The sequence below is a fragment of the Nipponia nippon genome, unplaced genomic scaffold, assembly GCF_047370975.1.
Source record: "Nipponia nippon isolate SJK-2023a ecotype South Korea unplaced genomic scaffold, ASM4737097v1 scaffold_27, whole genome shotgun sequence".
In the NCBI taxonomy this organism is placed as follows: Eukaryota; Metazoa; Chordata; class Aves; order Pelecaniformes; family Threskiornithidae; genus Nipponia; species Nipponia nippon.
Genome location: NW_028262344.1, coordinates 1897465 through 2041643, shown reverse-complemented (window position 1 = coordinate 2041643; position 144179 = coordinate 1897465). Strand labels below are relative to the sequence as shown.

The 144179-nt window shown below is 41.4% G+C and overlaps 1 long non-coding RNA gene across 1 annotated transcript; it reads right to left on the bottom strand.

The window, feature by feature from the left end:
- Positions 1-36827: 36827 nt before the first annotated feature.
- Positions 36828-84833, bottom strand: LOC148055026 (uncharacterized). The gene is made up of 4 exons (XR_015705960.1): positions 84770-84833; positions 84561-84642; positions 39828-39976; positions 36828-39423 (listed from the first exon to the last, which is right to left on the bottom strand). It is a non-coding gene; the product is annotated as an uncharacterized LOC148055026 (long non-coding RNA).
- Between the last annotated feature and the right edge of the window lie 59346 nt (positions 84834-144179).

Sequence of the window (144179 nt, the reverse complement as noted above, 5' to 3'; positions counted from 1 at the left end):
ATTTGAGTTAAAATGAAACACAACTACCCCACAAGCAAAATTAAGGGCATTTAAGGCTGAGGATCTGATGATCTGCTAAGGTAATAAACCCTGAGACATTTCTTTGTCTTATTTACTTTCTTCTTCTAACTATCCAGAATTAACTACCCAGGACAGAACTGGATGGAAAACAGATGAAATGCTGCTAGTAGCTCTCTTTGTAGGAAACACAGAACACATTTGGGTTAGAAGAAATGCTAGATAGGATAAGATCATAAAGCAACCCATGTCCAGCCGTAGCCAGAAGACAACGCAGAGAAGAGGACATGAAATAGAACTAGGACTGAACAAAGCTTTTAAAGAGGATCAGGGCAGAGAAAAAGCTTGTGCTGCCTAAGGACAGTGAAGCTTGGCAATGGCCTAATAGATCTTCTTCAGCTAATATTTATGGGCTGTCGCTCCCAAGGGGGAGATCCGTGGCACAGTGTGGGCTTATGATTCTGAGCAGTAGTTCTGGGCCATCATATACATAAAGCTGAAGTGCAGGTTAAGATGATGGATGGCAGAATATGATGGCCACATGGAGACACAAAGAATGTAAAAAGGATCCAAAATACAAGTTGGCAGGTGGCTTGATAGCAAAGGAACGTGTAGTCTGAGTAATAGTTACCTACAGAACAATTTCTTACAACGAAGGCAACCATAAGCTCATGATGCTCATGCAGCTAGAATAGGAAGGAACACAATTTAAGCGATGAGCTCAGCCCTTTTGGGCCATTTCTGTTTCGGCCTGGAGTCATGTGGCCAGCCCAGGCACGCCAAACCTTTACAGACTGCTGAGCCCTCCGCCCTGTCACCACGACTGCTTTGGCTGCTTCTTTTTCCAGCATATTACCCGAAGGCTACTATGGCCAGCCAAGAGATGCTCACCCGTATTCCTGTAAGTTCAGGCTGTTACTTTGAAATCGGCCTACAGGTCAGAGGAAAATGCGCTGATAGCAAAGAAGAGGTTAACAAGAAAGGAGAAGCACATCTCCATGTGGTGCCATTTCTTATGTTCTCTATTTAATGATTCCGATGCTGTGGCATGATTTAGTATGAGTTGTGACTTCTCACATTTAATGAAGTGAAACCCTCTTGGCCCACTGTGAGATGTATGCAAGGATGAAACCCAGTAATTTACAGCATTTGTGACCTTATTACAATGTACTTTCTGCTTGACTGGTCTTCTGGCCTAACAGAAGCTGTTATCAAGGGCTCCATAGAATATTCGTTATTATTTATAATTGGATGTAAAAGAGCTTTATCTGTAAAAAAATGTATCTTAAAAATGTAATTTTCAATAATTTTATGCTAACTTAAAAAAGTAAAGAAAAACAAGATACTCTCTAAGACTAATATTAATTTCAACGATGCTGATGAATGCTGCTCTTCATAGTGATAAACAAATAGTACAAGCTTTGGTAGACTGCCTTCTAAAGGGAAGCTAATTGTTCAGCCAGCATAACAATAAATACCTTCCAGGGGACCGTTGACTTGTTCCTCACTTGGAATTTGTAACCTGAAATGCTGCTTCCACATTACTAGTATTGCAATCCATACCTTGGTACCAATCGGGTGGATGGGTGCCACAGTAATTATAACCTTCTGAAACCTCATTAGAGAATATGTTCCTTCTGCCAATTCACTTATGGTCTAAGCTTATAGACATACTATCAGGCATTACGCTTTCTACCTGCATTTGTTTTTCCCTAGGGTCTACTTCAGACTATTTAGTCCTTTGAAACATGGACTATCCCTCAGTTGCATGTACGTACAGATCCCGACGCTGGGGGGCTCTAAGCCCTACAGTTCTGGGAGCCCTAAATGTTCTGGAAACCAAGACGTTTTCAGTGAAATAAATTTCTTCAAACCTGAAACATTTCACAAGCTTGACTGGCTCAGCTAAAATTTTCCTGGAAGTTTTTTAGCTTTATGGTCACCTTAAGAGGCAGACAGTCAAAAGGAAAAAAAGGACAGATGCTTTTGTTATAGGCCAGGTGGCATGCGAACAAGTGTTAGTGCTTTGAGTTCTTCCTCTCAGCACCACTTGGGATGACACTTATCTGAATCGACTCTGAATAGGCTCTGAATCAGTCAGAACATGAAATTCAGCACAGAGTCACTAATTTCCATCAGGATAGAGACCCTGACAGGGTACGTAGACCTTCATGAATTTCTAAACCCAATGATGGGATTTATTTTGAAGTCAATTAGAAACCTAACAACACTAAACAATACTAGCCAGCCATAACTGAGGATTTCTTAAAAAATCCAGCTTTATACAGGAACTACTGCTTGCCTACAAAATGGCAGAGAATCAGATAGTGCTCATGTGGCCCAGGACAGAGTTTTACTTCTAAATTCTTATTACCTGGATCACAGCTTTGCATTTACGATGAAAAAAAATTACATCAAATTTAACTTAAAACAGTTTAAGTAAACTCAGATAGAATGTCGTCTCTCTTAAAAGAAAATCTACCTCAGTAATGAATCAGATGATACAGAAAAAAATCTTCACTAAGCTTTATAATGCTTAAACAGAATCAGTTTAGGGCACTCCTTAACTGGGTTTATCCTCTTTGTGGATTGAAGAAAGAAATAAGTACAGAAGTCAGGAAAGAATAACAACTGGGATCACAATGAAATACTGAGAGTCCTGTACTGATTAGCAGGGAGAACTGACCAAGGTTTTTATCTGATTCTTCCCCAGTTTATCATGGAGGTTGGCATCTTTGGACCAGTCTAATGCCATTTCAGAAGCGAGAGATACTAACAGCTGCACTTGCTCTTAACAGGTGAAAAAGATGGTATCAGGCAGTTTCAGAATCCGTTTCTGAGCTTCCCCATCATCATTACACAGATAATAATGCTTCTCCTACACTGTAAAACGCTTTAAAAGTTTCATAGGAGTGTATGAAATATTGTTACACATGGTATTATTTTTTGAGAATATACTGCAGCGAAGCAGCAAAGGGCTCTTTTAACAAGTGCTGTTTATTCATATTTAGTCCTGGATTACACCATCTGCATCACAAAAGGGTCTGCATCTGCTATTTCATTTTATTCTTCATAGCTTATCATGACAAAACAACAAAAAGACTGCAATTTAAAAAACTTATTCTTTGAACTTTTCTAATCTTTGCAACAACAATTTAACAAACGTTTTCATGTTTGCATCTATTGGGGTTTTTTATACCAGGTCATTCAGAGCTTTCATTTGATTGCTCTAGGAGACCAAACTGTTGCTACTCAATCTCTTTGCAATGTTCCCTATAGTGCAGCCACTCAGAGAGCTATCAAAGCTCCAGTGGAGGGCTGATAAAATCAATCTGTTAAAATCACCTATACAATTTATTCTTCCTCTTTTCTCTCTCTTTTTTTTTTTTTAAATAAAAATGCCTGTTTATTATCCAGCAGCCTAAACAAAAGAAAAGAAATCCCCACCTGTACTGTATTACCACTTTGATAATGCAAGCCATATTGCTGTATAGAATGTTTGCTTTTAAAGATTGAAAATTCATCTGTTATACTTGAGGTGTTCAAGCTGTGGAGTGTATTGCAAAGGCAGCTCACAAATAGCTGCAACTTTTTTTTTTTATTTTTTTCCCCCCTTTTCTTCTTTGCAAAGCTTTCTCAGAGAAAGACTACTCGGGGATCATGTAAATCCAGCTCCTGGTTATGGCAGCAGCTCGTGGCAGCTGACTGGAACAGGAGAAGACAGAGGAATACGAAAAAAGAGAAATAAAGAAAGGTCTTCTAGTAACACATTGGCCAGCCCTGCTCTAATAATTGCAACACCAGACTCTAGAGAGACCTACAGCCCTTCTCCCCATACGCTCTAGCTCCATTGCCAGAGTTTGGCAAAACAGAAGAGACTCTACCAGCCCACTCTTTGCTAGCCTCCCCAGCATTTTACAGCCTCTGCTTCAGGCTCTCATCTACATGACTTCAAGCACCTGCTGGTCAATAGCCAGACCATTAGCTTTCAATTATTCACCCTGTTCTACAAGCAGATCCCTTCTAGCTGATCAATTAACCATGCCTTTTGTCTCAAATAGAGCTGACAGGCAAGAAGCCTCTGCAGTAACAACTTTAACACTTTGCTTGCCAACCTTTCAAACCAATAGCCAATACAAGAATAGTTTCTGCACAAGACGTGGGGCGTACTAGACATTTTCCTTTGTTAAATGTGCGAGATGATTGCTGCTGTTTCACTCACATACATCCATAAAGTGATACCAATCTAGAAAGAACTGTGCTGTCCCAGTTGCTTTCAGCTTGTGGTCTGTGGACTGTCTATAAGAAGCCTGGGAAAGCCGGCTCAGGAACACGAGCCTATTGGTGATCGGCTTATATTCACTATACGCTGCAGGATGTTTTAATAGTCTGCCAATCAACGCAACTTGCTAAAGACCTTCACAGCTGACAAAGGTATGCAAAAACACCCCCAAACTGAAGTCATTGCAATTAAAATAAAAATCAAATTCAACTTTTTAACACTGAGGATAAGTAATCAATGGCACAGATTACAGGAAAAAGTGGTAAATTGTTTGATTTAGAGATTTTTAGATCACGATCGTGTATCTTTCTAACACACCCACTCAGATCCCACCAGAAGCTGCTGAATAAGAGACAGGGATCTGAAGTGATACTCTCTGGTTTGCATTTCACACAAAATCAGAATAAATGATGATAACATAACCTTTTGGGTTTATGGTCTTCGAATTTATTCAGAACAAGAAACCTACAGGGCTGTCTAGACAAAAGATGACCAGTGTGTGTTTTATTTCTAGTACCCGTGATTTCACGGCTCCCTCATATATAAAAGAATATTTACTGGGGGGGAGGAGGGAAGTCAAAAGTTATCTTCTATTCTAAAATGAAAACAAGAATTTTTTTCATAAGAGATTTAAAATATATCAAACTGAGGAGTCCTTCAAAATGCCAAAGAGCAGAGAACTAGACATCATTCCAGTTCAAAAGTGATAATGTTCTAGCACATGCCCCAGTATCCGATACCACTGAATTTCAGCCTGAAATCCAGAGTCAAAGTGTAACATGCCAACCTTCTGGAACTGCCCTAGGACCAGCCAGTGAGCAGAAGATTTAACCTTTAATTTTTCATGAAGAAAGGGAAATAAGTCAGACGATATATTGGAAAACATGCTTCTGTACCTGGCCCGTGAGGTGCTTTACCTCATTTTTGCATCCCAGAAATGTATTCTTTCTAGGTGGTATTAAAAGAGGGATGAACTCTAATAGCTCAGCTCCTGATATTACATGAGGCAGGTTGGTTCTGTATGAATGCTGGAGCAAAATATCCCTTGTGTAAAGTAAGCATTGAACTACCATGGAACCACGGGTGCTTCCAGCAGCCCTGGATACGAGATTATTGAAAGACAGTCCTCTGAAGACTGAACTTGTATGCGTGAATCCAACACTGTTACAAAACTCCATGCTGAAATGCCACAGTTTATGAGTAATCTTTTTCCCCTAATAGTCAGGCTTAAATTGGCTTAATTGTATGAGATATAGCCTTAGCAATTTCCTTTTGTGATTTATAGGATTAAAACCTGTTTTCCTGCTGGCAGGCAACACTGTTTACCAGCGCCTCATCTCCTGTTCCCATTTCATTTAGGCAGAGCGATCTGGCATTATCAAAATTGGATTGTTTCCTTATGCCCATTAAACAAAAGGTGATTTGATACCAAGTGTTAAAATATTATCGCTTTTTGTTTCTCTCTGTCCATCAAAACTCCAGCCTGCACTCTGTGGCACAGCAGGAGGTAATCATATGTTAAGATTCGCTGGTAGCGTAAACAAAAAAGACACCCAGCCTTACACTCGTTTGTCTTTAAATGTTAAGACTTTTCTTTCCAGTATCTGCTACTCTTTCTTAACAATACAGGACAGCAGAGAGGTAGACTGAACATCCTGTCCTGAGCCTCCTACCTGCCAGGAAAGTGTGATAACTGAACAACCGTCTATCCTTTCCATCACAGAACGAATAGGTCAGACAGCACTTGGGACATGACAGAGCCTTGTTTGTGTGATATTAAAAGGCGACAAGTCATAATCAAAAGACATACATGCAAGGCATGGTGAGACACAAGGAAGTGAACTCTGCAACAGCCTTGCGGCCAGCCCAGAGAGAAGGGCCATGGCAGTCCGCGAGGAAAGGAAAAATCAATCTTCTGGTGTGACATGATATTCCTTTGATCAAACTAATCTTTTCATACTTCTCTTCCCTTTTGTTGTTGTTGTGAACATCTCTTGCCTTTGGGGGAAAAAATGAAGAGACACAGATAAATATACTGGCATTTGAAATCAACCAACAAAGCACGAACTTGCTTAGGTGGAAATGGAAATAAGTAAGCATGAGTTTAACGCCGCATTGATTTGCCACTCAGTTCTGAATCCTGTCCTCGTGAAGCCATTTTGCAGAGACACCGGAAGAGGACTAAAAACCTATTTTAGGAGGGATGAAGGAAGCGGTGCATAGTAGACACTGTGGACTGATTTGCATTTCTTCCCTCTCACCATGTGAATAATTTCCAAGGAGGCTAATTCAGAGTCAGAATCTACTGGTGAACACTGGCAATTGCTTCACTTTTTCCCAGAAAGATCTATAGGTCAGATTTAGTTGAAGCAAATTACATTTCTAAGGTCCTGAAAAGATATATCAACATGCTTACCTGTTTGAGGAACTGCCACCTGATTTAGCCAAGCCCTTAGAAGACATGCAATACAACTTCCAAAACTCCTAAATTCCATCTTCAGAGAAAATTTAAGTGATTAGAAGCCTAAATCTAACTGTACCCATACTTCGTTTATATTGTACGCTTAAATCTTACCAAATACATTCGTAAATAAGGAACAATTAGTACGATTTGTCTGAATGTAACATACAAGTTGCAACAGAGGGAAAGCTTCGTACTAAACATTAGGGATGGGAAGATCTCTAGAAGACGAGTTCATTAAGTTCATGGAATGCTCTCCCATGGGAAGTTGCTCAGGTTCTTTCACTAGATGCACTCAAGAGAAAATTCAATTTAAAGGTGAACTGCAAAGGTTTGCTGAAAATTAAAAAGTCCCTCATAAGATTCATAAGATAAGGGGAAAACAGCCTACAGTTGCTCTTTAAATATGTCACTAGGGCTGGATTTTATTGTCTATAAGACAGCTATCCATTTACGCCTCTGAAGAATACAGTCCAGTTCTTGTTTCCACCGCTGAAGTGACATTGGACGTGAACATGAGAGATCTTACTAGTTTTTAGCCTCTCGGAAGCTTCAGACCCCAAATAAAACATATTAAGAACGTTTTTACCATTTCTCATCCTTGACTTGTTGTTTAGCTAAACCGTAACACACATCAATACAGGTGCTATTTCTTCCTTTTTGTCAAAGTGCCTTATCACACAAAAAAGATGCACTATCGAATACTTCAGGTGTTGTATACTCCACGAGCTACAACACGGCAGATGGGGCCACACTGACCTTTTCAGTATTCTATATTGTGACTTGTTATAATCATTTTACTCATTTCACTGTTTTACAGCTCCAGTGAGAGACAGAACGGGGTGGAACGGCCATCCCAATCAAAATATGAAATGATGAAAGGTCAGAATAGTAAAGCACCCTAGAATATTTCAGGGAATACATTTGGGCATTAAAATTTAGATGCATTCTCTGTGCCAAAGCCTGTAATGAGAAAAGAAAATGGTAGCCTATGGAGTCATCTCTTGTAGGAGCCACAAATTATTTTTTATGCAGACAGACGTGCACATACTTCTAAGGCAAATGCACAGATATGACACAAACATGAATACAAAAAAAACACGCAAGCATGTCTACTCATGCAAATTGCAGAACAACAGAGTTTATGAAGCAAACTACAAAATAACTAAATGCAATAAGTGGGCTGGTTTAGGGTTTTTTAATGTTCTGCCAGCTGCAATGGAGACAATAGTCCTTGTCCCCCAGCTGGTCACTATCAGCACAAACAGCCCAAACTCAGTGAAGATACACTGATTTGTGCTGACTGAGGATTTGGCTTCCACTAACTACAGAAATTTACTTCAGCCTTTTTTGATATAAGCCTCAAAGTTGTCCTAAACCCTTGAAATTCCTGCAGACCTCTTTGGCTAACCACAGCAGAGCACTTTGTCTGCATAGGAATCAGCAAAGAAAATCACACCAGTACAATGCCATTGACTTAAACACCAATACTCCTGATTTACATCAATGTAATTGAGAATAAAGTTCACAGGCTCTGGATTTAGCTCCATTTGGATTTGTGTAGCTTATGCAAAAAAACACTCAGCCATTAGCAGTGCAATGAAGAAAAACAACATGAAAAACTTTGAAAACAAGAAATGAGCGGCAATGGAGACTGAACCTCATGTTTAAGGCATGGTGCTCATCAGATCAAGTTTTAATTCTGCCATAGATTTTTCATTCCCCACATAAACTGGGAATAACAGTAACTATGTTTTTATTCCTGCCACCTTTTGTCATTGCTGTTTCTCTTCAGTCTGGAAGAGCTGCATATCACCTCTATGTACAGTGCCATGACTCCATTTGGGCTTCCAGGTACTGTTGCTTTGCAAATTAATAACAAGAGAACTAATATTTATTTACCAAAAACGTTCTTCAATAATTTAAGCAAGCTATTACCAGAGCTCAAGATGAGCTTGTGAACTGATGCATAAAAAATAATCTAATCTTGGCAAATTAGATAATAAAGAGCAATATTAACTACGTTTTAGATATCCTGTTTGATAATCTGCATTAAGAATAACTTTTTTAGCCTGATACATCTGCAGCAAGTTCGCCTTCCTACAATTTCCCTTTTGAAACAATCGCAAGTGAGAGTAAATAAATAGTAAGGTAACTCTGATAAGAATTTTATTGATTTACTTTTCACTTCTCCAAAGTTGGTGTTGATTCAAGTATTTGTATATAAGGCTAATTTTTAAAGCCTTTTTGCCAAGCAGTTTCAAGTTTCTTATAATTCCTGCAAATTTAATTTCAGAATCGGGGATGTTGTTGATACCAGAATATCTTATTAGCAATAAAAGTATATTACCTATAATTGAATAGCTTCTCAATTAACAAGTTGGAGAGCCAGCAAAAACAACCAATTCCCTCTGATGCGTTCACAGCAGGAGGCATTTGAATTCACCAGTGAGTCAATTAGCGTACTTCTACCCAAATGATAAATAAGTACATAAAATGCACAAGACTGAAATAAGCAAATATCAGCTCCATGTAAAATGAATAGGGGAAAAGTTGAACAATACGGGAAAAAAAAAGTACTGTTCAATATACAATTTCTATTTGAAATCCAGCCAAAGTAGATTGTAGATGCAAATCGAGAAGAGACGGGCATTACTCTGCAGTACTCGGAAGCCTAATTGTGTTAGGCCCATACAAAGGATGCAGCATGCAGCAGTGAGAGAGGAGCTGATCCTCCCCAGCTCAGTAGCAAGGGATCAGATCTTCTCAATCCTTGTGAGTTAACCAACCACCTTGCCTTTATTTTTTTTTTTTTATTCTTTTATTTTTTTCAGACCTTTACCAGCTGAAATTCTGCCCTAGGGAATTTGCACCGAAATTAATAACATTACAGAGCTGTTTAAGCACAGGGAGTGAGAACTAATCCCGAGATACTTGTGTTTTGTTTGTACAGACTCCTTTCGTGATATTAACTCCTAAGTGTTTATTATCTGAAGAAATGTATCTCTGGCATTTAAAAAGTCAGCTTTCGTCTGTTGGAGCTAAACATGCATGGTGTTTTCATGAGTGGTGTGTAATTGGGTAATTTTAATTGTAAATAAGAATCTTTTCCTTCTTGGAAAACAGGTTTAAGTTTGTATAAGGTAATGAAGCAGGGGTCTGAAGATCAGGCATGGAACAAATTGCATTAAGCAAAATCAGGCAGTTGTCTGTTCTAATTTCTTTCCTTGAGAAAGCTTTATGCCACCCAGTACCCCATTGCTGATGGACTGTTATTATCTTTCTTGTTCTATGAAGAGACAAAAATTAAGCGATTAAGGAAAAATATTACAATCAACTTCCATTCATTCATCTCTCAAAAACCGATGGTACTTCATCCCATTTTTTAAGTCCCTTTCGATAAATAACATGGAAACAGAAATGGGAAGGTTGTTGCTATGTAACTTACAGTATTGAAATGTATGAGGCACGGTGACCTTAGCCTCTGGAGATGATGTGCAAACTATTTATATGCACAGCTGTACAAATTGCCAGAGTTTAATGTTAAATTCCATGGAAAATCATCTCTGCTGTTCTGCTTTTGAGGAAAGGACAGGGTTTAAATATTTAATAGGCTTTCTTACTGTGCAAGCATATTTGGTATTACAGAAGCGAGCAACAGATCTCGTTCAAGGCTCTGGCTTCAAGCCTTTGACAAGCTCTCCTATAATGAGACTGACAATGATAAAGGTTCACCAAATCGTAAGCAGCAAAAGGTAACAAAACACATTTGGGAGGTGCAGCAAAATCCCCTTCTGTCACGTGCTTTTTATAGGACAACTTTCAGCAGCATGCCCTACTTCTGCTACCGGCTCCAAATGGCTGCTGAATCCCTGGTGGAGTTTACCTTCCTCCCTATAACATGCAGTTAAGTGATAATTATATTTTTTAGTTTTACAGAAAAGCCTTCAGAACTCCCATGTAATGCTCCCAGTATGCTAATAAACTGGAAATCTCTTCTCACTGTAGTTTGACAAACATCAGTGCAGGCCTGCTCAGAGCCTGGTAGTGCAAACACACACCTAAGCCAGTGCTCACAACCGCATCTAAAAATGACAGGAGATATTGACTTTGTCCTGTAACTGGGAGTTAAAATCTTTCCAAATAAGGGCAACATAAGTGAAATAAGAATTCATAGCCCAATAGAGCTCAAAGTGATTTGCAGCTAAGTTAAACACTTCCTTTTTTTTTTAACCTATTTTATAGACAGAACAGCGGAGGCACGGAGAGGCAAAGCAAGCTGTACGACAGACCGTGGCAGAGTTCAGAATTAGACCCAGGATGCAGAGGCATTTGTTTCATTACTTTCCCATTGCAAAACTCCCCCCTAGGAAGCAGAACGCAGAAACGGAATCCAGCAATAGTCAAAGTCTTTACTCCTAGCAAAGCCATTCTGACTGAAAGACCAACGATGTACAAGAATATTCTCTCCGGCCCAGCGGTCCAGTCCTGTGTGTTCCAACAAAATTAAAAGCCCTGACGCTTTGACTTTTGGTTTCTCAGCTCTGGCAGGAACCTCATCAACCACCCTTGAAGGACTATCAGGGCCTATAAGCCTTCCGTGCAGCAAGTATGCTGCAGTTATGCATAAACACACATTTCTTTCCTTTGGGGCCTTCTGATGTATATCACAAATATTAATATGTTGAACACTACTTCATTATTGTCCACAAAGTCAACAGAACACAAGCTGAGGCAACATTCAGTAAACAAAGCTAATGTATTTTTGCTTGAGACTTACGACAAGAACATGGAAAAAAAATGAGAAAACTAGTTACGGGGTTAACGCGCACGCTTCCCGCAGGCTGTGCGGCTCTGGCATTTCTGCAGTAAGCAGGTAATAAGATGTATGTCTTCCTTTTGTTGTTTTGTCTTCACTGAGACAGTGTTGTGGAGGCTGGAAGATGTGAAAATTACCTATGCATTGCGCGTGGAAATATGCATTGCATCTCAGTCCCTAAGCCAAAGTTACATACTAAGTTTGGAAAGGTGTTTTTTGTTTTGGGTTTTGTTTTTTTAAAGTTTAGAAGGATTTCTGGCTTTTTCAAAACAAAAGAATATTTAAATCTGATTTTAAAGTGCTACCAGTTTTTATGTATTGAAAATTCTATTTCCCGTTGTTTCAGGGTGAAGGCAATCGCTTATTGAGATACTGCAGGTAAGCAGTGGTCAGACTGAATTATTGCGATTTGGTTACTGATTCGGAGTCCCCAGGAGCACCGACAGAGGCTGACAGTCTTGGAGGTGCAGCTTTTCCTTTCCCTGTGAAGCAAAACAGTTGACTCTTTGGGGTACCTTCTGGAATAGAGACAGAAAATCAAATTTGCCTTTTTTTTGCCCTCACATCTTACAAATCCAAGAGAAATTGTATTAGATCAGCACTACTCCCAAGAAAGCCTGAGGCTGTAGGAAGCAGTATGGGTGAACCTGTCAGTGGCAATTCTACTTTTGAGTCAGCACTGTATCAATTATCAAGCATGATTTTATGCTTTGATGGACCATAAAGCTTCAGGCAACAAATCTGGGGTACGATCTTGATCATATGAGGTCATTAAAGATCCCATAGCACTACTTGTTTGCATCAGGCTATTCATCTTGTTGTCTTGGATCAATTTTATTTCAGCTCTTTCAGGCTGAAATCCCCCCCTATGCAATTTCTGACATTGTATTCTTCACCTCCTGTATTCAGCTGTTGTGTGAGAACAGTACGCTGTTAAAACACCACAATGTCACCCCAAAGGTACCTTTCCTCCAGTGGCTTGCAAAATACTGTAAAGTTCTTATTTAATCTCCATAATAAAGCGATATTTATCTAGAAAACTGGTTATTTGGATTTCACAATATTAGATAGAAATGAACATGAATGTTTATTTCCACAAAAAGTTCTTCTGGGGAACTGTAATGGAAAAAAATGAATTTAATTTTTAAAAGGCCCTTTCCTGCATGAGTTTCCATGTCAATGAAAAAGCCACTTCCTGCTGACAAAGTTTTCAATAAAAATTTCAGGCAGCTAGAATTAAAAATACAGAGCCCTCAGCATATTATGGATCTTCACGTGCTATTGAAGCCTTCTATAAGATTTAAAAATAGGCCGTAAGTTATACATAATTCTTTGTGTAGGTCCTTGGAATTGGACTTTGCTTTATACCAGCTGAAAATTTCACCTGTGTGCTGGTTTTGGCTGGGGTAGAGTTAATTTCCTTCAGAGTAGCTGGTACAGGGCTATGTTTTGGATTTGTGCTGGAAACAGTGTTGATAACACAGGGATGTTTTGGTTGTTGCTGAGCAGTGCTTACACAGAGTCAAGGCCTTTTCTGCTTCTCCCACCACCCCACCAGCGAGGAGGCTGGGGGGGCACAAGCAGCTGGGAGGGGGCACAGCCAGGACAGCTGACCCAGACTGGCCAAAGGGATATCCCAGACTGTATGACGTCATGTTCGGCATATAAAGCTTGGGGAACAAGAAGGAAGGGGGGATGTTCGGAGTGATGGCGTTTGTCTTCCCAAGTCACCGTTACGCACTATGGAGCCCTGCTTTCCTGGGGATGGCTGAACACCTGCCTGCCGATGGGAAGTACGAATTCCTTGTTTTGCTTTGCTCACGTGCATGGCTTTTGCTTTACCTATTAAACTGTCTTTATGTCAACCCACAAGTTTTTTCACTTTTACCCTTCTGATTCTTTCGCCCATCCCACGGCAGGGGGGGGACACGACAAGCGAGCAGCTGGGTGGGGCTTAGTTGCCAGCTGGGGTTAAACCACAACAACCTGAGACAATATTCTTGAATAAGAGTGGGGAGGCTTAATGCTTGAATCAAAAAGAATACCACAAAAACTACAATACTTCATTATTGTAAGGCTGGTCTAAATAAAAAGCATTTAGACAACCAAACATCCCAGAAAGACAGAAAGAGAGAAAGACAACACTTAAACTTGCTTTTAATTTGCATATCCAGAGATACTCCGTATAGGAGAGAAATAATTCAGGGCTGCAGGCACTGAACAGAGTACTTCATAGAAAAAGGAGGATATTTATTACCAGTGCTGAAGGATATCAAGTTATTTGAAAGGTATAGACTTCTTCTTTTTTCAGACAGTAGGGATTTGTATTGCTTATTTATTCTCATAGTCTGGACAGATGAATCATTCTTGGGGAAAAAAAATTTAAATGATTCAGCATTACTGGTTCTAGTGGTACAGCAAAAAGGAGTTGGGGGATTTCACCCAACACTGTTAGAAACATATGGGAATATAATGAGTAGCAAAGTGTTTCAGATGTTTTTTGTAATCACATACCCTTGCTGGCTGTTATACCACAGGACTGGGTAAACAAATTTTTTGAAGAGTAGTGGTTGCATTATAAGCAATAAGTTCAATTTTCAAAAGCCGATGGGCATTTAAGAATATACGTCCTGCTCATTTTTAGCAGGGTTTAAACCATCAAATCACATAAGCACTTTTGAAATTCCCCTGCTTAAGCTCTTGAGTGCCTATCTTATAACTTAGGCTTTCATGAGCCAGATTTTTTTTTTTTTACTGTGTTTAGACAATTAGAGACACAGGCAGACACTAATGGAATTTTCAAAAGTTTTTAAGTACATTAATTTGTCTTGAATCAATGACCATTAAATCCTAGAACATATTGAAAACCCTGTAGATGCCCAAACACTATTTTTGCTTTTGTTGGGGTGGGGTTTTTTGTTGTTTTTTTTTGGGGGGGGAGGTTGGGTTGTTTTTTTTTTTTCCTTTTTTTTTTTTTAGAGGTGGCTTTTCTCTTACCTCATTTTAGCAAACTGTGGCTACCTCAAATTTAGGCATGTACCCTCACTTCTGCATCTCCAGAGAGCAAGTCATTAATCTTCAGAAATCAGTACAAGACACCCATACCTTACACATGTCTCGGGGATGCCAATTTCTGTCCATTGTCCGTAGAGGGAACCTGCTAACTTGCTTATCTAGAATAATCTAACTTTCCTATGGCTGACATGAGCTGTGAAGAATCCCACTTTAGATAGAGATACTTTTGCAACTAATTCTACCAATCCTAGAAATAATTCTACACATCAAGCTCCTTGGTGCTTCTGAAAAAATGACTCAAAAGCTTAATGTTGTTGTTTCTCCTGCTGTTGAACTGTGGTAGCAGAGAAGGGATGCTGATCAAGGAGTCCCCCATTGAACAAGGAATTGCTCATACAGAAAAACACAGTCCATCCTCCAAAGAATGTATTATCTAATAGTGCGATAAGAGAAAAAAATCAAAGCCTAGTTCTCTCAAAGGCAAAAACCAGCTGGGCAGAGATCACTTCTGTGTCAAAACAAAAAAAGACTTTTTACATGTTAGATCTCTGCAAATAGTGTTTTCAGTCTTCTGTGGAAGTCGCTTATGTGCCAGAACACTCCAGGATGAACGCAGAGGCCCAGGAGGTGGACTGCTGCTAACAGAGAGACAACGCTACTCCTGCACTTGTGCCCAGCGTTCCCCTGCTTTAAGCACTTCACTGCTGATGTGAGTTGGGGGATTGGAGTGGAAAACATAGATACCAGTGAAGAGCTCACTGTTATTCTTTTAATTTTTCAATATTTCTTTCAATTTACCAAGGGCCCTTATTTCCCCGTCAGTGACAGGGCTTTAAGCACATTGAGACTCCTCACTTACACCTGCCATAGATCAGCATTAAACAGCTCAAGAAAAACACTAGCGTGATTCCCAAAAGCCAAGTAAACAAAAAAAAAATCATGGGAAATGAGAAACAACATGAAAACAAGAGCTAGAGAGATGGAAGCAAATGACCAGGAGCAATAAGACCAAAATCCAGGAAACGTGTGATTTCCATCCACTTTCTAACCACGCTACATGCGTGTCTGTCCTTCCTGCTTCTTTGTCTATAATTTCAGCACAAACCAAATACCTTCACAAAACAAGCAAAAATCAGTGAAACTCCGATTTGTTACAGCAAATAAATGCTAAGTGGCTGCAGAAGGGGAATACAAGTTCTGTGCATCTCAACCCCACTTTGAAATACACCAAGTCAAAACAAGAGTTAGTTTAACAAATACACAGTTTCAACTTTCAGATATATTTTATCCTGTAGGGGAAAAATAGTTTTGTCAAAATTGATCCCCTTTCTGGGGGGGGGGGGGGGGGAAATGACACCAAAAGCAAAAGAAAATGAAGTAAAATGGATTTAATGGAATCAACAGCTTCCTGACCCCTTTCAACAAAAAAAATTCCGACTGACTCCACTTACGGCAGCTCATCTCTTTTTCCACAAATAGTTCCATTTATTTCAATGGAACCACTTTTGTGGAAAAGTGCTACTGATTCTGACTGCAGCCACCACTGCTATTGCCCTCAAATCAATAAGATTCCTCCTACAGCAAAGCAGCACAGCAGAATTTGGCCAGTGGAACTCTTTCCAAGGATTTGAGTGATTTACTATCACTGACGCACATCATTCGAGACACCCATAATCAGCATTCCTGATCATATGGATTTTCAGGACCATTACACCCAATCTGATCAAGTAGTTATGATTTTACTCCATTGTTATCATTCTGGATCTGAAGGCTGATACTAGAACTACATCCTTAGCTATAAATAAAATCAGAAAGGCATATTTAACTGCAGGGTAGACACCTCAGGTGACAGGACATTTGTGGAATTTTTTCAAAGTAGTATCTCCATTTGAGAAAGCTATGCGCTTTGTGCATCCGATAGCTTGCAAAAACGGGCCAAGTTTAGTCCAATAGTTGCCGTTATGCCTTAGATGAAACATTTGGTCTCAGGCGAGATCAGTGGACTTCAGTCGGATGAACCAACAGGTGGTGGTGTGGGGAAGCAAAAGTATTACTAAATTAATACAACATATAGCCCATTATGGGTGCACTTTTGTCCTAGACGTTCTGAACCAAATGAAGTTTCCAGTGCAGAGAATTTGATACTGAGCTCTCCACCATTTAATCACATTTCTTTTCACAACCCACTTACAATGACGACTCACCTTATATTGAACATAACTTAACGCTGTTATATTCTGAGGACCAAGCGCAGCTGAAACACAAACTTCATTAGTCCTGCGACACTACCTGTCGGGTGTACTGGCTGCAGCCCGACATAGGGTAGCCATGTGTGAAGAAACAAGGTTAAAAACAAACCACAGCATGGAGGGAAGTTGCAGAAGCCAGAAGTGATTCTGTATATACAAGATAAAAGCAGGTATTGCTAGTTTGCGTGTGTCAGGGTTTATATGAGCATTTCCACTCCAGACAAACAGATATAAAAACATAGAAAAAAAGCGTACCTTGCGAGCGCTGAGTGGAAACTGCATTCCTAGCACAAAAGCAAGGCAGAAGGGAACAGACCTTCCTGACCCTGACAACAAAGATCCAGAGCTAATAACATTTTTGCAACACTTTCACAAGTTGATCAGAAACATTGTGTTTGTGAAAAGGTTATAAAGAGGCCTGCTGGGCCCAAAGCAATCACACAATGCCAAGGCCTAATCAGATTAATTTTCCTGCTATAAGGCATCAACCCTGTGGGTCCGATTCCTCTCGTATCTGTTTTGCACTGATGACTCACAGTGCAGTTATTCCTGGTTTTATGGAATAGTAGACTCAAACATGACCTATTCAGAGAACTCTATCCAGACAAAATCTCTTCGTAACTGCTAGATCCTTCGCTGACCGCAGCCCCGCATTAGAATGCTGAATACAGCAGAACTGTTTTCATGCAAGTTGAAAGAGAGGAATAGGTGTGAGATTGCAAAGTGGTTCTGTCCAAATTACTGAAGACACTGCCCAGCTGCAATTCCTGCATGCCATAAGGAAGGTGGTTGGTTTTTTTTTCCTTGGACAATTTCAAGAGCAGTCATGGCTGGAGGGTTGAATGAAGGTAGTACATCTTCTGAGGAAGTACTGTATCTAATAACATCTAACCAGAGAAAGGAATTAAATGGAAATATCCTGATAATCAGTTAAGTAAATACATACTTTTCTTGGCATGTCTTCAGAACAAAGTGTTTTTCACCAGTCTGTAACAATTTAAAGAACTAAAGAACATCATTGCTTAGGAAAAGTCAGATGAGAGCTACCAACCGACTTGCCCACTTGATACTGAGATGTTCCATTTTCAATCCCTCTCCCTTTTGCTCCCCATTAGTCACTAGTCCTTAGTCCACATTGAATATGACTAGCCTTACTGAAAAAAAGCAGCAAAGAATCAATCTAATTCTAGAATCAATTCACGGTCATATTTTATCTCAGCAACATTCCTGGAACATAACAGCCCCATCTGTGAGAAATACAGGCAGTGCAAATAAACGCAAGCTGCGATCCTATAGCACTTTGGGTCCTGTCTCTACAAAGCTATTGCAGCACAGGGAAAGAGATCTACAATAAATCTGTATATGCAAATGAGAATTTAAAAATGGACATCAAGGCCCTAGTTCAGAAAAATTTCCTTATTCAAGAAAGTACATGAGTGTTCTTAATTTAAGTTACATGTGTATATTACATAAGCAAACCACAAGATTACAGTCTTTTTTAAAGACAGCATCTTTTATGGTTTGTTTTTCTTTGTAGCTTCCAAGTATTGGGCAAAGTTAGCCTCATTATACAAATGCTCTTACTTTTTCCATCAGAACTTCTTGTTTGATCCTTTTTGGCTCCTATTCAGCAAACATGCCAGATGTTGTAATTTGCACCTGTTTGGTTACTGTTTGAAAAGCCTAGTTATTTTTAGGTTAACAGAAAGAAACATGTCTTCAGTGCCTTTGATGAATTTCATGAACTTTTCCCACCTATTAGCTCTTCCAGCTGGTTGTTACCAAGAAGCAGAAATCCATCAATGACTTGCCATGGTCAAAGCAAAAGCAGTAAATGTTGTAGCAAAATGGTGTTTAGCCAGTTTATACCAGCTGAGTATTTGGTACAGTCTGAATTCACCATCTTAATGTTCATAAGATCCTTAGACATGCTGTCACCTCACAGACCAGGACTAGAAAATAGACAATGACATATGGATTTCATTAAACATTTTCACTTTCTCTCAATGCACAAATGAAGTTCCCTCCTCAAGCAACAGCCATAGGTGAGAAACCGGGTGTTTTTCTTTCGCCTGCAGCAGCAGACTAAAATAAAATTTTTCCTGAGGGAGGAGCTCCTTACAATTGCTTCACTGTTTTGGAAGGTGGAATGGTACAGATGAACTACTATAATTACTCCCCTTCCACAAAGCAGAGAAGATGCTCTGAGCAGGTGATTTAGAAGATTTCTCACACCTCTGCCCAGCTTAGCAGCTCACAATCTAACCTCCTTTGCTCTGTTGAGCTAATGAAAACAAACTCCTTTGAGATATTGCTAAAAGTCACAAAGTGGAAACAGAAGACATACATAAGGGGCTGCATTATTTATTGGAAACAAATAGCTAAATGACCTTGGGCTGGAACCCTCATAGGCATAACAGCCCATGGCATTACTACTTTCCTCCCTGGGCATTTAAACTCTGCCACACACTCTCATCTGTTTTCAAGTTGTCTTTTCCTCTTTTTGTACCAGCAAGAATGAACTGGAACAAGTTATCACCTGGCTACGGTGAAACCAATCAAAAGCCACTGTATTACTTACACAGAAGATGAGAATTCAGAAGCTATCTCACAAGGAGAAAGCAAAGTAAGAGGCTGTCTTAGGCTTACAGAAATGCTCACCAGCAACGCTTTTTCTTCAAATCTGCCCAGTTTCCTAATGATCTTTAACGCTGATTCATCCTAGAGGGCTCACATTCATATTTGGCTGGCTTCATGCAGTTGGATGTTCTCAGGGATGTGACCTTGCCCTTTCTAGAATTCAGAACTGTTTGGGTTTGGTTTTGGGGTTTTTTTTTTTGTTTTTTTTAAATGTGCAAAGATGGTGGCTTTTCAGGAGGTAGGAGTGTTGCTCCTATGGCATTTGCCCAGATAGTAAAGAGACTAACAGGAGGGATAGAGAGGGAGAAAGAGAGAGAGAAAAAATGAATCTGCTGCTGGGCTCTGAATAGGAAATGATCTGTGAGTAAATTGAACAAGCTGGGATGCAGTAAATAGGCGATTAACATTCCTCTTGGCAAATCTGCACCTGTCAGAGCTGAAATGCTAAAAAAGGAAACATCTCTTAAATGAGGTCAGAGACAAAGAGGACCCATTGTATGCCTCTCTCACTGACTTCATCAGCCTTCTGGCTGCGTATCAGCAGCAAGAATTGTTATTATTTACGGAGGCCTGCAAATGTACCTGTTATGCAAAGTCTGTGGAAGGTATTAAAATAGAAAACAAACCTGATCTCCATACACTGCAACTTCACTCTGGTGAGTTTTCCCCAAGATTGCACTGGTGACACCTGACCAAAGCAGCACCAAATTCAGAATCTGGCAGTCCTGCTTTTGTGAGTTATTTCAAGGGCTGATTGACAGAACATCTGAACTTCTGCAAATTCTGCTGACCTCTCTCACAGCGTAGAGGAACATGAAAGCTCTCCTCACAGCCTGTACGCATTGGAAATGCAAAACCTAATTATGACTGAAAGACTGCTGCCATCAGTTCCTATACACTTTGCGTCAGGTCTGTAACTGTAAACAAGGAAACTATTAACATAAATGCCTTGTAGGGAGAGCTACTCTCAAACAGAAATGCTAAGCTCTTCATCAGCAAAAGATCTTTTTTCCTAATTTCCTTACTAATAAATATATCTCAAAATAAAGCTGGCCAGGGAGGGGCAAGAGTAGAAGAACCATGAATGGTTTTCAAGTTAATTTTCAGGGTTTTCCTTCCACATGCCAAAGGAGAACCTACTCTATTCCAAGTTCTTGCATTCACATAAGTAGCATACAAGTTTAATGACATACAGAAAGCCTGGCCGAGTTGGGCTTTTACCTTTCTTCCGCAGAATTTGAGCGGAAGAAAACACATTTGAAATCACATGAAATGCATGGCTTCTTGGATCCAAACAATGGCATTAGTTTGATCTTGTGTCTGTATGGCAAAAAATTGTAAGTTAGGAAGGAAAATGGATTTGATTTGTCTTGAAATTTCTGGAAAAGCACATAATGATTATTTCCTTGTTTGTTTTGTTTGGCCTGGTTCTTTTGAAGCATAGAACTGCCAATATAGCATGGGGATATAATCAGAGCCTTCATCGCTTACCAGTCTGTCTCATTTCTAAGCAGCTCTGTCAGAGACAAGCATGTTCTGTTTACCTCCTGGACTGGGGTGAGAGAGAAGTTGAGCTATGAGAAATTTTAGCAAGTGGAACAGGAAAGTGCAAAAGAGTCAGGGCATGGGGAGGGGAAGGGGGAGCAAAACACAAGAATGCAGTGATCACGACCTGTTTTCACTCAGTGTTTTCCAATTAAAGTGATTTTTCTTAGAAGGAAACCTTCTTTGTCGAACACATTCATTTCTTAGTATTCTGTGAAGGAAAATCGAAAACCTGAATAGTAAAATTTTACTCCATGGTAAAATTACAACCAATTTTCCCCACACAAAAACAACAACACAGTCACTCACCGGTTTTCAAATCAATTTTCCTTTCAATTTTACCGATATAAGTAGCAAAGTTTTCATTATTTGAGATGTGGGTTTTCCCCCCCCCAAAGATTTCTACTTAACACTGACCAGCCCCTCTCTGAATAATCATATAATTTCTATTTCTCAGTAGCAGGAGTAAAATCCTTTATGAGAGTATCCACTAATTGTCAGATCCAACAGGTGAACCCAATGTTTCCTAAAAGCTCATTTAGAACAAAACCCCACTTTAAGACCATGCATTTCACACAGGTTCCCCCGCAGGAAGGTGAATTTTCTCCTCATCGTGTATCTATCCAGTCTCATGGTCATCCATTTCATAAGCACAAAGAAATGAGTTAAAGCGGAGAGAAAACTGGTGCATTTAGAGGACTGCCTCTTGCCTTTTTACAGGTAGTTACCTCCTCTTCCTCTGTGCTTGGGCATTAAGTCTGTTAACAGTGAAAGGAAGTTTTTTCCTGAATTAGTGTGAATCATTCTGTCAGAGAATAGCATAACTACCAGTAATTTTCAGATCAATTTACATGACATTCCACTTATTTTGTGCAGTGCCATGTTGCTGTTCCACTTGACTGCATTCATTACATATATCCTTAAAATTAAAAGTTTTCATCTCTATGAAGCTCATATTTCCTGTGGTTATGTACTGCAATATCTCCTTCTCATCAGCTGCTTTAACTGTTCATTTGCATCAGATTCTTAGCTACCACAAAGACTTTTCCAAAATAAAAGACCTGATGGATCCTGGGAGCCAGTCTCCTTTGGCAGTAGTAGCTTATAGAAGTCATTCCAGGTGTTATCAGGACTTTTAAAACCTTAACATCTGTATATTTCCTAGTCACAATTGTCAGGATTTCAGCCACACAGAAAAGAGAAGCTAGAAAAATTAAATCCAGGTTTCTTGCTTTCTGGCCCATTTTCTTAGCCTTGAGCCCACCTTTTCCATCCCTTCCACTGTGCCATCCTCCCACTCCCCACAGATGAATTAATGTTTCCAAGGCTACGGAGCAAATCAAAGACTGAAATGGAATTAGAGCATGTGATTACTAGTTTGTACTTGAAAGTCTTAGTTTCTAGACCATGCAAATGGCTTGCGAATGGAAGCTTGACTAATATAATGTAGAAGCTTAATTAACTGACAGGATCCATCTATTGGCCAGACAGCCAAGTGGCAGCATTTCTACTGGTAAATCACTGAGGGTGTAAAATTCCAGCTGGTAGACTTTAAGAGGAGAGTAAAGCCGCAAAAAGCCTTTGCCATGAAAACGTTTCTCAACTTACATTTCACTGACTGAATTCAGGGATGTGTCAATCTAGTCTATTTACATGCTCAAATAGCCTTTTCACTGCAGAATCCGAGAACTTTCTACCTACCACAATTCACGGGTGCCAGCAAACGTAGCTGCCTTGGGAACTCCAGTTTAGCATAATAGCATCTTGCTTCTTTTCCTAATGTGTTTTTAGCACTGGCACATAGGACCGCTCACCAGCTACACTATTCTCTCCAAAAGACAGCTGCACTTAAAAGGTGCACAGTTGAATACTACACAGTTTAAGCCTATGTTTACTTGTAACTCTCATTAGTATTAGTCAGAAACTAGCAGGAAAAACTCTTTTCAGGGCCACGCCTGAGGTTCACTCTTGCATTGTACGTTGAAAATGGAGGCACAGTAGCTGCCAGCTTGAGTGTGCCCAGCCTACCCTAACTGTGAAGTACACTTGCTTGAAACCACTCTCAATTTCAAACTGAATTTCATTATCTTATGACAGAGGAAGGCTCAGAGCATGGCTGTGGACCAGCTAGTCCATAAACCAGGGTGGTATAAGTTTGACCATGCCAGACAGTATTTGAACTGGCTACAGCAGACTCAAGAGGAAGCATGTAGCTGTTCGGGCAGCAATCTGCGTGAGCATATGCCTCCTTTCTCCTTCAAGGAAAGAGTGGGAGACCAGATGCATATACGCAGTGAGCCATGCTGTCTTGAGCCAACTGGATACGTGAGCTTTTTCTAATGACTTTTGCATTTGGAATGCATTTCTGCATTTCTACAGACCCCTATAGCCAGAAGGCATCCACTTTATCTGTCTTAACTGAAAAAAAAATCTCCCAACTCTAGCAAAAGCCCACATAAATAAGTTCAAACACACACACTTATTACAGTGAGATTTTAATCTAGCCTAGAGAGCTTTACATAGATTGCGTTTCATAGCAGGCTACAGGGCAGGTCAGCATTATAATTCAGATACAGATGTGAAGAAGCTAATGGACTTGCTTGCCTTTACAAACTCTTACAAGACAGTATCAGTGGCAGTTCTGAGAATATCAACTAAGGCTCCACCACCACAAGGTATAGACAAGAGCACAAGAAGAACATTTGCTCTTTTCCATGCACACTTTACAGCAGTATAAACTTCACTGAGCGCAATGGAGTTACTCTCAATTTCAGATGCTATAAGTGGGAAGAGATTAAAGCTTGATTTATACACATTGAAGCAAAAGTAAATTAGTTTTCCAATGTCAGGCGCTATTAAAAATTGAAATAAGCTACTAAAGCCACTGGGGAATTCGCCATCTCTTCATGCTTTTAGTCTAGATCAGATACCTTCCCTGGGAGACATTAAGTCAAACACAAGCTATTGGGACTTAGTAGCAGCATTAAGTACATGAAAAATACTGGCTATGTTACACTAGAGAAAGATGATACAAACACCACCTACGCTTCCCAGATCCATAAAGGTAAAAAAAAATCACGAAAACGACCTCAAGAACAATGACTGTATATACGCTCCTCCCATAGCGGTATTAAGAAGGAGCAGTAGGAAGAGATTTTCCTCACTCGTTGTTTCCAAGTGAATTGCTCATCCAGAAAATCAAAACGCTTTTTGCCAAATCTGAATGCTCTTCCTGGTAGAAAGCACCATGCACAACAGTCACCTGGCATCACGCACTCGCCAAGTCTGCAGACAGGGGACAAGGCACACTGAGGATGTCAGGACGAGAGAACAAAATTAGCACGCAAGAAAAACAAACAGGAGCTACTCGTTATGAATTGTTAATAGCCTGTTTACTGCTGAACCTGTCACAGAAAACAGAAGTGAGTCTGCTAAGTCAATAATTTATATCAAGCCACAGAATTAATTTGAAAGATAGTTAAATAGTGGGAGAATGAAAATACAGTTGAATGTGCGATGCTGGTGGCAGTTTATATGGGGGGCTCTGCAATAAAGAACAAGAAAAACCCTGCACAATCCCAGAACAGCAAGCAGGCAAAGACTATTGGCAAATTGTCCTTTAATAAGGGGTGAGAGAATTCAGCGTAATCTGAATGTGCTGCCAAAAAAGTCCTGGCTAGAGCTATGTCATCAAGTCAATTCAAATAAATAATCTTCTAAGTATCACTTCGGTCCCAAGTTACAGACTTCATAACTCAAGTTTATTTTTAGTAACTTATTTGCAGAGGTACAAATAAACCCCTAGTGTTTGGATAGCTGAAGAGGGAATTTATACTGTCAGAATCTCTCTCTTCACCTCTACCTCAACTTAGAGAGCAAATATTTACTTGGAAGCAATCGGCTTCAGGAGAGACAGGAGTTGCTTTCTGTCACTGAATTTTGAAGGAGGAAGGTAAAGGGACAAATATTTACACAAAGCCAGCGAAGTAAGTGGCAGGATGAGAGGGGGGACCCTGCAAAAGGGCCTGCAGACTCCAGCAGGTGTCAGAAAACTCAGTTTTGCCTGTATTTGCATCCCCAACTGTCAAACTTAAAAAGCTTTATATTGATATTAGTAAGTGTGAAATATGCACCTGGGGTTCATTCTCCATACGAAGCCTGAACCATCTGCGCCTTCTACTTTTGAAAGTTCAGCAAGGGCAGGACTGTGTTCTCCACGGGGAGTCAGGTCTCAGCTGGACTGCACTTCTGGTCAGCACAGCATCACAGAGAAAGCAGATGATTCAGGTTTCTGAAGGCAAATCTCAGCAGAGTGAGTGGTTTGAGCTTGGATCCTGGATATAAAACTAACTTCACATCACCCCTTCAGCATACACTTCCAAGTGATGTCAGAAAATATTTATTGCGTGATCTCACATTGTAATTGCTTTAGTGACATCATACACAAAACCATAAATCAACCAAGAGTGGGATTTACACACAGGTTGTTAAAATATTGCATTCACTCAAAAAAGTGAAAACATCTAGGAAGTGCTACTTCCCTTTAACCTTTATCAATTATTTAAGCATTGCAAGTGTGGGTATTCATGCAAAGCATTCAGTATATTACTGTTTATCTACACATCACTTGTGTGCATACATTTATATTATCTACTTTGAGCAATCTGTATGTATAAAGTGTGCATATTATAGACTCGATCTACTGATTAACCTGTATGTATACTTAGTGTATGGCGGTTTTATGTCAGATACATCTCCCCCTTTTACATGAAGCTTTCAGCTGTCTGCAACATGTGGCATTCAAAACTTCAGCAATATTATGAGTGTCAGAACTGTCAGGATGATTAACAATAGGTATTTGAAAAGAAAACAGTAGGTAGTTAAGACCTGTTCTTGGAATATGATTTATGGAGGTTTTTTATGACAGAACCACAACTTTGAGACAAAAACAGCATGCATTCAGAAATCTGAAACAAGTGAGTGTTTGGCCAAGCAGATTGATTTTTTTTTTTTTACTACAAGATTCTATCCTTTTTATTTCACAAAGTTAAAGTCAATAAGGAACAATAAAGAATACTGTCCTCTTAAACACAAGGAACATTATGGGAGACCCCACCCCCCAGATATTACACATCAGCCTATTTCTACTGAAGTACAATAAATGATTTACAGCATCGAGTGATGATCTGTATTCAGGTATATTAATATGTTCCTACTGAAAAGGAATTAGGGAATCTATTCTGGATAGGACATGCAAAATCTACCTCCCTTATCCCATTTCTGGGCTGCTACGAGTCATACAAGACAACAGACATCTGCTAGCTTGGAGTCTTCCAGATTTCATGTCTCCTACAGTTTCCTGTACAATTGGCATACAGGTCAAAAATATTTATAAACATCTTTGACATGCTTATTAGTGAGAGAAGCTAATCGAGATACGGTTGATGTATTTGTCAAGAGAGTTATTTACTTTTCAGAAAGCGGGGAATACAGTTTGGAGGAAGAGTCCTAGTGATGAGTCAGATGCTGCCAGGAACGTAACATAAATACATCCCTGCACATGCTCTATTTAAAAGAAGTTTGAAAGACAGAAGCGGGTATACCTTTACACATCAGTTCTGTGATGTTTTTCTTTTTTGCTACTTTAAGAGCAGCAAACCTTTGGCTCTTACTCTTAGCCAAACAAAGACTGGTTCATGTTAACAGCTTGACTGTTTGTTTATTCTGCTGAAATTAAACAGATAGCAGAGTCTCTGACAAAGAATCTTTTCATTTCATCCCTTCTGGCAATGGACTCTTAACATAATTGTAACTACAGGTACCAAACCAAGTAATTGTTATAATAATTTGATTGGGAAGATTATACATCAATAATTTTTCCCCCCCTCTTTTGTCACAGAAACAGCAGGTAGATTACACCAGTCATTCTAAAGAAAAACTCAAGCAAAAAATACATATAGAAGTGTCTTCACAGGACATTTCTACAGATTACCAAAATTAACATTACTTTCTCAGAGTCAACAGAATTTCATGCCCCACAAGATCCCTGGAAATGCCTAGGTTTTACCAGTGTGGTTGAAAAATGCATAAACACAACAAGCAAGTACCAGGGATCAAACAAGTGAATTCAGAACAGCGATACCCTGCGGTGCCTTTTTTGGCTATTTGGCAGTTGCATCATAGTTTTGGAATAGAGGAGGAAGGCTGTACATCTAAAAGGAAATTAAGATCTTTTACTTTGGGCATTGCTCACACTCTTTAAAACTTCCCTGCCATCCATTATTTGTCACACACAAACAGCTATAGAACAACAATATTTGATAATAGTGATAACCAAGAGATCAGCAACTCAATGACTTGCCAAAGTTCCGCAACAAATCCATAGCCCAGGTAAGGCATACCTATGGGAATAATTTCCTTCTCCATTACCCAGTTGCAAACAAGTTGATCCCCCCCCCCCGCCCCCAAAAAAATCAATAAAGCTATTTAGGTGTAAAAGTGAAATTAGTGAGATCAGAATCAGCTCCTAACATCTGTTCTATTGATGTAAACCATGACCAACACTTCCTTCTCTGCACAACCATAACCACAATTTTCCTTTTTAGAAACGTCACTTCAGGTCACAGCCAAACTAAGCGCGTTGCTTCATCTGCATCCGTTCAGGCCATCTCGGCAATCTCTCAAACCAAAGAGTTTTGCAATACCAGAGATTGAAGAGAAGCTGGTTCTGACTCCATTGCTAAGGCTACACGCTTCCACAGTACAGACTTTTACATGTCTGTGTGCTGCCTTCCTGGACATAACTCCTTAACTGAAGAAACATCGTTGATTCACAGTGACTTTGTTTCCTTTATGCAACACCGAGAGACTCCAGCAGAACAGGCCGCTGTGCCTGCCTCCCCCCTTTCTATGGGCAGCCAAAGAATGGCTAAGACATCCCATTGAACAAGTAAACACTGCAAGATGTTTCTGGATCTAGCTTTAATTCTTAACCATTATCTCTTTATTATACACTTCTGCCTTTGCTTCTACTTGCCAAAAGCACTGGGATATCTGGTATGCCATTTACACCCTAATGTGAGGTGCAAGACAAAGGAAAGCAATAATAAAGAGATTGTGTTGCTTGCAAATGCTGTTCCCCAACTGAGACATAACTGCTCCACGGCAGTCAAAGGGCCACATATGTTGAACAGAACAAGACAAGAGTTGTTTGGGAAATTTTCCTAGTTTTTATTTTGTTAAACATTAAAGAAGGATGAATGAAAGGAAGAAACCTCTGTGCTTAAAACCCCAGGGGATTTAAGGAAATGGCCTGATGCAATTGTCTAAAACAGCTGTGAAAACATTTACCCTTATTCACATTTGTGTTCTCTTATTCCTTGTTCTTTGTAGCTTTTGCCCCAAAGCATTATTTTGCAGGTTTTTTGTGGTTATTTGTGTTCTAGCAAGTGAGCCCAATTTACTGATCTTAAATTGCTCTTAAATGCAACATTTGAGAGTAGGATTCTAAACAATTCAAGTATCTGTTCATTCTAAAAAAGACATCCGTTACATTTGGTAAGCAAATATTACCATTGCAGACCCACAGGTGGCAAATTACTATATCTGGGTGTGAAGCAACTTGCTCAAGTCACAAAGAGGCTGAAGGGGGAACAGCAACTACCCTTCCTATTGCCTCAGCATTAGCGTGTTGACAAGAAGTAAAAAACCTCTTCGGTGCATCTACATTGGGTAAAGCGAGGCAGAGGGACTTAGAACAGCATTTCAACAAGCAGCATTCTAGAGACACCAGCACAGCACTGTTGTGCTGTTCCCTAATTGTTCCTCTTTACAGCACCCTAGCAGTATTTCTGCACAACACCCTCACCAAGAGCAAGGGTCCTTTGCAACGCGCTTGGTTCAATTGCATAGATGTTACTTTGGCCTCACTTGAAAGATGTTCAGTTTGCCAGAGATTTTTGCTTTTGTTGACAGAGACCGCAAGCACCTCATGTTTCAGTGATTTCCCCAGTTCACAGAGGGAGTCACTCAAGCTTCCTTCCTCATGCCATTCTCCTCCATATTTTTCTTCATGTGCTAGCTGCCGTTGCCAGCTTTTAGCTCCAGATGTATTGACCCAAGTTTTCTGCTCTTCTCTCTTTCCTATGTCTCTCCATCCTTTATCGCTTAATGCTGAAACATAATGCACATTGCGTGGTCTGCCTTTCTCCGTTTCCCTCTCCTGCCCCCTCCCCACCATCCTTCTCTTCTGCCTGAACCTGTCACGTCTGCATCAGGAGTGCAATTGGAAAGGGGATCTCGGAGGAGCTACCTGTCAGATATGTCTACTTGGAGATCAGCTCTGCTGCTTAAACATGGAAAGGAATGATTCCTGGGAGGAAATATTTCTATATTGCTGTTAAGCATAGTAACTTTATCCAGCTGGTGAATATGACTATCTATCTATGAATATGAATATCTATCAAAATAAATAAGAAATAAATATTAAGCCATCAAACCTTGCTAGACCACTTGGGTAGCAAGGGAGAATAAGGCTCAGGATATAAAGGAGATTTATTTTTTAAGATAGAGAGCATCTATGTGCAAAAAAGCTCAGAGAAATTTTCACAGATTGGTCCTGAAATACCAACGTGTTCTTAAGGCACTTCATGTAAGAGGCATGTAGAATTTAATATGCATTTTAACTACAACCCAAATATAATTACAGTTTTAGGTCATGAAGTGATGGAGATGGATATCACAATATTACACCCTGGAGCATCCAGAAAAAAAATATCATCTGCACTTGTTGTCATTTAAACGTACGATCTTGATGAACTACGGTTTACTGCCTTGTTTATATATGGCAGCCTAGCCAGATCTCCGCAATTACTATACATTTTGACTCCCATTAGAGAGATTATCTTTCCTGTGGGCTCGCTTTAATCTACACTCTTTGGACAAATACCTAACAGTAGCTCCAGAGAACCAGAAAATCCATTTCCTAGTACAGCATTTTACAAAGGAAACTTAAAGGTGAACTTACAAGTGAACACCAGCAATTTTTCAAAAAGTTTCCTATAGTGTAGTAGTATTTTAAAAGTAATTGCCGATATCTTCACTTTCCTTCTATACTACAAAACATGGTCTAGCCCACATGCCCTTGTCTTTTGGAGCTCTGTACAAGAGATTTCTGCAGAGAGGTACAGAGATGCTGTGGATGTTCATCTGCAGCATATCTGACTTTACAGGCTAGCCAACCATCCAGCCAGATGCCCATAAGAAAAACATGAAAAACAAACAAGTGTTTGATCCTTCAAAGTGGATAAAATGTCACTTCCTGCACCAAGAACATAAGAAAAAAAAGCAACAACCCATAAGACAAAAGCATGCTGAAGTATAGGGAGAACAAAAAAAAAAAAAATCTTTCTTTGGTCAGTAAACAAACCTAGAGAGAATAGGTTTTCAGCATGTTGACAATGTTCTGGCAGTTCATTAATCCCAGCAAAATCTCTCCAAAGTTACTGATGCATGGATTCCATTTTCAAATTTCTCATTAGTTCCTCTTTATGGATTAAATGCTGATGTTCACGAATGAATGCACACAGCTTCAGCTGATGGATGTAATTGGGTTGTAATGGATTTTAGCTGCTGTTCCTTCTGATCTAGCCAATTTGAAATGCAGTATCAATGTATTCTCCCCATCTCTCTGTAGGGAATGAGAAATTGAAACCTACAAGATGAAATTTATCAACTTCCATAAAGTCCGCTCCAACCATCATAAAACTGTTAAACTTCTCATTATCATTCTACCACAGTTATTTCCCAAACTCTGGTCAGGCAGTCAAAATATTAAAGTGCATTTGAAATAAGTAGAGTTGATCCTTCAATATTCTGTATGTCCTCAACATTGATTTAGGTGCTGTAAATATTACTAACCCAGGATGACATTAACATAGCAAAAGCTTAACAGCAGGAACATAAAGTGATATGAAAGAATTTAAAGGTTGCAGAACCTCCTTCCAATTTTTAACATATCTGTATCTCAATAGATAAATAGATAGATGATTTGCTATCACTATGGGGCCAGTGTGCAAAACAGCTTTACACTTCCTTCCCCCTCCATAAACAACATCTGCCTTGCTCTCAACTTTCATTGATTTAACGCAGCCTCGGCTAACCAGAAGAGTATGGAATGGTAGAGTACGGCTGGATCCCATAAGGGAACGTGGAACACCAAGGGCATAGAAAGGTTCACATAAGGCTCTGTGAAAATGTAAGGATTTTTACAAAAACAAGGAAACTGGCATCTTAAGGTGGGGGGAGAAACTGCTTTCAGGTGTTTTTTTAGACTTAACCTAAAACAATTGGCTAGAGCGATGCTTTGAGAAGTCTGTCCAACTGGTATGGATCAAACATAAAACTTGAGTCAGATTCCTACAGTCATGTAGTAGCTATAGGCCAGTAAACTGCCAATAGACTTTGTTCCTGGAAGACAGTAATTCAGATTCTTCTACTGCTTTTTAACCATCAACAGTTTAACAAAAGGCTGAAAAGAAAACATGCCACAGGGAAAAAAGTTCTTTCCAACCAGGCAAAGGTGGTCTCTGCAGCACCCGATATGAAGAATATTGACAGACTGGAAGGAAATGCACTCTGACATTCTGAGGATTTTAAAAGATACTGAACTCACTGGCATGAATTTTCAGGAATGTGAAAGCCACAGTAACCCTAGGCATGCAGGGGCTCTGAACAGTTGGAAACTGGGATGTCAATCCTCATCAGTGCAACAAATCATTTAGTGAAATGCATAACAACATAATTATGTTCTTGGGAGAAAGAAGAATTTAAGTTGGTTCAGCACTAGTCAATGAAAACAAATGTCAGTCATCTAACGCAAGGCTTTCTGAAATCTCACTTCTCAACGTGTTTTTATTTACTAGTTCTCTTGCATCTTCATCTACCCAGAGAGACCCATCTTCGGTAGTGTCAGCCCCCGCCTCTTACCCCATCTATCCCGAGATAGTCAACTGCAAGGAAACCAAAGGCCAAGGCCAACCAAATGTTTCATCTAATAAGCCCCACACGTAACTGAAGAACATCTAATTGTAATATAATTTCTATAATATAATTAACAATGTTTCTTAAAAACAGATTCAGATTTTAGCTTCCAGAAACCCTACAGCTATAGGCATCCGGTTTTGAAAACACCGCACTATTTGCACATAGAACTACATAGTTCCACTCTGTATGGGAGCACTTTTGCAGAATAGCTTAGGAATGGTTTTTCAAAGTTTGGCCAGCAGCATGATCCGAGCTGCCCTGAAAATCTCATTACTGTACAAAATCGTAAGCCATCGCATATACAACCAGGTCCACGCAATGCTTGCATGCTCCTTAAATTTGACATTAGTAACAAAACCTGGGAGCAAAATCAAGCATGACAATAGACTCCCCAGCCCCTGAACCAAAGCTGTTTCATTTTTATTGACTTCAGTTGCCTTTGCATCAGGCCCCATCAGCTGAACTCATTACAGCTTTCCAACTTGCCAACTACCTTCCCTATCAGCTGCTGCTATGACTGAATCCATCCTGTCTGCATTATTCTCTTTCCCTTTCGGATTCCAGGCCAAATTCAATAATGGTTGTAAGTGAAAACTTAATTATTGACTTCAGTGGAGTTGCTCATGCTTAGAACAGGGATGAATTTGACCTGCTCTGCCTATTACTAGCCACAGAATCCCAAAGTAATTATAAAAGCCCAGTAAGACAGGTTTTAAATTTCTTAGTTTTACTACCATTATTATTAGACTATTCATTTCCATTCTACAAGGTATTTAAAGACTGGCATCTCAACTAAATTATACATCTAGGGCATGTTAGAATAAACTCCCCTTACTCTGCCAGCTGATGCTCATCTGTCACTTTCTTGCATAGAGGTAGCGTACCTCCTTGCTGTGCTTCGTTAAAACAAACTTCCTAACTGGGTAAAATTTTAATGAGACCATCTACAAAAACACTCAGAAATATAATCTAATCCAAAGCTAAGTTTCAGCAAAGCACTTAAACATGGGCTTACCTGCCTAAGCAATGGGAACTACCTGAAGTTAACTGTTTAAATGTTTTTCCAAAATTCACTCTTAGTCAAGAAATTAGAACATGGAAAATAAACTGCTTGTATCCAACCAATGATGAAAAAGTCAAAAGTTGTATGACAATGTAATCAGAATTATGTTTAGCTCTAAGCAGCTTTGACCAATATTTCCTAATAATTCCCACCACTATAATAGGTTCCTTTATTGGTCTGACTAAACCTTGAGGAAAGTTCCTCGATGTGTTGGTCTGATGGTATATTTTAATGCACGTGAATATCACAACCTAGCTGGCATAAAGTAGGGCGCGAAGTGATCAGATATACTGTGATCTTTTTCAGGTACCAAACCATTCCTGCACTTTTTTTATTCTGATCAGAATTGCAAATGAAGGGTTCTATGCACTGGCCGAGATGACAAGTGGGACCGACAGATTGCCCAAGATGAACAACACAGACATACATTTTAAGTGTCACTGAAATAAAAAAGGATTAACTATATTTATAAAAATTAATTTAAGTTGAAATTATTTTGTGTGCTGGAGTCTATTTGAAAGTGATCCCCCCCACCCCCCAAACATGAACAAATCCAGCTATTCCTATAAAGTTCTTCAAACTTTGGTTTGAAGTATTAACCCAACTACTTTGATGCTGGCCACAGCTCACACTAAGAGGCTGCTGGTGAAATTGCATCACTAATGTCAGACTGCTCTTTTCCCTCCCTTCTGCCAAAGTTCCCTTTCCAACACTCAATCTGTCAGAACTTTATTATTTGAATCACTCTATAAGATGCCTCCATCTGTACAAGCATTCATCAGTAGTTCTGCAATGAATGGACACCATGCAGATGCGTTACACAAAGCAGACTAAACAGTCCTAACATTAGTGGGGACTTAGTCTAAGTCTCTCCTGACAGGAATGAGTTTCAAGCCCTGTCAGCTGCACAGTAGCTTATATCTAAATCAGCATTGCTTTATTTTCACACGCAGAACTTAAACCTATAACCTCCACACCACAATGAATATTACGAAGGGGAAGTAGCAGAATGCTGAATATAATCCTTAAATACTATGAAAATAAAGGTGGGAATTGTAATATGTCCTGTATCCTCAGGGAAAAGCAGAGATGAAACAGAGAGCTTGTGCATTTGAGGAACCCGAGATACACGGCTTTGGTTTTTCCATTTCCCTTCCTACAAAATATTTTAGAGGTTCTCTGTGCATTTGCACCTGTACCTGGGCACATGTGAACATCAACTTGACACAGGCTTTATGTGTTTTCTGGCTCCATTTCCCTCCAAAGTGGGGATGCTCCTATCGGGTGGACACTTTAAACTGTGCACAAATTCAGTCTCCCCCAGCACCTAGAGGCAGCAGCTCCCTGGCCTACCTCTTCAGTTGAGTGGAATGGCAGAGCAGGGCAGGGGAGGAGAAAGGAAAGTAGCTAAGATCCCTAGTAGAAACTCTCTACTATAGACACTTAGGAAGTAAGAATTGCTGAAGTGGCTGTGGCCAGTCTCCAGGTACCACTCCAGAAGAGAGGATGTGTTTTTCCTGCACAGGGGCTACTTTGTTAAAACCTGGCTAGACACTACTGTGATAAAGACCCAGCAAAAGGCTTGTCTTGCTGAACCTGAGACAGACTCCTCGCTGTCTCCAGCAACAGGCAGTATCAGATGTTTCGGGAAGATAAAACAGGCTGTGAACCTTCACCTAACTCAGATGTGGAGCACATAAGCTGTCGCATTCAGCAAGAGCGTCAGGCTCCCAAACACACTCCTTCCCTTACCATTCCTTAAAAAGAGGATGGTGACAAAAGCATGATTATGGCAAAATATTCATACAGTTCACCTATTAAAATAAACTAAACAGCTTAGACACCTGTCTCTACAGAAGATCGTGACACAAATTAACTCTGTTCCTGAACAGTACACCATCTGAGCAGGAGTGTCAAGTCTGAACTGCCTCTAAAGCAGTAAAATCTCATCGGTGATGGTGGCTTGGGCAGTCCTAAAACTGAAGTTGTGTATGAAACCATCCACTTCCTCGACTGCTATTTGAATGCAAAGGCCGCCTCATTTATTATCACTAATACTTACTCTCTTCCAAAACCTGCTATATACTCTTAATTAAATGATTCCAGTCCTTTTGTAGATTATGCATAAATCTTCATTTGTTTTCTTTATTAGCATTCGATCTGGTTTTGTTAATTGCATGAACATTCCCCTCGGGCAGAAAAGCAATATAGTTCAAATGAAGCAGCATTTTTTGTTAAGGATAGTCAATTTGATTAGCATCACTGTCAATATGATGAATGAAAATTCTCTCAAATGAGTTGCCCAATACCTTGAAGTCGTCACTGGAATATTTACGTCATTAGGAGAAATGATAAATTCAGTTTGGAATCATGTTGGCCTGCCCGAAATTCCCCTTAATTTTGGGAAATATAGATGCTTTGCTTCAACACTTCTTAATCAAGATCTCAAAGCTTTTTATTTCCCCGATACATAAGTCTTAATATTCCTGTCTCAGATTTGCCGAATTACTTTGCCTCAGTTTCCATCAAATTGCTGTCATGACTAAAGCAAGCTCAGAAGCCCTGAATCTTAAGGCTTCTGTGCTTGTTCTCCTGCTCAATTCAGGAACATGTACTTGCATTATGAGTAGGAACAAAACAATTATTACTGTTATTAATATTTTTTCCTTCCCCATGAAGCATATTCCAAATGACATCTTCAGGCACTTTGGCCAACAAGTATCAAAAAGGAGGCAGAATAACAGGTCAAGTTTAGAACAGAAAATGGCTCCCAGAAGCTCTAGACATTCATTTAAGTGTTCAACTATTGCCATTTTGAAAGAGCAAAGACAAAAAGACTGAGAAAAGAGAAAGTAGGTGTGTGGTGAAAGGCGGCGATTCTTGCACTTCCTCAGAATAATGTCGCATTACTTTCAGTGAGACACTGCATGTAATTAACAACCAAGTAAAGAGATCATCTTCCCTTTTTCTTCTTCTTTATGTCTTTTTAATTAGAGATCTCCCAGTCTTAGTGATACTGCCATTATTTTACACAATCTGTGTTCATTAGAAATGCATTTACACTTATCATATCTTGATTTATCAGCTCTTCCCCTCATTTCCATACCCTAGATTAATATGCCTTGTGATATAACATACTGGCCAAGTTCAGAAGAGCCCGTGAGAGACGATAACATTAATAACCCCAAATGGAAGCTACCAAAGAGCGTATATGTGCATGCGTATAATACATAGGTATTGTACACATACGCAGCCAAGTTGACCGAAGTCCTAGGCAGCGGATTGGACTCAAATTACATATTAACCAGTCCTGGAGACAACAAAACCTCCCCTCAACTTCTTCACAAGTATTCAGTACTAACATTTACCTATAGCTTTCCTGCCCCTCACAGCATGCCATCTATTACACAGACAAAACATGCCTTTCCTTATCAATACCAAATCCATAGAGCTGGAGGCCTGTTCTCTTTCTTTTGTACAGGCCCCACACCACCCACCCTGTTATTGCTGTCGCCTGCTGCAGTCATTTTATACCAGCTTCACACTTAACTTGGCCAGAGAACTAAGCCACTTCAGGGAACCAGTACCCAGTCAGAAGAGCACACCAGGTAGAAACATGACATTAGTAGAAATGTAATTACATTTAAGCCTTAGAGGCTGCACCTCTTACCAGAATCAAAATTGCTGCCTTTTGTCTGTATCCAGCCCTTTGCTGGGTTTGTCTAGAAGTTATCAAGCACTTCCCAGTACAGGGTTACACAGCACCTTAATCAGATATTTCAATTTTATTATTTTCTGATGTTCTGAGATGAGCAGACGATCTGTGCTATCCAGTGTTTTTCTGAGAATACATTAAACTACCAGACAGGCTGCAATCTGCAAGTTCTTGCTGACAGGACTGACAGTTTACCTTTTTCAGGTATCTGAAGTCTACACAGCTTTTTCTATAGAGTAATCCAATTGGCTATTTCTACTAAGCTGCAGTCTGACACTAGATTGCAGTATAGGCACAACTTAAGAACTAACGTAACTCTTCAGTGGCAAACAGAAGTTCCTTTAAAATTCCCATCAGGTCACTGACACACACAGAGAAATAAGAACTTCTAACTCCAGAACAAGCAAAGAGGCTCCTATAGCAAAATACATGTTTCTATTCCCCAAATTCCATGCAAATTTAAAGTTCAGAAGTAGAATTTTATTAGAGCAGGGTAGGACGGCATTTTCCTTTTCATAGGATAATCTGCAAGACATTTTTCCATTTTAACACATCTGGGATAATATAACCACAATAGAACTTTACCACCACAAAAATTTCCAACCCGCCAGAGGTAGATACAGACAACCCAGGGTCTCACCCCACTTCTGGAGATGTTTAATGTCTCTATCTGAAGCTCTTTTTGGCTATTAACTTGGTTTTGGTGAGGGTGAATGACTGCTGAACCTGATGCATAGGTCTACAGTAGACATCTCGCCCTGTACAAAGGCCTTTGCACGGAGGGTGCTCGTTGGGTATAGCTTCACATAGGCTTTACACTCCAAACATAGTAAGGTTTCAGTGGAGAATGGACAGAGGACTTCGACTGCCTTTCAGCCTGCCTAGGAGCAGAGCTGTGAGAAGTTAATACTAGGCAGAGGAGCGAGGAAGATGATGAACATCTGGTCTGGAAATCAGTGTGATGTGGAACTGCCAGGATTTCTACAAAACCTTATCACAGGCAGGCTCCCTGCATCTTGCACTGTGCATTCAGTCTGACAAGGGTACGCAGCCTTGAAATCAATTGACAGAGCAGGGAAGAACATTATTAGGCATCTGCAACCTCCAGACTCTCTGCAGCGACAAGATTTGTTGGAGGGCAGAAATGACAGCTATGTAACAACAATATCTTATTGATATGGGCTTCCTGAGCAGTGATGGAAGAAAGGGTGAATGCTTCTGACAGCAAGTGACTGCAGCGTATGTTAGAGGCTTGATGGAGCAAGCAAGGCTACAAATGAAGTGGTACAGGAAGAGACATGGACATGGCACATTGCAGATAAAGATGTAAGTAGGTCAAGCATCACTATCTCAGGATGGTAGTGACATTTCGGCCTATACAAAGCAGGAGTCATTTGTTATGATTTTGTTTAAGCCCATTAAACACTGGCTGCCTACTAGCAAAGCCCTTTGTATTAAAATCATACTGATGATTCCACTGCTGAATGCTGCATTTGCTCTACAAGGTTATTAATTATGCAACCAAACTGACAAAGACAATAGCATTCACCTGGCTGCAAGGGTATTAGAAGACTACAGAGTTACTAAGCCACAGCTGCTTATGTTACAAAGATCAAGCACACTGGGGCTGTTTGTTTTAAACAGATGAACAACAAGCATATAAAAAACATACACTATAGTGAAGAGCATTGAAAAAGAGATAGTCCACTTCTAGGTACCTTTCCACAAAATACAAAATCAGAGCACGATAAGAAGCAAATTCAGACATGCAATTAGTGTATGAAATCATTGTTACAGTGCATTAAAATACAGACACTAAGTAAGGTGATTCTATCATGCAGCCAGTGAAAACTTGCTGCAATGACTGCAACATGTTAGGTAAACCCAGGATATTTAACAAGCCTTTTCAAAAACATCTACCTATCTAACCAGTTCAGTTCTGGCTTTCAACCTTTGCAGCGGGTCATTACAGTGGTGACTGGAAACCCATCTCATTGCAGCCACTGATAAAGGATGCTCAAGTATCTTGTAAAAAAATTTGTTGGCAAACATCGATTAGATTATGTATGGTACATAGGTATCCAGCACCCTTTTAAGTCGAGAGAAATTTGACACATACTTTAAAGGACACATGACTACAACAGACTGGAAAATACACTGTTTGCTTTTGAAAACAGGTCCAGTATTTCACCACTTACATTTCTATTAGCATCGCTAAAGCTACAGATAAACCAAGCAGAATTCAAAATACATGGCCAAATGTTATTACTCCAATGCTTCTAGACCACGAGCCTCTTTTTAGAGATGCGTAATTCATTTGGAGTCCATAGTTTGCATAACTTGAGGTATTGATTTAACTCTAAAGAGATGTAACACCTTTCTAGGCAGAAATGCTGAAATGACGAGGATAAATCAATTGAGAATATTTTTTCTGCATGTCATAAACCAGCTTTGCATTCCATGCAGTCCCAGGGTGTTTTTGTCCCAATGGATTATTCTTTTCATTAGTCTTCCATCAAAGCTGGACTCATCAGCTGACTGTTTTTCCCAAGAAAGTAAAATGCTTAAAATAACTGTTGGTAAAAACGTTAATTCAGAGCCTGTTGTCTTCACTAATTAACATATTAAAGGAAATCAGATAGAAGAAAATATCAGTTTATTAATAAACTTACCTCTGCCTCAGTGTTAAATATTTCAGGGTTAGAGTACCTAGATGCCTGAACACCCTGAAGACATCTGATTTCCCAAGGCAAATGGACTATGTGAACAGTAACAGAGCTCTAATATCGTAATGCTAAACGGGCTGTTTCAGTAAGCGTGCAGTTTGTCTGTTAAGTTTTGGCATGACACTTACACATCAGCATACCCTAAATAAAGCAGAGCGATCTCAACATACACTGAAAACTTCAAGGATTAAGCAGCCCCTTCTCAACGAGCTAAATGCAATACCTAGGAACCTAGGAACTTGTACGCTTACCTTTCCAGTTGTCTTCTGCTGTCTTCTGTCCCAGCACTGTCCTTGCCATAAACATATGCCGGTTGTTTTCCATCTGTTGGCTTATTTAGCAAAAGCCATTTACTTTTTCCTGTAGTTCTTTGAACCAATCTGCTGCTGACAGTAGAGAGCTGCAATGAATAAAGTGAGATGCTCTGAATTCCCAGAACCACATAAGGATATTCATGTTGGGCATTATATTGAACGCTTTTGAGTAGCCAGTGAAATGCACACCAATAACCAAGGCTGTTTGGAAAGCGCAGAGAATGTACATCTTTTCTATATTTGTTTGAAATGTTCTGTCCAGAAAATAAAAGCCACATGGACCTCTATTTTTGTATATTTACATTTTCTACTAACATCAGAATGGAAATTTTAAGCAGCTCCCTTGTAGCTAAGTTAAGTTAGACCACAGGGCCAGATCCTCAGCTACTATAAATCTGCAGGCTTCCATGAAATCAGTGAAGCTTTGCTTATTTACATCAATTGATGTGGCCTAGGGTTTCTTCTCAAAATTACATACATCACTGCAAGTCATTTATACTGAGTTTATTGCAGAGTTCCATATGACAAGTGTAATGATGAATCAGAGTGCATTAATAGAAGAGCCAAAGTGCTTTGAAGGTGAGGTGAAGCTTTGCTCTTTAGCCAGGTTATTTTGACATTATCACATTCAAGTTCCACAAAATATCGGAAAAGACCATTGCATTAGTGATGGCATCAACAGCATTAAAAAATTCTACTGGCTAGCCATGCTTCTCCTCAGACCTTTATTACTTGCTCAGGGCAAGAGAGCTGGAAATCCAAAGCATTGTTGATTTAATCCAACCATTATGATTTAAACCATATTCATTTAATCAATGGATATATTTTCAAAACAACATGGTGTTTTATAATGAATACATATGGCATACACACAAATAAGCCCCTTCCCTACCAAAGCAAAAATCAGATTTGGGAAGCCAAATTTATATAAAACCTCTCCCTTCATAGGATTCCTTTTCCGTCTGCCCTGTGTGCATAATAAATAGGTGGTCCTTTTTCTAACAGAAATAAAACTGTTGAAAGGAACTGGCACTATGACAATAAAGCTTTTATCAGCAGAAGTTTAAATAGTGACTGAAATAATTCCAAAAGCAGATTACTCAGAATTTAAAAGGACACAGACAACATTTGTCCATCAAAAATGCAGACCCTGTTATCAGTAAGTAGTAATAACGATGTGTGCAAGAAGAAATAATATACCAGGAATGAGACATCCGTTATTATCTAAGGGTGTCATTACAACCACACACAGTTCAGTAAGTTAACGAAAGCAAGCATTTTACCTTTCTATTAGAAACTTGAGAGTTACAGTTCATAAAGAAACCATTCTCTATTTTTAAACAGCCACCAGTTTGAAGCAGTTTTATTTAGAAGTTGATTATTCAATTGGAGTTGATTTCAGAGTGACCTCATTGTAGTCTGAAAAGATTTACAGTGGAGCTGTGCACAATCACCAGGGAATTGATGACTTCATAGAACTACAGACATCAATTTTCTTATGCTCAAAGAACTTCTCCAAAATCCCTCTGCTCCCTCCATGTGAAACAGGACCCCCTCTCTTAAAAAGAAGCATGCATGATTGCCGTAGATACCAGCAAAAGATTACTATAGGATTCTATTACTTTTGGAGAAAGAAAAAAGAATGGATTAATGGATTTACCCCAATGTCAACGAAATCAAGATCTGGCTCCATGACATTTCATCAGCATTTCTTTTCTAGCATGACAGAGACAGATGGGCTTTTTTGGAACAGGATTTTTAGAGAAAGAAGAAAAATACATTTGACCCAAGTTTTACAACAAAATGTCAAGCAAAGATGGGGGAAGAGAAAGACAAGCATGTATAAAAAGGAATCTTTTCTTAGCCTAGGCTACATGTCAGATTAAGAGCTTCAACTTACAGATCTCAGTAGTAGCTGAAAGTCCACGCTCAGCTATTGTAAGTGTTCAGGGAAAGATGCCTATGCTTTGGCTAGAAGTTCTACTAATGCATTTATGCATAAAGATGTGTTTTATATCTGTAGACAGTACGTTGCCAATATCTGTTACTTGACAAAAATACAGCTCATCTGCAACAGGATTTTTGTTCAGCTTTGGAGCAGCTAGAGCTGCCTCTAAACCGAGGCCTTGCCTGCCAGAATGACACAGTGACAGGGTGTCATTTCAGACCAGAGAGAGGTCGCCGACCACCAGACAGGCTTCGCCAGCTCTGTCGTGTTCAGTCTGTGTGGTAATCCTTCCTCTCTGCTAAATCCCTCGCCTCTCACGTCCCCTCAGGAACATCAATATCATCGTTACCAATTATGTAACATCAAAGAAAAAGAGATTAATAATTCAGACATAAGATATCATTGTGATTTATCACCTTGTATGTATTGTCTCCAGACAGCATTGGGAAGCTGTCATTGGGAGACACTAAGAGGTGAAAACTAGAGCTTTGTACTGATTACGAAGCAGTTATTCTTTATCAAGAAGTAAAAACAACTTATGCTTGGAAATATAGCTGAGTGTTTATCTCTGTCATTAAGACAGCAGCCTCTAAATGCACAGAAATGAGGCATTTATTAAATTTTGTCTTGGGCCCTTAGCAGCTGCTTCTGACCGCAGAAGGACTAAAATTATCATATATCTGCAACAACATTCCCAAGGAAGATCCCTCCTCAAGGCAGAGCAGACGCTCAGCTAACTAGAAGCTACTAGAGACCAGTCTGGCAGGGTTCAGATCGAAAGCCTGAGAGCACATGAAAGGGAACCTGCATTGCCTATTCCAGCACCTAGCAAAGATTTCCAGTGAGTAGGGCTTTTGATCTAAAACCTTAACTGTTAGCCTCGTTTTCATAAACATGAGATTAAACACAGCAATTAGGGTAAATTAATATTTTAATGGCTCACAGCAGAACTAAATAACAGCACATTCAGCTCAAAGAACTATAGACCGAGACAGCTTTAATAAGACATTTTGCCATTAAAAGTGAAGGGTAAAGAGAAGAGCTATCAAGAAAACGCTGCACGATTTTTTCACGGTGTACCACTTCAATGTGCAAGGAAGAGCTGGGAAGAAGCAGAATGGTCTTGATGCACAGGATTAAGAAGGGTTTTGATACATCTTTGCTATTCATATCTGAGCTTGGTCCTTGCTGACCTTCACCATGGCTATTGCTGTTACCAACAGCATAACCAATGCGGTGGGGGCTGTAATATGCATTTCACATATTAAAATATACTCCCTTTGCTCGTTACAGTATAATTTTGGGAGGAAAGATACATCATTATTTTTCCATATAATTTACAGATCATGCCCTAAGGCAAGGAGAGAACCCAGATCTCCCGCCCTAGTACAGTCAGGCTGTATTTGGATCAGAACTGCACTACAGGCTCATTAGACCCGGTCTCCATTCCACAAGTGCTAACACACTTGATCAAAACAGTTTTCCCCATGAAATGGGGATTTACCAGAAGTTCACAGAATTCCAATCTGGGGTAATTTTTAAAGGCCCCTAAACCCAAGGGCCAGGTATTGGTTTCATTCCTACAGGAAACAATTCTGAAAAGGAGCATATATTTTTTGGTGGATCTTAGGTAACCCCCACCAGACAAACTGACCACAATCAAGTCCCCCTGAATTACAACTCCACTTTTTATACACTAGCATCCTTCTTACGTTCAGCTACCAATAAGCTCTGTATATATTACCCATGAAAAAACCCGGCCCATTTCTGTATATTTTCCTTGCAATGCCAATAAACTTATTTAACACACAATCTAAGATCCTATAACCTTGCTGAAAATGGCTCCATCTATAGCTGTAAAAGAAAACCCTTTCCAGCTGTACTACAAACTTATTTTAAGCATATTTAGCATCAGAAGTCATATGCTATTCAAGGTTTATTTATAGCGAGTGGCTTCAAGGAAACAGCTTTGATTAGCTGGCAAGACACTTGCTTGGGAAAAAAAATTTCAAAATTTCTACTTTAAATTCCACTCTGTGCATGTTGCTTTGAAGGAAACAAGCTCACACGCTGCATCTCTGATTCAGGCAGTAGGTGGGATTAAGAATAAGAATCTTCATTCTTGAAGATGAACGGGCCTCTGTTTGCCAGCTGAGGACTTCGGATCGAGCTCCATATTGCCTAGGGTGTCCATGATGGGGGATGCTTTCTGCAGTCTCACTTGTTCAGATAACCCTGCCTTGTGCAGTGAAATTTCCCAGTGAAACTTCTGATCTGCTGGTCAGCCTGCCAGGCTCTATCAGAAGCCTCATTTCCTAGTCTTTGCCTCCCCAGCCATAAGTTCTTCTTTCTCATTTTGTTGCACAGTTTCCTGATAGGGGAGAGCAAAGATGACTGAGCCAGACTTCTCAAGAGTGGCCAGCGACAGTACAAGAGGCAAGTGGCACAATCTGAAATACAAAGAATTCCACTCAAACATAAGAAAAAACTTTTTTTTTTACTGTGAGGGCGATCAAGCACTGGACAGCTTGCCCAGAGAGGCGAATAGCCTCTCTGTTGTTGGAGATATTCATGCTGAACATAGCCCAGCACAAGCTGCTCCAGCTGATCCTGTTTTGACCAAGGGGATAGACTAGGTGACCTCCAGAGCTCCCTCCAAAGTCAACTGCTCTGTGATTGCGAGTTGTGATAGACAGGAGTTATCTGACCAAGTATACCACTATTGTGTCTGTGGATGGAGAGAAAGACCTCAGTTATGCCATTCGGATACAGTGAAAAATACCAGTTTCACTTGGAACTTACTTGTGTGCATGAGGGCTCTCCTCTTTAAACAAAATATTTTGGCCTAAATAAACTAACTTCACCCTTTCACTACTGTTCACAAAAGTTAAGATACGAATCTTGAGGAACTCTGTAGTTTCTCAGTGGTTTGACTACTTGGGAACATAAATTGATCCAAAATACATCTAAGGGATGAATTAATTTGACAATGACTTGAAAGAAAGTCTAATTAAAGGTTGGATGAATTACTGAAGGATGAGTTCATGTTGAGGGTGGCACTGGTTGAATATTTCATTAGTCTTACCTAGAATAAATGTGGACCATAATGAAAAAGACAGCTTGCTTCAAAAATCATTATTTTTATCTACATAAAATAACTTTCTGCCCTTTCTTCCCATTTGTGGCTTTAACATGTTAAGAATCAAATTGCAGAGAGAATTACTGTGACCATTTTAAGGCCATTTCAGCTCGCTGACACACCAGGATCCATTCAATAGCATTGTGCTGCCAGACCACTTAACACATGTAGCTATGTTAGACTCCCACAGCATTGCTAAATGGAAGGGGCCAGATCCTGGGTTAGATTGAGTCAGTGTGCCCATGCTGATTTATGCTATTTGAAGTTGTGGATTTCATGCACTGCAAAACTTCTGTGAAAATTAAGAAGCATTTGGAAGGCAGGTTTAACTCTTGGGTGTAGTCCAGCCTTGTCAATAAATGTCACTGTTTTCACTGAAATCAAGTTTTGGTTTTTTTTTTCATGTAAATGAAGCAAAAAGGTTAACAAGAAGCCATGATCTCTTTATACCCTAACTTATCTTCAACTGCTCTGGCCTTCCTCACAGCAGTTTAAACAGAGTAGCATCCTGAATATATGAAAACTGCTCTATTTCCAGTAATTAGAGAAACCAATGAATCCAAACACCACAAAAGGTCCAAATTTATCAGTCTGTCCGCTTCCAATTTGTACCGCACGCTATGTTCTCAAAGACACTAAAGACTAAATTGCATAATTAGGAGAAGGTTAGAATTTTCTGCAACAAGTTTATAGAAAGCAATGACTAACATCTGACAGCGCACTCCCCCCTCTTTTGTCACCTTATTTTTCCAACTTGACACAGAGCAGAGTTTAGCTGAAAGGCTCTGACTCATGATCTCACAACTGCAGCTCCTTTTTGTTCCTCTGCTTCAGGTTACTGACAATCCAGCAGGGAAGGCTGCAGGGAACATACATCCCCCCTCCCATGGCTACACAGTTCATAGCCCGGAGTACTCATGCAGAACACCTCTGACTGAGGTTAACACCAATATGCCAGGCTGTGATCTGCAGAAGAATCATGCTGCTATGAAATACCTCATCTGAAAGAGAAGGTACCTCAGGAAGCTCTCCAAGTCTGCATCTTACATAAATCATACATCACCTTTTCACCTAACATATCATACCAGTACTTTAACCACATCACTCCATGAAATACTTGCTGGATAAAGAACACATTTAGAGGCTGAATTCATAATGGACCAGCCTCAGATGTCTACACCCACCAGTTCAGTCCACAAAATGGATTAAAATCTACAAGACGGTGAGCTTCCGAGTCCTTTAAGGAAAGCACTTAGGATCACGCTGCAAGGTCGAACAGATTACGTACCTGCTTGAAGTTAACCCTGGCATTCAATATGTGGCTAAGTGCCAAGCACTGTATCTGGGAGGGCTACACCACATCCAATAAATGGGGTATGAGAGATACGAACACTCTGCTTGCAACAATCCACACAGAACTGATATCAGGAAAGAGTGAGGAAGGCACAAGGTAGCGCCCTGATAAAAATGACTTTGGTTTTGATGTCACACTATCAGCCGGTGCATAATGAACCCCTTCAGCCAGACACAAATCCTGCCTAGAAAGGGTTACACGACTTGCCTGATGATGATGTACTCTCAGAACAAACTCCTGCTGTACCAAGTCAGACCAGTTAACTGTATTCTCCACCAGCAACTACTGACAGATGCTTAGGAAGGATGCAAGAAAGATGACAAGTGTAGCACACGCCATGTCCTAATACACCCTCCCCGCTTCTGAGAGTGAGGAGGCTTGACACTCAGTCTGGCAAACATCTACTAAATAACTTCCAAGATCCTTTTCTAAAAGTTTATCAAGCTCAGTAGTAAAAAAAAAAGCTGTCAAGGGGAGAGGTAAGATACTGAGGCAATATTCTAGTTGTAAGGGAAACTTTTTTCCCCAAATCTGGAAGCCCCATCTTGGAAAGAGAAAGGACATATCTTGGTGTCAGAAAGAAATGGAACTAACATAACTAACTTTTCCAACATTTTATGTCAAAGGGATGTTTAATTTACAATTTGGTTTAATTATTCATTGCATACACTTATACAATTAACATCTCAATAATTAACTTCTACAGCAACAGGGGGAAACCTGATTTATCTGTTTACTCCCATCTTTAGCTGTTTAATTAGCCATACTGTCCTCTGCTCTATATCTCCTTTGCATGGACAAAAATATTGAGACAATTACAGGAACAAATGCTTTCCTTTGGAAAGTGCATAGGCCTGGGAGAAAAAGCCTGCTGTCAGGGCAGAGACAAAGTAATTTTCCTCATTACGGTTTTACCTGTTTTCCAGAGAAGCATCCTATACTGCTGATTGCTGGGAACAGAATGATCTGTGAACGCCAAAGGTAAGATGTAAATCTAGCTCATTGACTAACATGTTATCTAGAATTACTACACAGCTCTTCCTATCATCCAAACCTGATCTTTTATTTCTCCAGAGGTATAATTTCTCTTCAGATTTTCAGAATCAGAGCTAATAGCATTTTGCATAGCCAAAGTCCGCGTTTTGTGTAAACAAGCTGAAGAGTTCTATTCATTTAGCTTTTATAAAAGACTTGGGTGCACTGGGTGTGCATCCATCATGAATTCACGCAAATGGTACACTTGCGACAACGCATTTGCGGCAACTGCATTTTCTTACCTGCTCACCACATGCAAAGTCACCTCCCCCCCTCCTTATGCATCCCACTGCCACAGTATACAAGGCAGTAAGTGGAATAGCTGCATGTTATTAAAATCCTGTATTGGGGAAATAATCTATTCACTACTCATTTCTCCCCTCCTCCCTTACCATTCCTTTAGAAACAGCTCTTCTCCACAGTAAATAAAGTCAGAAAGCCTTATCATTAATTCTATTTAGGCCTAATATGTCATAAAGCAAGGAAAGCAGGCCATTTTCCTCTCTGCTGGGGCACAAAACATGTATTAACTATTCCAACCAGAGCTGTGAATGATTTATTAATTCAATTTTGGAGTGTGTGACTGTCAGATCATATAAGTTCGTTATAAAAAGAGTCTCTCTGAGGACTCTTTTACTCTTTTTAAACCAACTGACTGACATTTCACATGCTTCACAACTGTAGACATCTATCTCCTTGCTGCTTGTTCTCAGTGTCACACAGAGGCTGCATAATTTGTCCTGTCCGCATCAAAGTGTTTGCATCCGATGAGGGAGAGAACTGGTAGCTGGTTATCTGTGGCAATAATGTTCCAACCCATATGCTCAGCTTCATACTTGGATCTAAGGACTATCCAGTGCTCTGGACAGTCAGCTCTGCTTGTTCAGAATCACAGAGTGGTTGAGGTTGGAAGGAACCCCTGGAAGTCACCTCGTCTGACCCCCTGGCACAAGCAGGGACACCTAGAGCTGGCTGCCCAAGACAATGTCCAGGGTTTGGTTTGTTTTTTTTTTTCCAGTATCTCCAAGTAGGGAGACTCCACAGCCTCTGTGGGAAACCTGTTTCCAAAGGGAATTCTCTACTCCTCTCCTTTGCCAGAGAATTGTGAAAATGTATTGTTTGAAAACCACTAGGCTGGTTCAGAAGCTCCCAAATGGTGGGGCATTAGCATTTGAAAGCTGTTTCAAAGTGCTGTGCAAATATACAAACCTCCAGAAGAGCTCTCTGTGCCAACCTATCTGCTAAATTTCCCTCCCAGACAAAGGATGAAAAAGGGTTTCCCCTGCGACTGGCCTAATACCGATACTGGTTCTGCCTTCCTCTCCACTACCCTCTTCATCGGAAACAGGCCTGGAGAAATAGTTCCTCCTGAGAAGGGAGAGGAACTGCTGCCAGGGACACTGCTGCCGTACTTGTACAATGTAATTCCTGTTCTGCATGAGCAAACCAAGTCTAGCAACCTTGCCCTATTTGATAGTTCCCACTAAGAGCAATGATGAGTTCCAACACCTCTTTCATCTTTTTCCTGTCTATAAATAAAATCTTGTTCCTATGAACGTGAAAAAATATCAGCAGCGTGCGTAACCAGCATTTCTCCTGGTTACTAACAAGGCCAAGTTTTAATGTGGAATCTTTTAACATTTGCTTCAAAATTTCGTTTGTTATTGTAAAAGCTATTGGGGTATTTTGTTAACTGAATATCAAGAAAATGTAAAACAATTTAGAAAAACAGTTTCTACAAGGAGTTCTTCAGTTAAGAAAATTTCAGATCTAGTACAGCAATTTATCCAGCTGAGGACTGACAACTTGTAATCAGAAAAACAAGACAGACATCCTTACAGATTGTAATACCAGGGAGAAACACAAACAATTTAGTTTGATCTCCCACATTTAACACAGACCATTACATTTTATTCATTTACTTCTGGACCAAACCCAATTTTGACTAAAACATGCCTCCAGAAGGAGTCCTATCTCAGCTTGAAGACATCGCTTCCCCTGGTAGTTAGTTCCATTGGCAACCAACCACACCATTACATCTAATTTGCGTCTGTCTTGCTTTAGCTTATTCCACTAATTCTTGGTATGCCTTTCTGCACTACATTACAGAACCCTTTTGTCCCTACTGTGGAGCAAGAATAGGAGCCTACTCCCAATTCCCCCCGAAACCATACGTCACTCCATTTTTACATCTAAGAACTCAAGTTTCATTTCAAAATAAAAATAAATAAAAACTATTCTAAAGGATAGAAACATGAATAGTAAAGTAAATGCTCTCTCTCATTTGCAGTAATAGCTATGAAATGCTACTTTGGGACTGGAAAGTATCTCAGTTCTGTAATTACACGTTCATCATCTCTGTTCCATTTTCAGTCCCTTAGGCAGTATTTTACAGCTACAGCCCTCCAAGGCAGCCATACTTTTTTGTAATCGGTCATATATTTTCAATGCAGACGACAGGGTCAGTTCTTTTATAGGGCTCTGGCTCCAGCCCGACTGACACTTCACTGGATTACAGTTGTATAAAGGTCCGGGAAGAAAAGCATTGAGGATATGAATCACTTCGACTCATTTGTACAGGCTATGGAGAAAGGAGTCTCTGCACAGCGTCTGTGTCACTGATTTACCATTCAGAACCTCCTGGGCAACTGAAAAATGAGGTCTGGAGGACACGGGTGCAATGAGGGGAGATACTTCTGTAATCTTCCCTGGGCTTTCAAGATACTGAAGGCCTCTTCCTCCTCAGAGATCAGTGGTTGCTGGGTTTGTGGGGACAGGATGGAGGCATCATGGGATGTCAGGTTACCTAGTAAGAATTCTTTGTGGTGTGGCCCTTTACCTCCCGAGATACTCGGCCAAAAAAGAGATAGTGGAACAAACTGTGCAACGTGAACTACAAGAAGATTAGCTTTCCCTTCACTAGTGCTTTATGCAACAGCACTCTGCAATAACAGAGGCATAAGCACAGGTTCCCTGCTGCGAACTCGGCCACTACCAAACTCCTGCAACAACATTTGCTAGAGCTCTCCCGTGAAAGCATTTATTCTGCCACAAAAGACGAGTCTTGCAACACTTGTTTTTTGCTTTATAAGTTTCCTGTAATTCAGAGTGGTCCCAGTAATCAAAACAGGACATACTCCTTTCCATCCTGCAGATGAGAGCTAGGTAATTAAATGGATATTTCTAATACAATGTTCTATTTATACTAGTTTGTATATGGTGAATTAATGCTGTATCTCCAGATTCCCCTCTGAACAAAGAAATAGCAAAAAGAAACTGATTTGTACCTGGTTCTATTGTACATGGATCTAAGTTACAGTGTTTATCTCTGAATTATACAATATTACACTAGGAATGGAAGGCTACATAGCTTCAAAAAAAACCCCAAATTGTGGCAGTTTATTCCCACTTTGCAAAGGCATAAATGAATGCAGGAGGTTTTTAAAACAGATTTGGCAGAGTAGAGGGACCTTAGAAGGGTGAGCAAGCAGTTGTTACATTGCAAGAATACAGAAGTGATTTAACAATGATAAAAACAGTCTTGGCTTTGACTACACAATACACTTTACACCAACTGAGCTATTCTAGCAGCCTCCGATCACCGCTGATCCACTGCAAATACAAGGGCTGCAGCTTAACCGAACACACTGTCTTGGGGAACTATCACCTTAATCTGTCATAGGCTAAAAGCGGACACCATTATTGCAGGCCAACTGATGCGCACTTCTAACACTACATGTATCTTGTGTCATTGCAACTTGATCACGTTTGAGCCTTAAAGGTCTTACCAAAGTAGAAAAGTACTATCCCTCCTGTCTTTCACACTGTATAATCATTCAAGCTATTTCAAACTACAGCCTGAAATACGGAAAAGGAGAGGGAATGATATTTGCACTAGGATTGTATTTAGGTTCCTGCTTGCCACCAAGTCCTTAAGGGTTCTGAGCTGCCCTCTCAACAGGCCTTCACCCACCCTATCTATAGAGAGGCCAGCAGAGACCAGCTTTCCAGCCTGAAGTGCCTCAAGACCGGCAGGGTTGAGCCATTTTCCATCTATTTTCACCCTGCTTGTGCAGGTAGGGATGAGACCACTCAAGACAGTGGAAAATCTGGCACTTTCTTTTGAAGAGCTTTTCCCCCAGCACTGATAGAGCTCTATAGCAACACTGCAGGCAGTCCTGGTTTACAGTTGAGTAAAAGATGATTTTGCCTTCTTTTGTCCAGAGCTTCTTATCATTTACAACTTTCAGTATAGCATAATTATTTCAAATGGTATTTCCCCCAGCAAAATCACAAATGTGTAATTAGTATTTAGTTCCTTGCATAGGCAGTATAGAAATAAGCAGATAAGCAGGTACAGTGCATGTCTTACCATTGCCCTCACAAGGAAGCATTGCCAGATGGCTGCGGGCCAGTACTTTGATATGCTCTGATACATGGATCACCATTAACCTTTGCAAAACAAGGAGCTGCAAAATCACAGCAACTGATTTCCAAAGTTAGGAACAAAAATTGTCATCTGTCAAACTACGCCATGAAATCAACTCTATCCTCCCAAGATGAGTGTTTATCCCCTTGCAGATCAGCTTTTCTCTTAGATCTTCAATTTAAAGCTCTTCTCATTGTCTCGAATCTAATGCCCTCATTTAGGTGAGGTAGAAACTCAGGGGCAGTACCAGAGGAAGTTCTCTTACCTACCTTATCCACACTCCTGCATTCCCAGAAACACGGTCTTCAATGGCTTTAACAACCATCACAGGCAGGCAAAGTCAGCAGAGACTAAGGACTCGGAAGTAAATTTGTCAACGTAAGTCACCAATTATCTGTCAAAAGACCTCTCAGTAGCAGATGAGCAAGAGTTATTTGTTATGTTTCTCTCCTTGCAAGAAAAATTGAACTTAATAAACAGAATGGTCACAGCATGTAGGGGGAAAATTATACTCTTACTGCACACTCAAATAATTTATTTTACTGTTATGCACCCAGCAATAAAGTAACCTCTCCAGAAAGAGAGTTTATTGCATCTGGCCACACAGTGCCCAGCTGCTGGTTGCCCTAGGCTGGTATCATGGAGATAAGAACTTCATTTATATTGCAGGCCTTCCCTCCCCTTGTCCCTTTGTTTCAGGTTGCTAGAAGAGGAACTATTTTTTATCTTGTAGGGTACATTTCTGTTGATGATCCACATGAAACATGGCACACTGAAGTCCCACTGAGACCCTGCTTTTTGCCCTTAACCAGTGTGCTAGGCTCACGCTGCTTGTTCATCACACAGCTAGGCTCCACTTGCTGCGAGAGTGCAAAATCTAATAAGCTCGTCATTCCATACTTGCTTCTGTGCTTAAAAAAGTACTATTGAGACTTTACAGTAGAGATGATACATCCTCCCTAATGTTACTTCCAAGAGACTATTTGCATATGCAACCAATCATCAGGTAACCATGGCAAACAACAGTTCTTAGCAACAGACTTTGAACTTCAATATTCATTTGCCATTCAAGGTCACTTCACAGCAACTTAACAGCAATAGGTGCTAAGGCCCTCTGAGGTTCAATAGCATGGTAAATGCAGGAGAGCAAGAGGAAAAGGAAAGGAATCAGAAGGAAGACAGATACAGAAATTATAATGGCTTATAATTTGTTTTGTTCTCACATTTATTCCCTAGGTATCAAAATAGAGTAAGCTAAGTATTAAGAGTGCCAAAATATGAAAAGTTGTGAAAGACAGGCTAATTATAGCCGCCATTTAACAGATGGAAAAACTGAGACCATGACAGGCCAGCAAGTATAAAACGGGGCTCTATAAAAGACCAGGGAAAAGTTGTATCAGTGCATCTTGTCAATCTTCCTTCTCACCATTTAGTTTTACAACACAACTGATTCATGTTTTCAAGCTTTTCCCTATAAGTAAAAGCAATTTAGTCTGCTAGAATAATAATGGAAGGACAGTAAGTGTTAGTACTAAATTATCTCATGTTCAGACTGAGAACCCCAGCTGCTTTAGCGAATCCCCCAGATGTGGTACACTGTTCCAGAAAGCTTGGAGACAAGGCTGTTTTCAGACTGAAAAAAAGTTTACCTTACGGAATACTGACAATGGAAAAAACAGGAGCTTTAGTGAAATGAGTTGTTCCCAAGAAGTTCCCAAAGCTGTTTTCTATAAAAGTCTTGATATGAATTTTAAAAGTTGATCCAAAATTCCCAAACACTACTCTGCTTTGCTTTTTAATTTGGAAGGACTGATCTCAAAAGATAAGTCTCCAGCAACTAGATTTTTATCATGTGCATGAGAACAGGCCTCAAGCCTTCTTTTGCTAAAAAATACTTTGGACTGAGCACCCCAGAGACCTCATTCTCTGTTTTTGTGCAGAATGAGCCAGGCACATTGACAGAGACAGTCCACCTCTCATTTCCACCGCAGCTGAAGGATTCAGTTCACGAGGTGTTCACACTGCCTTGTCATGCTAGAGGTAATCATGTGCCAGAGCCAGCTCCCTGATGACTCGAGTTCTGTAGTGCTACTGATGTCAAGAGCCAAAATATTTCGCACCAAGAAAGGGGCAGACTCCTAATATTGTTTAGATCAGTAACATATACAAAAATGAACAGAACAGTCCATTTATACTAATTTTGTTTCTGCTTTATAGTAGTAAATAACTAGGCAACAAACAGGCAAGAAACCATCAGACCCTCGGATCTTCCATGTTACTTAGGGGGAAGGGTCAACACCGTATTTGAGTTATTTGGAAGGCCACTTTAGAGGGGAAAGATGGGAAAATTTTCCCAAATGCCTGGCCTTCAAGATTAATGAGCATCTGAAGACAAACCCACACACATTTCAGGAACAGATGGGCTTGTTTTGGCTTAGCTGTCACCAAAAAGCTTTTTTATTATTTTTAAACCCAAAACATGAGTTATTTCTCCCAAGTATCTAATTCTCAGCATGAAGAGAAGGGGAAAGTGTAGGAGCAGAGGAAGACACCTCCCGATTCCAGGAAGTGAGACAGACACATAAGAGGAAGAAAGAGAGACAGGTTGCCCATGAGCAGGGCTTTCCTCCATTCATATAAAAGCAACATCCAGACTGCTCCAGTAGAGAAACCTCAGAAGCATTTGTGAAGGTACTGCAACCCACATGTGTTGCCAGAGGCACCAAGGAACACGCTAACCCACTGGCTGTGCTTGGGCCCGCAGGGTGCCATCAGCTCCAGGAAAAACACTGCAGCTGCAGTTGGCACATTGAGTCTGCTTGGGAAACAAGCTGTGTTTACCTCCGTTTATACTTTCCTGTGCTTTACTTGCCCGTGATATAACGGGGGTTCTCACTGTTACTGCATGAGAATACTGAATCAGTACTCAGCTCAGTAGAGATTTAAGAATTTGTCCTTTCCCTGTTGTTACCTAATTTATTAGCTTCCCTACTTAGCTTACAAAATGGCAGACTACACCAAAAAGTAGCAGCAACTAAATCCCCCTCATTAGTAAGTCAGCTGTTAGACAAACCCAAGCTCGACTTTGTCAAGTAAGAGTGGCTTCTCTTCCTGTTGTTAAAAAGGCAGAAAATATACACTGTGCTGCCAAGATGCCAAATCAGATTTCGGCAGTAGGACATGGTAAGCTAAAAAAAAAAAAAAAAAAAGAACAGCCACAGCTCAGGATTAGATTTGGTTTGCTCTCTGCTCCTCAACCTTTGAGACAAACACTTCTGTCATCAAAACATCAACTGAATCTCAGGGCATTTATTGAAATCCAAAGGGAGGCTGGAATTTCTTAGTCCCTGGCTGCCTGCAGCTCATCAGCACTCCGTATCCCCTGTGACAAGTGCAGTACACCTTTGAGGGGCAGCATGGGAGAGGATCCAGCAGCAAAACAAGCAGGTGTGCACGTGGGAGGCAGAAAAACACCAGGGCACCAGCAGGATTTAGATGTTCAAGTTGTCCTTGAAATGCAGCAAAGGGACAAGTTTGCAACATGGCAAGCAGTGACACAGGTAGACCAACGCCCCCCCCCATACAATCCACCGCAGGATACGGGGGGGGTGGTAAGGCAAGAGTAGACTTTTGCCAAATCTGTCTGTGGGAAGTCAATTCCTGTGAGCGGACTAAAGCGAATAGCATTGCAGATCCACCAGCTAGCAGGAGATTTTTTCCTGCTGTTCCCCATGCTTTTAAGCACAGTTGTACCAATGAGAGATGTAGAAGAAAAAGCCTCATACGGTCACTTTGTGCTATCAGAATAGTATAAAATGTGCCCCAAAAGCAAACAGAAACCTAGCTCAATCCTTCAGCTGCCAGCATTGAGCCAAGATACATCTTAAGAGCAAGAGTATCCTGTCCTTGTGGTTGACATTTTTAGGATGAAACCTTATTGTGCCTCAATTTTCTTTTTGTAAAGAAAGCATAATATCTCCCTCCTCTTGCAGGCATATTGTAAAGGGATACATGAACTACAGAAAGCAGTTCTGGCTGCTGTATAGCTGCATTATGAAAATGACTAAAGACCCCAGCCAAGACCAGGGAAAGCCACAGGAAGAACACAGGCCTTGAAGTGAAACAGGAATGGCAGTAAATTGGTCCTGTAGATAACAAGTGCTGCTGCCAGGCACCGCACGAATCCATAGCAACAGTCCCAGCCATGTATTCGGTCTGTAAGCTCTTTGAGCTGACAAAAGAAGTGGCAGGGGGCAGAGGCAGGCAGGGTTCCTAAAAGCAGAAGGGGAGAACACAAGAGGGATCACTCTGGTCTTGGAGATAAGATGCTTTCTTCCCCGTGCGCTTTGCAGTAGCTGACAAGATGGGGAATCATCTTCGTCCACCAACTTTGGCCCACTTTCCCTTTGCGCTGACAATGGTAAAGCAGCAGTGTTCTGTATCTTGCAACAAACTTGGGGGATTTCTAAGGAGGTATAAGCATATATATATACACACATACATATATGCAGACTAGCTTTCTGGAACTTGAAAAAGACCATTTCAGCCTTAGAGAATCGTAGAATCATATGATAAACTCATTGTACATTTCATTTGAGGACAGATATGGGTGACATTTTAAACTATTTTTTCTTTAAAAATGCAGATTGACATTTAAGTCTTTCATAGAAATTGAAAATGGAAAAGTGTCAAGAGATAGATTTCAAATTCCTTGTTTCATTTCACTAATATTAGATTATGTATATTTACATATACTATATTTACTATCTCCTGTGATGTTGCAAAACTACAACAAAATAGTCTTTGATGGCTCATAATACATTTTATATCAACTTACAGTCTGGCAAAAGAATTTAAATTTCCATTTTGTATTCTATTTCTAGAAATTGCATTTTAAAAAAACCCAGATGTCTCACGTGTTGAAAATACCATTTTCCTACCCAAGCCTATTTAAAACTGACTTAGAGACAGGTATTCTAGCTATTAAACCAACTTCGCCAAAGTCAGCTCTGAGTATTTCTGCATATCTTATTTTCATCGCGCTTGTCCCAGCTTGCTAAAAGCAACATCAACAAAATAAAGATCTTTTCCTGAAAGAGAACATTCAGGGTGAGGTTTTCTTTAAGCAAAAAGAAAGTTTGTACATGAGGTAACTTAGGTAAAAGTCTCTACGTGAAATATTCTAGTAGAGAAGGCAGTCTCTACCAGGAGATTGAAAGGAAAGCCTTAGTATTCATTTGAAAAAGCAGTTTAGTCTAAGTTGTAATGCACATTATTTTAACACTGAAGACAGATGTGACAATTGTGAGATCCCAAGGTGTCCACTGAAGTCAGCACAAGGCCGTCTGTTATCTTCACAACCTTCCCAGTCTCTCTGGTGGCAAGCGTTAAGGCTGGCTGGTCCTCAGAGATGACATTGAGGGTAGAATTCAGTAATTGCTTTCCAAGAATACCATGACCATAAAGAAGCCCTTGTGTTCTTTACACAATGTTAGATGCTGAAGACCAGTCTGCAGTCCAGTGGTTTAGCAGCCATGATGGATCCCAGTTCAGAAAAGCATTTGAGGAAATGCCTAAATCCCTCTTCACAAGACCTGGTCATTAACATTAAACACATACTTGCTGTGCTGAACCAAGGACAGCAAAAGAATGCAAGAGGAAAGGTACAAAGAATGACCAGACCATATAATGGTTATTTTAAAAGATTAATTTCAGTATTGTTCCTTATTTTACAGGGGTGCCTCCTTTTCCCTGAAAACTTTCTTATTCTTTCTTATTCTCATTATGCTGTAGTGCAGCACGTTTAACCACAAGCTGAGAAAACCCTCTCCTCTCCCCCCTTTCTTAGTCCTTGAATCTCAGGCTTTTAAAATCTAATTTGAGATGCCAGGGATTCATGTTCAGCTGCCATCCCTGAAGATGGAGTACAGGCAATAGAAGACACCCAGCCCATTAGACAACATTGTACTTAGCTCCCTGAAGACTCTGCTCAAAAAAAGAAAGTGTAGACTTTTAAGGCTAATTGCTTCCAAAATATACTCCCCATTCTCTCTCATTATAGCCCCTCTAGGGATAAATTCAGTAAAATAACTAGTGATATTTAGGTAGCTGACGTTTAGCAGACTATGCAGTGAGACTGTGGAAAACAGGCCTCGGGCATCTTTGTCACCCAGCTGTTAGAATGCTTAAGTTCCATAAAAATGCACCTCCCTGGCAGCCTCTCAGTCAGTCTTTGTCCTCTCAAGCTTCCTAACAACCCATTTCTGGACCTGCATTCACTTACCTCGACCACAGAAAGCTCCCTTACAAGCCATTTCCTCTAACATTTGTTCATCTACCAGGTGACGCATTCAGGAATCCACATCTTGGCATTCCCCGAACTCTAGTTCAAGGCTTCCCATTACACAGGAGCACAGGCTCCAGCGCCATAGCTGATGCAGAGTTGAAAAATCAATACTATTCTGGGGAAAAAGCTTTGATAAACAAACAGGGTATTTTAAACCAAAGATGAGATTCTAGGCTGGAGAGACAGAGAACTTGCCCAATCACCAGCAACAGCCAGCACTGCCCTGGAAAACAGTTCCTAATATAGGACTGTCAAATCTACTGACTATGTGGGATCTATGGTAATTGAAGTTCTACTTATAGTGCAAACTCACAGCTTGTGGCAGAAAATTTTGTACAAGGCCAAGTTCAGGAAAGCTCGGTCTTTCAGTTGAAAAACAGCTACAACAAAAATCAAGGTTTCCTGATAGTGGAGAACAGCTTGAAACTAGACAACCACTTGGAAGAAACAACATCTACCCCCTCAAAATTTATTTACAAAAAAATAAAAAAAAAAAATCTGTGTTTCTTTCAGCGATATCATGGCTGTTCTGGGATGACTGATTTTAAAATCTTTTCACCAGGCACGATGTTTTCTGTACCACTGCTGTTAATTTGACAGCCTTGCTTTCCTTGTCTGAAAAAATGTGTCTGACCACTCTTGCTTTTGCTGCTTTTAGTCTGTTAAACTCTCACATACTCAGATCAGCAAGCTATTACTGCTATTCTAGCTGTGTTTTTTACTACAGCAGAGAGGGAGGGAGAGAGGGGCATTTTAAGTAGAGACATGGTGTTTTAAGACTTGTTTCCACACATTAATTGAGATTAGCCTAACATTTATTCTACTTATGGCTCAAAGCCTATTGTTAAGGAACACATGTCAAATTCTTCTGGAAAAACAACTAGGCTAGGAATTGAATTGCTTGCACTTTTTGCCTGAAAAGGCTTATATTTGGAAGCCAAACCCCTCATGTTATCTAGTTTACGACATGGATTATCCTAAAAGAAAATAGAACCAAAAAGTTTACTATGGGGACCAGACTTTTTCAAAGACGGGCTGATCAAAGGACAACGTGCTATTGTAACAGCATGACAGTGGGGAGAAGCAGGGAGAGGGCTGAGTAGACCCTCAAAATAAAAACAGCAGGGTGCAGTACATCGGTACATGTTTAAGTAGGCTCAAGAACAGATATTATTCTTTCAATTCAGTGCTGAATATTCTGGTGGTGCTTGCTGAATTCTTTAAGTAAAAAATTGCCAAGACATTTTACTGGGCTTTGCACGCTGTATGTGTTGTAAGTACAGTCCATTGGCACTGTACTACCCAATTCCTTCATATGTTTTGTTCCATACCTAATAAAGGCACCTGACATTCCCAAGTGCTTTGCTTTCTAAAGAAAAGAAAGCATTCATTCCTCTAATTAGCTATACCATATCTATTAGCCTGAAAACCACCTCACTTAACATCTTCAGTGCCACTAACATGGCTTTAAACAGTTTTCCCAGTTTTGATACCCGTGACAGGACTAATTACTACTCTTACTGTTTGTCACATTTCAGATAGTGCTGACAGCACTTTTTTTAAAAATAAAGAAAAATGGCCACAGCTCCAAAGAAGTCAACCGAAACAGAAAAATGGGAAGCTAATAACTTGTGAGTGTAAGCACACTGGTATATCCTATTAGAGCTGTGGGGCCTTTATACAATGAATGTAATGAGACTTTCCTATTTTTCTATCAGAAGCCTCTCTCCTTTTCTTAGCTGACACTTTCAAAGCATGAAAGGATGCTGAAGAGATCTGAGCAATGCAGTTTCCCAAAAGGACAGGTGCTGGCCTAAGGCTGTTTTCTATTATAACAAACACTGTAGCCTCAGAAAACACTGGCATTCCAGAGGAGAAACAGGAGTGTTTGGGAATGTGAGAGAACACATGCTAACCCTAGTCACTTTGCCCCACCACTTCAAAAACAGAAGATAAAGGCAGACACGCACAGATACCAATCCGAAGGTCAGTATTACTCTACTAATCCACAAACAAAAAACCCAGCCCCAGGTTTTCAAACAACATGGAAAAAACAGTTTTAATCAAGCAACAGTGTAAGTTGGTTTTTGAAAAACACCTTCATTCTGAGCTTGCAATGCGAGCTTAAAAATTTGTCACTGATAACAGGTTAGTTGTCAATTTTTTTTGCTTTTGATTTTAGCCCCTCCCCAGGCATTAGGGGTCCCCCCCAACCTTGCAGCTAGAGGACTGACTAGCAGTGCCAGTAGGCCAGGGGTTTTAGTTAAGTGATACTGTCAGCAACGGAGAGCTTGATCTTAGCTCCTCTACACAACCTTGTGTCGGTTTTTCTCTTCTACATCGCGCTCCCCCTTAGCACCTGCCCTATAGAGGGCACATCTGCACTTCCATACACAAGTGGGCTTTCTATAGCATGACAATCTACAAATCAAAGGCTCAGAAACTGGTAAGAGTTTTCCCAACTCTGACTGGTGGCCATTCTGTGCGGTATAGTACTAAGGACGGCACAGCCCGGCAGTAGCATGCCTTTTGCGATCCCCTGTTCTTTTTAAGCTGCATTGAAAATGCCATTTGCAATTCTTCACAACTCACTAGTGAATCATGTACTTCCCCATGAAAGATCACAAAGACCCTATGTCAAGATACTGCGTAACTAATATTTCATGCAGCAATACCCCTCCAGTGCTGACCTATTTGCTTGGTGTAGACTGAGGATGTATCCCTGACAACTGGGTCTTGCTATTTAAAAGTGTAATCAGTGATGACATTATTAGGAGCATGAAGCCTAAGTGTCATTAATTGTTAATGAGGGAAGTTTAGCTTCCGGGTGCTGTAGCTAGCAAGTAAAAATGTCTTTGAACAGCTATTTGCTGTATGTGGCAAATTCTGTGTTATTGGAAAAAGCACCACCAAGGCTTTGAGGCCCCCAAAACATGTCCTAATTTACTTTTTTAAAATAGTAAAGGGAGAAAAAAACCCTCCAGCTTTTGAAAAATACTGTAGGAATATACTGTTGGAAAAAATTAAAGGGTAACCTCAACATAGTCTGAAAATCCTGCAAAAGCAGGTCTGCACTCCCCCAGCTGGCTGACTTGCATACTTAACCAGCAACCATCAGGTATATTTCTTAACTGACTGCTTATAACTCTTCAGTGAGGTTGAATGAAGTAAGCACAGCTCACCTGGTGATTCCCTTCAGAAATCACCTTCTTGTTAACATCACCCTTATTCTAAAAATGCAGTAATATCTACCTGTAGCACATCAACACTAATGCACCAGCACGCAGAGTACTGGAGAGAGACTGACTCTTCCCCAAACAACTTACAGCTCACGTAAGCAAATTACACATGAAATCAAAGACAAACCATAAAGTCCACAGTTATACACAGCTTGCAGCAAAACTAAAATAGTCAGTTCAGCTGAAGTTTCCATGAAGTGCCTAAATAAATCTTCATTTCTAATGCCCAAGGAAAATGGAAGGCTGGATGGCGAACCTTAGAAAGGACATTTTTGTTTCTGCACTTTGGAGTTTGTGTCCAAGACTCAGCAAGTAAAGACTGGGCTTGATGACCAAAGTCACAGCTTCTGCTCTTCTCTTCATTGGTAGCTTCCAGGAACAATAAAGTTAATTTAGTGCTCAAACCCCCTCTGAGGGTTGCTGCAGATTAACAGAAGAAACAGCAACTATTTTCATTAAATTCCCCTGTGAGGCTTGATACGAACAAGAGAGTTTGATACCATTGTGATAATACGCTCACCTTTCTGTCTGATATGCTGCTGTAGCAAATCCTGCTATATGCACAAGGGCCTCCAGAGAGGACAAGCTAGACTGTTTTCTCATCCTTTGTTTCAACCAGTTGTAGTAACATTTTTGTTATATGTTGGTGTCAACCAGTACTGTAACATTTTTGTTTCCCAGCTTTGTGAGGAAGTAAAAACATGTTCCCTCATCTACTACTCTCCATCATGGGGAATAAACCTTGCGAAGGACAAAAGAACAGAACCAGAATGCTAAAGATGACACCAGTGCAAATGTTGTACAGTAGAAGAGCAAGTTTTTCCAGTGTCCAGATTTTGTCCAGATGTATATCTAAACATCTAGTATGCAGGGAATTTCCAGTGAGGTTAAATAACTCAGTGGTTCTAGCATAGTTTGATACTTTAAGAGGGCCCATATAAACTAGAAAAAGCATTTCATTTCATTTCATTTCTTTCTTCAGCCTTAAAATCTCCACAAGGTTTTTCTTTTCCAGGCTCCAGTCTGAGTCCCCAGACAACTACTGCCAGTAAAGCTGAAGAAACACACTTTTGGGTTTTGTTTGTCTCAAAGCAGCAGATGATTATGAATCACAGTCACATTTTGCAAAGCTAATGAGTGTAACTGATACATGTCGGTCCTCTTTCAGATGGCAGGAATTGTGGGAGGAGAAAGAGCATTCAGTATGAGGTACAAAGCAAATTGTCATGCCAGCTGAATCCAGACAGACTGAATGCAGGACTTAAATAACTTGCCTATATGTCAGATGCTCATGTTCATCTGGTTAACACTTTGGAGCAGGCATGTTATTTTTAAACCACAAAGACATCATGTCTGAGATGTACCCCGTCTGCCAGATAGTCCAGCTTATTAGCTAACACCAGTTTGAGCTCATTTAACCTGGCAAGTGGAAGATGAACTGCACAGGTGTAACTAATTCTGACAGGGAAAGGACACTTTCTCACTTCCAGGTGAGTTTTACTAAACTAGCTGTTAAATATACATAAAAATGTATCACACAGCATTCCCTTAAGCTGTCCCTTAGATAGACCACGGGAGACAAGAAGCATACCTGAACTGAGAACTTAAACTTAACCAGGTTATTTGCTTTGATTCTACCATTCCTGTAGCTCCCCCTCACATGTCTCCCTGTACTGAAAGAAATCTCTGCAAAATTACCACATGACTCCATGCCAAATTGTCTTGCAGGAATGGTTTCTTTGTCTATAGAGCTTTGAGATTCCTTTTCTGCGTGGGTCATCTGATAAGAACAGGTATCTCCACAGATAGGTCTCTAATGTCTGTCCCTCTAGACGCTGAGAGAACACAACACCTAAACAACCCATCTTTTCTGCTTTGATCCGAATGTTCTCACATAAATATTAAGTGGCCAAATCTGAGCTCCAATCAAACTTATGTCTACAGTTTGTTTGTATCTCAGTTCAGCATCACATTAGGTTGCTATCCTGAGGCTCTGTGGCTAATCCTTGTTATTTACTTTCTGGTTTCCTACTCAAATCCAGACTTATTTTCCCCTTACCAAGTTACTTGCTTTTTTAATTTTGCAATTCATTCTCAACAGCTGCAAAAGATTGCCCTGAATATAAAGTAACTGCCTCTAAAGTTATCCACAAATCCATAAACATCTTAGCTAGGATGCAAATAACTTAGGCTCCCTAGCTGCATCTTGTTTAGAGAGAATGTCAGGTTGCGGTCGCAGCCATTTTTCCTCCGACAACAGGAAGCCATGTGTATTTGTGTGGGCCAGGGCAGGGAGAGACCAGGTGGGACAAAATCCAGCTATAGGGCAGGATTTACAAAGCGGACTTTGCACACTTTTCATTCTGCACCAGACACTCGACCCCCCGTCCTTTAGAACCACCTTTGCTGACTTCAGCAGGTTCTGGCTTGGGTCCCAGGAACCTAAAGAGAATAAACTCTGTGCTTGCAAATTTGAAGGCTGATTTTGCAAGCTCATTAGGTGTGGCTATTTTAGATTGGCTTTGGAAAAGGAATTGAACATTATCTGAACTAAACCTGAATTAAGTAACTAAAGCATTAAGCAAGATTAGAAACAAAGCATGGGCCTTAGGAATTGCAACAGTTTAAAGACAAGTTCAAACTATTCAAATATAGATTGGCCCGAGGCAGAAGTCTGTATCTGAAGACAACTGCAGGGAAGTTTGGTACCAATACAGACTTCATATTATAGTAAGTGAAACAAGACACCCTTCCCCCAAACTGTCTCTGAAAGTTCAGATTGAAAAACATGCACCTTATGCTCTGCTCCTAAGCCCTACCTGCCCCCTTAAGATGGGCTTGTCCTTGTTAGCACTTGGGGGATACACTGAAGCATTAACACTGGGATGTTTTCAAAGGAAAAAGAGGGAGGGCTAGACCCCCAAGATTTCAAAAGTAACTGCTGGGTATGAGCACATTTCAGAAGATTGTTGTAAGAGGCTCAAGTGTCCAAAGACATTGGTTCTGAAAGGCATTCAAATTATATGACCCAAATGTTAAAGAACTCCATAACCTTAAAAACTTGAGATGTTGGCTGATGGTCTCTTTTGCAAGCCTGCCCCCAAATTCTGCCAAAACCTGACTTTGCACACCTGATAGAGAACCTCACTGAGGGGCCTCGCTCAGAGCACCATTTTTGCTCTACGGTGCTCCAGCAGGATCTGTGTGCATGTATGAGCACACAGTGATATATGAGACTGAGGCACATAATCGGAGCAACAGTTCAGTCTGTTGATATATTAGTGTAATACTCTGGATGATGCAGGAGTATCAGAACAGGCCCATCTGATAACATGTACAAGTAATTCATCACCAGAATGAGTTGCTTCAATGATGTATTACTCAGGAAAAAAGAATGCACCATCTAAAGGGGGAAACAGGTCCAGCAAAAGAGGAAGCTGTTTATTTCTAGGGTGAAATATTCACAGAACCTACAGGGCTTCCTCGTCACCAACACACTGGCACTGTGCAAAAACACATGATGTACATCCCCTCTCTTCACTCCCACCTCCGGGTACAAATCTATTTAGTTGGCCACTGGGAACAAAAGAAACTTCATTTCATACGCACTAGAACCACAAACCTGAGTGCTGCATTCAAAATTCATATTGAGAATCCCCTCGGATTTCTTCAGAGTGTGGGATCTGCAGTTTAAGCACTTTACAACTTTGCAGATTAAAATAAATTCGATGAAGTGATTTTTAATTTCTTATTCTGTATTGATTTGCTTCTTTTCTTTTGGCTTTTTGAGCCTATTTAATTTAGTCCGAACTAATCCAGTTGGCTAGCGGGAGGAACGGAAGGGAGGGGAGAAGAGCCTCTTCTCTAATAAATCCGGAGTGGCTTGCATTCTCTAATATCTGCTGTGTACAAGTTCTTTGTATCTGCAGAGATGACAGTACAGTGTAATGAGAAATGATTTTGAAGTAGTAATTTAAACCCTATACAATAATGACACCAAGAGATAAATAATTAATGTTTCACATTTTTTCAGTGCTTTTCATCTCAAGGAGTCTCCAGACTCCTTGCAGTCTTTATAATTGACAAGAATCAATTCACTCAGTGTTCACACATATCCATCTAAACAGAACACAGACCCTGCTAAATAACATGCTAGGCACAGCAGAAGAAGCTTGGACTGGAAGTGAAGAATGTTTCACAGCAGAGGAGGCTTCAGGAAACACAGGAGATGGTTGGCCAAACCAGGATTTGGCTGGAACTCAGGGTTTATCATCTGCATATTTGCAAAAGGTGCCACCGAGTGGTTTAAAAACCCTCAGGTTTGTCTTACTGCTCATCTGATGTAGGTAAGCTGGTAAAGGAAATAGATGAATCTGTGAACTGTTAGTCAGAAGGCCAAACTAGGTGACTAACATCACTTGCTGGCATTCAAAGCAATGAAAACAGATACTACTCTCAAAGTCTCCTGTAGCAGCTGAGCACTTGCAGCTCTTAAGCTGGAACCAAGTCACCACTGTGGCATTTTGTAATTTAATACAAGTCATCTTCCTTAAGCCACCTTTCCAGTTCAGAAATGCAAGACCCTCTTCTGAAGAAAAGGCCACCTTACACAGTGTATCCACCACCCAGCTACTCATCAAAAGTAAGCCTGCTGATTTGGTAAGGCTGACATGGTATACAGCCACAGAACAGCCCAGCTGAGAATAGCATTCACAATAATCCTCTTTATAAACCAGCGTACAAGGAACATACCAAGTTACACATACTACAAAGAAATAGAAAGAGACTTGTTTTTAAAGCGATTGCCATAAAGTATTTTATGCTTACCACCACCACCTTTTTTCATGCTTGGAGAGGCAATAATTTCATTAAGTGATTAAGTGCTTTTATTCCTCTGACTCATAGTTCATAAGACATACGAGCATGAATTTCAATTAGTGTTTTTTTACAGAGAAAATAAGATAAGGAAAACATTCCTGAGCAATGTAGAAAGGGTGAGCTAAACTGTTCTTAGTAGCCCTGGTATAAATCAGCAGCAACTCTATTGAACCAGCTGGAATATATGGATGTAAAACTAGTACAATACCAGAACACAAGTCAGCATGACCAACCTTCTATTGCTCAAGCAGCTTTACTAAAAGCCAAAGTTAACAGTTCTGTGTCTGTCAGAACTAAAACCTTCACTTCAAGTGAGTTTTAGCACAGGCATGCAACTATGTACTTAATTCTGAAGGAAACAGGTCTGACGCTCTAAGCAGGACCCTAACCCCTGTAGCTGGATACTTCGCTCCTATGGCCTTTGCATTGACACTACCTCAGGGTGCCCTTTAGAAATATCCCTCTCCATTAAGGCCAAAAAAACCTGCTCTTAAGAGCAATAATCCTGCAGCTATGAGAACAGGCAGAAGTCCAACTTCTCCAAAAATCCCCTTCTTTCCACTGATCATTTTCTTTCCAAGAACACTCTCCTTTCCCATCTTAGCCTACCACTGGCTGCTCAGAGGTCAGAGTATGCTGGTATAAAACAGTTAATCTTACCTTATTTTCATGCCCTTTTTTCCCCAGCCCAGGTTTTTCGTTCTCAGCTTCAAAAGCTATGCTAATGTCCTCAAAGTTAGATATGCACCTCATACTATTTTTCTCTAAAAACACTTGGTATGATCTTAAAATTTTGGTTCCACTCTCCTTGTGGGGTGAAGGTGGCAATGTGATCATGGCAACCAAGGCTGTTCTGAACTAGAAGATTACTACCATAATGTAGTGCCATAGATAAACTTTCACAATAATAGTTCATTGTTTTACCTCTACTTCCACAAAATAAAATAAAACCAACCAGTTACCTTCCTGGAAAATATGCAGCTTCCAGGAAATACACAACATCCAATCTCTGGATTGTAAAAAAAAAAAAGCATGTCCTTGTTTTGTGTAATTCAAAACAGGGAGTTGAACAGAAGCCTAGAGTATCACAGCCAGGAGGCTCCCATTTTCCTTCTGGTTGACTTAAAGATACATTTGTCAGGCAAACTTTTAGGCAGAATAAGTGGGAGTTCCCAAAGGCAATCTTTTGTTTTCACCTTTCTTATTAGCCAGAGATATTCAGCCAGTGCTAACCAAATGTTCATAGCTTCATGTGGAGGAGGAGGATGAAGCTGACCACTCCATTAGTTAAGATACTAGGAAAGGAGAGGGATAGTACAAAAGCCGTGCAGCTCCTGAAGTTTGAGCTAGCTGGCTAAGCACAGTTGATATATTTATACTTAACACTTCTTTGGATGACAGCATTGGAAATGGATACACACACAATCCTGTCTCTCTCCTTCAATCCTAAACAATGTGAGGTCCAAGTTTGTTCTCCTTGGCTAGAGAGTATAATTCTCTACGCATCTTGACAGCTATAACAGCAGTAAAATCTGTTATCAACAATAGACCTCTCTGCCTGGGCTTACATAAGTTTGTAACCTAAACATTTGCTTTGCTTTTAATTGCCAGGTTACTGATGGAAAGATTCCCATTCCGTAGTGTAAAAGGAAAATCTTACAACTTCCTGGTTCCAAGCAAAATGTTAAATCCACTCTTGGCTGCAATGATTTTAACTAGCTTTATACCAAGCAGGATAGTACAGTTAAAGTTCTGTAGCAGTTTTAAGTTGCTAGGAAAAAAAAAAAAAAAAAAATCTAAGTTCATCTAGTGCTTTCTTTTAGTGTGAAAAACCCTGATTTTCCATGAAGTCCTGTGTAATAGTTTGGAAATTCAATGTTTCAGTTGCTTTTGCTTCGAGAAAACTAATTGCAAAAGGGAGCAGCTGAAGAGATAGGAGTTTGATTTTTCTATTATAGAGATGCTGCAAGGAAAGAACTAAAATAGATCCTCAGGAGAAGCAGGTTTCTGTCTGAGCCCCAGAAGTATTGCCTTGGTCTGTACCAAACCCTCACTGTTTTCTCTCCCTAGGAGGTAATAATTTCAATTTCAACGGTTGTCATTCAATTACAAAGTAGAAAGTTTGCTATCACCAGTTACTGGACATGGACATTCATGGAAGTGCACAGTGGGCTTTTTTCCTGGTCTTAATATTTATCATGTAGATCAAATAGTTTGAGAAGGTTAAAGGAGGAGGGGTAAGTGCTCAGAGACATCAGCTGAACACCATATACTGTATTTGTGATGCCTTGCTTGCCTCCAAGTCAAGGCCTTTGGGGATGTAGCTGTAATAAATAAGCAACATCTATTTCATTCTCTAAAATGCCTGTCCAATTTCTGGAAGAAACCCTCCCTCAGTGGAACTAAAGCTGTTCTACCAGGCACAAAGAAATAAGCCCTCCGTCAGCTTTGGCTGCCAGAGCCCCACAGGAGTCAGAGGAAATATTCCAGTTACGCTCCTGAAGTTCTGGCTCCAAATGACAAAGCAGCATGGGAGTTGCAACAGTTTCATTTAAGTCCGAAGTTAAATGAAAATCAGCTCCTAACCACATAGGTCCTTATATTATACTGAGGCAAGAAGTGACTGTAGATTTTCCTGTCACCATACCAGACTACAGTCTTAACCATAAGGCCATCCTCCTGTAACAGGGAGGAGAAAAGCAGTTTGAGGGAACAGATGCTGTAGCAAAAAAGATTCAGAAAAGGACACTTGTGCCAGAGGAGAGCCAGAAAAGAGACTACACTGCTGAAGCAGAGTTTACTGAATACATAAACTCCTGAGCATGCTGATTTCTTTTGTGTCTATGAGCAGGAAGAGCTGGGGGGGGGGGGGGGGGGGGGGGGGGGGCAAAAATAAACCCATACAGACCCATTGCTCTAATAGCTTTTCAAGCATGCAACAGAGAATCAGACAAGCTTCCTGAGCAACAGCAGAGAAAGTTTTGCCTTGTAATTAAGTACTTCTCAGATGGTTTAAAGTAGCTTTGTTAACCACTGAACACAGGGGACCTTCAACAAGATACATCCAGTGAAATACACATTTTTGCCTCCTTGCTGTTGTCTCGGCACTAACTCAGGTCTATTTTCCAAAGGTCAGACTAGTAGAAAACCTGAGCCTGGCCAAGAGTTCCCTCAAATCAAGCTAACTTTTTTCCATGTTTCAGTGAATTTTGAGCTAGGAACTGCAAAGCACACAGAGCATTAAACTTTCTCCAAACAGATAGCCACTGGCAACTGACACTGACCTGCTCTCACACTTGCAGTATAGTAGCATACAGTCAGTTACAGCATCTCAGTTAAGAATCAGAGATTCTTGACCATTGACAGCAATCTCCAGGTACACCCTTTGACAACAGATTTTACATAATGTCAATAAAAGATGAGCTTTACTAAACCCATAGAGGAGCAGATTAGACCCTCTCAACACTAAGACTAGCCTTGTTGTAGATCCACATGATTATACCTTCCAGTGAGGCTCAAGTTCCTTTGGGACAGAGAAATAAGTCGGACAATGATTATATCTCCAGCAGGGGACATCCATTCCTCAGTTTGATCTGTTGTCTGTTCACTTTTCCTTTTATCACTTGTGAATGAGAGCAGCATGGGTGATGGCCACTGCTATCGAGTGCCACTGATTCATTTTCATCCCTGTGTTGATTTCATATTGATCAGTGAGATGAAACAGAGTTATTGAAATTCTGTTTCAGCAAAACCATCCCTAATGCTTCTGTTCCGATGTTTTAACAGAATGCAGATCTCTTGCCTTCTCTTGTGTTTCTTCACACTGCTCAGTGAAGTTATTTATTTCTTAAGACTGATCCAGACCCTTTTCCAAAGGCCCTGTTGTGCCACTGTACAAAAACAGTAGCAGCAAGGGAGTTCAGAATGAAAGCCATGGTCTAACAAGATAAATATTAACTCAGAAGTTCAGATTTAGGAACATTATCCCTGTCTTGCGCATGCAGGATTTCAGGATGGAAAGACCAAGGTGCTTAGCCCTTTTGCACTGGTAAGGAGATGTCAAGTTCTAGAATTAAACCCTATTACCTAGTCCACTGTCTTGAAGGAAGGAAACTTCTTTCCATTTACACAGATGCACAGTGTACACCATCTCTCAAAGACTCTGCTCATTTTTATGGTGGCTTGACATCAACAGCTTTGGTTAAAAAACAGCTTCCCTGTCCCTCCTTCCCCAGGCAGAACCACTGTGAGCTACTGTTTGGGCTTTCGCCTGCAAGGAGTGACAATTCTCTCCCAGGGCACTGGCAGAGAGTTAGCCGTTTCCTGAAAAAGTCACGAGTTGAATGTGCCCTAATAAATATTCCTCAGTTGTCCAGAGTAATTATTTGTGATAAAGGCCAAATATCTGATTCTGATGAGTGTGTCCTTACAAGTTTCTGTGGCCTGTAAAACTGGCAGGGCAAACAAACACCTTTCTACATTTTCATACTTCAAGTTGAGCTAACAAGTCAAGTAATTATCAGGGGAATTAGCTTGGATAACTATTGACACTGACCCTGACCACCAGACAGACTTTCCTCTATCCACAGCACTGCTTAGCAGTTCTTTTCAGGGTTTCTCCAGTGAATGTGAAGGTAGGGTTAACCCTAGAAACTCTGGTAAGTACAGGAGGTGAGGTGAGCTCAGTAATGTGCTCACAAGTAATGTGCTGAGGCCCCCACACTGCTCCGGAAAAGGAGCATTAGAAAAAATAATGGGAGCTTTTGAATACAGTTCTCATGAAAGGACCAGGTTGGCCCCCCAGAGACGGATGGCCATGGTTTATTCTCAGAACTGTGACAGCACAGGCTCTGGCAACAAATCCCTCTGCCCCCACCACCTCTTCTTCTGAAAACATACACCTCCAGCTAAACCCCAGCCTGCACGTCCCAGCCATAGCTTGAAGGAAACAGATAATGCAGCCGGTTTGTTGGTATACCGATACATTTGTGTTATACTGGTCGTTTTGACAATGTGGACACCCTTCAAATCAAAGAAGGTCTTGATAACTACCAAAATTATTCACATCAATCACAAAACAATTGTTATAAGGAAACCACACTTAGTCTTTCCTGACCTGGGCTAAACTGACAACAGCATCAAATCAAGTCCATTTTGCAGTAGCCCAGCATGAGCCAAGAATAGCAGGAGGGAAAAATAACATTTCCTACTCTTTCTAGAAAGAGGTGAATGTAATATACCTGGGCCTGTTTATTACCTGCAGTCTGTTATACCAGCAATAATTCAAGGTAGTATAGCTAGAATCTTTTACTATGCAGTCTGTTGAGCAGCCAACAGTTCAGGGTTAACAGGTTACGTACCTGCACCTGTTTATTATGCAGTCTGTTGTACTACAGATTAAATTGCTTTTTCTTTCTACATACGAAAGGACTGGGATTTTACATCTTCAAGCCAAATACCACATCTTTCAGAAAAACTTCATCTCCTCTTGGGCCATCCCCTGTTTTTCCAACACTTGCATTCTTTACACCAGACATGCCTGCTAACTGCTTCTACTGAAGAGCGAGCTCCATGCAGCTGTGGTCTCCTTTCTGACAGCTCCATGGTTTTGCTGGCTTAAAGCAACATCATGTCTTCTTGTATCACACTATCACAATCAAAATGCAGACATGGAATGAATATTTGATGCTATGCGGCAGCAAAGGACCAGCAACAAAGCTCCCCATTTCACAGAAAGCATCTTTGTGCAAAGCATGTTTCAGCTACAGCTCCTTTCCTGCTGCTCTGTGTTGTTACAGGTTTATCTCACAACTTTCTATCTGAAAATCCAATGTAATAGTGGAATGAACTAAACATATGAGAATAATACAATGCAAAGAAATCCAAGGACCTGGCATATCCCAGCAAGAAACAAAAATAAATCTTCAGCAAACCTGTCTTCACATTTGCCTGCTGGATTTAATGTTTCAGATAGCTCTCTGAACATGTCAAGTCTCAAATCACAACTGCTCTGCACAGTTATCTACCAGAAAGGGACAAGCTCACTTGTTACAACCACTAACATAACAAATACAATCATGGTAGTCTTGTACTGTTCCCCTGTTGCAACCTAGGGACTGTAACTTCTGCTTTTCTATACTTTCAGACATACAGAACTGAAAGGGAATATAACAGCAGCAAGTCCACTGTGTTATTAACCCCTACACAAAAGGCTATGAAACATAAGTTCCCTGAAGCCATTTTGAGGGTTTAGGTAGGACTTCAAAGGTCGACTAGCACTGTATTAATTCAGAAGGGTAAGTTTCACTTCTCAAGATAAGAGATGGTAGCATCAGTACTCGCCAATATGTACCCTAAAAAACTTTCAGCCGAATTCCACCCTTAGACTCTAGGGGTATCTCTCTGATAGTAACTTCGATTCAAAGCCAGCTCATTCCAGCAACATCAAATAGGTACAAAATTAGTACAAGAAGGAAGGGGGGGGGGAATCAATTTGGAATAATTCTACTTTTACATGATTGTACTTATTTTTTTTCTACCTGTTATTGCATATTCAATTCAAAGTTTTCACAGCCATAAAGCAACTGGTGCTGAAAGGGATTAACTTCTCCTTATTCTGCTAATAGAGCAATTTTCCACTTGTCACTAAAAATCTCAAGGTAGGAGGTGTTTGCAGCAAGGGTTACATATGAAGAAAGGGGATTTGGCACAGGCTGCAGGACGTAGTATTTATCTGCAGATGTCAAAATTTCACAAAACAGCTGTCATCCTTGTTTTACAGACAAAAGACCCTGTGGTAAAATAATTCACCCAGAGGTCTCCCACTATGCTAGAGATTAAGCAAAACTTGGGAAATCCCAGTTATCATGCCAGCTGGAACTACAACTCGTAGTGAGATTAGAGGAGTAGCTTCACTGGGTAGGGTGACCTAATCCAGACGTTTACCACTTCTGCTACCAGAAGAAGGTGCTATTCCTCTCCCTTCTGGTCTTGCTGCTTATCCCCACCAGCCCCAAACTCAGCTGACTTCTCTGTAAGTCACTTCATTTCACTAGTGTCAGAAGACTAGCCCAGGGGAAAAAAAAAAAAAGGAAAAAGAACAAGCAGCCAGGTAGGTTTTTGCCTTAGCCACTGCAACAGAGAATGAATGAAACCCCATACCTAGAAGCAGAGGAAGGAAAAGCAAGACCTCTCGCTGTCCCCTCAGCTATGAAGGGTCAACTGGCTCCAAAACTACAATTCTGTACATTAATATGCCACACAGCAAGCCCAGTAGTTACATTACTGTCTACCACAGGTTAGCATGCCCTTAATTTTTTTCAGACTATACAGTGTTAAACAGTTCTGGAAGGTAGCATCTTTCACACAGTACTTTTTTTTTAAGGGGGGGAAGATCTCTCTCTCCTTTGGCAGCACCCGCTTGTCTGTTATAACAAGATAAATATTCTTGGCTTGCTCAAATCATGTTAAGGAGCCCTTTACAAGGCTGAAAAAACTACATCTCTGCCTCAGTTTCCTCTCCTCTGAAACAGGATAGCACATCCTTTTTCACATGTCCGTCCATTCATCAAAAGGTAGGTTCTAGTATAACAGTACTCTTATTTCAGACAAAGACTATAGTAATTAGTCTAATACAAATAAAACTCTGCGCAATTAGAGAGCAATGCCTGGTAGACTCACTCCAGATACCATATCCCCTCCTAATGCCTCACCTCCACATTCTCCCTGGCCTGTGCTGCAGCTAGTCCTTTAAAAGCAATCAGCCTTGGTGAACTCCTTTGCCTCCTCAGGAATGCAGCAGGGTTATAAGAAAGCAGTTCTATCTATATGGAAATGCAGATTTCAAATATATCCATCCTAGTAATCAAATCCAGTGGAAACAATCCCCTAATATGGAGCTAATAAAAGTTGATTTTAAGTCAGCCTGAAGCTGTAAGCAATAAGAAGCAGATTTATAATGGCGACTTTCATTATTGTTGTTTTTGTTTTTTTTATAGTCTACACCAGCATAAAGCTATTGGTCACCTTGCTACTGAATTTACCTGTATTCCCTAACCTCACTTAGTTCAAACCATGTTTCTTCTTCCATTCAAATGACTAAATCTGTCTGCCTACACACAGAGGTTGGGTAAATCATGGTAGCTTAACTTACTTCAATAATTAGTCTGATAAGAAGCAAGGCATCAAGCCTTTTTTCCCCCCACATGCTTGCAAACACATGCCTGGTGCTGTTAGAAGAGGGCAGTGCCGCCCCGGAATTATTGATCAGTCCTTGAAATCCTGTTTCAGGTACTGATGAGACTGTTAACTTCAGGGTGAATAACAGTCTGTGTAACTAAGAGAGATGAAAACATGAAAAGTCCTGTGACCTAATATGGTCAAGTGAAATTCCCCCCTCCCCACTTCCTCACCTTTAGCTATAAAAAGCAGCGAAAAGGATCTCTATGTCATCAGAAATGAGGAGAATCAATCTCTTCAGTGGTGCAAGGAGATGCTTCCACAAACACAGAGGACAACACTCAGTGAAACAGACTTGTTGGTTGGCAGGGCCAAGCAGCTTACCAAGTTGCAAGCAGAAGCCAGCTGAGGAACACAGTACATATTTAAAAAAGACATGGAGATATCAATCCAGCTCACCCCCAGTGGAATCAGTCTGGCAGAGTATGCAAGAAACAAGCATCCTTCCACCTCAGTAATCTCCAGAGGATTAAGTCATCTTTATTAAATCCCTTTTGGGCCAGTTTTATCCATGGTAAACACACCATTTAAAACAGAAGAGTCACCACAAATTGTTTTGACCTTTTATGAAAAAGACAGTGCTGCCATAATATGACTGCTGTATGATTACGCTCTAATATCTGCGCCTACCATCAGATCAGATAAGCATTATCCATAAAATTCACTACATGACTGAAAACAATTAGTGTTAATCATTAGTATGCTTGAATTCCAACAGAATCTTTTTCAAGACCAGAGAGCACAAGTCAGTACATCATTTAAGCTTCTAGCTGTATAAATTAACAATATTTTCCTGTAGCAAAACAAAAGTACAGACACAACTATAAGCTTATTTTAATCAAGACAGATCATCCCCTGAGACCCTAAATATCAAACCAGTCCATCTAGGACCTTCCTCATTTCAATCAGCTAGTGGCAGTGAAGAGCGGTGAAGCATTTCTGCAGAGCTTATCCATATTTACCATTGAAGAGATATGCATGTGAGCCTCAAAATCTCTAGGGCTTGTCCACTGTGTCTTTGTGCAGCCAAAGTAAAAAACAGGTCCTTCCGTTTTAACCCTCCATCACACAGCTACCTGGGACTGCAGAGGACCAGATCTTTTGTATCCAAGCCTATCTGGGTCATTCAGTTCTACTTAGAGGTCTGGCAATTACCTGACAGACAGGAGCTTGAGCATATCATAGGTGTATCCCCAGAGAAATTTAGAACCAATTCAGGAATATTAGGGTTGTACTTATTGCAGCAGCAGCAGAATCAGACCCTCCGCCTCCGAGGCCGTCAGTCTTCTTTCATTGCCATTAAATGTACTGAAAGGGAGCTTCCCAGAAGAGGTTAGACTATCCAAAGTTTCAGCCTGCTTTAACATAAAGGCAGGCTGCAATTAGTAACATATCAGACATGCTTCTCAACAAAATATCTTCCCTTTTCCCAGCAGCATAACCATAACAAAACACCACTTTGACACAAAGCTGAAGGGCAAACCCCCCAAAACTTAGAGTAAGTCATTCATAATTACCAAATAGTTCAGCAGCTAGCAATCAATATATTATGCTGTTTAAACATAAAGATATAAAACTAAAACCTTAGTGAAATCATCATTTTTTCTGCTAAATAAAAATCTGTTCCTCTATTTGTCAGCTGTGGCCAAAGGGATCTTTCACTGATATTATGAAACACAAAAATAGAAGAGGCCATATCCTGCATTGTAATTGGCAATTTAAGAAAAATAAAGTTGTGATTTGAAGGCTTACATTGTAATACTAGTGATTAGAGGAGACCAGATAGGAACCCAAGACTCTATCAGCAGCAAGCGAGAGAACTCCTCACTTGATTTCCAAGAGAACAACTCAAAATACAAATCAGACATGCAAGAGGATAGGAGTCAGGCCTAGCCTATCCATCCAATTAGGACAGCTTCAAGAAAGTTTTCCTTTTTCTCATTTGGATCTGATCATGAGCTAGGAATAAATCAGGGCTACAATGAAAGGAAATAATTTGGTGGCATTCTAAAAGACTGTCTTTTAACAGCTATTTAGAGGCAGAATAAAGAGGTCTTCAGTGGTTACTAGCTGTATCAAAGGGCTGAATGAATGTCAGATCTCCCACACAGACCTGTTGGGATACTCTGTTCAAAACACTGATCCCCCCCCCCCCCCCCAGTGGCTACTTCTACCAGAAAGGTTCATTGACATGGTTTTAAAAAAGGTCTTTTGGGGAGAAAAAAGAAAAACAAAACTTTTAAGTGTTATTATTCCACTTTAACACACAAAAGGCTTTTATTTAAAAAAGAAATTACCATTCCAAAATTCACTTCAGAGTTGAAGGCAAAGCATTTTGAATTCATTTAAGATTTTAGATCTGAAGCAGTTTTAGGTCTATGCAGTTTTGCCTTTTTCATCCCCAAAGCTCCTTTGCAAAACAAGCCAAGATTGTCATCACAGTTTCAGGAGGAGTGAACGACTTGTGTGGCTAGGACAGAACGTAACCCTACTCTCAAGCGGTTTTGCTGTCCAGGGCATAGATCTTTCATCTGTCCAAAGCACACTCCTTTAAACCATATTTTGTGCAGGTCTGAGCAACATCATACACAAAGCAGCAGGGAACAGTCCTAAGTAATCTATTCAAGTTAGAGTACACAGATATACCTATGGTAAGGCTCTTACCTGACAGGATTCAGGAGTACTGAATCCAACAGAAGTCCTCTGTGCTTGGCAGAGCCACACACCTTAATTACCCACCCAGGTGTAGCCCTGTTTCCAAGACTCCTACAGATAGAAGTCCAGCCTAATGCCATTTAGTTTTTCACTAGCTGAGCATCTGACTTAGAATCTGTTAAATTTCCCCTAATTGTGATTAGCAAGACAGCAGGTTCAAAACGCTATACATACAAAATTATGCCAGGCATATAAAGGACAGGGGTATCTTTGATCTCTGGAGAGACAGGAATTGATTCCTATTTAGTCTAAAGTTACTCTCTAGATGCGTTAAGAACCTTAAATTGACTGTAAGCAATTTTTTCCTCAGACTAATGTAGTGGGATGTAACTAATTGAAGTGAGAATCAGGATCTAGAATTCAACTTGGGCTTTTCACAGCTTGAAAAGCTCAGTGCCACACTGCAGCCAAGGTTTATAGGTAACAAAACCAAACTGACAGCAGGCAGATTTAAGTCTTTAGTCCAACATCTATACAACAACTGGTACAACAATTCTGTGGAACATTTTATAACAGATTTTCATATGACAAAAGTGTAATATATTATTTATGATAACAGACTAGGTTGGGAATAACCCAGACTCTTGACATCATTTCCAGCATTGGGCTCTCCAGGTAAGTCCAGCTGCCCTTGCAAATGCTTTTACCATAGTAGCAAATGGCTCCTGTACCAAGTGGCTCAAACATCTTCAGTAAGTAATTTTGAGAAAACGGGCATCCCTGACACTTCTTGTAGAAGCATTTATATGAAGTTTGTTGTTCATTTAAGCTTCAGTATCACATGTAAATTCTGAGGAGAAAGAAACATTAACAATCCACATGTGTCTAAACATTCCTCCACTATTCAACTCTTAGCAGAAAGGCAATATCATACATTCTGGAGGAGAAGCCCAGCAGAGAAACACCAGAAAGCCTCCTAGTTTCAGGGAACTCCCAGATTCTATTTTTATATTTTATTGACTTATTCTGTGAAGATGAGCAAGTTGTTTCCCGGCTGTGGCCTTTCTAAACTGTTGAGCAAAGCTTTATATAATTTAATAGTCACATGAGGCTTTATTAGAATAAAAAGCTCCAAGGGCTTTTCCATTTGTGATTACTTAATACATTCATAAAACCAACAGTGTGCAAAATGCCTTAGACCCTAATTAAGACAAGTTGAAACCAGAGACAATACCACATTGACATTAAGGTTAGCAATGTAATCTGTTGGCAGAAGACAGCCATGTAAGCCAGGGTAGGGGTATTAAATGCTTTACTGCAGATCAGTGTATGTTGCAGAACAATATCCTGGTGCAGTACCTACTACTATTACTACCAATGGTGGCATCTACATGGTCTTTGAGTAATTACCTCTTTTGGGAAAAAAAAAAGTCTCACATCTTGGTTACCCGTATTATCTTCCACATGTTCTGCTCAACTGTACATCTGTGATGGCAGCAGACCATGATGTCCAAATTTCTTTCCAAGACACACACAGGGATGTGAACCCCAAATAGCAGGCCATGAGTCACTCTTAGCTACACTGCAAGGTCAGCTTAGTTTCCTTTCACCTATATGGTCTCATTGACTTGTATATTCATAGTAAGAACATAGAGTACAGGCACAGCCCTTCCCTGAAGACCTACAGTTATAATATAGGCCTTTGGATTTTTCTCCCTTACAGCTGTTTCTCTAACTGAGAAAGCAACATGTTTACAGTGATGTTGTTCATCATTCCTGGATTGTACAGAGCTAGTGGTAGATTCTCTCAAGCTTGTGTTGAGTGGAAACATACTTGTGTTTACTCCTAATATTTCTGCATGCGGCACAACTCTACTGGATTTCCCTCTGGGGTCAGAATAGCTGGATACATTTCAGAAACATCAGGCTCCCCAGGGGAATAGCACCTCTCTCTGGCAAATATTAAATAGTATTTTCTTCTGGCAGCACGTGTGAAGTACAAGCTTATTTACAGTATTAACTGGTGAGCTTTTGTGCATGACTCCTATGTGATGCTCCAAAACAGATACAGAACAAGAAGTTCCTGTGATTACTGATGTTGTGAGCAGCTATGATTTTTCAGAGGGATGAGGCAAACAGGATTACAACAGCCATTTATTTTTAAGTGGAGAGCAGTTGCCCAAAGTCCCAGGTACAGTTATTTCAGGGTAAGAGTTTACCATGTAGAAAAGGGAACAGCAGGCTTCAGATTAAGCTTCCAGCCAATATCTCTTATCCAGCATTCACTCCAGACACCTGCTGGGAATGTTGTTAATATTACCTCCTCCTTATAAGGACTACTTACTCCCCAGACACATACACACATTGTTAGAAACCCAGGTTAGAGAGCAGTACAAACAGACCCATGAATTTTTTTGTTTACAGAGCTTTGGTCTCCAGTGCTTGAAAGGATAAAATTGCCTGTAATAATAACTATCAAGAAAGCTCTTTGGGTAATTAACAAAGCTGACATGACAAACCAACCCAAAGAGGCAATTCCCCCAGCTCCAACATGAAATTAATGTATTATTTCTGTCCTTTCAACATTGCAGTCAGAAAAATCCTGTAAGTCAGGGCAGTAAGGTCACCTCCATGACTTCATTGCGGGCAGATCATCAATAAACTATTTGCTGCACAAGGTATGTTTATTTTGTCAACGTGCTGATTCCTGTTTTGCCAAGGAGTTTCAAATCAATACCCAACCATTGAGACTTCCAACCTGCTTCAACCTCATGATTATTTCTATCTAGTAGCAAAAAAATATCAGTGGAATTAAGCTGCTAGACCACCCTCCCTCCTGTCTTAACTCAGGATAAATATAAAGGAGGGGGAGGAAGTCTCTTTAGAGATAAGATCTGGCACACCCAAGAGCACTAACTTTGATACCTTTACCACTCAACACAAACTCCTTCTGTAGCTGTCACCCCCAGTGTCCTACATTCTCAAAGTTGCCCGCCACTCAGGAAACCTTGGGATTTTTGCATGCCAGTTGGCAAAACATATTCTAGTAGCAAGGGCTACACCAGAAGTAAATGCAGGCTGGATAAAGGCAGGATATGGTTACTTAAACCACAACTGAGCATTAAATTCTGCCAAATCTTAGAGGAAGCATGAGGCCCATTTATCTATACAGGTACCCACATTCTTGATAGCACAGTTAAGTGCATTGAGTTCTCCCAGTGTACAGAAGAGCCACTTGTTCCAACAGAATTTGCAACTCAAGACTCTCAGACTTGGAGGAACAAGTGTCCCTTTCTGTCCTCTTCAACATTTAAGTCTCCAGTTTTTCAGGGTGGCAGCTATACTTAGACTGTTTTCTTTTCTAGGCTCCTATATTTTTTTTATCATTGTCAAACAGGACTCTGTTCCACCTAGTATAGATGCCCTTTAGTCCCTTACTGTCTATCTTTAAAGCACTTGACAACAGGCCAAACCTGACTTTGGGTATAAACACCGCAAACAGATTCATATTTTGTGACTGCTCATTTGAGACAGGGTAATAAAAGCTTGTTGACTTACAGCAAGGCAAGCCATACTTCGGGGCAGGGAAATCTCACTTCCTTTATTGTTCTTCATTAGATACAAGTTGTTTTAAAAACCCCAAGGCTTTCAGTCAAAGAGGTTGGCAGGATAAGTAAATAAGGGATACATTTTAATAGGGGAGTTGTCAGCATGACCCCTTCTTTTACAAAATAGATGTGACAAAAGACAACATACTCCCCACCCCTTATTGCATTTGTAGTACATTTCAGAAGAGCAATGATTCCTTCCCAAACCCTAAACTGACATGGCTTCATATAAATCAATCTCCTATCACAGCCAGGAGAGGAAGAATAAGACAGAACATCTCCTCAGCATCTCTTTAATATCAGCATCTAGCCTGATTGCTTGTATACTCATTTAAGATAAGGTTTCCTAGCAACCTCAGGGATTTGTAATTGACATTGGGCTTTGAGAAAGGCTGCTTTTTACATCCACTGGTTTTACCTCTAAGGAATAAGTATGAACTAACATATAGTTATAAAATTGATTTTAGTTGAAGTCAAACATCTTGGAAGAAGTTAGACATTTTAATATTAGAGACACTCCTTTGGGTGGCAAACCTGAATCTTAAAAATGAGATCCTAGAATTCTGCAGCTCTTTTTGCTCTCACATGATGGTAAAACCTTGATGGGCTGTTTCACATATACCAGTGTGATTTAGATAGGTCAGGGAGATTTGAACAGTATAAATCTCAGATACCAATGCAGTTTCAGCACTGTAAGAGTCAAAATTACATCCTTTTTTCTGTAATAACTAGAACACCTAAGACAGACAAGACATTCCTCTTTTCCTAGACTCAAGTATTACAGCTTTTGCTGTTTACTGTTTTTCACTACCAATAAGAATGAAGTAAAATATTCATGTGCTATCATTATTCTAATGCCTACAAGGATAGGAGATGCAGTTACTAGCCATCATGCTGCTGGAAGGAGCCAAAAGTTATCAGTATCATTACTCAGCTTAGTTTTACGATTATTGACATTGGTAGCATTAAATTCTAACTAGTCAGCTACAAAACCTATGGTGAAAAGCGTGAAACACCCATAAGCGTCATCCTAGAGGTAAATCTATGTTACATGCACAGAACTAAAACCTTACTAAATAAGACAAATGGCCCAACCAGCATCTGAACAGCTAACTGCATTAAGGAAATATAAAACTGTCTCTAACCATGACAAATTCCTTACACAGCTCCAGCTACACAGCTGGACGCCCCGCCTTCCTCACTCCCTTTCCTGGCCAACACCAAAAAGAACAAGCCAGCTGTAATGCCGGGACAAGTCAAGAGCTGCTCACAGAAGGAAAGAAATATATTGGCTGAGAGAAAACACAGGAAAAAATCTCAGCTTAGCAGAGCATGTTACTTAAAAGCAATTGAAGACAATGGTTCTATTAAAAAGCCAATAGGAGACCCTCTGTGTAACAGCTTTGTTCCTCGTGGACAGACAGTCACAACCTCAGATTAGGGGAGATGGAGTTTAAGCTTATAGCAGAATGGAGACAACTCTCCAAATGTGAGGCACCCATTGGTGGCAGAGGACACAGGCACAGGAGAGAGAGGCCCATGACAACAGGAAAGTCTATTTTCCACGCCATGTCTGGAAACAGTAAAGTGTTTCTAACAGAAGTCATACAATTGGATGAAAGTATATGGCAAAGGTAGCAGCATTAGATAAGCTTTAATCTATTATTACCACTGAAGTTGCAGTAATAGATTTTTTTTTTAATTAATAAATTAGACACAAAGAAAAGCCTGAACCTCTACAGTCTGACCCTTTGTTCCTGTATGCTGAGCATGTCCCCTCTGCATCTGTTTCCACATAGGCAGTGACTGACACAGTAACCTCTACTGTATGCTCTATGCTTTGGTCACAGGTCCATCCCCTCAAACAAGATAATTACTTGCCATCTTCACTTTATCTAAAAGTTATTGACAACTGATCCATCCCGCCCTACATCCAAGCTTCCTCTAGTCCATTGGAAACCCATCTACTATGAGCAAGACACACACCTATTCAGTGCAAATAAGAAGAAACAAAAAAAACATACTCTGCCAGAGTTACACATTAATGTCAAGTTAAGGAGTTACTCTGAGCCACAGCTCTATTCTTTCCATCCTCTACACAGGCAGTGCAGTGATAAGAGTGTTAAATGGAAACAGTTGAAAGTGTTTAACACCTGAGCATTTCACCTGACTGAAGAGGTGCTTGGGCAGAACTAAATGCTAAAGGAATGGGCTACTTCACCTTAACAAAACATTTACATTTTGATACTAAGTTCTGAAACACCTGTGAACAGTTTTGGAACATTACACTAATACTGACATACAAGCTAAGCTTGTATCCAAAGTAGTCTTACTGAAATAAAAATACTGCCATTTAACCAGAAAAGCACATTAAGTGGTTTTCCTGGTGAGAACTTTGAAGTGAACTTTCACTTTCAAGTGAACTAAGAACAAGCGGAAAGGAAACTGTGCAGATAAAATAACTATAAATAGCAGTTACATTTGGGTCTTCCTTCACTTTAAGTATTTTGGGGTTCTCATTTCAGAGTTCCCCTCCCCTTAAACCAGCAGATTTCCACAATGATGAAAGTCTTTCCCCAGCCAACTCTACTGCAGATTTTGCTGCTTTAGATCACTTCTCCATAGGCTGAAGTGGCAAAACCCAGCAATAATCAAACACTTTATTTCTCCTTTCAAGAACTGCTGTAGACTCTGGGTCAATTAGGACTAGCAAAACAAAAAAGACAGGTAAAAATCAAAGTGACAAAGTCAAGCTTGGAACCATATTAAAGCATGGGATAAAGCTCAGATGTAACATGATTTTTAGACTAAATAACCTGCTCATCTGAGAGCTCTTCCACATCTTTAGCTTGATCTTTGCTGTTCATATAGAGTAGGCTGCAAAGGTCAGGAAATATCAGATAGAGAAATGAGCTCTTACAATCTTTACTATTACCAGGATACAGGCAAAAGGAAGCATCTTTCTGCAGTCTTTGGCACAACAAGCTTTTCAATAGTCAGCTTAGACATTTGAGTAACTAAATCCCTGTTGCATAGCCTTTGAGTTGCATAACCTTTGTATTGACAGTAGATTTTCAAGGTTGCTCTGAGGGGTTTTATTCCTTCTCCCCTCCACACAAGCCTCCTGCATAGCTTTATTGCTAAAAGGTTACCAACAGCACTCAGTTTAGAAATTGAGACAGCAAAGCCTACTGCTTCTTTTAGAATAAAAGCAGGAAGGAACTATTCTTTTCCTCAGAAGGAAAAAAATACAAATTTTGAACAACACTCATCACTCAGAGCCCCCTTGGCCTCATTTAGCACCCTGAGACCGCCAGGATTAAACATGCCCTGGAGCCATACTACACAGTCCCTCAGCCATAACACAGCACATTCATGACTTCTATTTTAATAGTATCCCGATACTGTAATTTCAAGCAGGAACCAGCTTTTAAGCCAGCAGAGATCCCTCAGTTCCTAAACCCATTACTTTTGTCAGTACTTACTGAAGCATCTCAAACTTTGAGTGGGAACAAAGCCAAGCATTGCCAATAGAGAACATTACCAAAACACACTAGCACCCTTCTCTCCAACTAAAAAGCTGCTTCATAACCTTCTATTGACCAGGCAAACCTCCAGCAATGGATACCTTTTAAGTTGTACCAGAAGCAGCAGTTTTTCTGCTTTAACACTTCCTTCATTTCCATTGCTTGAATTGCTCTCCCTTTTTCAGGATGCAGAGTTTAAACCCTACTAGAGATCCTTATGGAGTTCTTTGTCAGGGGCTGCAGGCCCAGAGCAGGCCTGAGGCTTGCTACTCACCAAGATGCCATTTCCCTGCTGGACAAGAGCTGTTCCTGTGTAGTCCCAGCACTATAGTGGCACCATATACCAAACACACCATCTAGTTGAAAAACAAACAAAAAGTTTATTTAGCTAGACACAAATCTCCTCAGAGAAAGCTGCCCTCAACAACCAGCTCTCTTCACAGAACCAACCCACCACAGCTCCCTCACAGCACCATTACTTACTTGAGGCAGCAGCAGGTCCCTAAGCAGCCTAGGCCAGGACTACAACAGTGCTCCACACCCCACCACCCCCTCACAAAACAGCCACCTTCCCGCCCTTTTCAGCTTTAAATTCCCGCCTTCCTCCACAGGTGGGGCTGGGGAGAGCAGCCCCTCCCGGCAGCCCCCTCAGCTGCGGCCCAACACGGCCCAGCTGGGCCGGGCAGAGCCCGCCCCGCCCTGCTACAAAACCCCGCTCTGAAGGGCCTCGCTTTGCCTAGAGATGGTTGTTGTCTCCTTCTCCTCCTTCCTCCTCCTTCCTCCTCCTTCCTCCTCCTTCCTCCTCCTTCCTCCTCCTTCCTCCTCCTTCCTCCTCCTCACCTCAGCTGCCCGGGGTGCTGTTGAGGCATTCACTGCTCCTCCTCGGCTACAGGTACCTGTGGCCGTGCTTACCTCAGTGCTAGGGTTGCTGCACTCTCTTATTTTCTCCTTGTCTTAAATGCTTGGCTTTAAGTGATGGTTATCTTTGTCGGGGGTCTGTAGCTAGGTCGTGCTTTGAGGCAGGGTTTGGTTAAGCAATGCAGGCGGAGGCCATGCCCGGGGCTTGCCCTCCTGAGGGGGGGGTAAGTCCAGGCCTTAGGCCTTGCCTCAAAGCCGGGGCTGGGCCCAGCCTGGTGTAATGCACAGGGGCTTAAAGGAGGCTCTTTGAATTTTTGCCCTTAGCAGCACTTAAGCCTGGGCTGCTACACTCTGCCTCTGGTTTTTAGTCTTTAGCTGACCTTACCTGCTCCTGCTGCTCCTGTGCAGCAGAAGGAATCTGGATGAGGAGCCAAACTTAATGGTTTAGGCTCGTCTTGGGCTGTGCTCTCTGGTTTCCCTCAAGTGCCAAGAGGGCACAGAGAAGGGGAGGGGGAAAAAAAAAATCCCTCAGGCTTTAAAAAATGTCATTTTCTTACCCTTTGGGCCCTTCTAATGTATTATTTTGTCTTATCTGCTGTTTTTATCATGCTGTAACCTGGTGTGCTTCTCAGCATCAGAGAACATTGCTTTATTGTGACATTTTCAAATGAAAACTACATGGCAGTAATAGCTTTCCAAAGAGTGTTCATTTAGCTTGGCAATGTTTATGTGTGGCAAGGATAAGTGTGTGTGTGGGGGGGAACCCAATTCTACATAAAACTGGTGCTTTGAGCAAAACTCTGATGATTATTTAGCAAACAAGCTTCACTATTAGAATGGCAAAGAGGAAGATTGCATATCCAGACTAAATTACACTTTACAGGGAGATGGCACAGAATGGCTTTCTGCTGAGGTTATGCTTAAATTATAGCTGTTGCTAAAGCAAACAGCTCACAGTTTATATGTGAGTTTGAATTATGTATCCAGCAAGCAGTATGTTTATGAAAAAAAAAATGAAGTCAAGTCAATAGATGGCTAAATTGCAACCACATTTGTAAAGGACAAAAATAACTGTGGTAGTAGGGCATCAAAAATGAACCACAAACATACATTATTCACTGTTGTCCAGCACTCTTAAGAGAAACAGTTTGGCTCTTGAACACCCCAGGAATTATTGCCAATGATAAAATTGTAAAGTAACTAGATAAGTTTCTGATGCTTGTGAGTGTTTAATGTTTCATTTGGGCCCTTCAGTGCCTTAAAGTTGCCCAGTGCTTCAGAGAAGTATGTTCATAAATGTATACAGTGTGGTGGTGAATGGTTTAGGATGTGTTCTGGAGGTGTTACTGTAGTAAGATGACTTGTTCATTTGTGTCAAGTAGTAGAGATAACCAGGGTTTGGAGGTCATGTGAATTTGTTACCTCTATTGCATGAACTGGAGGTAATGCTTTCAAAATGGGTTAGATAATTTGAAAACAGTGGTCCATGGAGTGCTGTGGGGCACCTCAGGGTCCTAATGCACATAGGCACTTATTTTTTTTATGTTAAAGTGCATGAAATATCTAGAGATTTGATTTTAAACATGGTTTGAATTTAGATGTGACAGCTGGGGCAGTTCTCTTCCTCCATCTGTGTGCTCCACCTCTCTGCATAGGTTATGATCTCAACAGCAAGGAAGGCAGATACAGTTCAGCTGCTGGTCTGTTAGTCTATGCCAAAAAATGTCATCACTAAGTAGTGAACCGTGGCTCAGGAATTGCATGTCTGTTTTGCTCTCCTCATACAGCAATGGTAAGCCCTTCTGGGGTTGTGGGTCAAGTGTGTGGGGAAAGTCCCACTAGGGAGTTAGTGGCTGAGCCAGCACCTCCCAAGAGATCTGTCCTTGCTCTGCTACTAAAATGCTGTTTAGAGTTCCAGCACTGAGAGCACATGCTGAGCAATGCTTCATTAAGTTCATAATGCCTAAGTGTTACAGTGGACATAAAGGTAAACCTCAGCAGTGTATCTCTTTCATTGGGAACCATTTGCTTGTTTGCTAATATTGTTACTCTTGCTGTCTTCTAATAAAACTGGGCAATTGTGTTCCTGTTCCAAGAAAATTGTTATTTTTTCTGTTGTTATTGATGTGAGTGGAACATATAAAGTCTCCAATGAAGATCAAAGTAGTATTGTTCTAGTTGTTTTATCATTACAAAGGGAGAGGTGTAAAAGACAAACAAGACCTAGGCTTTCTCTGCCTGTTGGAGTAGAATTGTGCTAAGTAGAGTCCTAGAAGAGACCATGGATGTTCGTGTACTGCATATTTACTGTACTCTGTCTAATTGCTTTTAATTGGAAGTACAAGCCTTAAAATTGTGATCCAATAACTGTAATGGTAGGATTGTCAGGACATTCTCCTCACCAGCCTTTTTATTAGAACTGAAGTAAAAAGATAATGCAAGATTCAGTCAAGCATTTTCTCTGTAACATTTCAAACTGTCACTTAAAATGTACAAACATTCCTGAGCAAGGGAGATTTTTTCCACTCCCACCCTTTTATTCCTTTGTGATAACTCCCCTAACAGTACCTTTGACAGCTGAACATGGTTTCTGACTTGTGATCAAGTCACATACCACAAGAGAAATCAGTCAGTTCCTCCCCTTGTCTTTCCCTTCCTCCCCCTTTCCTGTGCAATGCCAGCCCTGTGAAAGTCAAATCTCATGCTCCCACTATCAAATAATTACTTATTTATGCTATCATTTAGTTAATGCTTTATTACCCCAGGAACAGTTTTAACCTAGGTGAGGGGGGGAAAGACTGATTGAAATGTATAGGAAAACTGTAACCTGCAAACTGAAATGTGAAGAGATGGGAATATAACTGGTGCATAAAGGAAGCAGTGACGCATACTGCAAGGCTGCAGAGCTGCTCAATAGCTAAAAATGTGAGAAGGTGCATCTCAATACTTTTAAAAGCTCATTATTAACTTTAAAAACAGACTTTTTAAAGGACTTTAGGAAACAGGACATTAAGAATGGTTAAATGGATCTTCAGTCTTGCACATAGAGCTTTCAGTGTTGAAGCCTTGAAAGTAAGGGCAAGAAATTGAAGATGGAGGCTGTCCTAAATATTTTCCTCTGCTGAACTGTAACAAGCCAACTTTGAACTCTCAGGGAGACATGTAAATAGGATGCACGGGGTGTTTTTTCCTGTCTGTAAGGACCAGCTTCATATAAAGCACTTATGAGAGAGGAATTGCAGCGGCTCAGCAAATGTATATGGAAAATTGAGGCAGATGCTCACAAATGGAGAACCGAGAACCAGAGACAGGAGAAAGAAAATGGAAAATTGAAAGCATATGTAAAATGTAAAGGATGGGACTGTGTAATTGGTATAATGGTAGACACTGAAATGCATTAGGTATCTCAAGCATGTGGATATGCAAGATAGTGCACAAATTCTAGAGCAGTAAGTTACTCTTCATTAAAAACTGATGAAGAGAAACTAAATAAAAAGAAGAAAAATAGGGAAAAAAAGGATGAGTAATAACTACTGCTGCTGTCCCTGAAGGAAGTCTTTTCCCTCCTACTTAGACACACATTATTTACATCCTTATGAAGCCAAAAGGTCTTTCTGATTTGTTCTAATACAAATCCAAATGATACAAGTGAAACTCCATGGAGTGTCTCCCAGTAGTTGTGGCATCTTGTGTGCTGAAAGGATCTGTTACACACCTGCCTTTCTAAAGACAGTGGAGGCAGGAGTAAGAGGAGCTTGTATTCAGCTTCACTAAGGCTCTTCCTCCAAAGACCTGGACTGTGAGAACATTTGCCCGCAAGCTGCACCAGACTGAGGTTTCCTGAGCTTGTACATCTTAATTGGCTTACGATATAACACCAGAGAATAGGTCAGAGGGACAGAGCTATTTGTCAGACTTATTACTAACACCGGGCAGGTTTAGTGTGTAGTCGTCCTGGGGAGGAAACATGTTCTGTAGTGAGTGTGGGAGAGAGCAAATAGATGGAGTTGGGCAGTAAATCTCGAGATAAATGACTCATGAAGATGGAAGCAGCCCATAACTTGTCCATGCATAACAGAGAAAGGTTGAGATAAATAAGGGGGTATTTTTTTCCAGGAAAAGAAGTAGAAACTGAGAGAAATAGATAGAGGAGATGTAGGATGGCATCTCAGCAGGCTGTGACAAAAGGGTAGTTAGTGCAACTAAGCATTAACAATGACTAGAAGTGAAAATTAATGCTTTGTCATGGCATATGCTGGTGTGCTGAGCTATAGACAGCCAAATGAGATGCAAGAGTCTATGTTTGGAGGTAAGCTTACATTCATGGAATACTTAGTTTGTGGAAATGGATCTTGGAGTGACATTCAGGAGGGCTGGGTGTAGTTCCTGGTTTTCCCACAGATCTGGGTCAGCTGGGGAGAAACACAGCAGCACTGTCTCCCAGGTTCCCTGCCTACAAACAGTTTTCTGTCCTTAGGCTGGTTTCCTGAAAGAACAAAAATTCAGCAATCACACTGCGTGTGTGTCTGCCACTGTGCCTTCATGATTGGGACTGTTTCTTACTGTGTTAAAATAGAGTAGCTAGAGCAATGGGGTCTGACTTTTTGGGGAGATACTAATTCTTAACGAAACAAATAAAAATAAAGGTGGATTGGTCTCAGTGGGGGATAGGATATAAGCAGTATCTGACAAAGAAAAGTACTTGGGATTGTGGCAGTAGAGTTTGTGAAGACTTAAATTCTGAGCTCCTTAATTTTCTTGTTTTAGTTAAGAACTTGCCTGTCATTGCATTACCAGTGAAGAATTAACTCTAAGGTGCTTACTGCATAAGCCAATGTGATGTTTCAGGGTGCAGTTGTGTTGTGATTCATAATCTCTTCGTCCCAGATGTTGCGGAATAGCTGATATGCTGTCATGAAACAAATATGCAGATGTGTATCTTGCTGAAGAAGCCATGAGCAAATGCAGCCATCTTTTTATGTATGCATGAACAGAAGTGCTATTGGAAACTGCCAAAAACTGTTGCATTAAGATAATTTTTTTTATATATTTTTTCTAGAAAGGTCTCCTGGAAAACTTCCATCAAAATGCTAAGAAATGAGTTTAGAATAGTAATCAATCAGTTTTAATGTACAGCACCAAACACAAGGAGGCCAAAAACCTTTTTGGCCTTTGTAGATTCTACTATAATACAAAAATAAAAACCAGTAATCTAATTATTATTTCTTCCCTTTCTTTTTTTGAGATATAGCAATATCAACATGAAGAAGGGGGGGAAGTAAGGAAGGACCTGTAATTGTTTTACAGAACCTATTAAAATGTGCTATTAAAATAAGCTTAATGAATAGATATTAATATCTGGTTAGGGCTGCTTTGACCTCCTGTCTTACAGGTCCCATTTATGTCTTGTTTGATGAAAGTTCTCCGAGACTGCGAAGCAAAAGGGCAAACTGATTTATGAACAAGACTTATTGTTGCACTGGCAGATTTGTATAATGAGAAATATATTAAATCTAATGAAGGGAAAGCGTGCCTTTCCAAGTCAGTAACTTTCCACCATGATGAAGTGATCCAATATCCCTCGGCGGATTAATTTAGACAATGCAGTAAGGCATGCAGCCACTTGCAGCCTCTTGCACTAATGACAAACGTTAAGCAATGTTGAGTGTTTGTTTTCTATTTTAAGTTGTGGTGATAGCGAGAAGAGGTTCGCTAAGTGACGAGTTAACAAGTCCCCCAGTGCCAATGTCCCTGATGATTGTGTTGGAAGAAGATGCATCAGAGCCTCTGTCACTTTATACAGGAGAATGTCATGGCTTATTCCATTTGACAAGAATTGACTGTAGGCTATATTTTTTTTAGCCACCAGCCTCTACAGATTAAAACTGTGCCTTCAGCCCATTAGTCATGTGTTCATAGTCCTTAATGTTTAGGTTTAGGGTGGGAGGGCAGGGTGAGAGCTGTTGCTGGCAGTACATCATGGTAAGAAATGTGCAACAGCAGCATCATGAACAGAATTCAGAGCCAATGTTTTCAGAGAAGATGTTTCCTTATCTAGAACAACTCCCCTAAGGCTGGAGACTTTTCACTTTCTGAACAGGAGTGTGTGCAACCTTATCTCTGTGTGCTCTATAAATCAGTGTAGCTCCATTACCTTCAGTTTAAATCTAGCGGTACATTGGTTTGAGGTCTGTACAGTCTAAGCTTGCCTGGGTTGTTCCAGACCTGTGTGCATGAAAACATAGCGCATGTGAAGGACCTGCTGCTCTAAATTGAGAAGATAGGTGGAAAAGATGAAGATGGCTTAATGTATATGGCCAACATCGAAACTATCCGTCTTTGTTCAAGCTTTGGACTTTGCAGTATCAATGTTCTTGGTTGATCAGATGCCTTGGGCTGTGCCTGAACTAATGTAGCTGCCTTTGTGCTCTACGAAATGGTCGTGCACAATGTAGATACGCCCTTAGTATTAAAAGCTTGAACTTGAAATCTTGATGCCCTCTCTTTGTGAAGTGGCAGAGCACCATTTAGGCAGCAGAGGCTGCAAGTATATCCCTGACTTTCTCTGCTCTGAAATATTGAAGAACAGATTTGTGTCAAGAGAAAAATTGAAAAATTAAAAAGCAAGGTACAGTGGAAAAAATATCCCCTCCCACCCCACTAAAAATATTGATTAAACAAAGACAAGCCCGGCAAAGATGGTGGAAAACAAGGCCAAAGAAGCCAAACATTGATAAACTTAATTAAATTTCTAATGAAAACAGAGTCAGCCTGTGGTGATTACTCTGTGTAACTGAGACTAATACACCAATTAGGCTAATTCATCCCCTGGTGCTCTAAACACAGTTATAAACTTAATCCATACTTCTCACATGTCAACAATTGATTTCTTTGGTTTTGGAAGCTCCTGGTTTGGACATGGAAAGCAGCAGATACTTGTTCAATAGGGAGATGCTGTATAGGAACAGATAATGTCCTACTGGCTGTATGGTGTCCTCTAGGGATTCTCCTTTCTTTCCTAATTTTTCACAGGAACCCTAATCTGCACTGAACACTTAATGAGCCTAGTTCAAGATACTATTAATTAGTGAATTCAACAATTGGAAAACATTATCTATGCTGGAACAAATGCACAATGGATGGAGAAATTCCGTATGTCTTTGGGATGAGCGAAAGCTCCTGCACAAGGTGAAGCTCAAACTGTTTCTGTTGGTCTTATATTTTGGGGCCTGATGTTGTAAATCTGATCAAAGCATCAGGCTCATAGAAAGCAATTTGCGCGAAAACTGAAATAGTTTCTTCCTAATGTTTGATAGAAAAATAATAATGGAGGATTGAAATGGTCCAACTCCTGCTTTATTTATAAAATGTCTTTGGACAGCAGTTAGTGAACCCCAAGTGTTTAAAAAGACACAGAGGTTCAGAGCCGCAAGAACAGTCTGCGTATTTGTGACTGTCAGAATGCAGGCCTGTGTACTGGATTAATCCCCTTTTGTGATCTTGCAGGAGTTTTAAGATGCGTTTAAGCTTTTGACATCTCTGCATACAGATAAATTCTGTTGCATATGGGAATTAGATAGTAGAAGGGTCAGAGACTGCCTGATGCCTCTGCTGTGTATCCTGGAAACAAATCCTGGGCAAAACAGAAGGAAGAACAAACATTTAGCAACTTTGGCTCAGTTGCCTGTCAATAATGTAAACTTAGATCAGCTAGTTAGATACAGTGGCTGTACCAAATAAAAACTATCTCTGGCAATTAGCAACACTTAATTTTGAAAATGAGCTAATATAATCAATTATGTCTTTTAATTTGCCAGACAGTATTTTACAGGGTTTAATTTTCTGCTACTACACCTTTCAAATTATCTTCAGGTGCTGTTTCGAATGTCATTATTGGTGCTTATTCTGAAACTATCAGCACTGAAGGTGCCCCCCACATACACAGCTTCCTCCAACCACCCACAAAATATGTTAGTGCTCTGTGGGATAGAAGAAGGTGGCAGAAGATGTCTTGGCCCATAATGGGATCCAACCTTTTTCTGTGTCATCAAAACTTTTCGGTTTCCAGATCAATGGGTGTGAATCTGTTCTGCTGTTCTATGAAGCACGTGTCTGGCATGTTTTATTTTATCTCAACCTGCTGAAGGATAACACTATTTCAGGAGGTTTTACATGAGTAGATTAGAATTATTAGCAGCAGGAGGATATGCAGTATGCAGATTGTGAATGGCATGAAGAGTGTGTGTATGCATGTATTTCTTTCCCTCCCTCTCTCTGAATCAGATAAGCTGTGCTGAGCTGCCTTGGGTTTGCACAGAATTTGGAATCAAAAGTTTAAAGAGAAAGCTTAAATTAAGGAGCTGCTTTTTAGATAGGAATTGCATACTCAGATAAACTGTTGACCCGCTAGTCTAATATTTTATTCATAGCTGTGGCTAGTAATTAGATGGTAAATGCTAGTCATAGCTTTCTCTTTTCTGTTGTGTTCTCCCAAGCAAATGTAGCATTCCTGGTAATTCAGCAGAAGGGAGGGATGGAGAATAGCTGAGTTTTAATGGTGATCCAGCTGGGGAGAGGTGTTGTGCATCCAGGCTCTGCATTTTTGGTTGCAGCTGATGAATCTTAATAGAGTGGAGAAACTCTAAGCTTATACTGTCTGTGTGGTCAGGGTTTAAGTGATCACTTGGTAGTGGGTATGAATTTGCTAGGCAAGATCCAGGGGGTGAAGGGGACAGTTGTCCTCTAGCACAGGGTACAGCCTGTTCTTAGGATGATCCCCATTTTGTTTTTTCTTCTGATGAAATTCCTCACTCTTGCAGAGGCAAAGGGCACTCTTTCTGTGCTTGCTCTCTTATTTTTCCTTCTCTCCAATGCAGCCTTCCTGGTGTGTTGCCATGCTGTCCACTCTTCTGCAGTGGGTGTGTTTAGAGATGGGCAGGACTTGGGGTCTGCCATCTCCTCTGCAAACAGCTCTTGAGAACAGATTATATCTGAATTTATTGGAAAAAGTTCTTAAGCTCATGTGTCTCAGTTACTGGAAAGGTGGTAAAGAAGCTGCCTTCCTCCCTGGAAGGCAGGTGAAAAGCAAGGTACGGTGGAATAAATCCCCTGGAGGGACAGACCATGGCTCAGTGGTCTTATAACTATTGTACACGATATCTGATTCCTCTTCTGTGTGTTTCCTTACCAAGTTGTGAAGTATTTCAGGATGCCATGAAACAGAACAGTCTTTTATTCATTCTTACACAGTTTGGACTTGAAGTACATAGCAGTCTCTTTGGTGGCACTTGTCTCACCAGAAGGCTTTGTTTGTGCCTGGCCTAGGCAGAAAAAATGCATTTAAATCAAAGCAATTATATTTATGCAAATAGAGCAAATGTGCTTTTCATTTTTTATTTGCAGTGAGTGTTGTGATTGCAAAAACGCCATGGTTGAATAAAGGGCCAAAAGGCATTCCTGGCATTTGATTTTAGTCCCTTGAAAGGAAAACATGCTTTAAAGCAATGGGGTCAAGTTATGGCCATATATGTGGAGTCATTTCATTAAGAATCTTCTCCATTTCCTTTTTAAATCGGCTGTGCTCAGCAGGAGACCCAAGCATAAATCCAGAGTCAACAGCAAACTTGCTCCACGTTTCCAGACTTCGTGTATTGTTAGGCAGTAGCAGCCACACTGAACAATGTGCAGTTACCAAGGCTATTTTCTTGTAACATGTAACCCTTTCTTCAGAAACTTCTAAAGCATACCTAAGTCCGCAGCTATTCAAGCAGTCCCATCCCAACTTTGAGCTACTTCACAAGCAGCTGCTGAAGTCGGAAGCTCAGATTCGAATGTAATAATAATTTTAGTCAATTTACAGAAATAATGTGATTTCCTAAAACATGGTAATTAGCAAGTCAAGCCCAGAGAATTAAAATTTCCCAGGGGCTCAGATGCTCTGAAAGAATTCAGTAAAACTCCATCTGAAGTTAGTAAGAAACAGAACATAGCATCTATTTTTATTATGACATCCTTAAGGTCAGGCCAGCAATGGGGAGGGGAAGAAATTAAAAGGTAGTTTCTCTGAAGACGCTATTTTACAACACTTCTTGCTTGTAGCTTGTTAATTTTCACAGCAGAGTTGCCTTGGGATGTGAATTAAAGAAAGAGATGAAAAAAGTCTTGTGCCTCTAACTGTACTGAAGGCCCTATGCATACTCCTGTGCCTTTGATGAGAAACATTAAACATTTTTAATTTAGCACATCAATTTGAAAATCTAATTTTTTTAATGCTTTGTAGCAGCAGACGCTTTTCACGGTGCTGTCACTACCATAGAAGAATTATGAGAAACTTGAACCGCGAAAAGTAAATTAGAAAAATCTCATTTCAGTTACTCTAAAAAGAGGGGAAATTAGATTTTGATTAAAATCACTCACACATACAATTTTAGGTAAACTAATTTAGCAAGACTGACTATATAATTTTTTTTGCTTGCCTCTGCGTCCTTTTAACAGCAGCTGCAATGGCCTTGTGCTAGCATCTTCTCTGACAGCCAGTAGGGGAGGAAGAGCTGTTAAGTGTGGTCTTTTCCTTGACCAGTTGTTGTAAGGCTATGGAAAAGAGCTACTTGTCTAATTTGTCAGTAATTAAAGGAAATAGTTAGAATTTGTCATTGAAATGTGCCATATTTTATTTTTCTTATCAATTTGCTTAATTAACTATAAGAATAATCACAGTTAATTTGAGCTGCTCAAAATTCTGGTACCGTTGGAAGGAGTTTAACATTTTGACTTTGGGGACAAGTGAGCGATTTCCAGAAGGCGTGCACTCTATCTGCTTTTTTTCTAGTTCATGTTGATTCATGAATTCTTAATGAATAGGGTATGATTTTTCTGAAATATGTTTGTCATTTTAAACTGTTGACTGTATGATGACAGCATCTAATTTTTGACCTGCCATTTGCTTGAAAGGTGCTTCTTGAGACCTGCATTTGATTTTTAAATGCATTCTGTGTTTTTAGCTTTGATATGGGATATCATATAGCCTCATTTTTTTCTTCTCCTGTGCTGGTAGAGTCGTTAAGAGACAGGTTTACAGTGCAACTATCCACAATGTTTGTAAGAAGTTTTTGTATTGTTGTTTTATTGTTTGTTCTATTTGTACAGTTAACACACTTCTTGGTGGTTAATCTTCATAAGTACTTTATAAAATAAATAACTGAGTTATAAAAGGATGTGAGAGTAGAGAAAGATATTAAGGCTCTGAATCCATACCACAGATCTCTGCAGCAGAGGATGAGAACGCTGGAATCCCCAACCCTGTGCTTTTGCTAATTCTTCCATCATGTGTTGTTTAAGGAACTGGCTGTCTGCTATCGTGGTTTCACATGCAAGAAAGAAGGTGGGACAGGAAGAATCCTTCACTGGCCTTAGGTGTACAGTGGTTATGGAACATCTTTTAGTAACTCTAGCTCCTTTTTTTTGGGAGAAGTGGTACGTAGTTGCAGACAACCTGATGTGATGGTGTGACTGTGCACTTTTGCATTTCAGGCTGGTAGAAGCAATAAATGTTCAGCTGAAAATAACTGATTCAGTATTTTACATTTGACAGTAGTTTGCATTTGACAACAATTTTGTGCACTGTCAGTAGTCTCCTAAGGTATTATCCTTATCACCTGAACAGGTCTCAGTGGGACCAGAGTGATGTATTGCATTGGACTGTTGCACAGGAATGAACTACACCCACGTAGTGCTGCAGCGCATTCTGCTTCCAGTGTTCTGTTTCCCTTCATCAGTAACCCAGATGCAGTAATAAAATATGTACTTTTTCCCTGGATGGTTGGATCAACTAAAGTCAGCTGGCTTTTATCTCTTTTGCTTTGATTTAATTTGAATATCCTTACAGCAGAAATACCATGATCAAAGATAAAATGCATAAAGTGCTAAATGAATTTATTTGGTCCTAATATGTATGAGCTGTTTGTATGTTTTTTAACTCCAGACCTGAACATCTGCGAGAATATACAAATGACAATTTTTTAATTTTATTTTAGGGACCTATGTGGAGACTGAGGAGTGAGACACGTCCCTGAGGAGAATTTGAGATGAAATACTGTCTGCCTCAACGTGTGGGGAGCTGAACTGCGTACACTGGTGCAAGAGGAGTGGAGTGGGAACAGCTCACAGCGGTAAGATTACATGCCCTCTGCATTGGCATGCACAATTACACCAAATAGAGCAGTGTCAGGACCAAGCAATAGCATAAGGCATCACAGGAGGGAGAAGTGATTGATATGCTAAACAAAAAAATCATAAAGATTGATGCAGGATAAGCTTTTGTACAAAAGCATAACCTTAAAGATGACAAGGCCAATTGACTCTGTATCCCAAGCCAGTTTCTCTCATCACCCTAAGCTTCTGATCTGTACAGTAGTATGAGAAATGTTAGTCTGTCTTCTTTAATCACTTGTATTAAGTTCTGCTTTGTTCACTTGCATCTGAGGGAGCAGCACAATCCCCCTGCGGGTAAATTTTCAGCTGGTTCAACTCAGTTTAGCACCAGGATCTTCAATAGAAGTATGTAATTTGTGCCCACGGTGAACCTGCCCCATAAGTGTCATGCCCAAGCCTTTTTATTGCTCTAGCTTTTCAACTGCAGATTGCTGGCATTGTTTTTCCCCTCCTTCACAATATGCTTCCTTTTTATTAACTTGTTCTAGCCTTTTTAGTATATGATTAAACTATTTGGTAGTTTTATTGCAAGATTCATAAAATAAGTAATTTATGAAGAACATTAAAATCGGTTTTATTTCAATAATAACTATTTCCAGTGTAATGGTTCTGGTAAAACTGAGAGTCAAGTGAGAAAACTGACCTCTCTGTATCAAGAATACCTTTGATACTTGAACCAATTTTTACTATGACTGGATGAATGACCTGAGCAGATTGACAACGGTTGAAGTTTTGATAGTTAAATAATTTTTGCAAGGTAGCTACACAAAATCCCAGCTGAGGCCATGTTTGAGATCTGACCTCTCATCCTATTTCTGTGTGAAAGAAGATATGAACACCTTCTCAGACCCTTGTGTGGCAAAAATCAAGTGCTTAGCTTTAAGCTGGTGTTCTAGTCAACCACATCCAGAATCTGAGGCCATATTTACAGGCAAGTACCTGCTGAATGTATTGCTGGATTAGGGCCAAAAGCAGGAAGAGGCCTACATATCTCAAGTACTGTCTGGGTCCTCAAAATAGAGAAGAAAGATGAAATTTTAACTGGCATGTAAGGCTTTGTACAGGTCTTCTGCACTGGAAAAAAAGACCACCTATCTGTATTGCACTCTCAGATTGAACTGATGTTGTGTTCCCAATTTCCAGCCTGTAACTGGGCATGAGATTCACTTGGTTGCTGAAGGGACCAGTTGATAACTGGAGTGGGCTGTACTGATCAAAAGAAATAAAAAGATAGCGAAGGTGGCAGGTGTTTTTGTCTCTAATGAAAGCTAACTGGGGGAGTGCTGAGCTGAACACAGGAGTTTCTCCCTGCTGTTAGGAATGGGCTGGTAGCCAGTGCGCACCTGCCCTTGTGACACCGAGGGTCACTTCATTACAGCAGGAGGTCCCTGTTGCAGCTGTACGGGAAGAATACACGTTGAAAAGTTTGCAGGAGGAAATAAAAGTTGGAAGGTGCCTGTGTATAAGGCAATGAAAGAGGTAACAGCTAGACTGTATGATGCGTAAATGATTGCTCTGTGTGGCCTTAAAGCTGCAATAGCTACTTACTGGTGTCAGAAAGAGAAAGCTGTGATTTAGCGTTAAGGCCAAAGTTTGGAGATCTGCCATCCTTAGTTCAGTATATTGCTGCTGCTTTTCTGTATGTTTCCAGGGAGAAATCACTATGTCCTAGCAAATACTGTTCACTGGAGGTCAGAAAAATTATGGCTGTTATGTGGGAAATAACTTAAAGGGAATAACTAGTTTTCCATTTTTCCTATGGGAATTTTCTCTGGAAGCAAAAATATTATTTCTCTTCTTTTCCACCTTTCATTTGGTTTTCATCTTTTATTTTTATAAATGGAAAAAGGAAAGGGACAGTTGACTCAGTGGAAAATAAGAAGCTTTGCTTTTCTATAGAAACTGGAAAAAATAGGTGGCAACAAGTTAAAATGGGGAGGGGGGAAAAAACGCTTTGTTTTCCCAGGAAAAAGTACTCCTTGTAGGTTTGCCAGTTATTTTCAAGAATTGCTTTTTGTGACTTTCCTATGTAAGTGTAAAGTATCCTAAGCAAGTAGATGTTTTCATGTGGAAAAAATCCTGTGGTCTCTTGCCTAGTGCGTTGTCTTCTCTAGGCACTGGAAAACACTGGAAAAATGTTGCTTTAGTTTTTTTACATTAAAATGATTTCTTAAGCTTCCAAAGTTGAGAAGAGAGTGCTTTTTCCAGAGCATGAGCCAGGGTATGAGTGGTAAATGGATCCATCCTGCCGCAGGGTGGGTTTGGGGCACAGCCCAGCTGTACACCTGGGCCTGGAAGTCTGGAACTACTCCCGGTGCTTGGTTTGGAGCAAGTGTTGTGGCTGTTCCCTCACTGCAGTGGAGCAGGAGCTGGTTCAGCAGTACCTTCTGATTGTGTGATGCAGGACACTGACAAAAGATTCTCCATCTGTTTTTTATGTCTCAGTACGATTTTTCTTTCACTGGGGTGTCCTAAGGATACAAACTACAAATTAATCTGAATACCATACACACTGAATCTTTCTCCCTAAGCAAATGTTGGCAGTTGGAGACCATCAGTGTCCCATTATTACATGAGGATGATCTGAGCTATCTGTGGGTTTGCCAAGGCTGACATTTATTTCCTTCCTTTCATGTGTGTCTTTGGCCAGGAGCACAGAGGAGCCAGTGCCCTTTTCTTTCTGCCCTGCAGCCATTTTCCAGAGCAGTGAATCACACTCACATGGGGGTGCAGCCAAGCACATGGCTAGAAGTCATGTGTTTGGCAGCTCCTTTTTTGCAGGCAGGAGCTTATTAATGCCAGCTGAATCCATGGTGATAGGAAGTGAATGTGGCAATGCTACCCGTGGAAACCACAGAGCTGCCTACTGTCACTGCATCCTGCTCACAAGTGCTTGGGAGTTCACTGGAAATCTAAGGGGAGAATCTACCTGCCTCCCAGTATTGCATTTAAATGTAGGTCCCAAATATAGAATAAGAAATTTAATTAGTGACAAGAAAATTAAACTGCCAGACATCTTTACTATATAGCTGGCTGATAGGAGGTAATAGGCTTTAATATGTTGTCATTTGTCTTTGCTTTGCTGCCATGTACACCTTCTTAAATCTGGAGTAAGTCTGTTTCACTCAATGAGATCCAGAAAGCACTAAAAGGAATTGGAGCCAGTGGTCTATTGCCCTCTCAAGGAATGACCAGCACATCACATCTTTTTGCTGCACAGGAACATTAATGTAGCTTCCCGACAGTGTAATTGCAAGCCGACTGTCTGCTCTCGGGAGATCCAAGGAAGGTATGATTTCTTCTGTGTCCCTGCAGAGAAACAGAGGAATACTTAAATGATATAGTTGGGGAGTAAGGCAGCAACTCAATGAATAAATCTGTGCAGCCAGATTCTAGTCGCCTCACAGGGATGGGTTAGGTGTTGAACACAGTGAGGATACTTTACTTGCATGTGTTGCTGAGTCTAAATGAAAAGGTGGGTTATAGTTTATGCTTCATTATTGGACAGAGACTAGAAGAGCAAAGATTTATAGTGTTAGGTGATGCTGTGTCCCTCTATCACTTTTTCCTTTCCTGCTTGTCTATTCTCTGTTCCTATTCAGGCAAAAAGCTCCGAGGTAGGGAGGAAGGTGAGTGTTGCTTGATATCCTTGTTTTTGTGAGGATGTCATCTATACCAACTTCCTTTTGCTGGTGGTCTTGCTGAAACATAGGTACAAAATGCCTGTGTGGCCAATTAGGATATCACTTACCTGTAGATGATGATTCTGCTCAGCCCAGGTTGTTTTAAGCTTGATTTAAAACCAGAGTGTTTAAATGCCCTGTGGGCATTGATATGCCCTGCACACACAAATCTATATACATCCCCATAATATACAGATATCATAGAATGGTTTGGGTTGGAAGGGACCTTTAAAGGTCATCTAGTCCAACCTCCCTGCAATGAGCAGGGACATCTTCAACTAGGTCAGGTTGAATGTCACCTTGAATGTTTCCAGGGATGGGGCATCTACCACCTCTTGGGGCTATATATGTGTATGCCTTTTAAATTTCTCTGAACTAAACCACTCTGAGCTGAAATTTTGGTCCTAATTGAAGTAAATGTCAAAAGGACTAATCAGCAAGTCCAGATTTTTACCTGCCATCTTTTCAGTCTTTGAGTGAAAATCCCTCCAGGACTCTGATCATCCCCTCCACTGATCTCTTAACACCTATTTCTCTATTGCATAGTGAGGTTGCATTTCTGATCTCTCAGCTTGGAGATGCTCCAAACCTGGCCACAGATGTATCATTGGTACACAGGAACGGAAATGTTCTCTACATAATAATTTTCTCCATGTTCTTGGATTTGAAACATAATGAGCAAAAATTAATTTACAATAATTCCTAGCAACAGGTCAGTGGCAACTTTCCCAGGGATAGACTAGCAGGAATCTGGAAGGGATCGAACATGAATAACCAGATTGTTTCATACTGAAGTAGACGGTAAAAATGTATTGCATTACTATTAGCTGTAGTAGTAATAGTGGGAATAGTCATATTGGTAGCTGTCACGAAAAATCTTAAATCTAAAGTTACTAGTTACTATCATCACTGTTAATCTAGCTGTGAAATCCTTCAATTGGTATCTAGAGTGATAAACTATTGGTCTTTGTTATGGTCACCACTGATTAGGGGCAGGCTGTGATTGAATCTGTGTCTGCACTCTTGTGCTCTCCCTCAGAGATACTGTTTGAAGTTGAACACAAGGAGCAACAGCTGGATTCTGCAGACAGATGTGGGGAGCAGTGAGTCAGATTGCTGTGATTAGTGTGATAAGCAGCAATCAGCATACCAGCTGCCTTGTCACTTCCAAGGTTTTTGCAACATGGTGTAGCTTCTACAATGTCTCAGCCTAGGAAAGTCCCCAACATCTGTGTGGGGAGCTCAGACTTCTCTGCAGAACCAGAGCTCACCTGTGTGAAGCGTTAACAGATGTTGTACAGCAAGCTGTACAGCTACTGTCCGCCAGCCTGAGGTACTTGGGGCTCCCCTTCTGTGAGGTGAATGCAGTCCAGAGCTTTATTAGCACTCATGGCATTTTGAGACCCCTTCTCAGTCCCAGGTGGCCCATTTCTCCACTGTCCTTTCTGAACTCTATCCTGACCTGTATGCTGAGGCATCATTTCAATCTAAAGGCAGATGCCACTTTCACCTGATGGCCAGATTCTTTTGATATAATGATAAAAGTGTCAGTGGAATGCATCCATCTGGCCTTACTTGGTTTGATAACTTGGATCTCGGTTCATTACCACTTTATCTGCAGGGAACACAAATGCACACATGGGCACCCTCTGTGCACCCATGAGAGTGTGTTTCTCTAGTGCTTCTGTTCAAAAACATTTGATCGATAATTCTCTACTCGTGGGGTAATGCAGAGGACTTCTGTGTGCCCTGGAAGCAGCCTATCTTCAAGACCTTGGTAGAAACCCCCAGGTTTTCCTAGGGCTTCATCAATGACTGGCAGCTTATTTAGCTGTGACTGTACTCCTGTTAACAAGACAGTGGTGTCAAAAGATGCTGAGGGCTCATGATTGTGATTAGGTGCAGTTATTCTTGTAACCATGGTCTTTTACTTCATTTGATATTAAGTGCTGAAAATATAACTATGCTACTGGTTTTCTTGGACACCTTTTATCTCAATTGCATACCCTTATGCCCGGTATTTCAGAAGTACCCAGAAGGCCTCACACCTAAGAGTGAATGGTGCCAAATGCTCTGGAAACAAGAGTAACACCGAGATGTTCATTGCCAAAATAGCAAAAACAGTTTAAAATATTATTGCCTTGCCTTTATTACCACTAGCCTTCCAGTACAATAAAATGTAGCAATGCTCCAAAGCAGTGCAAGTCTGGTGACTAAGCTCAAAGTGCCTGCTGCAGCAGCTAGAACTAAGCCAAATTTTTCACTGAAGCATGTGAAGAGAGTTCATGTGCTCTGTTTTACCAGCAGAGCTTTAAGGATAGTATCTTTTGTCAAGAGAAGAACAATTTAAACCATTGCAGCTATTTTGATAATGAATGTTTTCTATAACTGAAGAGCTAGTTCCTTCCCTGATTCAATGACATGCTAAAAGCATAAGGCGCATGTGGGGGGAAAAGCAGGGTTGTTATTTCCATTTTACAGGTGGGAAATCTGAAGCATAAGGGAGATGATGTGGTTTTCCCCAGACTTCACAGGGACTGATAAAAAACCATCAGTCTTCAATGGCGATGTATCCATTTTACAGTTATATTATGGGAGGCGAGTGCAGCTTGTGACTGCAACTGCAAGGTCACGTTCTGATTTCAAATTTTCCTGTTTGCTGTTGGATGGAGGGAACTGGATGAAGGCAGTGAAGCTGCTGAGGGGTCTGTGTTAAATGTGCCCATGTAATTACAGGCCAGGGAAAGGTGATGGTTGAGAGCCTATAGTCTTTCAGCACATTTAATAAAAGATCTCTGTCCTGCAGCAGCAGCTAGGACTAACAAAATGGTGTTTGCATATACTTGATGTTTAACCCAAGAGACCCCTCATGCCTGCCACTTAGTGTGCATGTTTGTTCACTGAGGGTCAGAAGGGTGCAGAGCAAGTCAGCTTACAACTTCTCTCCTTAGAGCAGTTCCTTGCATTGTGCTCGCCTCAATCTGCTGTGAATGTCAGCTGGATGGATAGAAACACAGGAGGGTTTTTTTGCATGTGGAAAAATACACCAGGAGAGGAAGGGGGAATGTGTAACCCTCCCTACAGAGTGGCATAAATTATCTGTTGAAGAGCTAGGCTGTGGCCATCACCATTACCTGAATTATAGGTCTTTAGTCTGAATGGCTTCAAAGCAAGCTATGTTTTTGTATATTATCCCTTCATTCTTTAATATTTGGAAGATGAAAGGAATGGTTTCAAGCACCAGTGGGGAACTTAGGCAAGAACAGAACATACTGTTACTTATTGTGTAGACAGAGGATATCTCTTAATTAAGGTAGAAACTATGAGCACAACTACATAGAAATGCTAATTTCTAATGGCTTATGGGATATGCCTAGGAATACAATTTACCTGTGTGTTCTGACCAGTTCAGGCCAAAAGCGGGATGTAGCAGAAGTCCTGTGGTCCTGAATTTTTCAGCTCATTTTTTGATCTGTTGGACAAGTCTCAAGTTAGAGCTGCTGAAAGCTAGCTAAAAACAATGGGTGAACTTAGTTTATAATTCCATTACTAATCACAAATTACTACTCTTGATTTTTTCAGATGAAAATATCTAGTAACAATAGCAACAAACCTCTGTGTTGGGGGCTTTCTGGTAGACCAGAAAGCAGCTCTTGTGAGGCATAACAACTGTGTATGATGCCAAGGAGAGATGAGAGCTAATAAAATGCAGAATATACATCACCCATTTACATTTATTGCACATTAAACCTCAGCACACACAAAAGATAATGACAGATGCAAATTGAGAGCACTCAAACAGTGTGTCTGTCAATGGGGAACAGGCACAGAGCCAGAGACCCATATTTTCAGCAGCCATGTGTTTTGAGGGAGGGTCGGGGGGGGGAACCAAGCTGCAATGTAGGGTCTATTAGACTGCGGATTAACCTCACCAGGGAAGTGTGCTAGTATCTTCCCTTCTGTTTCGCATCCAGATTCACTGCAATTAATTATTTGCAGAGATGCGTCTGAAGCTGAAACCAAACTACCACCTTCACAAGCTTAGAATTCCGATTCAGACAGCCTATCTCGGGCTCATCCGACTCTTCGCTTGTATTACGGCAGCAGCTAGGAACCCCGGGTGAGGTCAAAGGCCTGTTGTACAGTTGTACAAAAGGCAGTCCCTAGCTGGAAGAATTTGATACAAACAGACAATTCAGACAAAGGAGTTAGCATCCCTCTTGCTCAGGTGGGGTGACACTGAACTTTGGTGGCACACACACACGTACACACAAGATCCCATACAGAGTGTATGGTAGAATGTGTGGAATGTAGTAGGAGTGTGTGGAAATTGCTTTCCAATGGGCTGTCCTTATGCCAGTGTATTAACAAGGCAAACTTTAGCTGCTCTAGGAAGGAGCTGGCTAGTTCATTCTTTCTCCTTACTCTGTGTATTCAAGCTGTTTACTCTTTTTAGATCACTTCTCTTTAGTCAATCAGCACAAGAGTCTGCTCCTCTAATGCAGAAACTCCCCTTGTAGATGGCAACAGCAGAGCAAGATGCAAGTTTCTGCACAGCTGGAGCATAGCTACAGTACTGGAGAAACATCTGGATAGAGCACAAAGCACTTAATATTATAAGCAAGTGAGTTGACAGGTCTCTATCAAAATAGTCACCTGGGTAATTACCTAGACATCTGATCCTTATTCAAGTATGTATTTTAAAGAAACAATGCTGGCACCAAAGACTGAATGTGTTTGTCTTCAGCCTTTCTGTCTCTCCCTGTCCTCCTGTGAGTGAATTGCTACAAGAACATTTTGCTGCTTCCTTTGCTTCTGCTGTGCCAAAGATAAACAGCCCGTCAGCGCAATGCTGAAAAGGAACAGAGAAAGGGGGCTGGAAATAGTTTAATTACTAAGAGTGCTTGTTTTGTGTACGGTGTGATTGCTTCCTATGATACAGTAACTTCTCTTTCCCTATGCAAGCATGGTGTTTCTATTTATCAGGAGGAAACTGAAGCAGCAAATTACAGAGGGAGAAGGAGCAACTGTATTGCTCTATTTGTAAGCAAAACTGGCAGTGTATGTGGAAAAAGCAGTTCCTGCTGGAAGCCTGTTATGGATTTTCTCTGTGCAGAATTCCAGCTTCTTTGGCCCTTACTTGCAGTTCCTGTTCTTAATTAGATTTTAAAAGATTGCCCAAGTTCTTGCCAAGTTTGAAAGAGTTAGATATTATTATTCCCATGTTAGAGGGGAAAACTAAGACACAGAGCGACTTATATCTGTGAACATTGGTAGTTACCATTTTTTTAACACTGAAAATATGTTGAAGCTGGAAAATCAGATACAGTGGACAGCAAAGCTGACTGCTCTAGCTCCTTGCTTGCAGAGAGTTGCCTCAGTAGGGTCCAGAGCTGCACCAGAAAATCTGTCTCAGTGCAGCAATGCAACAGACTGGAAAGATGCAGTCTAGCCAGCGGATTTATCTGCAGATTCATGTGCAGCATGGGGGTCGCTGGCAGTGGGGGGAAGGGTTCTGTTTACATTAGGTAACATTTCTTTAATCACCTTTTCCGTTTAATTTTCTGTGCTTTGTGCTGCCTGCTAGGGATCGTTAAGCAATACTCTAGTTATCGCTGCATATCACTTAGTGTGCTTTGCTCTAATAAGCTTTTGTAAATAAAACCCGGAGAGATGAAAAGGCCAATGCCTGATTACGAGCTACCAATTTTGTCTCATTAAGTTCTTATAAGAGGAAAAAAGTAAATAGGATCTTTATCAATCTCATACTTACAGCGCTGAAGAGAGCTTTCCACATTCATTAAGGAGGATGCTGTGAATAGAGATGCATTTCCAGGCGCTTTTGGCTTATGAAGCTGTTAAGGGATGTGTTACTGATGATCAGCTTTTACTTCAATCACAAGATGAGAAGGCAAAGATGGAACTGAAGGAAATCATAAAATATTTATATGCAGAGGTTGGAAGGGGCTAATACATAAGGGTATGCCATTTTCACTCTTCAAGTGTGTATGTTGGCAGTGTTATGGATACTAGAAGAGAACTTTCTGCATTTCTATTTTGGTAGCTGTTTACATGGGATTACCAATAAACGTGGAAAACTAATACGGGAATCATACATAATGAGGTTGACTTGTCTGCTGATCAACAGGAACTCAACTCCCATTTTGTATTTTTCTACATCTACAATTAAAAAAACCACCCTGAAATAGATGTCATTTACCTGTTTCCATCTTCTATCATCCATGCTTTCTGATTTTACATCCAGACAAATTACTGTTGTGTTCATTTGACTATTCCAGTAAAAACATCCATAAATTTCACTAAGCAAAACTTAAACACAACTTCAGCTCTTACTAGATAAATACCTTTACATGGAAAGCCTTCCTGTTACAGGTGTTTCCCTAAAATTTGGGGTAACGTTTACTGAAGTCTGCAATTAGAAAATGTTGGCCAACTGTGAGCAGACCCTGGAATTTTCATTGACAATTTGAAATTCAGAGAATCCTGATGGATTCTCCTCAGGGGCAAGGCTAGTAGCCTGTGTATGTATCCTTGCTTTGTTAGTTACACATTATTATATTTTGTCTAATACACTGAATACATAAAATCCCCCATTCTTCTCCATCTTCCATTATATAGTCCCCTTTTATCTTCTTGCATTTCCATATTCCAGCTTCAGTGTCCTTGTGTTTCCTTCCTTCATGAAGACAAGCAATTCATTCATCAGACAAACTTGTGAAATAGATGAGTAGAGATGGCTTAGTCAGCTAATTTCTTGTGGGTGTCACAGCACAAGTAGATGATTTAAAAAATTATAACAGCATTTTCTTTTGGAGGAGATAGTGTGGAATTTTTCTTTTCACTTTTCATGTTTCTCAGGTTCTATTTAGTCTTTTTTTTTTTTTACCCAATCTTCACAGCTTTGACCTCTATCATTTCTGATCATTCCTCCTTTCATCCTGTTTAGGAACAAGAGCAATCTTCCCCATGGCGTATAATGGCAAGGAGCTTAACCTTTGCCCCTTCCTTTAAATACTGAACAGGAACTATCCATTAACATTAGCTGAATGAAACCTGCACTCCCTAAAACTGCTTGGCATTATTATATTGACATTCCTGACCTCTGTTGATATTTGAAGCCTGACCATTTTTCTGGTGTGCTGTTCTCTGAAAACCACTCTGACGCACTGCATATGAAATGATTTTTAGTCCTAGACTGCTCAGGAGCTGCGGATGTCGGAGAGGCATTAAGTAACCATCCAGTTTGAAAACTGGGCACTTTGCTTTCTTAGTTGTGGTGGTTTGGGTTGGATTTCCTGCGTTCGGTGATCGTGGCATCGCATCCGAGCTGTCTGCCTGCTGCTCGCAGTACATGCTTTTGTCGTAACTGCAGCCTCTTCTCACTGTACCCACTTTTCTCCACTCTCTTTGGGCTGCAAAGTGCCATTTTCATTCTGTTTGTAGGCTTGGATGGTGCCAAGATGCACTCTCAGCCATTGCAGACTGCCTCAAGATGTAGTCTCCAATGCGTGAAGCTGATGCTGCAGAAGCATGGAAGAGGTTTTGTGAACCAATGCAGCTGTAGGTTCTTCTGTGGCTAGCTGCTACTCGGGGTCTGAGAGAGGGCCTGGAGGACCTGTCCTTCCAGTACTTCCATTTCCATTAAAACCTCGCTAAGGCTGCTGAACCGAGGGATGCCATGCACCAGTCAATACATCTGGCTACAAGCGAGCTCAGCAGCAGCAGTAGGAATACAGATGCACCAGACATGTTAATGGCAAAGGCACACATGCAGGTGTCAGACTTAAATATGGCTTGTGAAGTTAAACAATACGCAGTTTTAATCTACAGGCAACTTGATTTAACATTTTCTTTAATTAAAAAAAAGTATATTTGCCAGTGTGCTGCCCTTAACAGTAAATGCAACAGCACCACCTTTGGGCTCTGGAAGAAAATGCACTTTGAGCCGCAGCTACTTTCCCCCTGTTTTTCTGTGTAGCTGACTTATCTGCTGCATTGATGAAGATTTAATATGAATAGTAAAAACTGGGGGGAGGATCTGCTGCAGTACTGAAGTAGCCTATCACAGGGTAGAAGCAATGGCAGGTCCATAGCTATTGTATACATGATGTCTTGATGCTGGTAGTCAGATGGTAAGCACAGACTGCAGGGACAAACTCAGCCTTTGTAGGCAATACTAGGACCAAGAGTCAGGCTAGAGTGGATTTTCCCACCTCTAATTCTTATTTTTGCATCTGGCAATAATTCATGCTAATGTTATGCATTTTAATTAGAAAGATTAGCTCTGTGAATAGCGAGCTAGGTACTTTTTCCTCAGGAAAGAAGGTTTTGAACCTTTCACTCTCACTTACAGAATGTGCACGTCTGCCTGAGACCGCATCAGATGGGCGCACGTGGCCGTACAAATACGCGAGCATGCATACGTGATGGTTGTGCTGATAAGCGTGGTTGAGCACGTGCTCGGAGTTCCTCTACACGCCCCTGTGTCCATGGGCAGTCAGATCTCTGCATAAGCAAGGGGTTGTATGAACCTACATTCATGCAGCTTTCACGCTGGTGGTATATGTGTTTGTATGCTCCCATTGATATGCTGATGTCTTACTGTGTTTATATGGATATATCTATAGGTGGTGCCTGTGCGTGCACAGATAGTTATTATGCTTGCTTAAGAATCTGATCCCTATATAACTCTGAGTGTGTGTGCATGTGGGAGTGTTTGCGCAAATACCAGTGAAGTTAAAAAATTCCAGTAGAAGTAATTGGATACATTTATTGTTGTCAGTGCATTCAGTGAGATTCCTGACCAGAACAACTTGTCCCCCTAAGAAACAAAACCAAGCCCCAAACAACCAAGTAAATGAAGTAAAAATGCTATTACTTTCATATGTGGAAGGTGAAATCTAAACCTTGTTAGCCCTTGCTCTTTCACATGGTCTAAGCGACTGGAAACTCGCTAATCACAGGGAGATAAACTGGAGAAGTGTTGCTAACAAGCCTTCAAACTGACAGCAGGATTTGGCAGGGCTGCTGTACTGCTGTGTTGAAGGTCTTTAAACTTTAGGGGCCATTATCCACTGATCCTGGAAAAAACCCTACCAGATATCCATACGCACTGGCTGCACAGTTCTCACTCCTAATTGGGTGTACAAGTGTGCGAAGGAGCATCTGACATTGCTTGATGGACTATCTGCATAGTTTTCACATGTCTCTACTTTGCGCCTTCTCAGAAAAAGAGAACAGCTTGTGCTGTGTCTGTCCAAGATGGTCATCAGCCTCACACCAAGCTGTGGATGCCAGTCAAAAAGCTCCCCAGGGCTCCAGCAGGCTTTAAGCCAGACCTGGCCAAATCCTCTGCTTTTGTTAGGTATTTGTGTGAGTGTAGATATGACCCTGAACTTGATCCTCTGCACTTAATGTTCACAGGACCTGCAGAGATTAGCAACCTGCAAAACACCTCTTTGCATTTCATGTTCACATCCAGTCCTATGAATTGGTGCCTTTACGTTCAGGCTTGATATTCCTGGGAGTACAGTCCTCCATCCAGCACTTATTATCCCTCCGTCTGCTTAGCTTTCAGCAAGGTCATTTCCTCACCTTTCTTATGTCCTCTGTCATTACCTCTTCCTATATTTGCTTTGATGCAATTGATTTCATTGCTGTTTCTCAACTCCCCAAAGGGTTTTTCTCAGATCCTGCCAAACATGCTGCAGTCATGCACCTCTTAGCAGTTTCTCGCTAGGCTCTTGTTAAGACCCTTTAATTGTGAAGGCTCCTAACATGTAGCACTGTATGCACGTGTCATTTGAAGTATCTGTATTTTTTCTCATAGTTCACTTGCATATAATGCTAAGGAATGAAATTAGTGAAGTGGGATTTGGCCTATTCCATCTCCTGCTTTTCAATTCCCTCCCCCATCTCTGAGGCAATGGTAAAAGAAGTGAGGATGTGCCCATCCACAGCCACAAAAGGAGATCAGCTCCCTGGGGTGGAAAGGACAAAGCCCAGATTTGTATTGGTTCATCTTATGCTATTGCTGCTCTGTTCGCTTCCCATGGGTTCTGACACTGGAAGACTGAGCACAGCGCTGATTCCACAAAAACTTGTCTGATCTACACTGTGGTCTCATCCACGTGTTGTCAGACCCCTCTGAATCTCTTTTTGAGGCATACAGAGTACTTCTAACCACGTGCGGCTCTTCTAGGACCAAGCTGCAAATGCAGCGCAGTGTTTGAGATCAGTCCCCCGCGATCACTCGCTGCATGTACCTTCTCCTTAGGAAGGTCTCTGGGGCCATATGCTCTCAGAGGTCGGGGTAACCTATGCATTTTTACAGATGAGTGCAAAACACCATGCAGATTTATAGCACTGCACAGATGATTTTAAGTCCCTGTGAAAAATCGATAGCAGCATTGACACACAACCTGATCCCACCAGGTGCCACGGCTTCCCTGGGGAATGCGATGCCGCCGCCTCTCTCTGACCTTGGTGCTTGAGATTGTGCTGCGCTCTCAGGGAGGCGGCATCCAGGTAACTTCTCTGGATCAGGCCCTTCATTAGCAGTGCATTCAGATCACATCCATTAGAACCAATTATCAGCTGAATTATCAATAAAGGGCAGCACGGTGACAGTAATGGGCGATCACATGAACTAACAAGCAGACATATCTTGAGAGAGTTCCCTCATAGGAAGGGGAGGGAGGAAGGAGCAAGCAAATGTTGCTACTTCCATAACATTTCTTTAGGGAAAAAGGAAAGCAAATGAAGTGGAATAAAAGCTGCAAAATGGAACACTCCTGAGAGTTTGCTGCTGAATGTAGTTTTTCATTTAGAACCAAGAGGGTGGTTTGTAGTGGGAGCAGAATGAGGGGCACACAAGTGTAGGTGCCATCCCAGGGAGATTTCAAAGAACATCTTGAATTGAAGAATTTATGCAATTAGCTGGAATTATACAAAGATGCACCAACAACCTTGGCAGAATGGCATAGAGCAAAAAGGGAAAAAAAATTCCAGTGCTTCACAGTGTCTGATGCTATTTTGTCTTTTGATGTTTGTTTTCTGCACAGTGCCAGCAATTTCTGTCATCTCTGGTGCATGTTGCCAAGTCTATTATTTAGGATGATTCCTGCTTTAAATATTTTTAGCAGCAGCGGATCTTTAATCACGGGGAAATTGTTTTCAGGAATGATTATTTTATGTGCATCCAAAAGCAAATCTGAAGGTCTAATCCAAAAGCATTTGTGATCATCTTGTAGCCAAGGGACAAAGTAGGAAGGATGGGACAAACTCAAAGGCCATTAAGGAGAAGGATGTTTCATTTGGATGAAACAACCGATCTCTGCCCTCTGCTGAATCTGTAGGGTGCTTTTGACTGGTAATGATAAATTCAATCTGTGACCAGAGAAAGCAGTCTATCCTCTGATATCCATAATGCTGGAAATTAAGTATTTATCTGCAGCATGTTTGTGATGAGCTAAGTAAATCATAACTGTAGGAAAGACTTTTTAATGCTTCAGTATATACATTGTTCTTTTAAAAGAAGCAATGGCTTTTGATGCTTGAGAGTTAGATACCCAGCAGGTGTACAGCTATATAGTTCCATTGACTTCACTAAGGAAATGGCAAACTGGAGAGCAGGAATGTAAAGTCAAGCTTGTTTTTTATTATTTCATTCCTAAGATCCTGGAATAAAATAGTCTGATTTTGAAAAGTCCTATTAAGAATTTAAGAACTGTGGCTTTGGAGCTAAGTGAGACATTGACCTTGGATTTGTTCCCCCTGTGAGGCGAATTTCACCCAGAACACACCGGTATTTGAGTACAAAGCTTCCAGCAATTTTACTGCTGTGTTTCTGTGTGTGTGCTAAATACCTTTAACAATGTTACTTCAGTATCAGAAGCTTGAAGGTTCAGATAAGCACATAAAATCTCAGATGATTATCTGAATCAATTTTGGAATGTAAAATTAATGTAAAAACTTAACAAGAGCACAGCTTTAACAGCCTATCTGCATGACTCCTATTGATTATTAGTTGTATTAAGGAAGCACCTGTAGTTGTCTAGTGAAATTAAAGGCAGGCATTTTTTCATACATGCGCTTAAAATCCGTAGCCAGGGCTTGTAAACTCAGAAATGTGCACACAGCATGCATTCAAAGGGATTTCTGTGCTACTGGTGAAGCAACAAAGACATTCAGAGCTTGTTTGTACAGGTAAACATAGAAAAACTAATCCAAATTAACTTTGAAAGTAGGCTGATTACATGACCTGAAATTGTGGTGCGGACAACCTCAGTCAAAACTAAAGGAAGTGTAATTCAGTTAGCGTGGATGGAGGATTGGAAAAGACTGAGCTCCACAGCTTTCCGAGCTGCCACCTGTCAGCTGCATTGCAGTAACTGACTGTGCACAAACTTTTACCCTGTAAAACTGTAAAGCAAAATCCCGGGAGAGCCAACCTTTTTCTTTGCAGTTCGGATGGGCTAAGAGCATACGCACAGGCAGTTCCTGTCTGACGTGAAGTAAGTTATTAAGTCATGGTAACTTGATTGCTCTTGACAATACCCATTCTCTCTAGATGGAATTAAAGTTGCTTCAGTTATGAATGTGTGTGTCCCCTTGAGGCTAAATGTGTTTTAACTAAATCATTCTAAATTCACATCATTAGTTACTTAGGATCAACTATCCTAAGTATCTCAGTATTGTATAGGAAAACTAGGACAGAACAGGGAGACACTTTAACCAGCTCCTTTATTAGCCAAGATTGTCTTTTCTGTCTTTGCAACTAGATGTTTTTCCACAGTATGTTTTAGTATTTTGCTGTCAGTCCTTCTCTGAGCCTACTGATAGGAACAGAATATAAAATGAGAAAATAAGTAAGAAAATCCCATCAATATTTGGGCCCTTCCACACAAAGCTGCGGTTCAAGGTCCAGTCTGGGTCCTGTATAGACACAACAGCTGCTTCTTATTTTAGCCCAGGGTATATGGTCCACCTCTGGATTCTGATGCTTGCTGTCTAGGCTGTATCATGGAGCACGGTTGTATTTATGACTTTCCCAGAGCTGTCACCTCTGCAGAGCACGGCCTCTCGGCCCCAAGCCATTTGGCACTGGGATGCTGCCAGTCCCGTTATGCCATATGTGTGGAGCTCCCCCAGTAATGGTAATTTAGGCAATGTGCGTCGTGCTCTCAGTAATGGTAATTTAGGTAACGCGTGATCCTACTGCTACGACGATCCAGGGAGTAGTCTCAGAGCTGCCCCTCTCTAACAGGAGCTAATCTTTCCCAGCTAGAATGCCGTCTGCTTGGAGCTGGCAGTTTTACCTCAATAGAAAATTACAGCAACTAACAGGACCACATTAGTTACAGTAGATTAGCTTTGGTAACGCTCGTAGAGAAACAAGCATGCAAACAGTCTCTGAAGGAGTTTAGCTGCTGCTTGCTGACTAAATCAAGATGGGATGGCGTGTGGATTCCCATCCTTCAGTACGGTAACAAAGAGCTTTGTTTTAACTCAGGGCAGCAGCCTGCACCACAGTGCTCAGGCTGATCCAGTAAGAGGCATTACTCAGAAGGGAAATTTACAGTGCAATCAATTTGGTAATTTTTGAAGAAAAGGAATTGAAAACCAGAAGAGTAATTCCTTGTCTCTTTTGCAGAAATATGTAGGAGTCAGTTCATGCTGAGTTATTACAATGTGTGCCAGTCAAAAGGAGTGTGTGGAACAGGCTAAAATGAAGCATATTATATTTCGGTTACTGGTATTGTTGTTGCAGTCTAGCATTCATTAACCAGTCCCTCAATGGCATAGACATACCTGCCTCAGGAAATTAATAAGTGTGACTGAGACCATCTTCTGGGTAATGTGGGCTCCAATCAACTCTAAGTCAAAATTAAATGTATCGCGGAGAGTTTAACCTTAATAAATCTTGTATCTTGGGTGGTTCCAAAGGTATGCTTGTGCCTTGCTTAGAAAGAAGCTTAGAAATAAGATAACATTTACAAAAGTGGATTCAGTTGATATAAGCATTTGGGGGCAAGGCCTGTTGTTTTCCTTTGTAGGATAGTTTTCTTGTTACGCCTGTAGGCACTGCTATAATAAATACAGTGGCATAAGGTACATGAAGAGCTGAAGTACAGGGGCTGTCTTGGGCCAGCACTGAGGTGCAACAGAAGAGCTAGGAAGGAAAAAACCCCTCCTTGCTTGAATAGTAGTCTGATGCATAGTTGTTCCTTAGCGCTGCAGAGAATCAGAATGTGAAATGTTAGTACTACTGGGCCAAAACAAGTGTGTTCCAAGCTGATGCTAAATGCAAAACATAATCATGTGTTTCAAATCCAAGGTACTGTATACATGTGTCAAAAGAGATGACTCTAATGAAATTGGCCCCAGGAGCATAATTCAGTACTCATTAGCGTCCTTGCTTTCATGATTATACTAATCCAAAGGAGGAGACGAGGAGATGGCTGAGGTTAATCCTACAAGTGATCTTTAAAAAAAAAAAAAAGTTTGTTTTAAATCTTTTATAGTTTTGGGCTGAAAAGAAGCCTGGTCATTAAATACAATGAACAATCCCAAAGCAAACCTGAAACAAATCAAAACGTTTCTTTTTTTAGTTCCTGCATCCTTTTTCCTTTTCTTAATGTAGCAGTTTCTCTGTGGCAGTGTAAATGCAAACAAATGAGAAGGGCCCCAAGAAGGGACTACATTGTTTGCAAATGAGCTAATACAATGCAGTCCATGACTTGGCTGATCCCTTGGCACTCCAGTAACAGAGCTGGTTAAGTATGGTAATTACACAGTCCAATCAAGAGGTAAAGGACTGATCCAGTTGCTTTACCAGGTGGGGCTGCGATATGTAGGAAAGATTTCGTGGCCAGTTCACGGAGCCTCGGATAACTTGCATCAGTTTTGCAGCCGTTCAGCAGGAAGAATTCCTGGGCCTGACAGTTCATACTGCAAAGTTTGTGACGTGGCGAGGGGCCCCATCGTGGGAGAAACCTGGAGCTGGAAGAAGAGGTCCCGCAAGCCTGTTGCGGAATCCAGTTTCCTTCATTATGCTGCTGTTGCAAATCAGGGCTTTCACAGAAATCTGAGGCAGTTTGCTTCTGTGGGAGTGCCACACACCATTTGCTTTTTATTCTTTCTTTCTTTAAATCACTTTGGGCTTCTAGTTAGGAAACAGACCTGTAAGACTTACAGCAACCAATCTCCCAGCACCAAGAGCAGATATCTATGTAAAACTTACTGAGCAAATACTTCTTGGATTGCAAGCTTTTAAGGATAGGCAGGAGATATTCAGTCTCCAAAGGGATTTATAATGTTGCCAGTTTTTGTGATTCTATCAGTACAAGTCTCTCAATATTTACTGTTTGTTCTTAAGGCTGCATTTGTTGCAGAGATGTGATTACCTGTGAATCTCACCATTGTGCACTTGTTTCTTTATGAAAAGGAATGTTTCTAACCTGTGTAGATTTAGAGGAAAAATGGTAGATGCGCCTTGCCTATACCCTGGGGCAAACAGAAAGAAATCTAAGTTTGAACTTTAAAGATATTCCATAAACTTAATCAGACTTTTGCATTTTGAGCTATGCCTCTGACACACAATAGCCTTAGTTGAGCTGTATGCTGCTTCTGTATCTTGATTTCCCTGTCTTTATCGTGTGTGAGACAAATTGCTGTCTTGATAGTACTGTGACCACTCCAGAGGAAAAGTTTTCTGTTTGTTATTAGAAGTCACTCAGATGTAAATTCCTAATGCTTTATGTATGTTTATAAATCTGTAACAGGAGAATATGCTTCAGAATCTCCAGGACTCATTGTTTACCTGTGAGCTGTGGTGGGACAGAGATGCAGCAGTGCAGTTTCAGCCATTTCCTCTCCTGCCAGAGCCAGAACTGCGTGTGTATGGAAGCTGTTTTCAGAGATGTGCTTCCTTAGTCCATATTTCTACTGCCTCATAGCCCAAGCAGGTCTGCTTCCTGGCTGTTACTACCCAGCCTAGTAGTGCACTAAGCCACAGATCTTCTTTTACCCTCTGGCAGTCTAACTGTCTTCTCTCATGTAATTAAAATGATAATTATCCCCCGTCCAGAACATTTCTCTTACTTATAGTCTGTGGAAGTATTAAAGTTGATTAAACACATATGCTGCTGGTAGATAGCTCCTCCAATCACATATGGAGTGATAAAGGGTTAGCTAAGGGAGAACAAAATATAATGTAGTACTCTGCTAATGCAGAAGAAAGGGCAACTGAAAAAAGCCAAGTCTGTAACAGGAGGAAGGCCTACATTCAACAAAAAGACCTCTTTGCATAAGGTAGGCTAAGGCAGTAGGGAAAACAAGCCTATAGAAGTTGAGAGAGAGCTGGGAGAGCATTTCTTACCTCTTTACCTGGCAAAGGCCGATTATCTGCACTGCCAAAGCTGCTGCTTCAGCCAGGAGACAATCCTAATACTCTGCCCTCAGCAGGTATCTGTGTAATTACCTTGCTTGGTTTCAGTTTGTGAGATGCACGTGCTCATCTTTGAATGAAGTGCAAATGCAGAGAGATGGCGTACATAGGCATATGCCAGATAGACCTGATCTGTCCATCTGTCTATATTTGTCTACGTATCCATATGTCTAGCCATCCATTTATTCCTATATTTATTTGCTGTAGTCTTACATATGTCTTCTCTCAATCCTGACAGAACAAACTGAATCAGAGGGGCAATGTTTTTAACAATTATTTCCTGGTGTGTTTTCCTGCACACTAAAACTGTTAAGCAAGGTCTGAGGTATATATATAAAAATACCACCTTATCTGACAAAGCTGGCTTGGGGCTGAGAGCAGTGTTCGCACCAAAGGGCCCGGCTGCTATGATGTTTTTCGCCCTCAGGAGTGCCTGCGTGGGCACTGGTACGGGAACACTGCACCCATCGCAGGTACTGCACTGTCCCAAGCACCCATGCACTATGAATAACCAACAGTGGAAACCCATGGCAGTTTTGGGCCTGAAGAACGCTATGGAGGGAAGTTCGCAGGCTTTTGTGGTTAAAAAGAACTTCAGTCTCGAAAGCTTTCAAATAATTTTATTTAACTAGTATGAAAACTAAGACGAAGCAAAGCTATTTCCTCATTCCCTGATCTCATAGACTAAAACGCAAGCTGCTGAAGGTGGCCATCTTTCTCACCACAAACAGATATATCTTTATGTATCTTAAAAGCATTAGTAAGACTGTGAGACGAAAGGGACAGAAATAGCACTTCCTTTCACAGTGTAATTGCCTATATTCCATCTGGGGAAGAAGCATGCGTTTTCTAATTTGCAGAAGTCACAATCTAAAATGCTTCAAAATGTACTCTCTTTTTTCCCCCTTTTCCTCCCATGGAAAAAGTGCTGAGGTAGTTTTTTCTTTCCCCATAAACAGGATGCATTTTATCATTGTGGTAGGTACACTGCAAACCTTTACAAAGAAAAGAGAGTGGAAGTCAGAGTGAGAGAGAATGACAAAAGCTTCACAGATTGAATTTGCTCCCCTGTATACTGGAGGGAAAGAATAGGAGCATGTTGGTATGGAATGAGGTCTTTGATCATATGAAAAAGTGGAGGAAGCTGCAGAGGTAGGGGCAATTTTTGAATAACTAATAACTAACAAAAAATTGTTTGCTGCATGCTCTTTGCTCAGAATTTATTCCTTTCTAATCACTACCTCTGACAACTTGCTTTTCTGCTGCTGTCAGCAAAGTTTCAGAGAAGACCCAGGTTCCTTTTCTTGTTCCTTCAGTGACAAGGCTGCATTACTTGGGCTGTGTATTTTGTAAGACTATAAGCTGCCGAAACACAGGTTTACATTCCCCCACCTTCTTGACCCACACGTTTTCTGCCCACGTAGCCTTCTGTTAACCTGGCTGTACCTCAGGGCTGTTTATTTTTTAATATACACCCGCGTGGTACCCTAGTACAAGGCTACGGCCCAGAGTCTATAGCTGCAGTTGTAAATAACAGAAATACCTAGCTCTTACTGCCAGGAAATAGCCTACCCTGAGGATTCCCTTCTGCAAGACCTACTTTCCCTTTCCAGAAAAAGCCATGGAGGATTTTTCCCCTCAGGGAGGCCATGGCTAGTCATGAAAAGCTCAAATGTAAGGGTCCAGCCTGTAATTCGGTTGTACATCCAAGGTCTCCAAGCCTGAGATGTAGTTTAGATGAGATCACACCTTTGAGCCAGCTCTGCATGCTCCTGCCCTCTCCGATGCTTTGCCCATCAGTGGCTACAAATTAGTGTCCCCCGCTCTCGGAGGCAGGCCCTTGCAGGGCATGCGATACGGCTTTCTGACTCAGCCTGTGGATAAATGGAAAGCTCTTCATGACCATCTATCTTGCTCTGGTGCACGAATGGATGATGAGTAGACCCTGTTCTAGTTCATCCTCTGCCCATCCATCATCCACCCTGCCACCTGCTGTCCCCTTAATGAAGGGAACAGAGACAGATGAGAGCCAGACGGACAAACGGACAAAGACTGACAAAGGGATACACTGCTCTCGGCACTATATGAATAAGGGATACGTGGAGCTAGTTGAGCTACTTCCCCTTGATGGAAACTGTTCCAATTAGGTTTTTTTCCTTTTTTTTTTTTTCCTTGGGGATTTGCAGATAGTAGTGAACTTAGGAACAGTATCTACACAGCCAGACACACGTTTGTAGGGGGGTGTAGGTAAAGCAGGAATCATTAATCAAAAGATATTGGTGGGAACGACTCATTCTATAGAATACTACTGTACTTTTGCAATACAGCCTGCTACAACATAGCACACAGAAAGAAAAGATGATGTCTCTGTACAAGTAGGAGAACCCTGTAGCTTCATGCCATACTAATGTATTTATAAGGAACCTCACACAAAGGTGATTGATACCTGGGCAAGACTGCAGTGGCCTTTGGATCAAGCTTGTATTCACAGAGTAAGACACCTACAGCATTAATTGTACTCAAGACTTTCATGGCAAGTAGATCTTAAAGCAATTTGCAAAAGCCGGCACTCCCTAGTATGCTGTCCCCCGTGTCGTGTTGGTATGTCACCCTGTGCATGCCAGTCATGCAATGCAGATAATAAAAAAATATCTCTCCGGCAACCTTTCATTTATGATCTTAGATTAACACTGCCTACAAGGAGGAACTCTATGCTTGTATTTGACTGTTGTCAGAGAAACAGTGACAGAGCACTAGTTTCCTGACAGCCTTATCTCTCCCAGAGAAACCACTGCAGAGTTTCTTCTAACCTAAAGATTTGCTCCTGTGCCAAGAGAACATATAAGAGGACATGTAAGGGCACCATCTGGAGCCCCCTGCTACAGTGGTATTAGCAGAGACTGAAATGACTTGCAATGAAAGTGCTATTTGTTTTTAGAAGGGAAAATGGAAATTTGTTATCCTGCAGGAGGGGGAGGTGATACTCACATATTCTTGCCCCAGATGCCAGTTTCAGCAAGCAGCGGCACAAGCTGAGAGGAGAAGTTCCCAAACATTTACATTGATTCAGAAACTTGCAGTAGGAAAGCCAGCTTGTCTCCATCCTGTAGTGTCTGGCTTCCTCTTCTGTGGAGTCATTTCAGGTCAGATCATGCTGAGACTTCCCTGCTAAAGACTACTGCTGCCCTTGTCGTTGCTAATGTGTATTGACATACTAGAGAATTTCCATCCTCATTTAACCGGACAGAAAATATTATGCTGTTGTAAGCACTGCACAACTTATTGTTGATGCAATAAGTCACATCTGTAAGCTCACCTGTCACCTTCCAAGGGGTGGAAAAGGATGGGGATGCGGTCTTTGAAGCCTCTTTGCTCAATGGGTTTTTGAACAAGGCAGGAGAAAGTTCTGTTGGGTTTTTGTTGTTGTTGTTTTTCTGTTTTAAAGCAAACTGTTTTGGTTATAGAAAACAAAAGAATGTGTGTTTAGCTTTTTGGTGTATACCCATTTCTTGGAAATACCTTGGAATTGAAAACCCTTGTCCCAACCTCATGCAGGATCTTCATGCCTCTCCGCATGACCTAAAGAGATATTATGCCAGCCGTACGCAGGACTGTCTTGTATTTATCTTCTTGTGGTTATTGCCAAAAGGATTCAGTAACTCGCATGGATGCTCAGGCATTTGAGGGAACAACCTGATAAGAATGCAGTCAGCATTACTGTGGTGCACATACAACTCAGCTGCAGAATGCCAGCGCTCTGCTTCCAAACAAACTCTGCTCGTTGCCACTGGCAGTTTGCTCTATAGGATGGATGTGTGGTCAAGGCATAACATAAAAGCAGTAAAAATCTGTTGCAACCTGCTGAGCCACCTGCAGATTGCAAAGTGTGCCTGATTATATATAAAACTAGACCTGATGAGAAGCTATTGCATTCAAGTTGTACTGTGTCCTTTAGAGACAGGTAGCCGACTCCCCAGGTGGAAGCAAATACCTGATTAACTCTGGCATGGTGTTTGGCAGATCCGCAGAGCCCTGGAAAAAAAAGAGAAAGACAAAGAGAGGGATCCATGATCAGTAATTAATTGCTATACTCAGTGTTTTACTGTGACATGATTACACTGTTCCAAAACTGCCTTTTCTTTTTCTCTTCTTGTTCAAGCTTTCTGTCCATCAAATCCTTTTTCGAGCGAGCATCTCAGCGATGACTGTGTTTTCAGTCCTGACTGGGTACCAATGTTATAACAAACACAATATCTTCCAGGCCTCTGATTACATCCAGTACGAAAGCCACATGAACACTAATTGTCTCCCTGTGTACTACTTCTGGATGCCGTACACAGACTGTGATGAACTTACCAGCTTGTTTGGCACCATCCAGATGAAGCAAGTGCACTGCCAGTTATGCTTCTGTACCTCCTTTGCCAGCAGATAATTAGACCTGCACAAGGTGATCCATGCAAATGGTATGATACTTGCCTGATTTAGCAGGAGATACAGGTTACGTTCTTTGCAAGATTCATGAACTTTTCAACCTATACAGATTCTCGCCCCACTTTCGATGAGGATAATGTCTGAACGTCTCACCAACGTGAATGGTTTATTCTGCCAGTGCTGCCACTAGCTAAACAAGGATTATTCGCATTTTGTAGGAAGAACTGAATCACAGAGGGATCAAATGACTTATCACAGGGAGTAGGTGGTGGCACCAGGAAATGAATGTAGTTCTGATGCCTATCAACTATTTTGATTAACCTCCCTGAATCTGGCTGCACATGGTTATTGGTGACCTTTTAGGGGCTTTGCCTCAAAATCAAGTGAAGCTGGCAATTTTTCAGTGTTTCGGAGTAAAATCAGATGCCATTTGTCATTGGGTCCCATTGTTTACTCACACAATAGGACTTTTTCAGCACTTAAGGACAGTAAATTTCTTGCACATAATGTCCCACAAGCACAGAGGATGGAAAGAGGCAAATCTCCCATTGCCTTGAAGTGAATCTCTGCCTACCCATCTTGCAGCACCACAGTATTTGAAGAGAACTGGAAGCTTGTTTAGGTCAATGGGAACCAAGCACAGACAGGGGTAGGGAAGGCTGCAGTGATTTTAATACCACGTTATGAAGGAAAACGAAAGGTGCCTTTCTGCCTCAGCTGAAAGGAGAATGGGAAAAGACAGCTCTCTCCTTCCCTAAACAAAACCATCTGCAACACTTCCAATTTGAATCCAAATAATATCTGAGGTTTGGGATTCAGCAGCAAACTAGCTTTGAGTCCTTAATCCCAGTGCCTGATGTTTGGGGGTGTTGGGACTTGGAGCTAATTAATTCAGCCACCTGTAATTTTTGCTCAGATGTGCTGTCTGCCTTTTCCTTAGATTTATCATACGGTTTAGAAGGCTGCAGACAATGCTGGCCTGAATCCTAATCCCCCATGCTGCTTTTTTTTTAATCTTTCCCTTATTCTTTTTGCCGATGCTTTTTCTTGGTTTTTTTTTTTTGTCTTTTCTTCCATCTTTCTCCTGTTGCTGTCTCCTTCTTCTGGGTCCTTACTCAAAAAAAAAAACAAAAACAAAAAAAACCCCACCCCCCCAAAAAAAAAATCTGACATTCAGTAAGTGATTTGCCTCTGCACGAATAGAACGGTCTTGTTCCCTTCAGGGCTGTCTGCAGAACGATGCTCCCAGTGCCTGTCCCAGTCTCCCTGGCTGGTTTCATCTAAGCACAAAAGATTCAGTGCTGAGTGTTCCTGTTGGGAGCAAGGCTTCAGGTGATAAATATTGCAAGATCTAGAAAGCCCAGGAGTCCTGTCCTGATTTCTTTCCCTTGGCAGTGAAAGGATGGAAGAAGAATGAAAAGATAATTAGTTTGGAGTTTTCAGAAATTAAATGGAAAAGGTTAGTTCATTCCCCTCTAACGCCAAGTGAGAGCTTGGGCTTAAACTATCCAGGCTACAAGGTTCTGCAGCCAGCGAATGTGTCTGCTTGCTTGTTCGCAAACCACCCTCTGCTCTTTTGTTCCTCTAAAGATAATGCCTTGCAATAACTAAAGCTGGAGTCAGTTTTCCCACATCTGTAGAGCCTGGAGCTGTTATTTTTTATGACTACTTTTCATATTACATTAGTGCCAAGTGAGCCTGGGAGCCTGATTCTACTGGGTGCTGCACACACAGGCAGTGGGAGGCAGCTGCAGCCCGAGCAGCTTGCAGCCCGAGGCCTCTGTCCAGAAACGAGCTCTCTGCAGCAGTCTGGGCATTCAAGCAGAGACTTAATGGCTTCAGTGGGAGCACCATACTGAGCAAGGGTGTCCCTTTGGATCTTATGCAGGCCTAGCAGCTAATGGGTACGTGAAAAAAATGAAGAGGGATGGAAGATGTCAGAGCAACAGGAACAAGATAGTGTTGTTGGATTGGTTACCTTTACATCTAGCTTTCAGGTGCCTAATATAGATGCACTAAACCAATCAACAGTACAAGGCTCATCTCATCCTCCACCCAGCCGGTATCAGCAGGATTGTGAGTTCTGAGCTAGTCCATTTGAATTTCCAAATCCCCACCAGATTTACCTTGATTTTGCAAGGGAAAATGATAAGGCTTTGCAGGATTTCCTAGCTCAGTCCCTGTTTTCCCAGGCTGTTAAGGATGGCTGGTAATAAAACTTCCCTTAAGCCACATTTGTCTCACTTTACATAAATTGGTAGCAAACTTGAGAAAATCCTACAGCTGCAAACCCTTCACGTGGTTTGGAAGTCTCTCTTGCAAATGTGCCTGGTTGATTCAGGTGTATGAAAACCCTTCTTTGTCTCCTGCTACCTTAGCAAGCATCAGCTTATATTCTTGTCTCATGCAATCAGGCAGCAGAGCTATAGTTTCTGGTGCTGGCAGCTGTTCATTAATATTGTCATCCATGCTGGGATCTGTCTTGAGGACTCGGGCGAAGCACTTTGATACTGGTATAGTCAGACTGCTAATGCGTGCTACCACTGTTTCTCTCGCAGAAATCTTTCTTTTGAAGGTACAGAGAGGCCACCCAGGTTGTTTCGATTGAAGGTCAGAGAACATCTGCAGTGGTAGCAACAAATAGGCCAAAAGACCCCTGGAGCTCACAGGCCATTGCTGTTTGAATGAGATAAAGTTATAACTATTTAACATTCCTGGGTGTGAAATTAGAATGATCACATAATCTCCTTAGTCTCTAACTACAGGTCCACCATGGGAATATGAATCTTAATTGGTATTTTCTTATCAATACACTCAAGTTGAGGGATTAAGGATAAGACTCTTAATACAACCTGAATTTTTGGAAGATGCTTCTGATTTTAGTGTGATCAAAGAAGCATCGCGGGTGCAGAGAGAGCCTGGGGAGAAGGAGTGTAGGAACATGAACGTCGGTTCTCAAGGTGCACATACTCTGTCCACGTGATCCCACCCGTGCTGTTCTTCACCCACACACCTAATGTACAGGCTGTGCAAAATGTCTCAAAGAATCAGTAACACAGACAGGTAGGAAATGCAAATGCATCGTCGTTTGGTCTCTAGGTAGGTTTTTAGGCATTTTATTGGTATGACAGTGCTTTAAACGATGTTCCATAAAAAAGATCTGTGACCATGTGAATAAATACACTAAGGACTCCTGTCGATTGCTCTATTTTTATTTGCTATTTAAAGTTAAGGGCATGGTTAAAAACTTTGCTGAACAGTGATGATAAGATGAATCCCCTTAATGCATACCAAAAGATGCATTACAACCACACATTGCATCTCCTCTATCTTCTCCTAAATACAGCGTCATGAATGCAAAACTCTTGCCGTCCTAACAAATGAAGAGTGGCAGGTATAATATACCATCAACCCAGTCCCAGAGCACCAGCTGCTGGCTTTGTCAGGGTGATCTGGAGCAACAGCAGGATGTGTGAATTGGTGTATTTTCCTCCGATTAAGTGCAAACTCAGGGCTCCTCGGAGTACATTAGTGTGCAGGAATGCCCTCTGTGTGAGACTGCCTGCCAACACACATCTGTGTCCATCTTCATTTACAGTGAAAGGCAGAGGTTTGTACCTTCTCTGGTAGTAAATGGGCAAACACGACTGCAATAACCAAATCTGCAATTCTCTTCTGTTGTGGGAGCTCTTCCTATTTGTTCCCTCCCTGTCAGCTCCAAGTTGCATTTCTCTCTTCATTATGTCAGCTATAACTATATATCTCAGCCCTCCTTCCCGGCTTCTCCTTGCTCCCCAGAGCTTTTCCTGTGAAGTTCTTGTATTTCATTCATTCTTAACTGCAGTTATGTCCTCTGCCTGACCATCAACCTTAGAAGTTGAATGAATACAAAGAAATACTGCTATATAGGGGGATATTTCCATCACCTTACTCTCTCAAATGCCTGTGTTCAAAGCACGTCTCCATAGACTCCTCTCATAGTCACGAGACAAATTCCTCTCGTGAGCAATTCAGAGCCAGACCTAGTTTGGGAGCAGAGGCAGCTTGGAGTGAGGAGGCGACCGTATCGGTTTAATAATCATCCTTTTGCGAATGAGAACTTCTGTGCAGACAACCCTTCGTGCAGAGATGATAAGGCAAGCACCGCCACTTGTTTTCATTTTTCATTGCTGTCAAGCAGGAAGATCACAAGATTTGGCTATTGTATCATACCGTATATACTAATCGGGTTGTGTCTTCTCTTTAAAACATTCAGTGTTGAAGGCGGTTAGAGACTGCCAGAGCCACAGCCCAGGCAGCGGCCTAATCCAGCCTGTGAATTGCAGTGGGTCCTGCATTAGCATGCACCAGACCTGATTTTCCTCTCAGATCACTGTATATCAGAAGTATTTACGCCTGTGTATTCCCACCTTGTAACCAGCAAAAGAGTTGTACTTTCTTTTCTTAGCTTCAGTAGCTGAAAGGTTAGAAAGTGAAGAGGATATTTTATTCCTAGAACTCGAAGCGTTGACCATTTTCCTCATTATACAGATGGAGGTGAGGACACATGGAGGGGCTTGACTGCATATATTAAGGATGTCATATCTGAAGTCAGTGGCAAACTGGGAAAAAGTCTCATAAGTCCCAAGACCAAACAGTATTAGAGAGACCAGAGAAAACACCTTGCAGAAAACTACAAACGCTTCCTTTCCAGGGAGCCAGAATCCCATCTAACTCAAACAGCCACCAGTACTGTTCTTGGCACCATAGTGTTGAGTCTCCTGAAATTGCCCTGCTGCTTAATCCTTCATGCCTAGCATAACATGATGCTTAATTAAATGTACTGTTTCCTCTTCCAAGTAACATTTCAGGAGTAAATGGAACCCTTGGCCTCAATGAACAGGCCATTTTGTGTAGTTATTAGAGTCAGTTTGCGAAATGAGCTTGCTGTGCTGCAGAGATGGTTATTATAATACAGCTGTCAAAGGCAGAAGCTGCTCGGATCGCAGAGGGCAAAGGTAAGGCTGCCTGGCCCAGGGCAGCCTCCCTGCTCTAACGAGGCGCAGCCTGGAAGACCTCCAGCCCCGGGATGCAACACAACGTCCCAGTCCAGCCCTAGTCGCTCAGGTTGGAGCACGACAAAGCAGGACTTCTTTACTAATGAGAGCAGTAACAGGCCATGTTACACCACTGTGCAGGGTTGCATGAGCCCACCCAGGCTGTGCTGTTATCAGCCTGCTTTAAATTAACTTTTCTTCTCTATGTGGCATAGCATCAAGCTCCTGAACTTATGAGCCTGGTGATACCTGGCTCCTTAGTGCGAGATACCTGTTTTTAGAGCACTGCCAGCATAGGAAAAGTCTGCAGTTGGTGAAACCTAAACCTGTATGGGGGAACAACAACAAATTTCTGCATGGCGCAGAGCTATCGGGTTATGTCTACAGCTGTAAGCGTGCTTTGCCCGTGCTCTGGGCCAGCTGGATGTCAGCCAGGCCTGAAGTGGAAGCCATATAGAGGTATTAGTGCAGTGCCAGCACCAGGCTGGTAAACTCTCCTGAGAGACTGGGCATATTATACTGGGCTCAGCATTGCTCTAAAACTGGTCCACCTCTTTTGGACTGGAGCTGGCTCACATCTGCCCATAGCTGACCCTGTAGATATTCCCTTAAATCCATCATTTGCATGCTAGTTCTCTGCATAATGATGAATCTCACCCAATATAATTACTGTCCAACTCCAGTCCCTAAGGTCAGAAGCTGGTTCCAAGGAGGTAAAAGCGTATCCAGGAAACTTTGGGTGATCTAGTATGCACAGGCTCACGCTATCTGGAATAGTTCAGTTCAGGAGGCTGCACTTAATTAAAACTGCAAAATGGAACAATTAGCTGAGGCTGAAAATTTCCTACAGCCTCAGCTGAGTGTAACGGGTGTTTTCTAATCTCTCTATTTATCTTCTTGTTAATCTGTAGCTATCAATTAAAATAATTCTCCAAACTTTGATGGGTCCATTTGGAAACTACTCAGATAACAATAGAATCATTTAACTTTTCGTTTGTGAAGTATAATTTGCCTTCACTTTCTTTTCAGTGCTTGCCATTATTAAAGGGAGTTTGTGCTCTGATCTCAGACCTGGTATGTGGCAGAGGATGCAGTTGGGTACCAGCGCTGGCAGAAAAGGCAGAAGTATCATTTGTGGCAGTTTTCAGATGCTGTAGTAACTCCCAGTTGTGCTGATAGTTTTTGTCAGTTGGTGAAAAACATGCAGCAGTCTTGGGCCAGGAAAAAGCAGTTGAGGTATGGAGCCTTTGAAGTCTGAAAATTGATTTTCTTCAAAAGGAAAAAAGCTTCCGATCAGCTCACAGCTACAGTCATGGGCAGTGGTGGCTTTTTCCTGTAGTCACAGTTCAAATCCAGGCTAAGAGTTAAAGAATAAATAGCGTGTAATGCTTCGTCAGTCACAAGGCATTACTTTAGGTCCATTTTCTGCTACTCAGGCTGGGGGCATCTAATTGAATTGGCACTGGTGAGAAACTATTGCCCGTTCAGGGTGTCACAAACTTCTGCTGATGCAAGGAGGCACAGCGCAGTAATTTCGTATGAGCCACGCAGCTTCTGCCAACGTGTCACCCTGTCAGTGTGTTCCAGGCCACCTTGCAGGGAGCCTCTCTGGGCTCGGGGAAGATTTAAGTCACGCCATTCTGTCCTGGATCGCTCTGTTTGCATTGTAACAAGGCTGGCAGTTTTGGCGCATGTGCTTTTTTTTTTTTTTTTAATCCAGTGTAGACGCTGTTCTTTCAGGCCATTTCACACAAGTTGCTGGGCAGGCAGAAATAACCTGCATTGTCTGCTGGCCTCAGGCAGTGCTCAGAGCTGTAGCGCAGGGACAACAGCTCTCCCTCCCTGCCCCCTCTCACTGGAGCCCTCCAGTTCCACCTTAGCATTTGATTCAATAATCATGAATAAACTGTGGGAAGAGCTGACCTTTGCAGTGACCCTTCCCGCACAAAGCTCATGTTCTAGCTGAGAGCTGCATTTTTGTTTTTAGCGTGAGTTTTAAGCACTCTAATTAAATCAGGGACCTGGTTTAATAATCCTGGTTGGCTCAGGCAGCTGAGACAATTCGTTCACAGTTGCTTTATTAATGCAGCAGTAATCTCCAGGTTGGGAGTTCACCTCTTTATTCATTCATCCAATTCTTTGGGAATGGGGAATGATTTTTAAAACAGAACAGGCTCTGGCTGGGAAGGCCCAGCCTGCAGCCCAGTGCACAGAATTAAAGCACTTGCCCAAAGAGGGCAGAGAAGGATGGAGCAAGGAAACCGCACTGACAATTTTCCATCAGGCTTTCACATTATGCCATTTTGTATTTCCGCAGCACCTGGCATAGTTCGGGTCCATTAAGTCTCACATCTAAGCTCCTGGGCACCCACTACAATTAATAAATCTATTGTCACCTGTCCATGGTTTAGAGCAAGCCTAGCAAAACCCTGACCAGGTTTTGAGCTGAAAATCGTATTGTTCTGTAAGTCATAAGTATGTGGCTTTGACTGTAGAGCTTCCTGTATGTGACTTGGATTAGAATTGATTCTAGTATCCTCCCTGTAAAACTGATATATTCATCCGATGTCTGATGCTGTTTGCACTCACTAGGGTGTAAACCAGCAGCCGCTCGATTCAAATTGACAGCTACACCATATAAAAATTGGCATGAGCAAGGGGAGAATCAGTCCCCTATGTATTTTCAAGGTGTAGAATGAAATGCCTTTCAAAATGCTGCATAATATACAACCTAGCGAGTATACAGGATGGTTTGATTTTTCTTGGTTCTCCAAAATATATAAGAGGATAGAGATATAAAAAGAAAAAATATGCATTGCTCAATACATGGAAACTATATCACAAAGTGACTCTAAGGCAGATATATTTTCTTAGATGACACCAGTTTCTTAGTAAAATATCTGACATCTCAGCTGTTGTAAATCACGATTGCTGTGTTGACACAAGTGGAGCTGCTTTGATTTACACCAACGAATGATCTGGCCTTTATTCATTATTATGGCCTCAAATTAATCCCTCCGGAGAAAATCAGAGAAGTTTGGAAAGTTGGGCTAGTTTGTTGTGCATGTGTATTCAGTCAAGACAACTTCCAGAAACTCAGATAAAGAAAAACATTCAAATGAACCAAAGATGAGTAATTGACGATCACAACTGTGATTATAAGGTATAATTACAATTAGCTGCACAAGAGTGTTAATCATGAAAATAATTACATGTCAGCTGTTTCCAAAAGAAAAGGGAATGTAATTAAGTGGCCCAAATGGGTGACAAAAACATAGCACAGGAGTGACAGAGATGGTGTTGGCAGAAGGGGAACAGGAGTGTGCTTAGAGGCAAAGTCCACTGGATATTTGCTATTGCCTCAAGACTTTCCAAAGAAAGAAAAGCAGGGAGTCAAGCTCTTAGCTCTAATAATGGGCTGTTAAGGTTGATTGAGCCAATTTTAACACCACTAGAAAATGGGGAGAAAAGGAATCTCAGGGATACAGCTACTGGATTTCTAATCTTTGTTAGGTTAGGGCTGTCTTTATTTCTTTTGCAATGGGATTAAGATGAGACCAGTCCTCAAGCCACCTCTCCTCTACTAGACTCCACTACCAAATGAAGCTTCTTGTTTTGTCCCACAAAATAAGGCTTGAGGCAGCTACCCAGTTTTTAGAAGATACTTATACAGCCAGGCTCTTTTATTTCTCATAGCTGGCTGTACTGGGAGCTTGCTTTTGGTCCTTTCTCTCTTTTTTGCTTAGACAGCTACTTCTTGTTCCAGCTGGTGTTGGGTGAATCAAATATTGCAGCCTCCAGAGCAGGTCATTGTGCCACAGGATATCTGTCAGAAAACCCAACCGTCCATTCCCTTACACACACATCGTGAATTATAAAAAGCTCTCTTCAGGGAGTGAGGGTGGCAGGGTCCTGTAATTTATCTTGCATGAAATGAGCTTGTTTGAATGGACTGGAAAAGCCAAGCCATTAATTTAGAATAACTTCTGGACTCTGCAGAGCTGCAATTCCATTCTACATATCCACTGCCGTAAAAGTTATGGGATTTTAATACCCTTTCCTTTTTTTTCTTTTTTTATTTTGTCCTGCTGCAGACTCAGTGCTGGCTGCTCCGGTTGCACGGTTCTGAATGCTTCTACACCTCACCAGTTGCGTGTGAACAATTGAGTAAGTTTGCTCAGTGTAAATCCTCTTCTTTAAACTCATTAAAGTGTGCCAAGCCTCTCCAAGAGCCATTTGACAAACTTCTCTGAGTAGCAAAGTAGTGTTTATTATGATTATTATTACTATTATTATTTTTCTCTCAGCTCCATCTGTAATGTAAACACCATTATGTTTTAATTATCTGTTTGAAAAAGAGATTTAAAAGTGAATCCTGCAGGAACCTGGCCGGCATACACAACAGAAATCCCCTTGAGAGTCACTCCAGGAGGTGAAATCTGACATGGGAGGCATCAAAGATGCGCTGGAAGGAACAGGGCTGAATGTCACGGCCATCCCGTACCCACAAAGTCTTTTGTCCCATGGAAGTGGGACTGAAAGCTGATGGATCACCCCCTCCAAGAGGGTGTTTTTCCAGGTCTATTCTCAGCTATGTGTTAGGGGAAGGAGGGTGCTGGCAAAAGGATGTTTCTTTATCTTTGGTGAAGAGATTGTCACCCATTCAGCAGAGAAGGGACTCGGGAACTAAAGGAGCATCATCCTAAAGACGAGGGAATGAAAATGCATTGGTTGCCATGGTGCCTTGTCTCAGGCACGACGATAATAACGAGTATGAGATCACGCAGACAGTGTACCTCTGCAGACCCTGTACAGATCACCAGCTGGAGATCTGGTATTCTTGGCCAGCTTTTCAGATCCCTTTTTTTCTCCCTTGCTCCTAAGCCAGCTCTGTCCTCTCCCCTGTCATGCCCTGCAAAGGGAACTAGGAGTCTCTGCTCTTTGCTGGTTTTCCTCCCTGTTCTCACGCTTAGGACCATGTTTTAATGCGCAGGATTTGGTGGGGAACACTTGGACTCACCCAAGTAAAGGAAATAGGAAAGATAAGTTGTTAGGACAGGTGACCAAAGGGCATGCAAACGCATTCATGAATTAAAAATGCTGCCAAAAGGAAAGGCACACTGAGAGTGCGAAGTCAGATCAAAAACAAGACAGGAATGAATTGTTGCAAAACCTGGAAAACATCTCTCTCTCACTTCTTAAGTTTGAAGTAAACTCAGCTTTGTGACCCCTTTTTCACACCCTTGCATTGGGACAAATCTATTTGCCAGTCCTCCTCCGCAATGTAATCACTCCACTGTTTAATGTTCTGCATTTTCCATTATCGCTAATCTCCTCAAATGAAAGGCAGGAACCCGGGCTGCTCCTCTGCCTGTGCCAGAGCCAGCGTGTTAATCGCAGCCCTCCTGCCTGCCAGGACTGTGGGAGGTGGATTCCCTCCCGCACAGCAATCTCTTCCTGACCATCGCCTGTGCTGACCGCAGTGAAATCACCTGTAGGGTGGATGGACAGCAATGCACAACAGTCTTCTGGACTGCAAAAGTCTTTTTCCCCTTCCTGCACTCCAGAGAGGTCAGCAGCCCCCCAGGAGAAGGTGCCGTAACATCATGACTTACATGTGACTGTAACACCTTAAAACTAAAAGGTTCCCAAAAACCTGGAAGAGGGCCTCTTGCGTCTTGTGAATCCACAAAGCTTAGAATTCCTCTGGGAGGAATGACACTGTGAAGATGTGAGATGAGAATATTAACACCCCCAGGGTTACCAAGTGTGCTGGTTTTGGCTGGGGTAGAGTTAATTTCCTTCAGAGTAGCTGATACGGGGCTATGTTTTGGATTTGTGCTGGAAACAGTGTTGATAACACAGGGATGTTTTGGTTGTTGCTGAGCAGTGCTTACACAGAGTCAAGGCCTTTTCTGCTTCTCCCACCACCCCACCAGCGAGGAGGCTGGGGGGGCACAAGCAGCTGGGAGGGGGCACAGCCAGGACAGCTGACCCAGACTGGCCAAAGGGATATCCCAGACTGTATGACGTCATGTTCGGCATATAAAGCTTGGGGAACAAGAAGGAAGGGGGGATGTTCGGAGTGATGGCGTTTGTCTTCCCAAGTCACCGTTACGCACTATGGAGCCCTGCTTTCCTGGGGATGGCTGAACACCTGCCTGCCGATGGGAAGTACGAATGAATTCCTTGTTTTACTTGTCTTTATCTCAACCCATGAGTTTTCTCACTTTTACTCTTCAGATTCTCTCCCCCATCCCACCGGGGGGGAGTGAGTGAGCGTGGGGCTTTGTTGCCAGCTGGGGTTAAACCACGACACCAAATAAAAAAATTTATTTTTAATAACACTAACCATCTCTTCAGCTTTCATTAGTGTCCTCTTTGGCTTTATAGTGCTGGGCATGAAGAATATGAGAATTTGAAGAATTAACTGAATTAATGAGGGCTGATTATTAATGTTCAGAGCTCAATAAAAAAGGGAGAGAGAGAAATAAAATACAAAGAAATGAGCTGAAAATAAGGGTAATCTTTCATTCCCCCAAAATGAGATACATTGAATTATTGCTATACTTAAAATTGAAGCACCAAAGGAATGGAAATAAATACCTCCCATTAGCTATTGGAGGATCTGTGAAATTTGCTGCAAGGAAATGTCCAAGTCAGGGGAAGAGGATGATAATGAGGAAACGGTACCAAAGACTGCTGCTGGGGCTTTGGGTAACTCCTCCTGGGCCAGACTTTGAAAAACACTCAGCCTCTGCATTGTGGCCAGATCACCAAAGAACCCACTGCCACTTCTGCCCTGCCCGAGGATCTTGGAGTCAGGAGAACCTGGTCCATAATCAGAAGTTCTTTAGGGGTTCAACTCCTCTAAAGGTTTTAGCATTCAGTCTCGTAAAAGGCCTGCTCCTTTGCACCTTTGAATATCTGACCATTAATTCCACATCTCCAACGAGAGTTGTACAGACAGAACCGTTAGTGCTCCCATGCGTTTAGGTTGCAAAATCTTCAGGAGAGGGATTGTCTGTGGAAGTCTGAACTTAGTCCAGGCCTACGGTCACGACTGTAGCACAGATATCACTGACGGTAATCCCTGCCTCCCCTCCATCCCAAAGTCCTAACCAGTTTTGCCCTTAAAAGAAAAGCAAAGCACTTAATTATCTGCATAGAAAGAAATACAGAATTGACTGCCATTGCTCCTTCTCCACAGGTGGGATCGTCCAGGATTGTCAGGGCTAATGGTAATTGATGTTTCCTTTCACACCTGCTCTGTTTCCTGCTTTAGTAAGCCTCTGCAAACACTGCTGTCTCTGGGGAAACAGTGGGAGTGGAGGAGGAAGCCTGTGGAAGAGAACAATTCCGGTTGTTCAGCACAGCGCTTTGCTAAATTGCATTCGGCCTCTTTTGCAGAGTAATAAAGTGTTGTCTGAAAGGCAGCATGGAGTTTTAATTTTCTCATTGTCAATGGATGCTGTAATCACGTAATTAACAAAGTGCGGGAGATAGTCATTTAAAGCAAGCCGAGAAAGCCAGGACTTGAAGCAGATGCTTGGGGGAGTGGAACAACTTTTATTTCAGTTCTTCTAGACCCGAAGACCTTTTTAGTACTTGAAAGATGGAGGAATCACGTTTGGATAATAGGAGTAGTTAAAAGAAGGAGTGCGCTTTGGTTTGCTATTTTATCCTTCTACTAACTTAAAAATTCAAGGGTTCAGTTTTCCCCTGCATTGCCCCAATCTGAGAGTCTGGGTACTCAATGAGGGGTAAATCCGAGCATCCCATCCACTGGCTTCAGGGGACACAGATCTCTATGGTCCTACGACCTCAAATCTCATGCTGCTTTTTTCTCCTGCAACTTCAAGATTTCTCCCTACCCCAGCAGTCTTCACTATATCTATTTTTCACAGCCACTGCACTTCTACCAACGTTTATTACTGGTTGGACAGAGCCCTGACTGCTTTCTATTACAATGACACCAGCGTTCCTTCTGCTGTGGTTTCGTGTTTTTCGCAGAAGCCAGCAAAGGGCTTTTTGGACTAAACAGCAGCAGTGCCTCCCCCTCCTGATGGAGCTGTGAGGGTGTTGGGGTTGTCATGGCAGCCGCACAGCCATAGCCTACGTGTGTCATATCAGAGTAATCAGCAATCTTGGGAGAGACAGCAGGCGGTGATACGTAACCAATAACTTCTCATATTCTGCGATCAGCAATGGGCAGCTGATGACTTTTTCAAACTAACTCTAATAACCCAGCGCACGGACCGTAGGCACAAATGCAGCAGCTGCGCCCAGGCCCTGAAGCCCATTTTACTGAGAGGGCAATGGCCCCTGTGCCTTAGTCCTGGCCTGGAGTCGGATTTGGTTGACAGCCACCTGAACATGAGCCAGCAGTGTGCTCAGGTGGCCAAGAGGGCCAATGGCATCCTGGCCTGTATCAGCAATAGCGTGGCCAGCAGGACCAGGGAGGTGAGAGTGCCCCTGTACTGGGCACTGGTGAGGTCGCACCTCGAATACTGTGTTCAGTTTTGGGCCCCTCACTACAAGAAGGACATCGAGGTGCTGGAGCGTGGCCAGAGGAGGGCAACGAAGCTGGTGAAGGGTGTGGAGCACAAGTCTTATGTGGAGCGGCTGAGGGAGCTGGGGTGGTTTAGTTTGGAGAAGAGGAGGCTGAGGGGAGACCTTATTGCTCTCTACAACTACCTGAAAGGAGGCTGTAGTGAGGTGGGGGTCGGTCTCTTCTCCCCAGTAACAAGTGATAGGACAAGAGGAAACGGCCTCAAGCTGCGCCAGGGGAAGTTTAGGTTGGATATTAGGAAAAAATTCTTCACTGAAAGGGCTGTCAGGCCCTGGCACAGGCTGCCCAGGGCAGTGGTTGAGTCCCCATCCCTGGAGGGATTTGAAAGACAGGTAGATGTGGTGCTTGAGGACGTGATTTAGTGGTGGACTTGGCAGTGCCGGGTTAACGGTTGGACTCGATGATCTTAAGGGTCTTTTCCATCCTTAACGATTCTATGATTCTAGAGCTGAAGAGACTAGTGAGCGCGGTGGTCTCTCCTCCATTCTGCACCAGCTCACCTCATGGCTTTGGCAAGTGCCAAGACCACTTGAATATTTCACCACAAATGCTGCCTGCCTGCTACATAAACACCCTTGGGCTACTCCAGTGCTGTGGGGATGCTGAGTGTGGACCAGGTCTTGCAGCTGCTGAGAACAAGACCAGATCTGTCACTGCATCTCTTCTCTGCAGTGCCTTTCCTCAGCGTGGGCCGAGAGCTGGAGAAGGTCAGACCACGGTGTGCCCAGCAGCCTCCATAAAGCATCCTCTTCTTACCTCCTTCTTTCTATTCATTTGTAGATATTTTAGGGTGAGGAAATGTAATCTACCTGCAGGGAAAACTTTCTTCCTCGGTGGCTATTGACCAAAGAAAGGGACTGTCTGAAGGAAGGAGAAGAGAGGTACTATTTTTTATGCAGGAAATGCCTCCCTAAGTCTGAGAACCCAGTGAACAATTACAGCAGTGGAAGGATCCTGGAGATTTAGAGATGCAAGAGTGCTGACAAAGGCTAAGCTTGACCCATTTATCTCTCAGCCCCTCTCAGCATATTTAGTAGCAGCTAAGAAGCACCTTGCAAAATTGAAACCAGTGAATTTAAATGATAGCCTCTTCTGTTCTGGCTTTTTAATTTCACATCCCTTGAACACTCCCCTCCTCATTTTGAAACGTGGAGTCCTCTTCGCCTCCAGTGATATATGGTGTGTCTGTCCCCACCTCCACACCGTTGAACTGCAAATTGTTTACCAAATGGACATTACAGGTCTGATGACTTTAATTAGGAGGAGATACCAGCTTACAGGTTGCAGGCAGGGAGCGCAGACTTTGGGAGGAGGTGGGGCTTGAGGAGTTGGTTTGTGGACCAAAATGAGCTCAAGGAAATGTTGCAGATAATCCAAGGTCACAGTGTTCCTCCAGATGTTTGCTGCTGTGAAGCTCCTTTAACTATCAGACCCCTTTTAAAGTACTTGTTTACTCTATACCTCATTAACCGAGAAAGAAATCACCCAACAGAGCCCATAATTTTGTGCGGCTGACCTGTGGATGCTCTGTACTTATATGGCTTTGAAGAAACCATCAAGATTTGTGGTAGTATTTATAGTATGACAGTGTTTACAGGTCCCAGCTGAGAACAAGACCTACGGTATGAGTTCTCATGCGTACATAGTGAAAAATGAGCTTATGGGCTTAAAAGCTGAGGGAGCAAGCAGGCTGCAGGGTTGTGCAGGAGGGCAATGCTGGAGAAGGGTTCAGGTTTGACGCCCTGCTAACAGGGCCGTGCGTGGGACTGTCCGTAAGCATCAAAGTAGAACTGAATGGAGCTGTGCTGAAATTCAGTATCTTATCAAGGCCTCAATACGTACTGGGATTTAATGGGGAACAGCATCCAGCTTATATAAAGGTTTGAGCTAATTATATATAATTATATAAAGGTTTGAGCTAATGGAACTGCCCCTACAGTCAGTGGGGGGAAGTTGCAATTCTTGCATAAATCGTCTCTAGGAGACAACGTTACTACTTGATCTTGCACCGCTAAACAGTGTGTGATGTGCATCCCTCACTGCTGTTTTGAACTTAGGCATCAGTTGGTGGTTTACCTCTCGGTGCCTCATTTAGCGTTTTGGGTGTAGGGCCAGGAACCAGACAAAGACCTCCAACATCTCATTTTTACCCATAACGTCACCGCATCTGTGCAAAATTGATGCCAGATTTATACATAAGCACAAATACACTGGCTCGGTGGAGTGACTCCCAGTTTGCATGGGAGTAAATAAAAGGAACATTATTTCTCTGCGTGCTGCATGCTGTCCCTGTTAAGATGTCCTCTGGGACTGTCACTGTCTGCAGTCACCCTTCCAGATGGGAGAAGAGGAAACCTCGCTGGTAGCTACGGTGCTAGCAGCAGTGCAGAGCTTGTCTCATCTGCAGGTCACTGCTTGCACAGCCCGCAGCCACCCACAACAGTAATTATTCACAGCTCTTTAAATTCCTTTTGTACTGCTCCACTGCAATTTTAAATCATTCCATCAGTTGTGACAGTTTATGAGAGCTGATGTGGCTCATCCTCTGAAACAGACAAGCAGGCATAGGAGCGATTATTCCATAAACTCCATTTTCTTTTTCACCCTGTGTCTTCCCTGATCCTTAAGCCATTAACTATCAACTGCTTTCCCTTTTTTTTTTTTTTCCCTTGAGCAACTCTTGTCAGCAGGGCTGGAGCCCAAGTTATTTTTTTCATAACGCCCCACCGTGTTCACAGCTCCACCACTCGCCCACAAATGACAGGCTCCATATTGTGCTAGGGAAAGGTAAATTGTTAAGTGCATTTACTTCTGTTAACACAATAGTCGACACAGTGCAGTCTCCTGTTTGAGCTGCCAAGCATCTGTATGATTTTTAGGCAGCTGTCACTTAGGTACCTTGGAAGGATAAACTGCACTCTGAAAACTCAAAGATGCGGGGAAAGGTATTTGCTTATGTAGCTCCTGTAAAATGATGAGCCCTATTAATTAATCACTCCCTTTCCAGAATAGGCGTCAGAATCAGACAAGAGCCAATCAGTAAACATGGGATCACGAGTATCGTGCAGAAGCGGTGCTGGCAGCAGCAGCAGCAGGAAACAGGACGAGGCGAAGAAGGAGCCGTGCCAGGGGATGACAGCATGACCTCCGCTGGTGTGTTAGACCACAGGATAAGCTGTCCCAGAGCTGACCAAGGCCTTACAGGTAAACTGTTAACGACTCTGCTTAGCTTACCCAGAGCAATGTATAACAGGAATAGCCCTACTGAAAGTTAACAGGCTACGCCAATGTAAAAATCACTGAAGCCTAGAATTTTAAAATTCGTTTAGGTGCCTAACAGCCATTGAAATCAATGCCAGTTAGATACTTAAAATCCTTTAAATACAGCAAATCTTATTGAAAGCCAGTGAAGTCAGTGGAAAGATTCTTGTTGATTGCAACAGATATTTGTCTGAGATGGCAATGTAAGAATCAGGGAATGGTTTGATGTGGCCCTGTTGGTGTCTTCTAATGTTACCCTACAGGTGGTCCCAGTCTCACTGCACGTCTGCACTAGCCAGGGTTCTTCTTCGGACAAAGGGGCATGTTCAGATGTAAAACTCAAGCAATAAATTGTTCCCAAATGCACAGCTAGGTCAAGGGAAGGAGTCAGCAATCCCTGGGCAGTTTTATGATCTAATTTAATTTCTCAAGTGTATCAGTCTGTGGTTCATATAGTCCCTGACATATATACTTGGCCAAAACCTAGGAATAGGAGTATGTGGGTGGCAGAATAACTCTGGACGAGACAGGAATATAGACTCTTATCAGCAGAATGAAATCATCAGCCCTTTAGTGGTTTGAATTGCTTACCTTCACTCTCCTACAGAGTCAGATCTCAAGCTGATATATAGCAGCTGAGGATCTTCCTCATGGCAGCATTATCAACAGAGAATGAAGTCCTTAGAAATGTGCATTAATCATCTAGGAGGAAGCATTTGCATCTACGCACACAGTTGAATTTTGCCTTGAGCTGTGTTAGTTTTGTCTCCCTTTAAAATGGTAGCTGTATCAGCACAGACAAAGGCAGAATTCGTGCCAGCGTGGTTTGGAGCAGCAAACCAGACCAAGGTGTAAATGTGGCCAGGACCTTCCCTTCTCACATTAATTTACAAAACGGGCCAAGGTGAGCCTGCATTTTGTTTGATATCCTCACTGCATTCAGAAGCATAGAGAATTATTTCAGGCTTTGTGTTGAGGGTTATAGTGCCCTTCTACTCCAGAAAACAGCTGTATGAGGCCACCCAAGTGTCTGAGGAGAGGCATTAAGCTGCAAGATGGCTGGTGAGGTCATGTAACACCATGAAAGCTGTAATTTTCCTGCAATTGATTTCCTAAAGACAACTTGTGGTCTGTGTGCAGTGAAAGCTAATTTAAACAAGAAAGATGAGTCTTTCCAACACACCTTGATTGGCAATTGTGATAAATTCCTATAATTACTATTGACTCCGCAGAGTGTTTTCGTTTGTTAAAGATGTTGCTGAAATGACAGCCCAGCAATGGAATAAAACAGGCAAAGGGGAAAGTTGCATGAACTGCCTGTCTTTGCAGAGTTCCCTGAGTAGATCTGTGATGAACCACCAGTTTTCCTTCTCTCTCCCACCAGCAGCTCACTTCTCATAGTCAGATAATGCACACTGAAGTTGTTTTGTTCTGTTTTCTGGCCAGGTAGTTTCCAACATGGTCATTTATTATTCAGTCCTTGTACTAGAACATGGAGCAATGTGTGCTTGAATCACATGGGTTTTAGTCATAGGAATAAAATATTTACAAATGTGAACTATTTCACAAGTCTCTATGGTCTCTACCAAGCATTGAGAAATTAGGAGTATCATCCAGAAATATTTTGATCTCTTTTTAAGAAGTCACAGGTTTAACAATGCTATAATACATGTGGAATCTTCGTCTTCTGATTTCTGATTCTTCAAGTTGCTCTTGCTTCATGTTTTCAAGCTTTTGCCATTCCCCCTCTCCTTTTTTAAGAAAAATGGAAATTGTGATGTTTTTGCCATGATTCAGCTGCTGGAATTGTAAGAAAAAATCAGAGCCGAGACCCATGATAAAATAGCAAAACCAGGCAACATTACTACACCCCCCCTAAAATTAATCAGGGGGTTTTCAAAGCCCTGATGTCTAAGGAGTCTTTCCAGATCTGTTTGAAAGTTGTTCTTGCCTCAAAGCTTCCAGAACAAGAAGAACAAGGAAAAATGAAAACTGCAGATGGACTCTGTGTTAAATCAGAAGTGGCTGTGAGGAGTCCTGGGCTCTGATGCGTTGACTTCAGCAGGATTTGGAAGGAGCTCCAGAGCTGCTTTGCTTCCATTAAGGAACAAAAGTATGAGGCCAGGTCACTCAAGACCTCATGTTGGATACTGAGCTCTTTTAACAAGCAGACCACACATCTGCTAAGTTCATTATTCCCTTCCCTGCTCTTTGGAGACAGCCCATGCTGTTTTGTAACCTCACAGATTAAGAAACACAGGCCTGGAGTTGCAAAGAATGCCAGTCTGCATGACCAAACTCAAAGGGGTCAGATATTTTCCCTCTGAAAAGAAAACTACATGTTTACATCTGCTATTTGTTTCCAAAAGAAAAACAGTTTTTGAGTGACAGACAGACAGAGGCCGCGTCTTCTTTGTGAAACACTCAAAAGCAAGCAGGAATCATATTGGCCACATATGAACCTCACTCTCTGCATTATAAATTTTCATGCCTTAAATTTGGCCAATTGTGTGGGTGTGGAAAGCTCAGCCAGAAGCCGTGTTTCTTGCAGTGAAGAAGAGAGTGAACACAAAGCAGCAGAAAGGGAAAAGAACAGCAGGTGAAATGAGTGCCTTGTAGGAGTCCTCCGCTCATTACTGCAATGATGATTTGACTCGTGCACTTTTGCTTTTGGACTTTTTCCCTCCTTGGAGACAGAACACTTAATGATAAAATACCACCTTTATTAAAGCAGAACTAATATTTAACAGCTGCAAAACAACCAGTTCACACTGGAGTCAGCTTCGTCAGCAGAGAAGGAAGGGGGAAATGTCAAGGGCACAGCAGGTGCTGCGGTTTCCTCCCAGCCTGCTTGCGTTTGTGTTTAAAGTGGGTTTATAGATTGCTCACGCCCAGGTCCATAGGCAAACTGCAGATCCAGCGCTACACACGTGTGCATGGATCTGTGACGTGCATGGCTGTGAACACACTTGGCTGCCTGCAAGATATGGTGTTACCTTACCTCTCTCTTCACCTAGCAGTGCTGGAACTGGAGCGGGCATGTCCCCATGGCCCTCTGTATATGTAAGTGCCACCAGATACAGGTACTAACATAGTCACACCTTATTACACACATCAATATGGCACTACACAAACTCACACATGACTGCAGCCACCTGAGGAGTACATGGCTCTTCTCACAGCTGCGGAAAGGTCTGAGCTTTGCTTCCCATCCTGAAGAAGCTGGGAGCTGTGAACAGCTAAAACCATACCAGCTGCAGTCTGTCCAGCCTCTCCAAGACCTTGCGTAAGAAGCTGACAGAGACCACTCACAGGCAAACTTCTTTGTGGGGAATGAACACTGAGGTCCTGGCTTAGTCCTGTGTACAAATTGCAGTCCTTGGGATATTCGCACTGGAGGAGGAGGACAGAGCAAGCTGCATGCACACACAGAGCAGATTGCTGAGCCAACAGAGGAAAGGAAAATGCAAATACTTCCTACAGAAATATGTGACGACACTGGAAAAATTTTGGGCAGAAAAGTCACTGTAGTTTTGTGTTCTGTAAGAACTTTGTGGGCAGAGAAAGAGTGAACTTCTGGCACTAATGGACATTTCTGAATTGGCTCTTCCAGCAATTGCTGAGACTGTGCTGGAAAGCTCAGCACAGGAATTTCACAGACTGAGCCTTTCCAGTGACTGGGTTACTATCCTCAGTAAGGGTCTGCGTTCAACTCTGAGACCTCTCTGCTGAAAAGGAGGGAGAAACTTCCTTTATGTCCCCAAATCTACGCTTGGCCCAGTTGTCTCCTTTAGCTTCTCACTGGTTTTAGTGGGAATCTGGCACACACAAGAGAAGTTAGGGCAGAATCAGGACTTGGAACTTGCTTTGTCCACCGACGAGGGAAGAGGCAGGCTGTGTTCCTTACCCCACCTTTTAGAAAGGCATCTTGACTACATCTTGCCAAATTGGGACCTTTTTTTCACTGGGGAAGCTGCTGTGGACTTGGTCCCACCAGAATGTCTCGGCAGTAACCCCACAGAAAGCTCACAGATACAGATCTGTGTTACAGTGCAAGAGGAGTAAGTGGGAAACTGGGTCCTGCGTCTGCGATGGGGAAAGACAGATCTCAAAAGATTAGTTTCCTCACCTATAGTTTGCCATTGTTTCCCGTTAACTGCATCATCTGAAATCAGTCCCTTTCCACTTCTTTCTTAACCACCTCCGTGCCAACATAGCCCTACGATTCCCAGTGGAGTTACTTTGCAGGTATGCTGTTTTAGTGAATGGCAGAATTTGACCTGTCTTGTTGTTGACACAATACTTTCCTATCATTCCCACTGTTCCTAGGTAATTACAATAGCGCTGTGTTATTGCAAGACATACATTATTGGCTTAATTCTCCTCCTTCTCTGGAATTCCAGGAGTATGTACTTGTATTCCAGATATATTCTGCATTCTAGCCAAAGCTTGGCGGGTGCAATATGTGTATCACACCAGTTACAGCTATAGCATGAGTAATCTGGGGGAGGAGGGAGGTGAGGGAGCAGAAAAAGAGAGTTTCTCCAAATCCTTCAGCTCTTCACTTGGACACCGTGAATGAGATATTTAAATACGTTGCCATGGAAACAATCAAAGAGGGGGTCTTTGTGTGTGTGTGAGTGTGTGTGTTTTAGTAATCCCAAAGGGGGTATTTAATTGGAATCAACCACAGCTTTTTAACTGTGTTTTAAATTGGAGAGAAATAAAAAGAAGAAGCTGCCAGAAAAGGAACATTAAATAAAAGGGGGAAAAAAAAAAAGCCCACATGAAACAAGATGGGGGGAGAAAGGGAAATCAAAAGAATAAATTTACTGTAACCGGCAAAGGATTCATTAGGCTTACAACAAAGCTCAGTTCAATTTCCCTCCTATTGACATTAACGAGTTTGATGTAGGTCCAGCCTGAAAGGCAGCAGGAACGTCTTTCTCTCGCCGCCCTCCGCCTGGTCCCAGGGGACCAAGCAGCTGTCTGTAAATTGCTCCACACAGGGGAATAAGGTTTCTTTTCTTTCCTCCTTGCATTTTTCTTTGTCCGACCGCACCCTCATTGAGCAGTGCCCTAGGAGCCTGCCTCACCACTTTCCGCTCATTGCAGCATCTCTCCTCCCTCCTGGACTCTCTGACTGGGACAAGCCATTTTATTGCCAATGAACCTGAGATGTTATTTATTGCTGTCCTGCAGCTTGAATACATTGGGCTTACCAGGGTTATTTTTGGTCCCAGCAACAGCCCCTCTAGGCTCGTAATTAACTATTATTATTGGTAATGTTAGTATTGAAGTTGCTATTTAAGCTAGAGGACACTGTTAGTATAAGAGCAACCTCACTGTGAGTAAACTTATGCTGGAAATT